The 144,179-nt window shown below is 39.8% G+C and overlaps 9 protein-coding genes across 10 annotated transcripts; 5 read left to right on the forward strand and 4 right to left on the reverse strand.

The window, feature by feature from the left end:
- The first annotated feature begins 2,591 nt into the window (after nt 1-2,591).
- On the forward strand, nt 2,592-25,166 carry fstl1b (follistatin-like 1b). Its single transcript, XM_053329060.1, has 11 exons — nt 2,592-2,626; nt 2,741-2,797; nt 16,816-16,917; nt 17,007-17,136; nt 18,864-18,896; nt 19,224-19,354; nt 20,221-20,339; nt 20,741-20,853; nt 21,560-21,670; nt 21,779-21,867; nt 23,782-25,166. The coding sequence occupies exons 1-11, from the start codon at nt 2,624-2,626 to the stop codon at nt 23,821-23,823; spliced, it is 930 nt and encodes a 309-aa protein (XP_053185035.1). The 5' UTR covers nt 2,592-2,623; the 3' UTR covers nt 23,824-25,166.
- A 1,372-nt stretch (nt 25,167-26,538) lies between these two features.
- On the forward strand, nt 26,539-36,921 carry lrrc58b (leucine rich repeat containing 58b). The gene is made up of 4 exons (XM_053329059.1): nt 26,539-27,247; nt 33,301-33,429; nt 33,585-33,862; nt 34,098-36,921. Exons 1-4 carry the CDS (start codon nt 26,796-26,798, stop codon nt 34,289-34,291), a joined length of 1,053 nt encoding a protein of 350 aa, XP_053185034.1. The 5' UTR covers nt 26,539-26,795; the 3' UTR covers nt 34,292-36,921.
- A 9,843-nt stretch (nt 36,922-46,764) lies between these two features.
- Nucleotides 46,765-54,558, forward strand: gpr156 (G protein-coupled receptor 156). Its single transcript, XM_053329031.1, has 9 exons — nt 46,765-46,901; nt 50,101-50,228; nt 50,326-50,461; nt 50,549-50,659; nt 50,917-51,042; nt 51,209-51,304; nt 51,606-51,842; nt 52,561-52,719; nt 53,260-54,558. The coding sequence occupies exons 1-9, from the start codon at nt 46,785-46,787 to the stop codon at nt 54,556-54,558; spliced, it is 2,409 nt and encodes an 802-aa protein (XP_053185006.1). The 5' UTR covers nt 46,765-46,784.
- A 3,170-nt stretch (nt 54,559-57,728) lies between these two features.
- Nucleotides 57,729-91,962, forward strand: gsk3ba (glycogen synthase kinase 3 beta, genome duplicate a). Of its 2 annotated transcripts, none has more exons than XM_053329048.1 (11): nt 57,729-58,563; nt 72,012-72,205; nt 79,772-79,855; nt 85,802-85,912; nt 86,919-87,049; nt 87,193-87,299; nt 87,442-87,539; nt 87,660-87,767; nt 89,223-89,409; nt 89,658-89,756; nt 90,080-91,962. In XM_053329048.1, the coding sequence occupies exons 1-11, from the start codon at nt 58,476-58,478 to the stop codon at nt 90,148-90,150; spliced, it is 1,278 nt and encodes a 425-aa protein (XP_053185023.1). In that variant the 5' UTR covers nt 57,729-58,475; the 3' UTR covers nt 90,151-91,962. The 2 variants fall into 2 exon arrangements, with proteins under 2 accessions (XP_053185023.1, XP_053185024.1); XM_053329049.1 differs by having other exon boundaries at nt 87,660-87,755.
- Nucleotides 91,963-94,623: 2,661 nt separating this feature from the next.
- nr1i2 (nuclear receptor subfamily 1, group I, member 2) lies at nt 94,624-103,202 on the reverse strand. Its single transcript, XM_053329047.1, has 9 exons — nt 102,943-103,202; nt 101,820-101,998; nt 99,062-99,192; nt 98,476-98,654; nt 98,080-98,384; nt 97,834-97,979; nt 95,204-95,320; nt 94,932-95,037; nt 94,624-94,838 (listed from the first exon to the last, which is right to left on the reverse strand). The coding sequence occupies exons 2-9, from the start codon at nt 101,990-101,992 to the stop codon at nt 94,682-94,684; spliced, it is 1,314 nt and encodes a 437-aa protein (XP_053185022.1). The 5' UTR covers nt 101,993-101,998; nt 102,943-103,202; the 3' UTR covers nt 94,624-94,681.
- Nucleotides 103,203-104,460: 1,258 nt separating this feature from the next.
- cfap91 (cilia and flagella associated protein 91) lies at nt 104,461-110,293 on the reverse strand. Its single transcript, XM_053329033.1, has 17 exons — nt 110,120-110,293; nt 109,948-110,024; nt 109,427-109,584; nt 109,203-109,283; nt 108,970-109,026; nt 108,702-108,880; nt 108,339-108,516; nt 107,369-107,526; nt 107,084-107,266; nt 106,562-106,701; nt 106,374-106,475; nt 106,205-106,276; nt 105,787-105,933; nt 105,479-105,700; nt 105,196-105,344; nt 104,977-105,068; nt 104,461-104,767 (listed from the first exon to the last, which is right to left on the reverse strand). Exons 1-17 carry the CDS (start codon nt 110,205-110,207, stop codon nt 104,559-104,561), a joined length of 2,292 nt encoding a protein of 763 aa, XP_053185008.1. The 5' UTR covers nt 110,208-110,293; the 3' UTR covers nt 104,461-104,558.
- A 7,057-nt stretch (nt 110,294-117,350) lies between these two features.
- On the forward strand, nt 117,351-119,610 carry si:ch211-214p13.9 (cell surface glycoprotein CD200 receptor 1). Its single transcript, XM_053328260.1, has 5 exons — nt 117,351-117,913; nt 118,294-118,557; nt 118,744-118,846; nt 118,961-118,997; nt 119,081-119,610. Exons 1-5 carry the CDS (start codon nt 117,580-117,582, stop codon nt 119,150-119,152), a joined length of 810 nt encoding a protein of 269 aa, XP_053184235.1. The 5' UTR covers nt 117,351-117,579; the 3' UTR covers nt 119,153-119,610.
- Nucleotides 119,611-121,399: 1,789 nt separating this feature from the next.
- On the reverse strand, nt 121,400-123,901 carry si:ch211-214p13.7 (uncharacterized). Its single transcript, XM_053329066.1, has 4 exons — nt 123,772-123,901; nt 123,037-123,056; nt 122,917-122,954; nt 121,400-122,581 (listed from the first exon to the last, which is right to left on the reverse strand). Exons 1-4 carry the CDS (start codon nt 123,789-123,791, stop codon nt 122,393-122,395), a joined length of 267 nt encoding a protein of 88 aa, XP_053185041.1. The 5' UTR covers nt 123,792-123,901; the 3' UTR covers nt 121,400-122,392.
- Nucleotides 123,902-131,742: 7,841 nt separating this feature from the next.
- On the reverse strand, nt 131,743-141,982 carry zgc:113337 (uncharacterized protein LOC503741 homolog). Its single transcript, XM_053328261.1, has 6 exons — nt 141,964-141,982; nt 141,511-141,831; nt 139,779-140,108; nt 137,136-137,420; nt 135,128-135,229; nt 131,743-132,384 (listed from the first exon to the last, which is right to left on the reverse strand). Exons 1-6 carry the CDS (start codon nt 141,980-141,982, stop codon nt 132,377-132,379), a joined length of 1,065 nt encoding a protein of 354 aa, XP_053184236.1. The 3' UTR covers nt 131,743-132,376.
- Between the last annotated feature and the right edge of the window lie 2,197 nt (nt 141,983-144,179).

Below are 144,179 nucleotides of genomic sequence, written 5' to 3' on the forward strand. Positions count from 1 at the left end.
GAATAGCAAACAACCTGTTTTTAGAATCGCCACAATATCAAACATCCCAACAACAAATGTTTTCAGAGTCATAAAAAAACCACACACACACACACACATTGGAGTAGTTCCCTTATGCAATGACCTTTCTCCTAGCAAACTCCTCCACAACATCTCTAAAGTCCAGGTCTCTGACAGGTTCAGACTCTATTTCCAGTAATGATAAAAGGACTTCAGGCTCATTTTTGATTCTCCCCAAATGAGAAAATGAGCTCTCCCCCTCACAGTTTGTCACCGGCAACGTGAGGAACATCCTCAAAGCCACATAAACATTAGGGAAGACTAACTGCACTGGCCAAACTTCAATCTGGTTTTCAGCATGTTTGAGGGTGACTTGTCTGTTTCAGCCAACATGAAGGATCGGAACTGCAGACACGTAAAACACGCTGTTCCGCCTACGGGACGGACCGGAAGTTGGGAGGTAGCCACAAGTTCTTCTGAATGTTTTAAACACCAACCCTTAAACATATATATTCATGCCATACATTGTTGGAAAGCTTAGATTGTCCTGATTCATTCAAGACCACTCACGACTTATATGGTTGCTCACAGCCGTAATAGTATTAGCGGTTAGCTCGGCTAGCCACTTAGCTAAAGTAAGAAAAGCTATAATGCTACATACCTTCAAAGTCTTCCCTTTATCCACAACGATCATCTTATGACTCAGGACTTTCTGTACAGCTCGCCAAGTATCCATTCTTGTGAAATATGAAATCCGTTTCCATAAAACCGGAATACTTTCCTCAATATGTCAACATGTATTTAGTCCAACACGTAACGTAATAACACACATAACAAACCATATACGGTCCGTTTACGTCATTTCCTGTCTCCTGCGTGCGTCTGTGGGACACGTGACTGTTTCATACGACACCACACACACCAGCCAATCAGTGCTTAGGATGAGGCAGCACAAGTCTCCAAAGCCAATGAGGACATGTGACCGACGACAAAGTGGGTGACAATAGGTGCGTGTATTAATCGTCTATCTATGGTATTAATGAGGTCTACCAGAGACATTATAATAAGAGGAGACATATCACTGAAAAAATCTCCCATTGAAATGCATAGGGAAACTACGTAAGGCCAAGATGGCCGGTGTTTGCACATGTCCCGCCTCTTCTGGTGCCGTTGCTCCAATCATTTTGCTGGTCCTACGCGGTCACGTTTTTTGCGACACTTGGAAGTCATTTTCAACAGAGACATTTTAAAACACATGATCAGCAGTTTATACTACTTTGTGTACATATATTTTGTAATGCTTTATCCAAAATTGTGGCATGATCTGGGAAAGTTGACTGTGAGCAAACTCCTGTCTCTGCTGTGAGCGTAAGATGACGTCTTGCTGTCAGTGCCTGCCGTAAATGAAGACTGTCGTGAAGTATTGGGCATGCGCAGTCCAAGATGCCTGTAAGGAAAAGGGCTTTTAAAACGTTAATTTGATACCAAACCATCAAACCCTTTCAGCGATTATAGTTTGATTTTCATCGTGATTTCAAAACATATGTTTTTTATGTCCCTTAGACCTCGGAAAATGGAGATACAGCTCTCTCCCTATTCATTTAGATAGCCGGTTGGTCTTCCTATGGCCAAATAGCTGCCCGGAGGCGTGGCCAATTTTGCCGCCGAGTGAGATGACTTGCCAGAAGGACTTTGGGTATACCATGTCTATGGGGTATACGGGTATACTCACATAAAAAAAACACCAAGTGACGGAGGCCACTTGACCCCCCCCCCCCCCCCCCCCCCCCCAAAAAAAAAAAAAAAAAAAATCTCATCGGATCTGCATGATTCATGTAGGACATCTATTTTGGTTTCAAAACGGCGAATTTCGCCGAAAGGTGAGTGATTTTCATGTCTGCTGTTTATGTTTTTTGATGCTGGTGGAGGATTTTCCACATCCTGCCAACCCAAAATATTTTTCTTATGAATGGCACGTGAAAGATCTATAAAGCACCAGTAAATTATCAGAAAGTGGTAGTTGCAGCAACTTTTAAAAATGGCTCCACAGGTTTACTTAAGTCACTTTTGGGGTATTTACATAACCTTACATTCATTTCCTGGGGACTTACCCAACCCCTAAACGTAAGGACCCTTACCATAACCTTAACCACCGATCCAACAAGCTCATTAATCAACTGGTGTTAAATCTGGTGTGTGCCCACCCTTCTCAAAGGGTAACCCCCTACACACACACACACACACACACACACACACACACACACACAGTGCCAGTAAACATAATCCACGCAGCCATAGTCTTTTTTCTCTGAAACATGTTTGGCATTTAGCAGTATATTTTTCAGGAGAGGGGGTTGCACATAAACACCATACTCATACCACGATTAATCCCCCTCCTCCTCCATTTCTTCCGAAAACGTTGTCGGATGAATACCTTCAGACATTTTCATTGGCCACGTCGTTGAGAGAGGAAGGAGGAGGAGAGACTGACGGACTGGCACCAATTCCTCAGTGCTCCTCCTCATATTTCTTGAAATCACGGACCTCCTGCTCGAACATCCAGAGCCGCTTTTCACCTCCTCCTCCTCCGACCAGACCTTCCGAGCGGAGCAGCTTTAACGAAATGGTAACGTTAAGTAAAGCGAAAGTATGATTTTCCTCAAGTTTTTTTTTTCACTAAGAAACTCCCGTCCCTTTTCTTTTTATACCTAAACCGTACTTTCTCTTTTTTCCTGTCCAGATGTTGCGAAGTGTCGCTGTGCTGCTTCTGCTGGCCGCAGCTCTCTGTAACGCTGAGGTAAGTTTGGCTCAGACGGCTTTATTCTTTCACTTTAAAACTAAAATGATTGAATTTGTATTGTCTCAAATGGGCGAGAAACGCTGCCTGACAGCTGTAACAAACGGTTTATAATTGTTCGGCACGAAACTGCCCGTCTGAAGTAACACACCAGTTTTTTTTTTTTTGTTCGCAAATCTAAACGAGCTAGAGCACATCTGGAAGGCTGTTATCCACCATGTTGTAGTGAATTGAGTATTTTGCAGCTACAGTCTTTTCAAGGCTGGTCAATATCTTGTTATGGTGTTTATATTCTTAAAAGGAAGCAATAATGCCATTGTATTTTGTCACTGCGCAATTATGAGCTTCATTGTGGAGACAGTCAGGCGTGCAGTTAACTAAATTGCCACTGGTGCAGTTCTTTCAATAGGGGCACAATTCTCATTTCTAATACTGATTGTAGCAATGAAGCACTTTGATAAATATATGTAATTTCTTTGTCTGTGCACTTAAGCAAGCTTTCACATGTTGTGTCCAGTTGGACCACACACACACACACACACACACACACACACACACACACACACACACACTTAAACACACCTCCTGTTTTCAGTTTTTTGTGAAGTTGGGAATTTAGTAAAGCAAAAGCTGCCTTAAGGAGACAAGAGTAACACACAAGTGATAGGCAGCTGTGAAAAGAAAAGAAGGGAGGGCAGTGTTTGTCTATATCTCACAATCTCACCTAGGGGTTTGATGGCCCTCATCATCAATATTGTATGGTTCAAAAAGCTCCGCCAACTGGCAGCTGCTTTACTGGCATACAAACACTGTGTCTGGATGCTCAGTTGGGGAGCATGTGTGTTTGTCTGTGTACTCAGGGGTGGGGAGTGTGCTCAAGAGTTGTGAGAATGCTCACCTTATGGGTGTCACACCGCAGTGCTAAGTAGTCTAACCACTAAATAAACACAAGAGTTAATGTGCTATATGAGTAGCTGGTATGATGGCTCAAAGTGATAACCAACAAAAAAACAGTATGATACTGGAGAGATGTCAGTGTTATTTATGTGGTAGATTCCACTTAAGAAATAGACACACACACAAACGCACACACACATGCTCACACACATGCGCGCACACACACACACACACACACACACAAATGCACGTACACACACACACAGACACACCAGGTGGTGTTTGTTGGCCTTAACCTCACTGGACACAGCTGTTGAACACCTGGCTTTGTGTTGACTCTTCTGTTGACCTGCACAACAGTTACAGGCTGAGGAAATAAACAGATTGACTTCCTAATTACAGAATAGATTCTCTTTAAACGCTTAGAGCTATAGCATATTTGAAACACAAGATAAACAAATTGTTTCCTACTTAGTGTGTCTTTATAGCTTCACACAGATGGATATTAGTGTGTCTCAACTGTACATAACATGACTCATATAGCCAGATATGTTGGACTTCTGGTGCTGAACTATCACTGCTAACTCCACCTTTGCCTGCTGGAAAATGTGCCATTGTCTGCATCTTTATTGGATCACGGTGGAATCAGAGCACACAGCAGAGCCTGTTGAGTGTGTCCATGATTTTAATGGGGAGGCATTAGAGAGGCATCTATTCTCCAAAGGTAATTACTCTGATAATATATGGCCTGTTGACTGGCCGTGGGAAGGTCCTGAACTTGCATACCTCTGTCTGCTGTCTAAAGGAGGTCAACAAGTTGGAGCAGAGACATTACAAAAGTGGATCTGATGACCCTACAGGGTGTAATATTTGGGTTATGTATAGGTGTTGGAGTATCAGAAGAGTGCACACAGACTGCATTTCGGGGCTGGAGTGATTGATGGTAACAGGATTCTTTGTGTGTGAATTGATGTTTTTCGGCATGAGTGTAGGCTATTAAAATCTGGACACTAACTCTTTATTTATGATGAAAGCTTCCCGAGGTGAGAAATTGCAGCAACCAAGATAAGCAGCTCAGAAATGTGGTGTGACAGTGTGGCCAGGGTCGGGGACTCGGGTAAACCTGTGTGTGTGTGTGGGCTATGATGAGATATGCATCTTGTGGATAAAATGTAGACATTTTACTCAAACACACCAGGAGCTTGATGTACAAAGGAGGTTGTGATGCAGGCATAGTGAAAATCTTAAGAGTTTGTAGCCTTGAGAGACATGAGCACACACACGCACACAAACACACACACACACACACACACACACACACACATTCAAATAGAGAGAGAAAGGGAGTACTGTTTATGTGTTTGTTTTTATGGCATGCAGTGTTATTGTATTATCCTGCATCATCCGTGGCGACGGGGTGGAATGACACAGTGGTTAATTGAGTTATCGGCACCAGCACTGGATCTTGAAAAACACAGATGTCAAGAGGAGGTCGGTCCAACAAGGCAGCCAGACAAGACTCGTCTCCTCTTAGACAGCCCAAGAGTTAAGAGGATTAAAAAGGAGAAGAGAGGTGAAGAGGAAAAAGTAGAAGTTGGCGCCCTTCTTGAAATCTGTAGCAGACTCTGATTGAGCCGCAGCATTTTAAGGCACCGCGTTGATGCCTGTTCTCCCTCATTCAAGGTGGGCTAAAAATATCTGCCCAGGTGGAGGGAACATGAGCATGAGGGGACGCTGTGTCCTCTGTCAGTATCAGCCTGCTCTAATTACTGTAGCTCAACACCCAGTCATGGATCCTGTGCAGGGACTGCGGACTGGAGGGCGGTGAGATACAGAGTGATGTAAAACAGAAAGGAGATGGAGCCACATTCATGCAATTATAGAAGGGTAGGTTGGGAGGTGAGGTAAGACTTGGCTGTGTAGTGAGGGGGAGAGAGAAAGAAAGAGGGGTTGGACTGTGTTTCATGTCCCCACAGTGTGTTCTCTTCACTCTTGGCTTAACATAAAAGGAATCCTCATTTAGCTTACCAGCTGTACTGGTGTCTTATCATTACCGGCACTCTGCGCTCAAAGACACTACTTATAAATTAACTCACACACACACACACACACACACACACACACACACACAAATGACAAAGAGCAGCTCTAAAGTCTACTCAGATGGTTTGCGAGTATGAGATAATGAATATATAATTAACATACGTGCACTAGAAGTTCGGGAGTTAAAAATTCAGGCTTAAAAGAAGGTTACTCAGGGACTCTTTTTGTAAAAACAGGACTCAAGGAAGCCTCCTGAACGCATGTTACAAAGGGACAATCTCCAATTATTTTCTTCCTTTGTGCTCACAGCCAGGGGCAATAAATCAACATCATTAGTGTGGTTGAATTCCACGAAAGAATGTACTTCAATTTAAAGTTACCCAAACATGCCACAGAGTTTTCTGATAATACATGATTTAAACAGAGAAAAAACACCCACTGACTTTCATCAAAGATGGTTCTTTGTCCAGCAGCATGTGTAGAGGATGCCTCTTGAAGAAGAAGAACTTATAGATTTATGGAGAACTTTAGGCAGACTTTCAAATACCCTCATACAAACACCTACCCTCATCATTTATGTATATTATAAAGAAAAGGTTAGGTTATATAACTGGGTAAGATGTATGAAACGCTATGATGACAATAAAATATTTATTAAAAAACACAACACCTTGAATTTGACATGCATGCTGTTGTCACTGTGGGATGAGCAATTATCTGGCTGGCGTAGTTCTCTCCTATTTTCAATATAAATGTCTTCCATTGTTTTAACCATAAATTTGATTGATTTTATTCAATATATTAAAACACAGTACACAGCATACAGTACTAACATTCATCAGGATACTGCAATTAAATATCTAGGATAGTCTAGGATAGAAAATAGGCAGGAAAAGAGAGTAACATGTACTGTATATGCTTCTTATAGCCCATGTTTGTACAACTACACCTAATAAGAATATAACAAATCATACTAAAAATAATAATAACTGCACAGTTTAGAACAAATGCATCTTTAAAGTGTCTCATTTACAGTGTTTTTAAGTGGTTTACATGACAAATTTTATTTTCTTGTTAGGTGTGTGATCTGATCTGAGATATAATAGTACACACTTGCAAGACAAATTCAATTGTATTCACCATTAGTAAACTGCCAGATCTTTGCCATAGCTAGTACTGTTTGTTCTGTGAATCGTATTATCCGACCTGCGACTTCTTAGGCTACAGGAGCAAAATAACTGACTGCAACATTTGATGTACTGTTATAGTTTGTAATAGGACCAGATCCTTCACATCATGTTGCCTGGAAACTTGAATTTAAATGTCACAAAATACACAGTAGTTGTTGGTGTACATTATACCCAGTTTTGTGAGGCAATGGTTGAACTATGTACTTCTGTCATGTGTAAAAGATTTGACACAGTCGGGGATATTGCAAGTGTACAAGAGTTAAACAGAGGTCAACTTCATGCTGGAAAAGCATGCTGAACACAGGTCCTGTGTGACTAATCATTTAATAATCCTAATCCCAAACTCAGAGCAGACTGTAGTTACAATGATTAGTCAATCCAAAAAGAATCGATAAATTGTTTGATTTGATTTGATTTGATGGTTCCAGGTTATTGAATGTAAAAAAAAAAATCTGCTCTTTTGATCTTTCATGATAAAAATTACATTTACAGACACCACCTTGAGCTCGAGGATATTGTGAGAGACATTTGTGCATACAGGAAGATAGACAGACAGTATACAGACAGAAAAAGGTTTTGATTACAGGCATGCTTACAGTTCAACAGGTTTAGAAGGGCTGCACAAACTAAACACATCCAGCGGTCTCTGTAATCGGGACTTTTCCTGCCATAAACATATTCTAACATTCAGCCCCAATACTGGCCTCAACAAGGGAGCAGAAGAGAGGGCAGGGAATTTACTCATTCCCCCTGGCCTGAGCCTGAGCTGCAGCCTGCGTCCCCTCCCTCCTTTCCTTCCTCCCTCCCTGGCAGTGGAAGAATGCCCAGAACAGAGCAGGGCGGGACAGAGGGGAAAGCAAGAGCAATGGTTTGGGGGGAAAAATTAGGCAATGTTGTTAGGTCGAGAATGAGAGAGCGAGAGAGATTTCACAGTTGAAACAGATGGCAAAAGTGATGCTTTATACATAAAAGGTTGTGGAGTAGGATTGCATGAACAGAGATGGGACAATGTCTCTCTGGGATTGATGTGGGTCAGGTGTGGGGGACAGGGAACACTGTTGTCCCAGCAGTGTGACAACAGGGTGCACAGTGGAGGGGAGGCTGGGGGTGGTGCTGTATTCATAGCATTTTATGTTCTTTGGTGACGTTTTAACTGCTAGCAGATGTGGCTCTGCCCAGACCGTGACTTATTTCCTGCTTTTCTATAGACTCTCTCTCTTTTTCTCTCTCACTTTCTCTGCATTTGGTTATTTTTCTTTCTCTTTGTCTCTCTTCAATTCTTTACCTCTTTGTCTTGTTTCTTTTTTCTCTTCTTTTCTCTTGTTTCTTACACGGCATAGTTGTTACATTTCAGCTCTGGAACAAGGGTGGGGGGGTGGGTGTAAAATAAGAGGCTGTAGACTGGGGTGACCTCATCCTGTCCGTTGGTGCATTCCTTTCACACTGAATAAGAAACACAGAAGAATGGCAGCCATATCACTGTAAACTGGTCATTACCTGAGGTCCTTTTGTTTAATCTCAGACATGGCCCCCCCTGAGAGCGTTTGAGACCACCCGTAGAGCTCCCACAAACAGCTCATATCTTTATAACACACTGAATGAGTTTTACTTTGGCCTCATTATACCAAGGACACACCCTGCCAATTCCACTATCAGCTCATTGTCGTATAAATCACAATGAGGCTTTCCAGCTCAAGGGAAGCATGTCATTAGACTCTGTCATTTTGGGATTTGAATGTTTGTTTCTCAGCAGATCCTTTAATTTGGTCTAAGTCTATTCTCAAGTGTCTGTCAAGCAAAGAAGAAATTAGACTGGAGATAATTTGATATGTATGAAGATACCGTTGAATAGATTCATAAGAAAGTAAAGGCTTGAGGTATGAGAATGGAGACACTTGAATTATTGAGGGCAAATGCTACAGCTTTCTGTAATGACTTAAAACCAGAGCTGATGATAGTGGTTCTCTGTGATGTTTCTCCCCTGTGCGTTGGATTTAGCCACAAAGCTCGCATAAACTCCTTAAAAGGAGGAAACTGGTTCATAGTTAGCGTATAGTATCTGGAATAAGAGTGGTTGTCATTCTACTTTGGGTGTGCGCCACATCTCTGTTAGTAAGACCTAGTTAGAAGAGACAGAAGAGAGAGGAAGGTCTTTACGGGTAGAGGGAGACGGGCGGTTCAGTTTGAGCCCTCCCTGTCTTTCTCCCTCCTGGCATGAGCCCCACATCTCATGAGGGTGAAGCGTGTTGGACAATCTAGAGCTGGAAAGACAACACAGAAAAAACACAGGAAACGCTGGAGAGGGGGAGAGCAGGGGCACCTCTCTGACCTAGATATTGAAGAGATTTTGGCTCAAGACGAACATTATTGGACACCATCTGAGGCACAACATAGCTCAGGAATGTACCCCTGCCTACCCTCTTATTCTCCTCAATCTGTCTCTTGTCTACATCCCTAGCCTTTTTTTTTGCCTTCATTATTTCACCTCATTGTAATTAAGAAATATGCTTGTAAGACGCCAAGATACATTTTGAGGTTGCAAGGGTGAAGTTGTCTTGCTGTGTGAGTAATTTTCTGTCCATTTGTCAGCCTAAGGGTGCACTCACACAAGGGCCAGTTGTTCCATACTGTGCTGAAGCACGAATCCCCCCCCCCTCCCCTGTCCCCCGCTGGCCCGCACTCACATTACCTCAAACCCAAGTGTACTCAAGCACGGTTGCCTCCGACACATGCGTTGCACAAAAACATATAGACAGTTTACTCTCATAAAACATTCACAGTGTGTGTTAGCGTGCTGTGTTTAAAACAATGCTTGAAATGATAAGGGCTCAGCTAGTGTTGCCTTTTAAAAATCGTTGATTTCCTGGGATTCCCTGGAAAATTGGCTTCTTTTCCCAGGATGACCAAGTGTACTGTGCTCAAGCACACCTCTTCCAAGCATCCACTTGCACTCACACTAGCCAAATAATCCGGACTTTAGGGGGCAAACGTGCTTGGGCACGGTACGATTGCCTAGTGTGAATGCGCCCTAAGTGTCTCTGTTGGGGTTGTGAAAGTCCATGACGTAGGGAATTATGTCATTGTAGGTACGAAACAAAAAATATTAGTGATCTGCCACCTGTTACAAAATGTTTACACATAACTGCTTAAAAATTAAAAAAAATATGTATAGATGTGCATGCACTCTGCTGTACACAATTTAAAGGAACAGTTTGACATTTAGGGAAATCTGCGTACATTCTGGCTACAAAATTACAGTAAAAAAATGCAAAACTAGGAGAGAGGTAATTTAGAAAGTGTCATAAGTACATTACATGCCTCCAGGATTTATGCTATGCTAAATTGGTACATAACCCCCAGTACCACTTCTTGCTTTTTCCAGGTGCTGATTGGAAAACAATCCTCCAGGTTTTATTCTATGCTAAGCTAACCAGCTGCTGGCTGTAGCTATAAGCCTGACTGATTCTGGAATTTTGAGGCTGATAGTGATATTGATTATCGATAGAGGAGTAGAGGAACAATATATTGGCCAGTTGTGATTTTTTTTAACACAAACACATGATTTTATGCATAAAATATTATGAGCCAGTAGGGATGAGGAAATTTCTTAATTATACGATGCATCGCGATGCAGATGTGACCACTCTGCATCGATTCAAAAAAGTCAAGAATCAATTATTTAAACGTTAGTTAATAACTTGATGTTGAAGGACGACAAAGGCAGAACCAAAAGTGAGGGCAGCGCAGCAGCTGGACAGTCTTATGAGGTGCACATGCGAGAGTTCATCAGATTCATCTTAAAACAGAAATGTACTGCAAGCATTTTTTGACTAAATAACTACCTTTGTGAGATGATCGCTGTCACTCAGCCAATGCTAACATTAGCAGAGTGGCTAACGAGAGCAGCTGACCAACACACACTGCAGTATGAAACAACGTAAACTCTGAGGTGAAGAAAATAACTCGGTGCTCAGTCCGTCTCACCTCTACAACCCTGCAACAGTACAGCAGAGAGGCTGCTCTGCATTGCTGGAGACATGATAACAAACAGCTGCACTCCACCCTCAGTTTGTTACTCTCACACAGGCAGGTGAGCTTCACCCCTACTAGGTCTATACTGTTGACTTATTTTGGTCTACATATTTTAATGTCAAAAGATCTATGTGTTTAACATGCATGTTGGATGTCGACATTCAGATTTTTAAATTACCTTCTAAATAAAAAAGGGAGTTCATATTTATCAGACTTCTTGTATCAATTGATGAAAAATTAGCCGTGCAGTAAAAAAATAAAAATGAGGATGTGATACTTGAGATGCATCAAGATACATAAATAATCATTTTAGAATCAAATCGTAGCCCTCTGGATCTGAATTTAATCTAATCGTGAGAGATTCCCACCACTATCAATCAGTATATTACTAGATTTTTGAAACTCAGAAATATGCACATCAATATTGATCTCAAAATTCTGTCATGGTAAATATGAAGGTATAGCCAGCAGCTGTTAGCTTAGCTTAGCATAAAACCTGCAGTAGTGTCTCAATGATGACCTGGGAAAAATAAGAGCCTACTTCTCGGCCTGGAACAGTGATTACCTGGAGTCGCCATTGGTTGCCTAGCAACTGCTTACAGCCAATAAATATTCTGGCACATGATCCCCTTGACAAACCTTTTAAATACCGGCAACAGCATTACAGCCATGTTCTTGTGTGACAAAAAGCCATATACAGCAAGTACACCATCGCCTCCATGTCCTCCATTGTTTTCGTGTTTATGTCGCGCATGAAGCGAAGTCACGCAGTTTCGCACAGCCGTGCTATGACGACCTTGTTCCAGTTACCAAACCGAGTCGAGCCGAGTAGTGCTAGATCTGTATAGTGGAAAAGTGCAGTACCAGGCTAGCAGTTTCCCTTGTTTCCCCTTTATGCTAAGCTAAGCTGCTGCTAGCTAGCCTCATATAGCATAAATAGGCTATATGAGGGCAGATCTTAGCAAAAAAAGCTAACAATTGTTTTTCCCAAAGCATGAAACTATTCCTTAATTGCCTTCATATATTAGTATCCCTGTGGCTTTTAAGACAACCATGTGCAGTAACAAGTTCAGTATGTTTAATGTTTTGCTGAGAACTTATGACAGCTAAAATCTCTAAATGGAGACAGATTGATGCCTTTAGGCTACAGTTGGGTGCGCTAATGAACAGTGCTCTTCATTAGTGTGCCCTATATCATTGATAAAACTCTAATGAGGTCTCAAACATCAATTCTTTGATGAAGAACTGTGTTTGTTTAAGTTTCCAAATAGCTGTTTTTCAAAATTTGTAATAATTTACCCATTTATTTTTTTCAGTTCAGTAGTCAGTGTATTCCTGTTATTGCAAGATCTTAAAGATTGAATTGCTGTCATACACATTCAATTTATTTTTCTATTTATTTCTGTTTGTCACTGTTATTGCCGCAGGGAAAACCTGGACTCCAATCCAGAGCCTATTCAAATGGCAAACAAACTGTAATTTCATTTAATACTTATTCACTTGTCCATCTTCTTGCACTCTCCTGGGCAGATTTGTTTTAATATTTCAAGTTGTCTCATAGCACGATATGTTATTAATGAAAATACACACTATACACCCTAAGGGTAAAAGGAACAAGTTTTGTTAAAAGAAATTTTGTAGGTGACAGTAAGATCAGTAAACAAACTTTTATGAAGCCTATTGCGTTAAACTGTTGTTGAGGAGAGGTGCTGATGCAAATGAAGCTGAACCACATTTCACCTTTTTGTAATGTGGTGAACTTCAATAGCTTAGTGATGAATCAACACCTTTTGGGACACAGTCTCAAGAAAAGCTCGATAAGGATATACTGCAGGGTCGTTGTGTTGGAATGCATTAAATGAAACTCAGTGTGCCCAATAAACTGATCGAGCTGATCTATCATATTGCTGTACAATTCATAAGAAGAAAATTTAATTCAGTATTTAATGCACTTTAACATCTGTTATGCTGTTGATCACTGTAGGCATATACATGGCAAGCTATTTACAATCCATAAATCAATGTTTTCTATGCTAATGAGGGGCAGGGTGCATTGTGGGAATTAATTCACGGTGGCTTTAAAGTGACATCCTTACATTGATTGGCCTGCTAGATCAATGGAGCATTACAGAGATGCATAACCACACACTTGTATGCTCATATATAGGTATAATATAGGTTTCTGTTGTGTGATTGTGTGTGAGTATATGGACAGCTAGAGGCACAAAAACATACCTATTTTTTAAATCTGTTTTTTAGATGTTATTGGGTGTAATGTCTGCATTTTTATAAGCTGAGGAAAACTGAAGCATAAACATTGCATAGAGCCATTCAACATGTGGCAGGGAAGAAACTGACTTCCAAATGTGCACACAGCCCTTCTTTCCTTTTATCTTCACCATCTACCTGTTTATTAATAGTCAGTTTCTTCTCACTGTTCCCTCCTCATACTTTTTCTCTCTCTTCTGACTTATTTTCCACCTCCAACTTCCATCAACCTCTGCAAGGCTGGTCTCGGCTCACTGGCACATCTCTTGCAGCCCTAAAAGGGGAAGGCACTGGGAATAAAGATGACAAGATGTAAAGAGTTACAGCAGAAGAGAAATTACACCAGACTTGAACTGAGAGTTACCACACAGAGATAGGTGGGTGAAAATGATGCACGGAGGGTTTTGAGAAAAATCACTTCATTCTATAAATCTTCTTGAAACCTGAATGTTACTTCCTTACAAAAAGATTGAAACAGGAAAATTGGAAGAAAAGGGCACAAGAGTCGAGAAAATTAGATGTGAAGTGCATGTATATAGAATCACGCAATATGCTTGAGGCAGCTTTTGAAGGATGGACTCTGGATAATCTGTTACGACTCAACGCTCACTTATCCTGTGATTAGTTGTGAACAAGAGAGAAGGAAAATAAGGCAGCATTTTTTGGATGTAATAAAAAATTGATGTCATTACTCATAAGTAGGACACCCACAGTGGGTGTGTTTGTTTTTGTTTGTGCTGAGTTTGTACATTTTCTTAAGAATATATGCTCTAATAGTGGTCAGGTTAATGAGTGTATCTACATGCACACTCCTATCCCATTTTGAGTATACTGCCTATATGTGACCATCATGTAGTTTAGTATAGTGGTTACGTAGAGTTTCGAGGATACCTGAATATTGTAAATAGCATGTTCTGATACAGACTGAGATACTGTGTCATAAGTTATATCTTGTAATTGTTTTATGACCGTGAGATTGGTAGTGACTATTCCCACACGTAAACACTACAAAACCAAATGTGTGCACTTTTTGTATGGATTAAAGAAAAGCCAGTCTCGCTGCCTCCCCCTCATTTTATATGCTTAGATAAGCTAACAGTATGCTAAGCTAACCGTATGCTGGCTCTAACTTCATATTTAGTCTCATCAAACTCTCAGCAAAAAAGGGTAATAAGCGAATTTCTCAACATTTAATTTCTTTAAGCATTTATAAAAAATGTGGTGAGAAGAAAAATGCAGAAAATGAGCGTATTAAATGCAGCGAGTCCATACAATCAGAAAACACACTCAGCTGTAGATATGACACCAGGATGTGGAGGACACTTGTGTACAGATGCAGAAACCTAAGATAATGTCACATTTATGTATGCATGCAAATGAGTAATCATCTATGCTCCATGAAACATCACAATATGATCAAAAGTAGGCTAGTATTTAAAATCAGGACTAGACAAATGGTGATGGTCATGCATTTAACTGTGCAAGTCTTCATGGCAACAATGAAAGCTCCAGGCCACATGCATGCATGATGTATCACCAAAACATAATGGGCAACAGCTCTAATAGTCTCAACAGACTCATTTCCTTATTTCGTTGAAGGTTGGTAATGACATTACAATCTAGTGTTTTCTACAGTCTTGTGATGTTCGCCTGCATCAATCATACAGTCTGAACAACAGGCTCGGCTGGGAGCTCATTACAGGGTTTGGTTCCATTTACCTCATTTGATTGACATTTCTGTGATCTAGCCACAACAGGAGCCCGGCACATGCTCTCACCATAGCAACAACCCACTTGAATCGGCTGGAAAAAAAAGACCTTGTGCCGCTGTATTCATTAGCTAAATGTCAGGGATATCTGCTGGTTGTACTCGGAGCGATATGGACGGACAGGGCTCTATACCAGATTCATCTGAGGAGCTCATCCAATATTCATGTACTCACTGGAGGTTTCTGCAGGTTTCAACAGGCTTCTAGCACATCTGTGTCTAACAAACTGCATTGTCCAATATGCTCAAGGCCACAGGGATCGCTTTGAAGATTTTTCCATGACCTCAACTTCGGAGTGCAAGTGTGTGTGTGTGTGTCTTTAAATCATGCGTAGGAATGAACTGAGACCCTCCTCTTTTTTCTCTCGATCTCACTCTCTCCTCTCACCACTTTAGGGTTAAAGCTGCTACTCTGCGATGCATATGACCCCCCCACCCCCCCGAAAACTTTAATCCATCCATCCATCCCTCCCATTACATTTAATCATTAGTGAGCTTATGAGATTTTTAGTCACAAGAATCCAGCTTCATGTTAACCTACATACCAGACCCTTGACATACTGTACAGCTCACGTGCATTCATGCACAGAAGGCCAACTTTCTGCCTCGCTACTACAGGAAACAGCGGCTTTAGGAAAGAGGAGGAGGGGAGTCTGGAGAAACGGGGAGGAGGACAGATTTCACAGTGCATGGGAATGGACCCAAAGGAAAACACAGCTCAGATTCCAGATGTTGAAAACACCCTGTACACAGACACACACACACCCATACAAAGACACACAGATAAGGAAGGAAGGAGGTAATGGGGGTCATAAAGCAGTTCTTGGAGCTCCGCTTGGCGTCTTCTGATTGGTTGGTTTGTAGCTCCAGTGAACACATTTTTTGGCAAGTCTGGAGGCCATGTTTAACAATACACAGACAACATATAGCGAAACAAGAGAAAATGAGAACATCTGATTGGACAAGAAAAAAAAAGTTTGATAAAGATAGAGGCATTTGAGTCTGTCCATTGTTGACATGGCAACTACTGGCAAAGATGAGTTGATAAAAGCGCAGACACTCAAACATGAAATGTGTGAACTACAGAGCACAATCCACATAGTGACAGACAATCCCTCTTGTCGAGTGACTACAGCCATGAGAGTACCTAAAGCCTGTGCCTTTATAGAGTGATAAAAGGTACAAATTTCAGTCAGACTCATGATTACTGAGATAAGGCTATTTAAATATGTGATGTTTGTGATATATTGCCACCTAGAGGGGAAATGTCGTTAATCTTTGCAGAATGGCTCTAAGTTGATACAGTATGTGTGCCCTAAATTTGGCTGCAGTGAAACAATTGTGGTGGTTTATTTAAAATAGACCAAATCTACACCCAGATGTATCATAGAAATATCTTACATTTTGTACCAAAGTTGTTGAAGATTATATTAAATTTGCAGGACAATATTTATGGAAAGATACAGTGATGGATAATGGAAAAAAAATGGAGAGCAAAAACTTAAACCACAAAGGTATTCAGTTTGTCCACATTTCAGTGAAATCTGCCAACACTCTTTTGAGATGTCCCGAGGGACAAACAAAACAGCCAAAAATGTAATCTTCTCTGTTGGGTGTTACTTCCCTTTAGATGTTATCAGGTGGTTATGTCAATAGCACAAAGAGGCTACACTCTCTTCGGGTTTATGCCAGAGGGTCAACATTTTCACAGTGCTTTCAAATGGGCCTGTTAATAGTGCAATAGCGCCGCCCTGTGTGTAAACTATAGAAAGCTATGGCATGTTTCAAAGTGCCAACAAGGTGTTTTTTCTTTCTTTCAGGAGCTTCAGAGCAAGAGCAAAGTATGTGCCAATGTGTTCTGTGGGGCTGGCAGAGAGTGTGCTGTCAATGAGAAGGGAGAGCCCAGCTGTCTGTGTATAGAGGTGAGTGATGGAAGGAAAAGGAATGAAGATTAATATGTCCCCTGGTTTTCACATCATCGTCACTCTTTCTGTCTCTTATCTCTTTCCAGAGCTGTAAGCCCCACAAGAGATCAGTGTGTGGCAGTAATGGTAAGACCTACAGGAACCACTGTGAGCTCCACAGAGACGCATGTCTTACTGGCCTGAAGATCCAGGTGGCCCATGATGGACACTGCACGGGTATGAGCTGAAACAGTTATGCAGCAAGTGATGAAAATGTGACAAAACAAGGTCTATTCTGTTCTTGAGCTCTCTATTGGATCCCATGCTGTTCTTCAGCAGTTGACACCTGTTTAGTTGCAATGTTCACATTTAAATTTTTTTGAGCACTTTAAGGATTTCTCATATTACAAGAATAAAGTCATAATATTACAAGAATGAAGCAATATTACGAAAAAAAAGTAGTAATTCCTGCGTTAAAATGAGGAATGTTGAGCATCTTGTGAAGTTATACTTTGGTATCGGTTTCACAAATAAGGAAATACTTCATCTTTTGGCACATCAGCATCAAATTATTATCAGTATCAGGACTTTGAAATGATTGTGCAAGCAACTGTGTCTATTTCGAAGAAAGAATCACGCGGACCTGGAAGAAATGACTTCTTTTGTGGAAGAGGAGCTGTCTGGTAGTGGTCGACTGCAAGGCTATCAGTGGTTACATCTGCGTGCCATTCATACCACTTTATTCTCGTAACATTATGACTCTTTTTCTCGTAATATTATGACTTTATTCTCGTAATTTCCACAAAAAAAAGAAAAGTTTTTCTCTTAGTCTGGCCCCTAATACTAAAAACTCACTTTAACCTACTTTAACTCTCCTTCTTTTGTGGTTGAAGGATAGGTTCAAACATTTTTCAAGTCTGTATAATGACGGGCATGAGGCCTTCATGTGATATTCACACAGATTTCGTTTGCTGTAATTATTCTTGCTGTTCACAGTGGCCATTCAAACTACTGACAGTATTGACATTATTGAGTTTTCCTCAATTTTTCTAAATGTTTTGTTGTGCAGGGCAGGACAGGGCAGGGCAGAGGCTGAAATATTATAACTTTGTTATCAATTTGTTATCTGGCTTACTGCCCCAACATTGTACTTGCCTCGACCCATAAGGTCAACATTTTCATTTGAATATACTTTATGAAGTATACTAAATAATCTCAAATTATCACAAAATGTTTATTTGTCAATGTCAATGTCATCTTTATTTATATAGCACATTTAAAAGAGCCAATAGCCTACCAAAGTGCTTTACAGTAAAATAAACAGAAACATTAACAAACAATAAAAGCAATAAAAAACAATAAAAGCAATAAAAAACCAATAAAAGCAAAACAATAATACAGAAATATAACAGATTAAAGACCCAAAATAAAAGCAGCTATACTCTGCCAAAGGCGTGAAAGGTGTGAAGTAGAGAGGCAAAAGGTCAGTTTTGCACCCTCTAAGTGTGACAGCATTTGGCTTACCTGACAAAAAGTACAAGTACTGATAATACTGATTATGGTAAATTGGACTGATTAGTGTGTGATCTCTGAACTAACCATGCAAGTGATACCTGGGGTGACACGGTTCATAGTCAGTCTATCATCACATTCACACTGCTTATCTTATCTTTGAATGCATCTAATATAAGTAATATAATATATATATATCTTATCTCAAGTGAACTTTCACTGCTCACACTTGGCCGTGTCACACTTTTTTTGTCCCCGCTGGCCTGAACATTGATCAGCACTGTGGCTGAAAAGGACAATAGTTATATCACACAACCCTTTTTTTAGACCTTTGGCCAAGTACTATATCACAGCTAAGTTTAACACTGTTAATCTGAATCAAGTCAAGAGATAGATTCTTTATGTTTGCTTCACATTTTTTTGTTCTTTCTCTCTTTTTTTAAACTTTTTAGAAAAGAAAACAGAGCAGTCAGCTGCCAGCCCAGGTGAGTGTGTGTTCTTTACATGTGTGTTAAAAGTGTTCACAATTGTAGTGAGATAAGAAAAATATCCAAATGTAATCCTTTTTGTAGATCTTCACTTTAACATTGTGTATTCAGGGTTACTTCTGGGTTTGGTTATAGTTATAGTCTATGTTATGGGTTACAATTGGGAGAAAGCTATATGTGGTATTTAGATGTTATTATGTGTGTGCAATAACTGTAGTTTATGGTCAAATGGTAAGGGCATAGTGAACATGGTGTAAAATAGATTTTATACTTTGGATTATTTATGAATGTTATTGACCTATGGATTTGTTCCCACCCCTGCAGTGGTATGCTATGCCGCAGACCGTAATGAGTTGAGGGGCCGTGTGATCCAGTGGCTGCAGACAGAGGTTGTCCCAGATGGCTGGTTTGTCAAGGGCTCCAACTTCACTGACAACCTGCTCAAATACTTCAAGGTGGGCTCCTCCTCACTGTTGGGTTGCTGAATGACAGTTTCAGCCTTGCTCTCTATTACTATTCAGCACTGCTCCTACATCCGTCCTCCTGTTTTCTTTTACAAAATGTCACAGTTCTTGGCCCCAACCCCACAAATCCCTACAGCTGCCTCTAACTGTGATTATTCACATGACAGACCTTTCAAGGATGTCAGCTGATGGTCATATTTCAGTTTAATGAAGATCTCTGTCCTGCAGAGGAGGAGCAGAAGAACAGATGGCTCTTTGTTTATTTAGTATTTATTTGACAAGTCTTTCCCATTATAAAAATATGCTCTGTATCCTGAACCACAAACATGATATAGAATATAATAAATGTTTTCAGATCATCTGTCTTCCACAGATGTGCCACATGGTCACACAATGGGGTCTTTAAAAATTTGAAAGGTTCAACACTATTACTGCCAAACCATTTCATAAGTCTATTACAGAGCCTATAGGCTAACAAGCAGCTCTCATGTCATTTGACTGTGTGCAATGAATAAGCTTTCATATCATTTAAAGATGGATGCAAAAAAATTACTTTATAAATTAAATATTTAATGTAGTCCTACACTGATTTATCCTCTAGCCAAAAATCCTGATTGTGTAAAGCCTATAGATAACTGATGTGCTGATGGTGACTGATTACATCCTGGCAGCCTGAACTGACCAACACCAGTAACTTCATTCGGGTTGATATTTGCATGACACAAATTAATCGTATAGTGTGACCCCTCAGAGATGTGCAGGGTTCATGGTGAAATATTGGTCTTACTGTTCATATTCTACTGCTTTATGTGGGGGAAAAAAGCCTTAGTGGTGTGTGTGTGTCTGTGTTTCTGCAGTCATATGACAACGGTGATTCCCAGCTGGACTCCTCTGAGCTGCTCAAATTCATCCAGCACAATGAGTCGGTTGTGGAGTTGCAGTCCTATGCAGACCAGGAGAGCAACAAGCTGCTCAGGTCAGTTTTTGTGGGTTTGCATGCACAAATGACTGCTGGAGGGAAAAGGGCTGCTGTTTGCATTTTTTTTTGTTGCATCATTATTTTGCTTCTCTTCAAACTACAGTGTGTGAACATTTTCTTCTATGGTAATGCTTGTACATACAGACGTGTATCTATGTGCTGTGTTGCTATTTTTGGATACTTGCTGTAAGTCATTGAACCCTATCTGGGCCAGTGTAAACTTTACTGAAGGCCTCCTGTGGGAGCCTGCATTGGCATAAACACCTGTGCTCTGTGGAATAAAGTGCGCTAAAGTAATTATCATTTCTTGAGTATGCTTCTTTTTCTGCAATGTTCAGAGACCACTGTATTGAGCAGCTCGTATTTATTCTGTGTGTTCATGTACATATGTTTCCCAGGAGCCTGTGTGTAGATGCCCTCATCGAGCTCTCTGATGAGAATGCAGACTGGAAGCTGAGCTTTGATGAGTTCCTCAACTGCCTGAAGCCTGGCTTCAATCCACCAGAGAAGAGTGAGTTTAGAGGGATTGTTTGTATTATTTAACATAATGTAAGATAAAGTTACACTGGGGTAGATACTGTGTATGGAAGCTCTGACGTAAGCACACTCTTAACTACTAATACCAAGTAAACAGTGGAAATGTGGAGCCTCAAATTGTTACTCTTATCTTTTATACACAGTCTCAGTTGTGTGGTAGTCACTTCAGTCTGCTCAGTCTGATAAATCTGGGGTAAAGTTCACCAGAAGTGGAGACTGTTGCTTAGTCACACACAAAACGTTCACTGTGGGCTAAACACACACACGTGGGTGGCCTTGTGTAGATATTTAGAAACTCCAGGGTTGCCACATATACAGCATTACTCTGGCTAAAATATAGTTAAAATGGTCGAAATATTTATTTTCAAGACAACAGATTTCAAGAGAATTATACTTCTTCAAATAGTTTCTTGACTAATCTTTTCTCAGACGCTTGAAGCTTTAAAGTAGTCTGATTGATGGTAGACTGGCAGACATTTTATTAGTAAACCAAAACTAGCCAAAGCGAGGCATGTGGCTTAAAAAATTAGACAATGGATGAATGACGTGGCATTTTGAAATGCTGACAAGTCTTGATTGGGGAAATTGAAGACAGTTTCAAACAGTGTGTGAGAACTGTAATGTCTACAGTCTGTGTCTTTGTTAAATATTCTGCCATGCGTTTTTTTGTTTTTCTGCAGAATGCGCTTTGGAGGATGAGACATACGAGGATGGCGCAGAGACCCAGGTGGAGTGTAACCGCTGTGTTTGTGCATGCGGCAACTGGGTCTGCACTGCTATGACCTGCACTGGTAAATGCTCAAGATCATCATCATTCTGTTTATTGATTATTTTAGTCAACGCACTTTATAAAAAATAAAAATTCTGTGTGATAATTCTTTGACCTTTTATCTGTCCAGACAAGACAGTAGATGAGTCAGTAGATGCTGGGGCAGAGATGACAGAGGAGGAGTGGAATCTCCGTGTGGCTGAGCTCAACAAGCATCAGGTCTGTATTGAGGTGGAGTTGGAGTTTCTTTATTTGCACAGGGTAAAATCAATACACAGAAACAAGAAAAAAGAAATCCCTCTATATGCAGGGAGAGGAAAAGGCCTAGCAGGCTTATTGATTACCTCTACCTAAATAATATATATACATACAAATAAGAAAAACTAGTCAAACTATCAAAAAACAAAAACAAATAAACAAATGGGCTTTTTAAAAGCTATTTAAAATATGCTGTAAAGGACATCATATTTATTTCGACATATACCAGAATCAGAAGTGCTTTCTCTTCTATTTCCTCAACCTTAAGATATTTTCCAGATTTTCTCCCTATAAATAAGACAGGCTTAGCATAGTAACGCAGCGTTACTATCCAGTACTAGTAGTACTAGTAGTAGTGTCCTTGTTGGTGTTAAAGTCAGTGAAATATTTCTAACAGAAGCTATAACCCTAATGTCTGCTTTTACATTCATTTGATTACTTACAACATGCTTCTGGACAAAAAGCATTTGTATCAAACTGCTCAGGCAAGCACAATACAATTCACAGTTCAATTTGTATGACTGTACACACACACAAACACACACACACTCACACAAAGCTCAGTCATCATCTTTTAAAACTCCTGATTTGAAAAGAGAAGAAAAAGTTATCAAAAGCTGTGAAATCAAGAGCTGTTCTCCTAATTAGAATGATAAAACTATGAAATGGCCATGGAAATGAAAATGCCAGCAGCAAAAATGATCACCATAAGAACATTAACATTATATATCTTTTTGATTGTGGTAGAATAGGAATATTCTCAAATAAGATGTAGTGTGAATGATATGGAATGCTACAAAAAGGCCTAAAATGGCAGTTAACTTAGAGAATAATGGAATAATGATGACCATGTTATGGAAAAGGTAAGTAAAGTGAGCCGTTAAATTCAATTCATGATACTTTGATTTTTAGTTCAGCCATACAGTTGAGCTGGCTGACTGTAAAAGTTGATTCAAGCAATAAAGTGCTTGAACCAAGTCTATTTTAAATGATATATCAGACTGTAAATGTTATAGTGGATCTATATCAGCATAGGCTTTATGACTCTTTCCTGATATAAAAGGCGCTCAGGTGTGGAGGTGATTCCTTGACCTGTGATAGTAAATATTTCCTTGTAATGCAGTGGATGATCTGATAATACAGTTACCAATGCCAAAAAACATCTCTAGACAATCAGCACAACACTACAGTTTACAGTCAACCTATAGAAACAAATGTATAATTTCTCCAGGCAAACACGAGCAGTTGTCCAACCACTAAAACAGCACAATGACAACCTTCCTGAAGTTCTAGAACATCACCTGACAAACAATAAAGATGTGTAACCACTCTAGATGGTCAGTAGCGTTCCAGAACCTCTGTAGACTAAGGATGAAGTTCTAGAACCTCTCTGCTCCAAGAGTTACATTCTGAAGCTGCCTTCCGAAATGTGTCCTGACATGGCAGTGGTGTTCCAAGACCTAAAGATTCAGTGTGAGAAACTAAATTTACCTCAATAAATTATCTCATTGTTCTTGTACTTTAAGAGTCATTTAAATGAGTGGCATTCCTGTGCTGGTGTGTGTGTGTGTGTGTGTGTGTGTGTGTGTGCTTGCTTATATGTGTATATGAGAGCACGAGGCTCACAAGGTAGCACTAGGGCTCTGGCTTGAGGCCATGGCTGAGTCAGCAAGGTCATGTGTTCTGTACTCCAGAAGCGCAGTTTATAATACCATTGTAAACAATGGTAGCTCTCTGGGTACAAGTTTAATGTAATTAGGAATTCAGTCAAAGTCCTTCCTAAATTCCTTGCTTTCTCTTTTTTTTCATTGTATCAAATGACACACCATGTCTCACTTTTCCTCTACTCTTTGTTTTTTATTGTTTTTAATACAGGAAACAGTTGAGAAGATGAAGGCTAGCACAAAGGAGGCCTAAATAAGGATGCAATGAAGGAGAGGATGCACACTACCACCCTTCCTTCCATACTTGATTTACCTTGCGGCCGTGTGTTGTTATTAAACTGACTTTTGTTACTCTGCTATGTTAATTATTATACTTTTTTATGATGTTAAAGTGTTTGTGTTGATGTTTGGTAGATTCAGGGGCTATCAAAGACTATTGTAGGATTCCCTTGTGTTCAGTACTGTCATGTTTGATTGTATTATTGCGCCCCTACACTAGCCCTGGGGCTATTTTTACTACAATCCTTATATTTTTACAGTTATTACAGAAAAAAAAACAAACAGTCAAGTTGTCACTGTTTTTGGAATATGAAAGTCACTGTTAGAGAAGATAGAAAAGTTGAGCACTCGGAGAATCCTCCTATTGAAATGACCCTCATAGGTTTTGTGGTTAGCAGGTTGGTTGATCGGCCACAGTAGGCCAATACTTGACCAATGCACTTCTTATTCTTTCTCTCTTGCTTACTTAGGCTTTAGTTTATCACCAGCCATAAATTAGTTTTTATCTTACTGCTAAAGTAATTTTGCTGCAGAAAAAATAAGTTTGCTTCTATGTACAGTTTGTTTTTGGTTCGAGTTTGAGCTCCTCTTGTTCCCATGTTATGCTCAGGTAAGTCTCTCTGGTGCTTTTTGATGAAACATTTCTCCATGTATGTCTTATGTTTTTGAGACAAAGATACAGTGGTTCAGCTTTCAAATTGTGGAGATGCACCACAGCACCCAGGTGAGACCTGATCTGAATATAGCATGGTGAAAACTGAAACCAAAGTCTTGATGAAAGTTTTTGAATAATGTACACAACTCTCCAGGTAAAACATTATCCTGGACCCAGCAACAACACTATACCTGTGCTTTCAAAATCACTCTTTAACAGAAGGACTAGCCTCACTGTCAGCTAACGTAGTGTAGTTCAAGTGACTGGGTGCATATTAATTGTGCGTGTGAGCGTGTGATTGTGTGTGTGTGTGTGTGTGTGCTATCATGGATGTGATGCTGAGAGTAGTTTGGTTTGTTAAATGTGTTTATATGTTAAAATCATGTGTCTAAATTGGGAGGATTGACAAAAAAAATCAGTGCCTTAGACCTGCAAACAATACAGGTTTCTACCTTTGCCTGCACGTAGGGTATTATACCACGTGGATTGCAAGAATGAGTGCTTTGCTGAAATTTAGCAGTTAACTAGTGCTTTGTGACTCCATCCCTTATTTGTTTGTGTGAAAGTTGCATTACTAGTTAAAGCTAGATCTTTATATTCCACTAAAAGTGCAGAGACTGTAAGGAATATGTATGTATGCCAATAAATTCCATACACCACAACACAGTGTTGTCACTTTGCATGTGTGTACTAAACTTTTTCTAAAATAGAATAACTTCCTTGTTTGACCTAAAGGGAATTAGAAAGTCTTTACATTATGCAATTTCTATTATTTGGTGGATGATTCAAAATGCTGCCATCCATTTTAACTAAAAAGAAACAACATTCTAATGTTGGCCTCAGTCCACTGGCTACCTGTAGAGTTTAAAGATTAATAACATTTTAGTTATTACCTATCAGGCTTTAGGCAATTATTTCTGGATCACTATGACCATACAGTAGTAATTTCAAGTCTAACCAGCATGTACTGGATGTTCCCATACCCTGCTTAAAACATAACTTAAGCACTTTATACTCACTATTAGATTTTTCAGCTGAACTGACATTTGAAAACTGACGTATATCCTGCCAGAGTTTTTCCCCCTTTTGTTGTTATTATTTCTGTTTTGTTAACTCAGTTTGGTTGCTTTTGTGTTTGTTAAGTCAAGTATAGCCTAATCACAAATCAAAAATTTGCCCCAGGGAACTTTACAACCACTAAAGCACTTCAACATTCTCTGTACATAGACCCTCTGTTACTATTCTACCAGTACATTATTTTGATAAATGTTTCCACTGTGAGACAGTGTGCATTCATTAATTAATAAATACATTTTATTCATACAGCACCTTTAAAGGAACTCAAAGACACTTAAGGCTATAAAAGACACAGGACTACTGTGTCACTGTATAATATATTTTTTTATATCCATTATATATATATATATATATATATATATATATATAAATCTTTACATACTTGAATGACACATTTTTCAGTCTTACAATGTTAGCAGTGTCACAATGTTTGTTAAATCCACTTGGCATAAAGTTTGCTTTTTCTTTGGTGGTTTGTAGCAGCAGCCTACACTGGAAGTAAAGTAAAATCTTAATCTGCAATTCGTTCTGAAAACAGAATATCTGTCAAATCACACAAATAACTGAATACAGTGGGAGGAACCCAGTTCTCCAGTACTTTTTCCTCATTCTATGCACGTCTTAGTCAGCACAGTCTTGCATAATGTAACAGAACAGGGGTATTGCATAATGGTAGACGGAACTGGGCAGCTGGTACAGCGGATCGTCAATCATCAGTCACCCGTTGATGTAAGACTTAAACGCTTAATCGCCTACATTACACCCATCAACGTGGTAGTTCACGATTACAAAAACGTCACTAAAGTGAGTAATAAACTTGTTTCAAAAAGCCTTAAGAATTAGTCATGCAATATGACAGATTGGGAGATTAGCCAATCAATTGTGCGGTGGGCGGGTTTTCTCTCAGGTTTAGCCAATCGCTAAACATGGAAGTAAATATTCCCCAAAGAACGGCTGCATTGTAGCAGAGCGACACATTGCTGAGTGTGGATACATGTCGCTTGCTCTCAGCACTGAGTTAGTGACCTAGATTTCCACTAGCGAGATGCGGCTGAATGTTACAAGAGGGAGTAAAGAGATATTTTCGGTTCCCACGTTAACAACAGACAACGGGACCTGGAGCTAACTGGCGGTCCACGGGGGCGTTTCAGCCAACACCAAAACTTCCACAAGGACTTCGTTCACAGTTTAAATTCACGCTAAAAATTGCCAAAATGGAGATTCACGAAGGGGCAGCGGGTGACGGCGTGCTTGATTACTCCCGTTTGAGTTTGAACACTTTTAGCGTTGACAGTATCAGCGACGAGAGGAAGAGGGACGCTAAACAGCTCTACCTGAACCACAATCGTCTGGACTCGCTCCCCTCGTCGGTCAGCCTTTTCTGCAACCTCGAGTTTTTGGACATCAGTAACAACAGACTGACGTCCATCTGTGAGGGCATTACGCGACTGACCAAGCTGAAAACACTGATAGCCAAGAACAACCGCCTGGATGAGTTTTCACTGCCCAAGGAGTTCGGTTCATTACAGCTAGAGGTGTTGAACTTTGGGGGCAACCGATTTGAAGAGATCCCGCTTCAGTGCATGAAACTGCTGCGCCTGCAATCACTTTCCATTGGCGGAAATAGACTGAAGAGTATACCTGCAGAGATAGAAAATCTAACCAGGTAGGTAAAGGAGGAAACAGAACTGTTGACCTAACTGGGCATCATCATCATCAAAAGTAGGTCTGGTATCTTGCCAAGAGGTTGACATGACCTTAAACTGATAAAAGTTACACAGTTGGTCGCAGAAACATTGCAGTTGAGTCAATAAACAAACTCTATATAAACAGACAAGAGGAATAAGTTAAGTATTCACGATATCCACTTAATATCCTACAAAAAAGTATACTAAAATGTTTTAAGTGCAGCAAGCATGTAGACAAGATTTAATTTACATGCATACAAAATAAGGTAAGAACAAGGGCTGCTACCAATCATTATTTTCATTATCTTTGTTCTGTCCATTATTTTCTTGATGTATCAATGAGTCTTCTGACCTAGTAACTACTAAGAGTAGGTTTATTACTATTTTGTAGGTCATTTTAGAATTTACTTGATTTTAATTTTGGCTTTATAACAGTTATCAGCTCTGACAATTTCAAGCCCTACTTTACATTAGTCCAGAGGTAAGGGGCAGCATATTTAAAAGTGAATTTGCTTAAAGTTAGGGTACTGACATCAGTAGAACATCATGAGAACACAGCCCTATTGATTTTAAATTCATGTATGTACACAGGAAAGGAGGAACTAGGGATGGGAATCTTTGGGAATCTCAACATTCAAGACGATTTTAATTTTTGGTGTAACAATTTGATTCAGAATCGGCCGAGTGTCCGCTGACAGTTAAGCTAGCTGGTCTTGATGAACATCACTTGTCTAAAAAAACAACTGAACAATTTGAGAGTACCCAGCTTTCTTTTTAACAATATAAGCCCCGACTGAAGGACTACTGATGGGGAAGGGCAATAGGTAACAGTATCATCAGCATAAAACGGGACAGTGCATTTTATAAGTTTTTGTAAAGATTATTAACTTGTATGGAAAATAATAATGGTCCCATTACACATCTCTGAGGTACACCCTTTAATACAAGGAAGATAGAAGAAGACGTGAGGGTTAATTGTTTACGAGCCTGATTGCCCAAGGATAAAAAGTGTTTCTGTGCCAGTTTGTTCGGCTCCTCAAGGCCCTATATCTTCTCCCGGAGGGCAGAAGGTTGAAAAGGTCTTGGCCGGGGTGAGATGGGTCAGACAGGATCTTCCTTGCCCTGTTAAGCCCCCGAGAGTCTGCGATATCCTCCAGGGAGGGCAGGGGGCAGCCGATAATTTTTTGTTCCGACATACCACACCATGATGCAGTAATGTCAGCATGCTTTCTGTCGTGGCATGATGTTAGGTCGTCAGCCACATGCACAGGAGAAACCTGAATGAGGAGACTCTCTCGACACAGACACTGTCTATCTGTAGTGGGGCGGGGTCTACTCTCTTCCTCCTCCAGTCCATCACTATGTCCTTGGTTTTTGCTGGTGTTCAGCAAAAGGTTGTTTTTTGAACACCAGGCTACGAGCCTCTGACCCTCTTCTCTGTACACTGTCTCGTCGCCGTCGGAGATGAGACACACCACTGTAGTGTCGTCTGCGAACTTGATGATGTGTGAGTGGTGGAGGATGTGTGGGGCCCAACCCTCACTGTCTGTGGGCAGTTCGTCAGGGAGCTGTTGATGCAGTCGCAGGTGAGGGATGAGAAGTCCAGGTCAGTGGACAATGATGGTGGCTGCTTTCAGGCAGGGTGGGACGGTGGCCTGTTTCAGGGAGGTGTTAAAGATCCTCATTAGGAACCCTGACAGCTGGTCAGCACAGGCCCTCAGTACTTTGCCCAGTATCCTGTCTGGTCCTGCCGCTTTGTGTGGGTTTACGGCCTCAGAACCCCTCTCAGCTGATCTTCCTGCAGCCCAAGCAGATGAGTGCTGGAGGGCCGTGAGGTCGTAGGAGCAGGGTGGGGCCTCTCTGCCTCATAGCGGGTCAAAAAGGGTTTCAGTTCCTTCACCAGCGAGCCATCAGCATTTGTTATCTCCGACGAGATGACCTTATAGTTCATTAGATGCTGTAAACCCTGCCACACTTGCCTCAGGTTGTTGTCAGCCAGATGGTTCTCCATCTTCCTTTTATAGTCCCTTTTGGCAGCTTTAACTCCTCTCCTCAGGTTTGCTCTGGCCACGGTGTACAAGTCTCGGTCACCAGCTTTAAAAGCAGATACTCTGGCCCTCAGCAGTGACTGCACCTCTTAGGGACCTATGAAATCTGTTTTATTTCTTCCCAAATTCTGTTTTTTCCGTTTTTAATTTTTGTGAATCCTGTTTTTTTACCTTTTACTGTTATTTTACTAACAAAAACAGTGTGTTTTTGCAAAACAACAGTTCACCTGACACATAGAAGTCCTTCAGGAACTGCTCAGCTCTGTACTGAGGGGTTAGTGTCGAGTTTTCAAAGTTTTTTCTCCGATGAAGACAGAGCTGTGGCTGGCCGCTTTGCCATGCTTACATTGTTTTGAAGGGAGATGGTCTCAGTGTGTGGAGGGGGCTTGTTGTGCCACCCAGATTTGCTTCCCTCCGTGCAGTTTACGTTCCTCTTCCACACGAAAACAGCATTTCAGTCAAATAATGGCAAATTCCGCAATAAAAATAAATTCTGTTTTAATCAGCCAATTCCACGATTGCGGAAATCATAGGGCCCTAACCTCTGTCATCCAGGGTTTCCGATTAATAAACACTCTGATCTGTTTGTCCACCGTGACATTGTCAATGCAGGTCTTAATGTAAAACAGTACAGTCTCAGTGTGTTCGTTTAGCTCCAGGTGATCAAAGACAGTCTATTCTGTGTTGGCACAGTCCTGCAGCTGGCTGAGTGCTCCCTCAGGCCAGGTTTTCACAGTTCTCATGGTTGGTTTGATTCTTGTCCTGAGGGGTTTGTAGGCTGGCACACTGAGCAGCGAGATGTGGTCAGACATGCCCAGGTGGGGAATGGGTATTGTCCTCCTTTAGGTTTGAATAGACCCAGTCTAGTGTGTTTTTGCCTCTGGTGGGACCTTGCACATATTGCACAAACTTGGGTAAAACAGTCTTTAGACAGGCCTGATTAAAATCTCCAGCCACAATAAAAGCTTCATCGGGATAAGCCTTCTGTTGCATTTGCAGTCTGTATGCCGCATCTCTTCCCATTTTATCAGAGTTGACCCACCTACTTAACCTGGCAACAGTCTTCTCAAAACAGAATCCACTATAGCTAGTCACACAATGTATTTATGAAAATGTAATTTAAATGTGGTCAGTTTTCTATTTCTATTTTTTGCTGGATTAGTTTTGATAACTGAAACCATATGTGACTTTGTATTCCCATTCCACTATTGCTGTTTCCTCTGTCATGCTCATTTCCAGACTTAAATCCTGTAACGTGATGATTCATCATGCTTAGCTATTTTATACTGCCAGAGATTGGTTTTTCCAGCTAAACCCACAGGAATTACTCATAGTAGAAATTTTAGTTTCAATGCCAGGGAATACATTTAAGACACATTGTTATTATTATTATTATTATTATTATTATTATTATTATTATTATTACATACATTATTACAACATGTAATCAATAAGAAAAACAGAGACAGCAAATGAACAAATTATCAAAACAGTATTTTTATGTAGCCGCACAGGAGAGAAAAAATGTCTTTCAGCTTGTGTACATCTGTACAGAGAATACTAACTATGAACAAAAGCACATAATTGAAAAATTGACTCAGTTTGTTTTCAGTTTAACCTGCTTATAGCTCAGGGGTCTAAAATGAATTAAAACACCTGAGAATTGAGAAAAGGGACACAAACAACAAATAGTGTAGCATGGAATACGGATACTAGGACGGTATCACAATACCCCGCCTTAAAAACAGTACTATAGCCCATTTTGTGGCTATAGCTTAGAAATGACATTGTTTTAATAAGCTGAATTAGCTGCATCAATATGTGACAGCAGGTTAGTGTGTATGTGTAGCACTCTGCTTCCACTCCTGCTACAGCAGATGCACAGAGTGAAATATGACATTCTTTTGCTTACATAGCCGACAGTCAGGGGGCTTTGTGTCCATGGGCTTGCCCTATGTACATGTTTCACATCCAGACTAAATATATTATTACATTATTTTTCCCAATGTGTTTATGTTTTTGCCATGGTGTTGTTTCGGTATAAAGATATTTAGTTTTCTATCATTTCAGAGTCATCATTATAGTCTCACGACAACACTAATTGCAGCACTACATAAGCTGTCGCATGTAGCAGGAGTCCAGCTGGCCTGAAGAGAGTGAGTGAAATTGACATAAGAAGGGTGCCAGCTGTTAGACTGTTTCTATCGTATCATTTCCTAAGTTTTAACAGTACAGCCTATATAAACTAGCTATGGCCCAGTGTTTCTCATTGCAGTGTCTCACTTGTGAAAATGCTGAGCTTTTAATACTTCCCCTAAAACATGCAACAACTAACCTAAGCCTCTGCTGGCTGACTTGTGTGTGTGTTTATGTGTGTGAGGACACTGGACAGTGAGCAGACCCTGAATGTCTCAGTTCCCATCATAGAGTGGGCTTGATCAGTGCTCAGCCACCAAGGACAGTATAATGGCTTCCTGTCTCGCAGTCGCTGTGTCATCAGTTCCAGCAGGCAGATGGCCTGACAGCTTACTTTCGCTGACCAACCATCCATTGCTCTCTCTCTCTCTCTCTCTCTCTCTCTCTCTCTCTCTCTCTCTCTCTCTCTCTCTCTCTCTCTCTGTCTGTCTCTGTCTCTGTCTCTCTCTCTCCCTCTCTCTCTATCTCTCTCTCTCACACTCTCTATCTCTCTCTCTCACACTCTCTATCTCTCTCTCTCTCTCTCTCTGTTTCTCTCTCTGTGTTTCACCCCCAATTACACCCCTGTGTACTCTATACATCCATTAACCTACCAGGGTCCTTTTTGTTGTAATACTACAAGCAACATATATCTTTTGAGTTGTCTTCTGAACTTGGAAGCAGTGGTTTTGAGATCATCACAAATACTTTGTTCATCTCAGTTAGGAAAAATTATTCCACACATTTTTTTCCCCTGTGAGTTGGTGATGCATAAATGTGTATAAAGCAAAAAAAAAAGTTGACGTGAGATTATCCTATATGTAAGAATTTTCATTTAAAACATTCAAAATGTAACAGAATGTGAAGAATTGACAGTGCTGATGTTATATCACTGACATCTCTGTGTTGGGGGGAGGGGGAGGAGGGAAGAAAGACCTATAGGACGGATCTTCTTATGATAGGGGTGGACAACTTTCTGATGATTTGGTCCAATGTTTAGTGTTTAGTGTGTGGAGTATGAACTTGACAGGTGGCCATTTCCTACATATGGCACCTGTAAGCATGAAAACATGCATCTTCAGCTCCCCCTTGTGGTTTGAATTAGTTTTAATTTGGGGGTCACTGAGTTTTGTTGACCAGGTCCTAACCCCCTGAAATATAGACCTGGATATTGCAACACTGATGCTGCGGCCAATGTAAACTGCTGATGTTGAAGCTAAAATTTGTTGTCTCAAACACTATAAACTTTTTTACTGCATAGCACCATTCTCTCTGTTTGGTTAAACGGAGACTGTGAGTCACCCATATGTCACTGTTAATGCAAAATGATCAACTATCTGGTGTTGACTGTAGTTGTTATCAGTTTAGTGTCTCACATTAAACTACAGTCACTCCCTGCTGCCCATAATAAAAATAATACCTGTAGACTGTACAGAAATGTGTTGGAACACCATATAGTCACTTATTTGTGTGTATTAGTTAAATAAACACAGGAATAGGATTTAAAATAAATGTGAGGCCTATCATTAGTGTGAGTGTATAGTTTAACACAATAAGCAATAAACTACCAGCCAATGAAGGCTGACTGCACAGTACACTGCTCCCACCAACCTTAGTCAGCAGTACCATCTGAACTCATGTCAATGAAGGACTGTGAGGTACATCAAACAAAAAAGGTTTTGATTTTAAAAAATTGGAACCAAATCACAATTAAAATCACTGCTATACTGTCCTCTGTAGTCTTTTGTATTTTCTCAACATCTAACTTGATTTTGAATGGACTCTTTTCCTCTCTTTGTTTCTGTCAGCCTGGAAATGTTGTATTTGGGTGGAAACCTCATCTCAGCCATTCCTCCAGAAGTGGCCAACCTGCCCTACCTCAGCTACCTGGTCTTATGTGACAACCGCATCCAAAGTGTCCCCCCACAGCTCACTAGGTAATTGTAGCACACACCCACACTATATAACCAGTTTATACTGCTGTAAACTCTTTTCTCAGAGATAACATACACTACATTACACAATACATGGAGTTGACCGGCATTGATCACTTCATTTACCAAACATGACTAAGTGCTTCGTCATTTCACAGGCTTTACTCGCTGCGATCTCTAAGTCTCCACAACAACTTGCTCACTTACCTGCCAAGGGAGATCCTTAGCCTGGTGCACCTGCAAGAGCTCAGTCTGCGTGGGAACCCACTGGTTGTGCGCTTTGTCAAGGAGATGACCTACGACCCGCCCTCGCTGCTAGAGTTGTCAGGACGTACCATTAAGAGCAGAAATATTCCGTACTTTCCCCACGAACTGCCCTCAAACCTGCTGCGTTACCTGGACCTGGCCAGCAAGTGCCCCAACCCAAAGTGTGCTGGTAAGAGGGTTTACTTTTGCTTTCACTGATTAGTGTTGTGCCATCTTTTGATTTATGATTTTTTTTATATATATTCAGCTGTGACATTTTATTTAAATATGTGAAAACTTACTTTGTACTCTCGTCTTCTATCTGTCTGATTGCAAAGGATTAGGGTTGATGTATACATCTGCACAGAACGATACGAACGAAGTCACAGACCAGCCTTTGTTTTTGTTTTCACTCTCTTCTCCAGGTGTGTACTTCGATTCATGTGTGCGCCATATTAAATTTGTGGACTTCTGTGGAAAGTACCGGCTTCCCCTCATGCACTACTTGTGCTCCCCTGAGTGTACCTCTCCCTGCAGCTCTAACCCCCAAAGCGACGCAGAGTCGGAGGATGAGAGCAGCGTGCCTGCTGACCGCCTGCAGAGGGTGCTTCTGGGATAGTGTGACACAGAGAAGCCTCTGACCCTCTGGCCAAGCCCAGCATCATCAGTCTGTCACTGTTTCAATATGTCTGCAAAGATGGACTTGCTGTCAGACTTCACTACACATATATGGACAATCATGCATGCACACAATCTCAACAGATGTATGTGTATGTTTTTGCATACGGTTACTTATATGCACAGAATGTGATACAGTGGTCCTTTTCTACAGTGGCCAAACATTGAAAATAGGTTAAGTGGAATTCTTGAGTAGGAACTTTCTGTTCACTTTCACTAACAAAAGCAGACCTGCCAACTTGTGCACATTTTTGTAGAAGGCATGCATTTTGACATCAAAGTACGTTGGTACGAGTTGTTATTTTAAGGTACACAAAAAGAAGCCAGTGGGCTTTAGGATAAATGGATAAATGGTAGCCAAGCCAGTCGAGACATTATGCTGGCATGATGGTTTCTTCTCTTACCAGTACACTCTACCAATAAAGAAAAACAAAAAAAGACTAATGAAAGGTTACCTTGCACACTAGTTTTTAATGTCAGTCTTGCCACGTTGTGTGGACCTAGAAATAGCTGCAGGCCTCCCCAAATCAGTCAAGCCCATGTATTTATATTTCACCTGTCATGCTCTAAGATATGTTACTTGCTTGTGAGATCATAGAGACTGCAAACTCCTGATCTTTCTCAATGAAATGAGCAGTAGTTTCAGTAGTGCTTACAGCGTGCAGGTTGTTGCTAACTTCGGGGCTATATAACGTGTTGGTCTTTCAACTGCTGACACAAGGCGTTGTCAATAATGAACATTACCAGGATTCAGTGTAGGGTGTACAAAAGCCTGTAGTAAGTTTAGGGAACACTTAGCCCTCTCTAGCCTGTATTACCCACCACCCTTGGTTACACATACACATGAGAAGTAACGTGGCCAGCTTCTCGCTGAGGATACTTTTGAAGTGAGGAGAGGAAGAGTGGAAAAGTCACTGTGAGATACTGCGGGAGATAACTGAGGGCAGAGAGCGGTGTGTGTGCATGTGTTAGTACTGTTTAGGCTTTAACTTTGCCTAGTCTTAGAAAACCTAAAGGAAAAAACCCCATTGCAAATTAAGTACACAATAAGTAATGCATATAACTATGTACAATAATTCATTGGGCCAACAGCAGTGATTGGCATCTGATGTATGTAGGTTGCAGAAGTGGTACTCAAAAATTTAATCGGGGGTTGGCAGGTCTGCACAAGTAAAGGAAACCTCTTATTTCCCATGTAGCCATGCAAATCCATAGTGTGTCACTCATGACTCCATCAAGGTGTTGGTCTCATGGTTGAGCATAGGAGGGCAGTAAAAGTCTGTTAGGTGAAGGAGCAGCATGATTTTTCCCTTCTTCAGACAGCATACTTTATCTTTCATGTGTCACTTTATGCTTTATAGTAGCTACAGCACAACTTTCTGCATTTTCTGAAAGTTTGGATATGAACAATGTGTTGGGTTTATTTTCTGCTGGAAACGCACAGCCAGCTTTCATAAAAATGTCTCAGACTGAGTGAGAATTAAAGCTGCTGTGCAGTGGGAAAATATGTCAGCAGAAACTAATACTTTTAATCTACAGTACTCTAAACTGATAGAGACTGTGTGGGATGGCCTTATTTACACAGTCTGTGGTTCTACTGGGCAAAGGATTTGTGCAGTTGTCCCACATATTAAAAGTTCAAGGTGGCAGTCCGTTATCAGTGTTTTTGTCAACATTGTGCTCATTGCACACCAGTCTTGCAAAAGTTTGCCATGATGGCATGTTTGTTTCAAGTTAACCCAGAACATGGGTTATGAGAGTATGTGGAAGAATGCCAGGCCTACTCACAGGAAGTGGATGTGGGGCGGACCAGGGAAAACCATAGAAACAAAAGCTATTCTGAAAAACACTGTGGTAGCCTTCATGTTTTTGTTCAGGGAGGTTGAGGTTTTTTTCTGAGCATAAACATACAGATGTGTGTGAACAGAGTCCATAGACAGAAATGTAATCTGAATAGTTCTGAATTTAGTCTGTTTGAGACAGAAACTCCACTCCTCTTTTCTGAACTGAAATAGATAATGTTTCTGGTCCTGGTTATATCTCTGCTTAGTCTCTCTGCTTGGTGTGGAAAGCTGGGACATTTTATTGTCTCCCAGTTGGACTAATGGACAGTTTGTGTCCATTAGTGAGGAGGAGGAACTCTGCCTGGCTTCACATTAGACCTTAATGTTTAGAAAACAGAGGAATGCCTTATGTTACAGTAGCACCTATACTAGAGCCTTTGCTAAGTGCCTTACTAATGGTTATTTTTAACACAGTGAAAGAGTATGAAGAAATGTGATATATGCACCCTGAAATGTGACAAAATTAACTAGAAGTCTTTTTAAAGTGATTTTGCATTTTTTTTAGCTTAACCACAGTAAAAAAGTAAATCACTTTTTTTAACAAAATAACTGCTTTTATACAAATCCTTTTTCAAATGTAAAACATTACATATTTAAATGACATGCAGAATAGATGGCACTTAAACTGAATATATAATTAATTGTATGTACTTTTACCCCATTCAGAAGATGTAAGTAGACTGTACAGTATATAATAACAATAATAAAGACTGATTGTAATATCTTGGATGTGTGTATGAGTCATGATCTTGTGTGATTTAGATAAAGCCAAGTGTGTCTATGTAGGATTGAATACAGTAGTAAACACTTTATACTGTTTTATTGTTTTAAACTCACATCATATTTGAAATTTTGATGCCAGTTGCTAAAAGGAAAGACAGTTATACAATGTGGTTTTGTTTCAGTAGTTAAAAGATGCACAACAACCATTGGAGAGTTTTAAGTGTGTGTGTTTTTGTGTGTGTGTTTACATGAACCAATCCAACCAATTTTGTAGTTTGAATGTGTCCAGGTTTCATTAGCATATGAGGGTGAGTTCATTCTGGAGACTGAATACTGAGAGACCTTTTCTGTAACCCAGAACCAAGAGATGCCAGGGTGAGTGCATTCTGCCTCGCACAATCTACTAATCCTTTAACATCACCTGCCAAGAGCCACTAACTACTTTTTCCCTCTTCTTTTCACAGTTTCTATTCCTCAGCGACTCATTCAATTTCTTTTTTTTTCTTTTTCATTTTGTTTTTTGCCTTAGTGTTTCTTTCTTTCAGCCTGGCTGGCAAGAGCGAGCCTTTGAGTTTCACATATTTTGTTTGTTTTGAATGCTCACAGCTGGGTGCCTGTGTTTTCACAGTGTGTTTCTTCTCTCTTCATTTTCACCCTCTCTCAAGCACGTGTGCAGACAGGACCCTTAGACCAGCAGCAGGCACCCAGGGAACATGGTGTGGAGTTGTGTTACATGTAAGGTTTGTGAACACACACATGCACATGTAGGGCCTTCGTATGTTAACACTAGAGGATGCAACCTGAGACTCAACTCTGATGCGCTAGAAGCACTGAGTTGAGACTGCTGGAAGAGGAGAGCAAGACTTGTCCCCAGCAATTAGGAGTCATATATATGTAGGCCCTGAGGGTCAAAACATAGCATTTCACAACATGGAAACGGTAAGGATGACAATTTAGTACCCAGAGGACTGTTGCACAAAAGCAGAATTAAGAAAGCAAGGATAACTGAAAAAGCAAGGCTTGACCAAGTCTCATTAGTTAGGCTTACTGTCATGTCGTTTTTATGAAGACTGCGGTTCATAATGTGGTCAGAGGTTTGATGAATATTAGGCTATTGCAGGTTTTTAGATAATTAGAAATGGCTGATGACACAAAGGTGGATTCAATGAAGTCAGTGAGTGTAATACATCAAGTCCCATTCATGTGTCTTTCTTCACCGCGGCGTGCCCTTGTGTGGATGTCAACGTGTTAGATGAAGAAGCTACTGACAGGCAGGAGCTTTCTGTGCAGACTGCTTGGTCCCAAAGTTCAGCACCGTGCAGCACGGAGCCCTCACCATCCCACACATGTTCTGCATTTCCTCACAAGAGGCATGCTCTTATATTCAGTTAGAGATGCTGAACATCTGAATAAATGCACTGTTCTGTTTATAGCTCTATCAGATTTGGTAGGCTGTTGAAATCACCTGCTCACATGTTCAACACCTTCCATGGCCACACCCTCTGAGTAATTCATTCATTCAGAGATAGATAGAGAGAGAGATATGTGAATATGGTTAGTCTTGCATTGTAGATAAATGTTTGTAATTAGTCTTTATGATACATTTCCTGAGTTAAACCTGAACTGCCACTGCCCACTTCTAAGGCAAAGTGTACAACTGTTCATTTGTGAGAATGAAAGTAACTCCTTGAATTGTAATTCTATGACAGTTTCAGTGGAGCAGTGGTTAGTAATATATTTGGAATACTTACAAATTCAGTCGGTCAGTTATTGTCTGTCAGGCTTTTTCTTTCAGTTTAATTACATCAGACTTATTTCTCTTTTAACACATATGTTTCACCTCCTCATTAGTTTATTGGAAGCTGTTGCTCACCTGGTAAGAAGTGTACAGCTCACATTTTTTTCCATGTCTGCATCAGTAAATCTGTGATCGATCAGTGGTCTATGTAACTAAGCCGTGAACGCGCACTTATCTGAATTACTTAGACCTGGCTTGACATAGTCGCATATCTCCATCCTGGTTTGGCAAAAGTGCAACGAATTAAGCCAGGATGCACTGATGAGGGCCTGAACTCCACCATCTGCAACTGAACGCTGGACTTCCTGACCAACTGCCCTGAGACTGTCATGCTGGGAAAACATCCTCCACTATCTCCATCAACACTGGTGTGCCCCAAGGATCTGTGCTGAGCCCCCTCCTGTTCAACCTCTTCACCCACGACTGTCAGCCAGTCCATGCAACAAACACCTTCACAAAGTTTGCGGATGACACGACAGCCGTGGGGCTGATCTCCAACGAGGATGAGTTGACCTACAGGTGTGAGATCCAGAACCTCACAGCCTAGTGTTCCACCAACAATTGCATCCTGAACAACAACAAAACCAAGGAGATTGTGGTGGACTTCAGGAGGTCCAGAATGACAGCGCCTGCTCCTGTCACCATCAACAGAGTAGCGTTGGAGAGGACCCCAGTTTCAAATTTCTGGGGGTACACATCAATGAGGACCTCTCCTGGACCACACACTCCTCCTACATCGCCGGAAAGGCACAACAACGCCTGTTTTTCCTGAGGATGCTGAGGATGCTTAGGAAGGCTGGCCTGCCACAGAACCTCCTCAGGAACTTCTACTGGTGCTCAGTGGAAAGCATCCTGATGTACTGCGTCACAATGTGGTATGCAGGATGCAACCAGAAAGAGCAGCGGGTGCTCCAGAGGGTCATCAAGGCAGCACAGAGAATCACAGGGACTGAGCTACCAACCATCAATGACATCTTCGAGACCCGCTGCAGGAGCAGAGCTACTGCCATCATCCATGTTGTTGTATTTTGACCCTCAGGGCCACCGTACAAATAGGCTTCAGTTGAGGTTACACTGAAAGTTATAGAAAATAGCTTTTCAATTTGAGCCTTAGAGACCTGGAAACCTCTTACATTAAGCTTGGGCTCAAAAAAGGAAGATGCTCTCTCTGTTTTCTCCAACTATAACTCTGAAAGGTAAATATGTATCTAATGTATGTAGCCATTGTTCCCATAATTATGTTTTATTGTCCCCATTATATTTAAGAATTCACTCTTCTTTCTGAATGTCTTTTTGGTTACTGAATTTCATGGGGTGCCATGCTTGATACTTACAGTAACTGTGAACAATACAGTATTGCAGGTGATCAGTGCATCAAAGCACAAAATGCTTTGACATAAGTGGGTTTTGATTCTCTAAGCCTCTTATCGCCCTCAGTCAGAAGCATATCAGCTCGTGCTGTAGCCAGTGTGCATTAACATGTGCACCAGACCTCACACATGACAAGTTTCACATTTACAATTGCACACTCAGTTGAGCCTTTACACATGACAGCCACGCACTGCAGACACCCTTACAACACTCAGACAAAGTTAATCCTACAAGGAGAGAGTCTGGTTGGAGCCCATAGGAGAAACTTAGTGGTGGTAGAGTTGTTTTGATTGCTATGGTGAATAACTTTTAAACTTCCCCATTTACTGTTATTAAGTCTGTTCCATTCATTCTTGGCCCTTAACTATTTGCAGCTGACATTGTAAATGTAAGAAAATGTCCCACCAGCTGTTGAGATCATGAAATGAAACCATGTAATGTGTGCATGTAATAATATCATACTGTTAATTTAATGCGTGATTGTGAAAGTGAAAGTGTCACATCCTTTATGAGTGAACTCCTTAATGTCCACATAGCCTACTAGTTTTTACATACAGATATACAGATATACCAAGCACTCATACACCCCCCACTCCCGCTCCCTTACAAATGGACTCACATATGTACCACACAAGTTTCTTTTTTTAATTTTTCAAGCTACTGTTGAAATCTCTGAGGGAAAAAAAGTTATTTAAGAGTTATTTATTTATTTTTTTAATGTTTTGGTCAAACTATTGAAAGCCCCTAAAACAAGTTAATAAGAGGTCCTTAAGATTAGATTTATTTTATTTTATTTTTTGTATAACTACTATTGAAATCAAGATAATAGCCCTTCATTTAACCCTTACATACTATTCATACACTCTTGCAGTCTGTTATGGATCAGTTTTCACCTGGTCTAAGAATCCCCTCAAAAAAAGTGTCTACACCAAATTTTTAAACCACATAGTTTAAAATGTATCAATAGCCAATCTGACTGATCAATAAATGGGTGATTACGCATTGATTAATGTTTCAGAGAGCAGGGAGAGTGTATTTTTTAGGTTTTACACCACTTATTTTTGGAGAAAAAAAATATATCACACAACTTGACCTGTAACTTTGTAGCACCTATACAAAAGTGCATTTTGTGCATTTTGTGCCACTTTCAGAGTAAAAGACATTTGTGGTGTTTTTACAGCTGTCAAATGTCAAAACGGGTCAAATTTGACCTGAACAGTATGTAAGGGTTAAGATGTTTTTATTTGTCTGTTAATTTTTTGTTAAACTGCTGTTAACAATAAACACACTCAAGTCATAATTAAACCTTTGGAGAGCACAAATATTCACTGTCACATTATAAGGAGAAAGTACTTCTATCATGACCTCAAAGGAAATATTTTAAATACATATATTACTAATTATTGTTATGTTTAATAAAATGTTATGCCACACTGCATATTACCTAATTTCTACAGTATCAACCAAAAGTTTGGACACACATTCCCATTCGCTTCAGTAAGAAACATATTGCGTACTCAATTACTACACTGAAAAATAATGTGAGCAAATAGGTCTGATATTTTTCCTCCACAGTCATCATAATCACTGCCTTCAGTAGAAACGCCATGGCAGGAACCTGCTGGGGAGCTTTGATCCAGCGCTGTTAATCCAGGTCCATGGCAACATGGCAGGAGGAACCACAGCATTCTAGAGAGGGATTTATCTCTGGGTATGTTAGTGGGCAAACCTGGGCATGTCATAGGGGAGCGTCCAGGCTGTAGCAAAGACACTGCTGGGTTGACGGGGTTGATGATGCTTCACACACAGAACAATGCATTTCCACCCACACACTCTCAAACACTGCAGAACGGTGGGACTTGCTGACACGGTGGTCAGGTGTTGAATCACAGCTGCAGATGCTTCCATGTCAGGAAATGGTGGCTCTGCCTGTCAGGAGTGGTGAAACAGGAAACGGTGTGTCACTGGTTTAAAAGCTTTGCTTGTTATTTATTTTGATAGGTGGTCTTCCAGCTGATAATATTTGGATAATCAGAAAAATATACCAACTGTTAGTGACGCCTGTGTTTGGTAATTGTAACAGCTTAATGATGAGAGTTGATCAGTAGTAACCTGAGGAGAACGATGCGTGTCCTGTTTCATTCCTCCAGGCCAGCTTCTCATCTTTGACTCCTGCTTTTTCAGTCACCATCCAGTGTCTCCAGATGAAATATTCAAGCTCCCAGTAATCTGAGCACTGGTGCAGCCCACCTGTCTTGAACCTGATCTTCAGTGGAAACCTAATCACGACTGCCACGCTTTTCGTGTAACAGAGCTGGCAATGCTGTTTCAGTCCCTCAGTGTTTTGCTAACATAGTGTCATGTGATATGAACGCTTGAGTTTACAGGCTCTTCTCCTGTGTTCTGCTATCATTCACCATTTCTGTGACTCACAATTTTTCATCTTTGATATGTTGACAGTTGATTATCTCAGCATTAGTTTTTAGTGGATGTTTACCTCATTGCATTAGTCAGAGTTTCCATTGACAGAGGGGCCTATCATAGAGAATAGAAGGTCATTATTGTCAGGCTTTTTGAACATCTGAATGTCTTTTCTGAGATGATTGAAGTTAGTGTCAGTAATTTCATGTCCAGTCTTGATGTTGCTGAGCAATGCCATACTTTGTTTCTTAGCTACCGTCACTCACTTTTACCTGAATGTGTGTGCAAATAAACCACATCCTGAGACACTACAGTACAGATCCAAATAAACACAAGGGTTTACCTGATGGCATAAATGCTTTGTTTAAATCTGCAAGTGGATTCTTTATACAACAATTCTCGTCTTTTACAGTAAAATCTTGCATAATACAAATGTAGCTGATTCTGTTTTGAAAAGTGTTATTGCATTCTACACCATTCATTGTAACACTAGACCAGGGATTTATGTACAATGAAGTCAGTCCATTTTGATATTTGATATAAGTTTATGTAGCTTATGCTTAAGTTTGTGCCTGTGTTTGAACATGAGATTTGTTTCTATGTCTTTGTGGTTTTTATTTGTGTTTAAGCCCAGAGAGAAGCTGTGGCAGAGACAGTGAACATATTACTGAGCAAATTCAGGAGAAATAAAAGTGTATGTGTGTATGAATGAAAGGGATGGGGTGGTTAACAGGATCAGTCAATATCTACATATTCTTCTCTTCAAAATAATGTCTATGTGTTTGTGTTTCCCCTCTTACATCTGTCAGCTGTGGTGACACACCCTCACCAGGAATGACCCTGCATGTAGGTTCACACTGTAAATCTCTGTGACGTCTTAATAACACCTTTATGCTCCTTATGGCCGCCGGAACAAATGCAGAAATGTTTCTGCTGGCTCACTGCACGCAGAGAGAAACTGTCTTTTAATCCTTGATTTCTCCCAGGCTGCTGCAGAAATATGTTTCCAGTAACCTACCTCAAAATAGAGATGATGCGTGTTTCTCTTTCCATTAGAACAAGTGCTGTTATTCAGCGTATTTATTTGCATTGTGGACACAGAATGTGCCGTCCTGTCCCATATGCCACCCAGTCCCCTGAGGCCCCTGCAACATGCTGCACCCACACTGTCACAACCCTAACTTCTGCTTCACATGGGTCCCATCACACTCTTAAACCAATTTGGTGGGAAACTGTAGCTGGAAAGCTTACGAAAGGGAGAGAGAAAGAGGACACACACACACACACACACACACACACACACACACGTACACACACACACACCTCCCTCCCCTGACACACACGCCTCCCTCCCTCCACGTTCAAATGAGAACTCAGCAGTCTGCTAAACTTTTCCTGAGTGACAGGACCTGTGGACACTTTGACGAACAGATCAAGGCATGTGGATTAATTCCAAGTGTGTAGCGATGGCACCTGTGGAGCAATGTTAGACACCACATCATCTATTCATCTATTTTCCATTTTCATCAAAACTTTTCTGAATCTTGCGCGATGGTGCCGGGAGCTGGAGGCATCGGGATCCTCCATGCGCTTTGGAAACCGAGGTTTGCTTTTTTTCTTCTTCTTCTGATTTGGTTTATTCTCTTTGTTCCTTTATTGGTTTACGTGTTCTTTTTTTCTGAAACGGTGTGATCCATAACTTTGATATTTTATAGTGCAGCTGCATTGATGCAGCTGTGAGTGAGCGCATGTTGGAATCGCTTTAATCAACCGCTGCTGATGGAGACAAACCGAGAAAGATGTAAAAATGTCAAAGTATTTTATGCTCCATGAATGCTTAAGTCTAAAGTGTGTAGTTTGACTTTTTCTTATAATAGTCCTAATTTACATTTGATTATCATTAGTGAACTAATAATTTGTAATATTTTATCTAGAAAAAACATGAAATGAGGAGCGTCTCCTTATGCGCTTTGCTTGAACTAGTCAAATGGCAGCGGTGTTACTCTTGCAGATCACAACTATCTTTTGATTAAATTAATGGGTGATTTATTTATGGCACCAGCCAGTAAAATGCAGTATGTGCCCAGAAATTATCCTAGTAATTGCATTCTAACTCAGCTTAAAGAATACATTTATAAACGGATTACCGGCTGAGGAGGAATGTTTCAATATTGGCTTCTGAACCGGGCTTTACATCTTGCTGCGCCCATGGTTACACCACTCTAATCTCCAAAGCGAAAGAGAGGGGTTTAATGCTAAATGGCAAGCGTGAAAACTCAGTTCAGCCTATATGAGCCCAAAATCCTGTTAGAAATGTTACAATACTCCTGATAGTTCAATAAATTAAAACAAAATTAGGCTTAAAGAAAGGCATATGGGGAAGTGAGCAACAGAAAGTTAAACATCACAGGTTAGGCTTGGCCTACATTTACTGTAAGTAAGACATCCCAGGCCACAGGTAGCTCAGGTATTACTTGTGGTTTAGCCTCAGGACTTAAAAAGACACACTTATGACTATTCTGAACTGTCAAAACATGTCCTTAAAACTTAACTCAGTCTGGGGACTGGCCCTGTTCTTGCAGCTTGCACAGTGACCCTCACTGCTGGATGTTGGTTGACCTTTGTTGACCTCAGCAGGGTGGCGGGTTTTCTGCTAGTCCTAAACCTATGTAGCCAGGAGTTTTGAAAAACTGACGGAAATGCCTCTCTCTGCCGGCTTTTCCTGCGGGAAGCAGCAGAACTGTGATCTAAACTTGGAAAGTGACGACAGGACATGAACAGGAACTCCAGACATTTCCCAGATATACTGGCTCAGAGGGCTTCATTGTTCTGTTGACACCATTATTTTTTGGAAATAGGTCACTTTGGGCTTAATTTACACCTTTAAAACCTTTCAAATTGAATAGCTTTATCTCTAAACTTATTGTATATTTTCTCTCCAAGGAACCATTCCAGTAATTTTTTTAATACAAAGCCTTTTTTGGTCGAACCATAATCCAACTATCCCTGAGCCCCTCAGGTATTGTAGTCATTGTACAGACAATGATGAGACATGCGATGCCTAATATTACACTGTTCACATAAACACTCACCTGTCTACAAAATTGTATTGATACAAGCAGACTTGCATCGTCTAAGCAACATGTAGCTGAGTCACTGCAGCGTTTTCTGTGACCAGACTCTCAGTCTGAACTAGTTACAACTCAAAGTATCAGGCGATACCATGGTGCATAATTAAATCTGTAACATGTCAGTGCAGCATGGGTAGCCTCATAAAAATGCCTGTGGCAAGAGTGACAAACTGTTGTTTGGTGATACTTTCCAAAGTTTATATCTTCTGTCTAGGATGCCTTAAATATAACCAGGCTGACTGCAGATTATGTGGTCCACAGTGAAGCTGAAATGATAGCTTTAGTAGAGTGTATCACTATTGAAACATTTTCTCTCATCTTGTACTGTCTTTCGCCTATTGCACAGATGTGTGTGTAGAGTGTGATCCTGTGTTGGCACCTCTAATTATGTCATGGTAGTGGCTGTTAAGGAAACAGGACAAGTTCTCAAAAATTATTATTATTTGGGCATTTTTGTTTTAATCTTAATTTCATTATAACAGAGTCTGTTTTTATTTGTGCTACTGGTAAAAGGGTTTTTTCCTTTTGGTCAGTGGATTTCAAAATTAAACCGATGCTCTCATCAGTTGTGAGAGCACCACACAGTGGTGGATACAAGTCTTACAGCTATTTAGTGAATTTCAGACCAGAAGATGCTGAACTTAACTCAAAAGATGCTACCCTGGGCTGCACTGCCTTGTGAGTTCAGTGTGTGATCAAAATATTGAAGTATAAAGGTACAGTGGAAATGTTAAGACTAAACTGAGAATAAAGGATTCAAGTGCATTTGAATGGCTGTAGGTTATTTTCTTTATTCAAATGACATCATATCTGGACTCCATAAACATTGGTGGGAGAGAGGCAGGTTTTGGCCAAACTGTCCACCATCATAGACAACACCTCCCACCCTCTGCATCAGACTGTGAGGCTCCTTCGCAGGTCCTTCATTCCCACTGCTGTCAGACTGTACAATGCTGCACTATAATTTGCACTTTAAGGTCCTTTTTTTAAAATTTTAATTTAGATGTTATTGTTGTGTTATACATATGTTTTTTAGCTGCTGTAGCGGTGAATTTTTCCCACTGTGGGATCAATAAAAGTTTACCTTATCTTATCTCATTTGCTCCTCAGGATGTGTGTGTGAAAGTGGACAGACCGGGGTCAATCATGGAGCCTGAGCAGAACTGCAGCTCACAGTGTGATTCCCCACTCTGCTTCATCCACTCGGGAGTCAACAGGCAGGAGGGCATCAACATCCTGCAAAGACTATGCAGTCTCAGCATGGTAATCACATACATGCAAGCACTTGCATACTGAAATCCAACAATAGCATGAACAGAAATATAGTCTTCCTATATATAATGTGAATGCTGCTGATCTGTCACACACACAGTGCTGACATATATACAGGCTCATGCTTGCACACATGTCAGCAGATTAAGCTTAATGACATACACCATGACTGACCAACAGAATATTTTTGGCAACTTTAAAAGGTTGAAGGGTGAACGTATAGCTTACATATGGCCATACTTCACATACTTGAATGTGTAGTCTATTATTATATGCTTGTAAAAAAAAAAAAAAAAAAAGATTCATTCAAAATTATTTTTTAAATTGATGACACAAAACTACATCCCATGCAATATAATTAAAGTTTTAAAATCACTTTATTTTATTTATTGATTTTATACTTTTTAACTTAGTTAAAAGTTATTGGTAAAAGTGTTTGTCTGCCTGTCCTCAGTGCTTGGTTAATTTGGAGTCATGGCCTTAAACTTCAGGAATTTCTGTCTTACATCACCAAAAGCATCAACCCAAACAAAATATATCTAAGGAGAACACACTAGAAAGGTGTTATTTACCGCTTGAGAAGTCAGATCAGGAAGGGTAATAGGAATGGACTCGAGAAGCTATGTTTAGTATCATCACTGCCACCTGTCCCTTTAAGAGAAGAGTGAGAAGAGCCCAGCAACATGAGGCGGGCACAAGAAAGTCTAATATGACTTTCTAAATAGAAACAAAAGTAGTACAGGCAGTGCATGAGGGAACACCCACGCTGTCTTTCAGACTCATTTTGGCTCCACAACTACTTAAAGAAGTGAGGTGAGTTGTTGCTTTAACTTCCTTCATGACATTGATATATGCATGCAGTGCTCTCAGAGTACAGATACCATCTTCCCTCAAGGGGAAGGGAACAGTGAGCTGAGCTGTGTTTGCTTTGTTATTGTAATTGTTGATCTCACATGATTTGTGTTTTAATGTTCACTTTTATGTTATTTTATTGTAATATCTTAACAATCTTCCTTCATTATTGCATGTTAAAATCAGTCAGCTGATAAGAAAACCATTCAATTCAAATGAACTATCCTTTGATGAAATGTGACACCATGCATTTGTTACTATTCATGGACATAGACAGCCCACTAGGCACAACTGTTTCTAAGCCTAATAGTGTAGTGGAGAGAAAAAATACAAGGACTGGAGCCAACTTATTCAATAAAAACCCACCTGCTTTTCTTTCTGGATGTGTTCCCAGATATGGCTACTGCTGGCAGTGTGCTGTCTGAGGAGCAGCTTCTTTGCCCCATATGTCTGGATTTGTTCAACCAACCGGTCTCCACTCCTTGTGGGCACAACTTCTGCAGGGATTGTATACAAGGTTATTGGCAGTGTGCTAATCTGTCGCAGTGCCCCATGTGCAAGGAAAGGTTCTACAGGAGGCCTGAACTTAAAGTTAACACCTTCATATCAGAGTTGGCTTCTCAGTTCAAGAAGTCAGTGGAAAAGACAGATGAAACTGAAACCAGTACTGTGGGCAAATTCTCAGGCCATAAAGGAGACGTTTCATGTGATGTGTGCATTGGGAAAAGGGTCAAAGCCCTTAAGTCCTGCCTGGACTGTCTGGCCTCATTCTGTGAGACGCACCTGGAGCCCCATCATGTTCTAGGCACCTTCAAGAAGCACCATCTGGTCAACCCCATGATGAACATGCAAGACAGAGTGTGTCAGAAGCATGACAAACTCCTGGACAGGTTCTGTAACACTGACCAGGTTTATGTGTGTCAGATCTGCATTAAGAAAGACCACAAGGCTCATCACACTGTTTCTATCGAGGGTGAAAGCAGATACAAGAGAGCTCAAATTGAAAGGATACATGCAGAGGTGGAAAAAATGATCCATGACCGACTGCAGAAAATCAGTGAAATCAAACAAACCATACAGCTCAGCAGGGGGAACACTGAAATAGAGATTGAGGAGAGTTTACAGGTCTTTGCCAAACTGCTTCAATCCATTCAAAGAGGCCAAACTGAGGTGGTGGAGGGGATTGGTGCAAAGCAGAGGCAAGTTGAAAGCAGGGCCAGTGGGCTCATGGTGGAACTGGAGCAGGAGGTTGATGAGCTGAGGTGTAGAAGCACTGAGCTAGAGCAGCTCTCACGCACCGAAGATGACTTATATCTCCTCCAGAGCTTTCCAGCTTTCTCCACACTGACAGCCACTAAAGACTGGTCTGATGTCAGCGTAGAAAGTGCTGTTTATGTGGGCACCGTGAGGAGAGCAGTCAGGAGAGTAGCATGTCAGCTGGAGGAGACAGTAAAGGCTGAGGTGACAAGGCTGTGTGAGACAGATTTTCAGAGGGCTCGGCAGTATGCTGTGGATGTGACGCTGGACCCCGATACAGCTCATCCCAAACTGGTCCTATCAGAAGACAAAAAACAGGTCCATCATGGCAATATAGCGTTGAGCTTATCCAACAACCCAGAGAGGTTTTACCCCGGTATTAGTGTTTTGGGAAAGGAGGGTTTTTCCTCTGGCAGGTTCTACTATGAGGTCCAGGTGAAAGGGAAGACTGAGTGGGACATTGGAGTTGGACTTGAATCTGCCAACAGAAAAGGAGGGAACATACTAAAACCTGAAGGAGGCTACTGGAGCTTGGGGCTTAGAAAGGACAAGACCTACTGGGTCCTCAGCAGCACTCCTATATGTGTGCCACTGGTTGAGATACCCCAGAGAGTCGGGGTGTATGTGGATCTAGAGTCGGGGCAGGTTTCTTTCTACAATGTGGACACTGCTTCTCATATCTACTCATTCACCGGATACTCATTCAGTGAAAGACTTTTTCCCTACTTTAGCCCCCGACGTAATCATGGTGGTGTCAACTCAGCCCCTCTCATCATCTTGCCTGTCAACATCTAAACATTTTTTTTCATCTCTTCCATTTTGAATGCTTTCAGTTATTTTATGTTCTTCTTTTTCAGATGAAGTCAGCAAAATTTGATGTTTTTGCTCCGTTTGTTTTAATAAAATGTTGCTTACTCAGACAAATCCTGTGTTCTTCTTTTGTATTTTATGTTTATTGCTCACACAAGTCAGGATTTAGAATACACACAAAATAATGAACAAATCATGCATATGTAAACAAGCTACAGCTCTAATATTGTAGATGCAATTTCAAGAGGTTTGCATGTGCATATGTGTGCAGATGGCTGTGGAGCTCCCAAGGCGTTCCCTCTCCCCAGTGCTAAGTGCTGTGGTGTGGACACTACTCTCCTGTGGCATCCTGCTGGCCTTCTGCTTTCTCCTCTTCACACTGCGATTTAAAAACAACAGGTTAGGTCCAAAGTGATTTATACATATAAACACACAGAGACAAGCACAGAAATGTATTGATTCATTGTCTGTATGTATGCATGTGTGGTATTATCAGGATCGTAAAGATGTCCAGTCCCAACCTGAATGTCCTGACTCTCTTTGGGAGTGTCCTGACCTACAGCAGTGGCTTCCTATTTGCAATTGACGAACGAACACACCCACAAGGTGCAGCATCTACAGCTGTACTCCAAGTAAGCACATCAGTCCACCTCAATACTCCATTATACTTTTGGATAAATCAGTGTTGGATAATACTATTGTGCTTTTCTCTACTACAGGCTCGGGTGTGGACTCTTTGTCTCGGCAGTACCTTGGTGTTTGGCCCTATTTTGGGGAAGACATGGCGACTGTACAGAGTGTTTACCCAGCGAGTTCCTGACAAGAGAGTGGTAGGCATGCTCCTCCGCTTTCATGGCTGTTTCCAGCTTCTACAATCTTGTATTATGTTTATTTTATGTTATCCAGGATTCATTAGGTGCACCCTTCTTGGGTTTTCGGGAGGTGTATTGATGTGTAGGTATCACTCTGAAAAGAGACCTACTGGTATCTGACTAGATTCGATTGGATTCCATGGTTGAAACTGCTGTATGGATGAAATGAGTCAATATGACAGGGATGTGATTGGCAATTTTACTTTGTGTCTCAGATCATCCGAGACATCCAGCTGATGGGCATGGTGGCTCTTTTGATTGTGGTGGACTTGCTGATTCTCACTGCCTGGAACCTCACAGACCCCACCAGGTGTTCACGATCTGTCAGTGCTTTCATCAAGGTATAATTTCATTCTGATTTTGCATTGCTAACAAATAGTCTTTCTTCTGAATGTTTAAATTTCAACCTCAAAATGTAATGTGATTTATTATGTAATGCAATAAACATGTTAGTGACATAGACAAATATAATTGGATTTGATTGTGTATGTTTTTTCCTTGATCTAGGTCATAGAAAAAGATGTTTCCTACTCATTGTCCCAGCTGGACTCCTGCTCATCTGTATACTGGGATCTATGGGTTATTATTATAGCTGTTCAAAAGGTGATTAATCTCTGTTCCATTTAAATTCAATTATTTGAATAGGAAGTCAGGTAGGAAGTCAGCTTGAATAGGATTTTGATTTTCACTTCCTTCATTGTTATGATGACAGTATTAATTTACTTACATCAGTAATGTTGATGCAAATTACTTTGTTCCAATGTATAGATAACAAACCTGAGAGTCCCTGTGGGGAAAGTGGAGTTACTTCATATCATATAATAGATTGTATTATTACAGGACCTTTCCAGTGAGAATTCAACGTTGTCCCTTATCTTAACTTTGTCTCTGCACCTGTCTTTAGGGTTGTCTTCTTCTCTATGGGACATACCTGGCTGGGCTAACCAGCAACGTCAGCCATCCTCCAGTCAACCAGTCTCCCACCATAATAACAGCTGTCAGTTTGGTCACCCTCTCCTCGGCTGTGGCCGTCCCTGTGTCCATCTTCCTTCAGTCTTGGCCCAACCTGGTCTACAGCATTGTGGCTGGATCCATTTTAATCTGCACACTGGCTACCAACTGCATGCTGTTTGTGCCTCAGGTAATGAAAACACCTTAAGATTAATCAAAGTCTTGACAAACAAGACAAAAAAACATATCTATTTTCTCTCAAAAGCCTCTATTGCAAGTTTTGGGGGAATGTGCAGAATGCTGGTGATGACAATGCTTTTGCAGTATATCTAAGGCAGAACCCAGCAGGGAGGGGGATTTTATTGTTTAGGATATCTAATATAACTATATAATGTCTACTATGTAACTATCCAGTCATAGAATGCTATGTTTGGAAACAATCATAGTCAGTCAATCAGACAGACAGAAACATAGACATTGACACATGTATGAGACAGACAGATGAATGGCAAATGCTTGTGTCATTTTCTCTTTTTGTTTTGACAAAACAAGTCAATTCTGTGAGTGACTGTGGTGCCCACACCTCCCTTTTCCATATGCGTGCCAGTTTGCCATGTCTATCAGTGGAGTGTGACTCACACAGCAAGTGTTTATGAGTCAAATCTACGTAGGCTGTTGCAAACAGGTTTATGACTGTCTGGCAGTGGGTTTATGTTACAGTAAAGGAATGCCTCTCAAGGAAAGAAAGGAAATATTTTAATGGTGAGCAATACGCTCAAACACACCTGGTCAAAAGATCTCATGTCAAATCATCCTGGGAAAATGTATGATGTGTGTGTGTATTGTCTCTATAGCTGAAAGTTACAGTATCATATACATGTTCACTCCTCACAATGACCAACATGCAGCTGACCCAGTGGCAGCAGTTTGAAGAAGATCAGAACAACCCAAATCAGATGGCCAAGTATTTCAGCAGCCCCAGCAAGAGCCAGGCCTCTGTGTACAGCCAAGATGAGATCTACTACCTGCTGGGGGAGAACAACTCCATGAAAAAACTCCTTAATGAGGTACTGAATCACTCTTTTAGGATTATATCAGCCATTCAACACGAAAATAAAAAATATATAGTTCTTAAGAACCTAGATCTTTCTCATTGTTTCATGCTACAGGTATATTTTTGTTTTAATTTAGTGTCACTGATCCAAGTCACGGCTCTCCTTAACATTATTCTTGGTTTAAAAAAACAAAAAAACAAAAACAAACATCTTCTGATAATACTGATTTTAAGATACAATTAATATCATCTGACTTAAAATTGCCTTTTCAATCAAAGTCAGCAGAGGGAAATGGTTGTAATAATCTCTCCTTTTTGTCAGCTGAGACATGCAGTTAACCATCACATTGCAAATAGCTTTCACTGGAAATTGACTGAGAAGAATGTAAGTTAGATGGAGTAAAAAATAACTTGACCGCACTAGAGCTTGACGGCACCGTCTGTGTTGATTTAAAAACCATCCAAAGGCAGTAGATTTTTTTTTTAACTTACATTTTTCTAAAAAGAAAAAATACTTTCTTTTTCAACTTGTGTTTCTTGTTATAACTCACAGAAGAACGCAGTGATCGACAGTCTACAAGAGCAGGTGAACAACGCCAAAGATAAACTTCTGCGTCTCATGTCAGCCAGCCAGCCAGCCACAGATCAGGATATGGACTCCTCTGCCACAAACCTTAACTCCTCCTCTACCCAGACCACAGAGCTACAGTCTGAGAGCCCATCTTCTTCTCTACCTCAGAAAGATGCAAAATCCAGAATCTCACCCCCCCATCTCTCCCCTCGCCTCTTTGCTGTGGCTGTGTCATCATCGTCTAATGCTCTACCGTCTTCTGCTCCTGCTCCGAGCTCCACCGCCTCCACTGCTGCCTCATCTCCTCTTCCTGATGCAGGTGAAAATCACAGGACTTCCTCTGCTGAGTCTAAAAGAGTAGAGGATTTCAAAAAACCTGCGTCCCTCCAGTCCCCTGGCTTACTCAGGACAGCAGAGGAAACCGCTGATTTTGTTACTCCCTTACAATCCTTCAGCAATTACAGCAGCCTAACATCCCCGCTGGGAACCAATGCCAGGCTGGCTGGTTTTGTCAGCAGCGAGCAGTTGCAGGAGATTCTCCAAGAACTGAATGTAGACACAATCATTGAAACTGCACTCAAAGCTCCCAGTCAGACAGCCAGGACACCTTCTCAGCTAAAATTTACAGAAGCTTCCACACTTTCCCCACTCTCCCTGCGGACACCACGCTCCCCTCACCCACCTGTAGTCTTCCGATACCCCAGCATCTCCCCTTATGTGATGAGGAAACGTCGACCGCCCTTCCACTCCCCCAGAAGAGGTTTGGCCCCGCCTTGTTTCTACACAGGTTCAGAGGCTGTTGTTTGTGGGAGGATGAGGAACAAGAGTAAAGGCAAGCGTCCTGAGGGAGTCACTCCGGATGGTACCATACTCCAGGTTCTCAGCACCGACCTTGAGGTGGAGGAAGAGGAAGAGGATGAGGAGGCAGAGGGGCAAGAAGTGATAAGAAAATGTCCAAGGTGTGTTTCTAGGTCTCACAGATGTTCAGTCTTACCACGCGCGCATCATGGTCACACACCTGATGTGGAAGCGGGTGGTGAAAATGAGCAGCACCTTCAACGCTTAAGAGACTCCTGTGGGTACTGGGACTCAGACTCTAGCAGCTCAACAGACTACTGTTACTACCATCGACCTTACTGTGACTCCTGCCTGCAGCGGGGCTCACTCCTGTCCTCAGACACTTCCTCAGATTCCTCGGACAGCGATTACGAAGGCTACAGCCCCTACCGCTCCCCACACCCTGTGGTGTTCAAAGACGACATCAAACCCACCTTTGTATGAACACCCTGCACTTTACAAGCTCATCTATTTCCATCACTTGAATACATTCCCTGAGAAACTGACACAACTAGCTTTGACGATAAGACAAGGCAAGGAGCTCATAAAAATAAAGCTAATGTGCATCTATGACTTGACTGAAACGGGGTTGGTATTCTTGAGTTGTCCACTGTGGGAAGGAATTGTTATTTTTCTCATGAGACTGATTTATGAAAACATTTGTAGCTCAAAAGAACACAGTGTTGTTTAGTTTTTTCATATTATTGTGGCATTAGATCTTTTTTCTGTCAGAGGAAAACCCTTACATTCCAAAAGTCTGATGTTATGAAAAACACATACAGTATATTGCAGATGGCATTTATACATTATTTTAATTAGTGGATCTATTTTGAGGGCGTTTTATGGGCTAAAGGTTAATGAAGCATAATTTATACAGTAGTAACTGACATGACAATGAGGACTGAAATAAATTCAGGCAATAAATGCAAGACAGACGCAGAATGGAAAGTAAAAAGGCTTTCACTCAACAGTAAAAATGTGCAAATATTTATTTAAATATTTATTTGTAGATGTTTTGATGTACAGAACTACTTTGTCTTCTTTTTACATTGACATACACATTCCTTAAAATGTTGCTATGCTGTTTTATCCGATTTTTGCTTTATAATGTACCATATAACCCCCCCTCACAGTCTATACAGTCTATGTATAGACTGTGTATGCTTCCTATGTACAGCTGGTTTATGGGACACCACGCCCACACTGTCAGCATGGTGCAGACAGATCTCTGCTTTCACATTTCTACACTTACATATGTTCTCAGTATTATTATCCTGACTCATCAAGAATATTTATTGCACAACAGTAACAGTCGTGTGTGAGAGAAAAAGAGAAATGTTGACCCTCAAGCCCTCGTTTGTTTTCTTTCAAAAGCATCTCCACAACACATCATGTTCACTCTGCATCTTCTGAAGAGGAGCCACCAAGGCATGAACAGCTAGACAGAAAGCTGACTTAATGCAAGAGAGAGCAGAAACCAGAGGGTGTTTCTATGTTGGACTACCCTATTGACTGTATAACAACATGCACACATAATATTAACTGAAATATTAAAGCTGTTAAAAAGGCCTGTCCATAAAGTGTCAAAATATGATATAAATGCAGAGACCACCTTAAGATCTTTCCCATTTCAGTATTTAATTGTGCTTTGGTCATCCACAAAACAAATGAATCAATGAACCACACAGTATGGGTACACAGACATTAAGGGCCCCCCAAGGACTGGGGCCCTGGGACTTTCACTCACTTTGCTTTGTTGGTTATCCAGCATTGACTTGGTGGTTAATACCAAACCTAGCCTTCTTGTGCCTTTAAATGGTAAAAGCAAAATCTTCTCAGGGTTAAAGATGACCAAAATAATGATCTGAAAAAATTAGGTTTTTCTGGAATTTTCCATGATATTTATTGATATATAGTTTTATATTTCTCTTTCCTATCTGCCCTGCCTGTCTCACTCCCTTCCACCATCTCCTCTCTGTCTCTCTGCATTTTTTCCTTTCACCAATGGGAAAGTGTGTTTGCCGTAGGAAGTGTTGCTATGAAGGGAATACAGTGTCTTGCATTACTTCTGCTCTGCTGCCTGTTTTTGAGCCACTACTGCTCTTCCATCTGTGTATGAACCACTGAAGAAGCCTGGGAGAAATTCCCTTTGATATAGAGCATAACAGAGGTCATACAAACTACACAAAAGCCACACTACCAGCATTGTTGTGCCGGACGAAAGATGTTCCTGCCAAACTAAAATGAGGGGCCTTCTCTGTTTAAGATGTGACATGTTAATAAGTTGTGGAATAAAAATAGCTGTGAATAAATCGCACACACGCACGCACGCACGCACACACACACACACACACACACACACACACACACACACACACACACACACACACACACAGAGGACCTTTCTTTCTTCAAATAACATGATACTTAGAAAAGTCTTATAGTGACATTAGACGGTGAATTCGCATCCACTACATTTCTTATTTGATTTGATCTTGGATACCTCACTTCAAGTGTTTTTAGGTACCAGAGGAACATAGCTAAATTTAACCACTTTCTAATGAGTGGACTTCCCTGCCCTTTATGTAACTGTAGCCTCAAATCCATTGGTTCCTTCTGAAAATGTGAATCGTTAAAAACAAACCACATACTGTATATTATATAGTTTCAGTTTTAGCTCAGTAATTGCCTTTAACAACTGAGCACTATAGTTTTGAGCAAATGTTACTCAAACAGGAGCAAATAGTGTGTTTGTTGGATATGTGTGCAGTGGATCTATTAATGGTTAATAACTCATTTACTAATATTTCATAGATTAGTAAAAAGGTCACAAATAAGAATAGTGTTTGTGTTGATCTATCTATCTATACACACTCATCAATATTTAGACTACAAAAATATAGGAGAATAGTGCAGAGGGAGTGGTAATATGGTGGTTTGGGAAAGAACAGGAAGAGAAAAATAGATATGCAGTATTTACCATTAATTAGTCACAACCTCACATTCCCGTTATAAAGGATGCCTTGACTGAATAAAGAGCACTGGTGACAAGGCAGCCACGCACATATGCATATTATAATTCTTGAGCATTATGACACAAATTAAATGGATGTGCCCGGGGCCGCGTGCATAAATAGGTATGAGAGGAAAATAAGAAGACAGGCTGACATAGCAACAGTGCTGCATGACCACCGGTGCTCTCTGTGACAGCTGGGTCCGTTTGTACTGACAGTCTGATTTTGGAGCTTCATTGGCCGACAAAGTCATCAATCCCGGGAGCAGATCCGCCCATTGTTCCCGTAGCGGCGTGGAAAAAAAGTCTTTGAAGTCGTGTAGGCGGTGCCAAGCGAATTGTGCCATGTGGTGTTCAAGAGATATCTTCTCATTGGTCTAACGGAACGAGGTCAACGCCCATTTCTAAAGGATACCCACCGTGATTGGTCCATTCGGCCACCCCAGATTCACCTTTTGCGCGTTCACAGTTTTGCTATTCCCCGTCTCGGGTTACGTCAGCAGCGTGTACCTCCTTCCCTCACAGCGGATGCATCCCGATAACCTTTTACGAAAATGGCGTAGCTATCGTGCGTAGCGACAAAGACAGCGAGCCTGAAACCTATGGGGAAGGAATAAAAAAAAGAAATTCAGTATCGTCGCACTCTGTACCTTAAGATCATCATTTTCTGAAGAGCTCATCGCCCCAGGGCCTCGGTCAAAACACCGAAATTTGACGGCGGTGAGGGCGGATCTGGATTCACCGCAGAGACGCTGAAGTCGCAGAAGAAGGCAGATTTTCCGTCGGACGGTCTGTAGGCTAGCGTATAGCGAGGGAGCCGCCATGGCAGTCGGATCACTGAGCCTCCACATCGGGATATGAAGAGAAACTGCATGCGTCCTGAATCTCCAAGAAAACGCCGCATTTGCCCGTGATCCGCACCGGATCCGCTGTCTGAACACCTGATCTCACCCTTCTTCGTCTTTGTGAAATTCAGTTCACATCCAGAAAGAAATTGCAATTGGTTTTTTAATCGGGGGGCCCACAGGGAGAGGCCAGATTCATGACTATTTTAGTCGGAGACGTGTCTTCAGAGGCCCACTGAAAGAAAACGAGGAATATACAGAAGAAATGATGCTCTGATTGACCGCTTGTGGGAAAGAAAAGGGTAGTTTATTAGGTGAGACGAACTAGTGTGAAGGATTGTGGGATAAAGGGGTTGCTTTCTGTCTGCCTCCCCCCCTAGTGAATTATAGTGTTATTCATTTACTGTCATCCTTTTTGGATGAGAAGGTTTGGAGAACCGACCAGCCCTGCCGTGTAGAGAGTCACAAATCTACGAGAGTCCAAGAATCAAAGGGATTGGATCATGTCGGGTCGGCCCAGGACCACATCCTTCGCAGAGAGCTGCAAACCAGTGCCGCAGCCCTCAGCTTTTGGCAGCATGAAAGTCAGCAGTAAGTACATCCCTGCATTTCTGTTCTAGCCTCCCCTCTCTGCATGCAGCAGGCCCGGTGAGGGCTGCACATCCTCGCTTATGTCTCTTCACTAACCAGCTTGAAAATGTGTCAGGCGAGCATGACGTTAGCTGCCGATTAGCCTAGCCCTGTCATATAACCGTGTCACTGACTGAGACTGGCACACACACGCACTGCTCGCCTCGGTGTGTAAGCGCACACCGCTGAGCTCTGATGCGCCGCCCCGGGGCCGGTCAGCCTGGCCGGGGTTAGCAGGCCGCGCCGGGCAGGGCCGGGCCGGGCCAGAGGAAGGTAGGGGCTGGAACCGGCCCAGGTCACAAACCAAGCCCTCTCCTTATACCGCAGATCCGGCCCGATTATTGTCCATTTGTAGATTAGATCTCAAAGCGGTATTACCACATAGCACCCAGCCGTATGCCTAATAGAGTTAAAACGATAGGGCGTAATACGGTGTATTACGCAACTGTCAAAACGGAAGGTGAGCCCATAGTTTAAAGGGGCGAAACTGACGTGATCCGACAGAGGAGGGTGGGGGGGGTTACTGATCTTATAGTTTATGGGGCATGTCGAGATCAGACGTCGCGACGGCTGGAGAGAGAGTGACACACAGTATCCTGTTGATGAAACCACAGTGGCACCGTGCCGGAGGCTGGTTATAGACTGGCTGCAGAGATGAAGCCATATGCGACTCACTGGGCCTACCTGCCGAACAAGGGAGGCTGGCGAGATCCATGCACACTTGTGAATTACATATCTAATCGTAACCACCAAATTCACATTACTCATAATTTTATTTCAAGCCATGTTGCACCCATTCACCTTTCCACTGCCTGCTTTATGCCAAATTGTCTGGCAGCGTTATACCAATGTGTATGTAATAGATTGCTGATTCCTATTAGAACTGGACAATCATTTCATGTGTTAATGATGTGGTAATATGACACTGTATATCATGGGAGTTTATCTTGAGCTAATATAGCTTCAATTTATGTCCTCATACTGTAAAAGGCTGCATGACACACATTTTAGTTTATTAACTGCTCCAGCTTAGTGAAATTAAATACATTTTTAACTTATATCTATATTATTAATGACTATTAACTAACTATTAAATCTAGCTACACCCTTTCTTATCTTGCATATCTAGCCATATATTTGATAGGATATAAGAGGAAATGTGGCTGTTTAGGAATGTTGATGATGCCTCAGGGCCATGACGTGCTGATGATGTGTGTCAGCAGGGTGAGGCCTGAGGTCGAGGCTCTCCTCTGGGGCTTGGCACTGGAAACCACTGGGTAGCCTAGAACACACAAGCATACACGTACACAATGTGATGCATCCCAAATCCAATACATCTCTTGCCCCAGATATGGGTGTCAAAGCATTGGTGCGTTCCTGTCAGTGCCGATTGTTCATGATTATGTTGCTGTTCAAAGGAAAACACGATTTATGAAATCTGGTGAGAGTCAATAAGTCGGACAAAAGTACAACCGGAGGACTTTGGCCTAATTGTTGTGCAGACATAAGCTTTTTGAATAAGCAGCAAATGCCTAGTCGACCTTTTGGACTTAACATTGCATGAGTTTTACACTAGAGGTTTCTCAAGCTGAGAATATTTTATTCCCTGAGAGCCTCATCTGGTAAGCCAGTGCATTATTACAAGTCATTGAATGCTTGTAGGTGACCAAGTAATTGGGTGTTAAATAATTTGATTTCTGCAAGCAAGTGATGTTCAGCACTGTAGAGTTTTTGATTGCTCAGATATTGCTTGTAATGAACCATTCATATATTTAGTATTTCTGAAATGATCTCCAGCTATACCTAACACTGGAGATGACAGGAAGTAACCGAGGACAAGAAGTTGGTTCAGCTCGAACTTAAAGGAGAATACTGATGATTTAAAAGCTGGCTTTGTTGTCCTACTTTTTATCATTTTGACAGCTGATGGTGTTCAAAAAGTTGATATGCTGACACTGACACTTGATGCGTTCAGATACCCTTAACACAATACTATTAAGTGTGCCAGTATATTCCAATACGTAGTATATTAAATGCAGTATGCCTAAAGTATCAGGATGTCCTACTACATTCTTACACATTTGGCAAGCCACAGTGCTTTTCTGTCTATTCTGACCCACCATCCTCTGCACAGTGGAAGATCTGGCACATGAGCTGCTAAGAGCACAGACCAATGACAGCACATTGACAGTGCTATGAGAGGAGCCAGTGCAACAACAAAAGCCGCAATGACAGATGAAGTAGTATGTCCCAATTACAGCATGCAACAGTATGTACTTTGTAAAGGCAGCTACAGTATGTACTAGAAGTAATAGTACAAGTATGTGATTCGGAATGCAACAGTTGACAGATTCCCCTCTGTGTTTTCCATATGCTCAAGCGCTTGCTGAAGTCATGTTAGAGATAAGAGAGCCTATGAACAATTCCCACATATCCTACTTCAAATCATGGCTGTTGATTCAAACATCTCTTTTTCTAATTGGGAAAAAAAAACTTATGACACAAATATCGTAATAGTTAGAATATTGTATTCGATACCACAGTATGAGTAGGTTTTCAGGCAATTGCTAAAATTGGTTGTTGGCAGAAACGGGATGAATGTAGACCCAGTTGCATCATGGGTGTTACTACTGTAGGAAACGGTCTTTGGTGAAACTTCTGGTGGTGGTTTTGGCCTTTGGATGTGTAATGGAGGGCAACACCACCAGAGGTGAACGGAGCCATCAATAACAGTGCTGGACTGCGATGCAATTTTGTTGTAGTGGCCACAGATAGAATTACATGTTACATGACGCCCTGTGGCCCATTGGACATGTTCCCATACACAGTCATTGCAAAAGAAACCGTTCTTAAAACGGTAATAACACGTCTCTGAGTGTCACAGTAACACCAAGAGCCATATCAATAACCAATTTTATGACTCATCCAGAGCAGGATGCTGCATGGGCTCAAAAATGCAGAAGCCTGAAAAATCTTCTGCGGCATTTGTGAGCAACTTTCATTGAAGTAAATGTGGTACCATGGTGGAACAAGTTTACCAGTTCTCATTCATGCAGCGAACTGGAGCTGTTCCCGGAAGCTCTGCAGTGAACTGGTGAAGTAACATGTTTTAACACAAACTGCTGTTTTCATGCTAAGACGTCTTCTTTGGTCTTGCGTAGAACAGGCTTCAGGAGTTGGTGTGATAGCTGCTGTGATTGTATGCCATGCTGGCTGCAACAGATCCACTGAGCTTTTGGATACAGATGCACTCAGGAAAAGCTTGACGACTCGAATATAAGCTGCGCTGTAGAACTGGAGGAGGCAACCCCTGCATATAATATCAGTAATGAATTAAAGCTGCCAGCAGCGTCGGGCAGGACCTCGCGCCATTGCGCACGTTGGTTTAGATGCCTTCAGACCCGGGCTTTTATCGGACACTGCAATAAGTAGATATACATTACACACACACACACACACAGAAAACAGAAAACTGAAGCACTTTTTCCTTATCAGGTATCATGAATCATTACAAGCTTTCTCCACTGGGTGGCACACTAAGACCACAAATGAATCTGGATGACTGCAGAGCACCAATGAGCCAGCTGCACACACACATACAGTCGTTGCCATGGTAGTTAACGACTGGACAGCATGACCAACAGAGCATGCACAGACAGCATGGAGATTTAGGATTGAAGGGGAGAGGAACAAGGTGCACATGTGGGTCCGCAGATCAAAAAGTATAAAACATAGCCAGACCAATTTACACACATCTATAGATGAGACTTGTGGCTACATTTTGACGTTTGAATGGAGTCTATAGCTGAAAGTATGCAGGAATAATGTATATATTTTGAAAAGCCTGAAAAATCGTCTAAAATCATACATTTAAAAGGCAAATTGTGCACTTCCTGTTGGATTTAGGTCAGGGGTATCAGCGCGTGATTTGTAGGTCTTGATAAGACAAAAAAATGGCCCTCCAGGCAAGGGCAGGACTCCTCTGGAGTCCTCACCCTCTTGCCTTTCGACTCGGTCCCTAAATATGAGACTAGATAACAGCTCTGTGAAGCACTGTATCTTAAATGTTGTCCTCCCCTTGTCTTAAAAGTTGAATTACACCTAAATAATAACATTTTTGGACTGTATTTGTTGGTTTTGGATGAGATGAGTATGTGTGGGATTCTGCTTGACCAGGGTATCCATACTTTCCATTTCCATATGACACCATATCACTCTCCCTTAGTTGGGTCTAAATACAGCTTGGAGATATTAACAGTCACACCCTCATAAATACTGTTTCATCTATGTTGAAGTATATTGTACAGTATTTTGAAATTATCTGCCACTCATTTTCTCGATTTAATAAATAACTGCGTAGTTAAATAAACTAGAGCGTGAGGAGAAAGCGTCAGTTTATCTGACCAACAGTCCCAAACCCGAAAACAATCAGCTTACCATCATGTAAAGAAATTGGCTAATTTAAGATTTTATTTAAAACATTTTCTGATAATCAGCCACTATATTAACTAGGCTGTACACCGATCTGATCGGCTATATCGGATCAGCCGATATTTAGCATTTTATGCAATTTGTGAGATCGGCTGACGAAGAAGAGGTGATCGGATAGGTTTATTTAAACTCACTGATCGGTGATCGGCCCCAGAAATCCTGATCGTGTAAAGCCTAATATTAACCAACCGATTGTTACATCTCAAATGAACTAACTCGTTAAAAAGTAGTGTTTTCTAATTCAAGTTACCACAAAATCGTATATAAAAAAGGAGATGCTCAATGAATGCAAATGGACCAGGTTTGTTATTCAGAGGTGTGTGTTTCATAGTGTCAGTCTTGTTGTGATTGTGGTGCATTCACACAACACCATGTCACCTTCTAGGAATCTTATCTACTGTAGGCGTGGTTTCTCTTCCTCTCTTCCTATGTCGCTTACCGTTGCCCTGACCCCCACCATGATGATCTCAAGCAGCTGTAGGTGTATATGATCCCTAGGAGATTACTCTTACCCCTCCTACACAGGCAGACGGAAACACACGTACGTACGCAACATACATTCACACACCCACATTAGAGCTCTCTCTTAGGTTTTTGTTTTTTGGGGTGAGGCAGCTGGCCAAGAACAATGAGCGGCTTGTTTAGCATTTCAAAGCTGTAGCTCTCTCTCTCTCTCTCTCTCTCTCTCTCTCTCTCTCTCTCTCTCTCTCTCTCTCTCTCTCTCTCTCTCTCTCTCTCTCTCTCTCTCTCTCTCTCTCTCTCTCTCTCTCTCTCTCCTCTCCCCTTTCTTCCCCTTTCCTTTCTGTCCCTCTCTCACATTTTGCAAGTGAAGATAGGAGCAAAATTACCCAATTATACTCTTTGATTCTGAATTAAACAAAAAGGTGCCGCTTGAGCTCTGCAGGCAGCTGATATCTAAAATCTATTCACCCCCATCGTGTCTGGGCAAAAGTCAGTGTGGCAAATTCACTTTTTCAAATTCTACCAGCAGCTTATATTTTCTGCCAGCCACCATTTTGTAATCGCACTTTTGTGTATAATTGACTTTTGTGTAACAATTGGCTTGCTTTAAAAAAAACCCACAACAGAACAACTAATATACATTTTTCCTATTAAAAAGTTTTAATTCAATATTTATTCACTTATGGTTATCTATTTTTTTATTTGCTCTCTCACATACACACAATGCAGATCATGTCCTTGGGGCATGTAGTGACTTCATGGTCCTTGATAGTCGCCAATTAAAAAAATGTTGATGCCGTCACATTGCTGTTAAAGTAGTCCATCAGAGGCGCTCTCGGCTTTCTTCTTCTTCTTCTGATGGAAATTTGTGGCAGACTAGATGCAGTAAAGTCGTTTTGCTGCCCTTCACAGGTCATTTATAGAATAACTCCATTGAGTGCCACTGACCATTGTGGCTGGTAGATGGAGAAAATTCACCAGCCTCTTCACAAATTCACTCTCTGATACCTTCACGTCTCAATCTTAAAGTCAGCTTGGCCAAATGTCTGTGTCAGAGGTTACATTCCTGTGACTGGATGTTCCAGTAATGTAGTGAATTATCTTATCAGCCTTGCAACATTGTTCAGAGACTTTTCATGTACCTGCACACATTCACACAATGCATGCATGTTTGCTCGTGGTACACCCCGTTTTGGTGGTGAGGAATTTAGCAAATGACTCTATACCTTCCTCACAAATATCACTCTACTACTGAAACCTGTTTTACATTCTGCAATCCTTGTATTTATAATAATAGCAATAGTCAGTGGCCAAACTATTAATAAATGCACTATTCTGTATGTCTCACATGAATTTGTTTGCCAACTTTCTGGGCAGAAAGAACACTTTGGTAGATTCACACTCACTTGCAGTGATATCACACCAATGTTGTAAAAATAATCTCTCATCTTGCCATAAATACATGGAGAATGTCATTACTACAACCTGTCACTATCTTAGATACATGAACACAGCAACATTTTACCACTTTATTACCTAGAAAACCAGAGTAATCACTTGACTTGAGCATTTTATTTCTTTATTTCTACTGTTGTTTCTGATTTCAAGTACATATACATTAGTTTCAAATGGAAAAAATGTTCCCATTGCATGGATGGTTGGTCCTATATTTACAAATTAAATTAGTTCCCGTCCTGAGTATTTTGCCTGGAGTTCCTGTTTCCCTCATTGTTAACAGGGCCTATCGGATTAGCGTCCCAAGACAATAAGTTAACATTGTTTCTTTGCACACAGTCAAACCAATAATGTTGAATTATTTTGACATACTTATTGACGAGTGACCATATTATGGAGTCGAGAAGTTTGAGACCACATTGAAAACCTTAAAATTCTTCTCCTTATGAACCTCAAAATGATCTGAAAGATTGAGGATTTAGAAACATTTAAAAGTTAGCATGTAAAATGAAGACAAATATTTAAGATTCTGCACAATTTCTCGGTCAGCAACCAAATATAAGCACATTTGTGGCATTTACCAACTTGATTCTTCTTGACTTTGTTGTATGCCTCCCATCACTTATTGTAAATATGGCTGTGCTTCAAGTTTCCCACAGATCATTGCTTGCTAAGTCGCATTGTGATAGTGGGAAACGTGGCATTAGAACCGAGTAAAAGTATAGGAAGTTAAATCGTTATTCTAAGCAAATAGTAGCTTTCTCAGTGTAAGATCTATGCTTGAATAAGGTTTTTATTAAGGGAAGTGCGTGGAGTTCCAAAACGCTTTGCACAAACTGGATCAATTGCATCTGAACAATCAGGCAGACCAAAAGTGACCAGACCATCAGTTGATCAATACATCAAGCTTAGTTCCCTGACAGATGGAAAGGAAACTTCGTCACAGATACAGAATTTGCTAAATAAAGAACGCAATACTCTAATCAGCAAAAGTACTTTCAAAAGAAGGCTGTCTTGTTGTGGTCTCAGAGGGTGAATAGCAGTTTCTAAACCACTTCTCAGGAGGGGAATCAAGGCCAAATGCTTGAAGTGGGCTAAGAAATGCCAGCATTGAAAAACAGTCCTATTTACTGATGAATCCAAGTCTGAGATTTATGGCAGTAACAGAAGGATGTATGTAAGGAGATGAACAGGGCAGAGGACGATACAGCAGTGTATTGAACCCACAGTGAAAAGTGGTTGGATTATTCAAGTATTGGGGTCTTTTTCCGACTCTGGAGATGGACACCTGCTCCAAATTGACTACATCCTGAACAAGAAGAGGTACCACTCCACTCTTCAGAGACATGCTGTGCTCTCAGGAGTATGACCATAAACACACCTTTGCTAGAACTACTTGAAGACTGAAGAAGACCTGGGAGTCCTGACTGTCATTGACTTCCCACTACAGTCGCCTGACCTCAAGCCCATTGAACAAGATTTGTGGGGCACTTGAAGCCTGAGAAAGCCAATCATTATGTGGCATTACAAGAAGCTCTTTGTAACATAGTCAAATCATGCTGGGGTGACATGGGTCATTAGGTTTTGCACAAACTTGTGGAGTCCATACCAGCTCAAGTGCATGCTGTCATTGTATAGGGCTTTTTCTTTTCCTTTTTTAACAGTGTGGGCTTTCAAGTTGACAGCATGATTTATTGATTTTATGTTCAGATGTTGTTATTCTTTTCTTCAAACCTACTGTCAAAATCCCCCAACCAATAGAATGCCCAGCCCGGTGTTGACCAATGAAATGATCCCTTCCTCCTTGTGGGCAAATTCACTTTACTTCTTAGAGCTTCCGATACAGGTGGATACTTTATCTAGAACACCAGTTTCCCATTGGTGTGCTATAGGAGAATCATCATGACTCTGCTGTAGTTTACTGGATCACTTGCCAACATGGACTGCCAAAGTCCAGGGCCTCAAGTTTATTATCTTTATGGTGCTATTATGTCTTTAAAATTAAATTGATAGTCATATTTTTGGCATGAGAATACATCCATGCCAGTTTGATCAGCTGTCTTCATTACGTGTCATTGTTTAAGAGTGGGAAAAGTACCAGCTAATATATTAAGACAGTAGAAGCAAAAGCAACTTCAATGAGCTATATTTTAAAAATGCAATTGGGTTTCCCATATTGTAAATAATGGTGAACACATTTCCACTTGCAGGTATTATATCTGTATATCTACAATTAAATAATTTTTTCATCAAATTATGAGTATCTAAATGTGTTTTTCAATTTCCAGTAATTGCGCTCTAGCATTAACTGAGATTGGAATAAATAAAATAAATTTCTGAACACTAGAAGAGAGAAGAAAAGTCTCCAAAACACAGCTGCGTCAATTTAGTTGTTACAGCATCAGTGTTAACATGATGTACAACACCTCCAAGCCAAGCATATTGTCATGGATGTATTCTTGTACCGCAATAATGACTTTATCAATTTAATTCAAGGGTGGTAATAGCACCATTTAAACTAATAAACGTACTTGACTTTGGTGATCTGCTAGACTCTCACTCCATAGTCATGAAGGTGATATACACCCCTTTTCCACCAATCTGGAGCTGGAGCTGGTTCGGAGCCAGAGCCTGACTAAGCACCGGTTCTTTGCTTTTCCACCACCAAAGCTCCAGCCCCGAGCCTCAGAACGGGAGCCAGAGCAAGCACTAACTCTTTGCTGGTCTAAAGCAAGAACCGATGTCAGCGGACTGGGGGCGGGGCTAAAGCAACAGCTTCGTAAGAGGTGCTTGGATTAGCACCAACTGAGCACTAGCTCCGAACCAGCACTGGCTCCAGCTCGGTGAAAAAAGGGGTAACAGTAAATGAGCCTACAAAGAGGCAGGGATCATTTCCTTGGTCAACAGTATACCTGGAATTTTACTGGTTGGGGGATTTTCACAGTTGTTGCAGGAAAAATCCGAGTGCAGACGTTTGCCAAGTGCACAGAAGTAGCGAGGAGAATAGCTGAAGCTGGAGCAGGAAATTTGTGCAAGCAACAGCATATCTGAATAGAAGCATACAGTTTTAGAAGACACAGAGCAAATCAAAGTACAAGCAGGGGCTGTTGAAGTGCGATGTGAGTGTTTGAGGGAACGAATTACCAAATCTGAACATGAAATCAATAAATCACGCTGTCAAATAGAAAGACTGCACTCTTGAATAAAGATAGGAAAAAAGCTCCATATAAAAAGGGGGACAAACCAAATTCAAGTACATTTTTCAAAGATTCAACTTTTCAAATGCAACATAGAAGTATCTTGACTAGTGGTCTCAAACTTCTTGACCCCATTATACAAACTGCTGTGTCACTTGGTCAAATATTGTATTAGTGAAGGAGTGAACGAGAAGAATTTCACAAAGAGAGTGCCTTATCTGGTATTTGTGGAGTCCGTCATAGATTTTTAGGGCAGGAAGTGCACCCACTGTTTGCATACTCACTGTTATATCTTCCATACACACTGTTTACAGGCAGGATATTGACCCTCAGTACTGTATTGTGTGGCAGTAAATACCTTGGTGAGATTCCCCCTTTCTCATATGGAGCATTTTAGTGTCTTTCAGCTCATCGTTTTGATTTTCTGGCCTGCAGCAAATTGTTTAGGTTCACTCACAAGTGCCAAACAAGCTTATTTCCAGCCATAGCATGCAACTGTTTTCTGCAAAAAAACCAGATGTGATAAACCTCACTGAATACCATGTAACGAGTTGGACTAGCTTACATAGTAGAGCATCAGGCTGCTGAAGACGTGGACAATTTAGGAGTTGGTGGAGATCAAAAGAGAGATATAAGGATGCTCCACTCTAATGACAAATTCCAATAGTTTGAAACATCTGCCATAGCAACTCTAAAAAATCTAATATGACCATGTTGTTGTCTTTATTTGTTCATATTTAGACAAACACATTAATTTGAGGAAAATTGGTTACGTGTTTAGGTATCAGTACCAAATCTGGCAGCTTTGAACACGGGTCCTGTTGGACAGTAGAGATTGTTCTTTCTGTACACACGTTAGTCATTTTCAGTTGTGGCCTGAACTACTCTGGTGACCTGAATTGACTATTGACGCCTGCGGGCCTCCAGGTCCAGCAGCAGTCCCTCCTGTGTCACTTTGTTACTGATTAATACAGCAAACATACATGAATTCACACGCTGCCATTTGCTGCACTAGTTACACTGTTATGCCCTGTAGTGATTTAACAGAGTAGCCATCAAGATGCTGAGGGACATTTTGAACTTCTCGTCATTTAGAGAGGGATGATGTGTTTTTATGGAACAACCCTCATATCACATGCCAATATGCAGATTATCCTTCACTTGTCATTGTCTGTGATTGCAACAATTTTCCGCTGGAATTAAAAAAAAAAAATCCAATGGAAATAATCTTTTTGATGATTGACGGTTGATGAAAATAGTTTTTAGGCAAAAGGTTATGTGTCACGCATCAGTCACTCACTTGCAATTCCAAAAGTTCAGTTGCATTCTGATTACTCCGGCATTCCTTATTTCCACCACTGTGAGATCTAGCTCTCTCTCTGTGTGTGTGTGTGTGTGTGTGTGTGTGTGTGTATGTGTGTGTGTGTGTGTGTGTGTGTGTGTGTGTGTTGGTTCACAGACAATTCTCACGGTTTGAGGAAGTGTGGAGGCGTCATACAAATGGCCCTGCTGGAATATGTAGGCAGACTCGTATTGCGCTCGCTCTCTCTCCTCTCTCTCTCATACACACACACACACACACACACATGCTTTGAAAGTCTATTTCTGTTGCTACAGAATCCATCTGCAGCTTCTCTTTATAGACGTAAAGCAACAGTTTAGAGTTTTATCAGACCCCTGCTCTTCCATATTCCCGATTCCTTTGATTGTGAGCTCATCTTCAGTAACTGCACCGCTCACTGGACACACAGCTGCAGAAAGAACAATTCGAAAATATACATGAGCAGGAACACACACACACACACACACACAGACACACAGACACACACACACACACACACACACACACACACACACACACACACATATACAATTATTAATTCATGTCTGGGTTGGACCCTGGAGAGGTTGTGATGGTTCTTCTCCTCGTGTGTGAACGTGTGTGTGAACGTGTGTGTGGCACTATTTGCGTCAGAATCAATAACCCTGCTGGGAAATAAGGCCAGTCAGCCAATGAGTATAAAAATGGATAAAACTAGTAAAGCTCTTTAACCTGTTCAATCAAACATGTTGACTTTTTGGGTTTAAAATGATTCAATCCATGCAGGATTAATGAAGCTAATCACACACACCAAGTCACAGGATGGCAGTTTTCCAGAAGTCACCATGAACTGGTCACTTCCTCCTCATGTGGAGAGGACGCGGTGGCCTGCTGGTGTCCTCTGTGTGGAGGTGGCCTGCTACCACAACGTGCTGCATGGAGTTTAATATTAAATAACACCATAATCAGGAACAGCCACGGTTATTAAGCAGCACTAATCCACCCATCAGTGGTATTTTGTGCCCACTGTGACCTGAAAATGTGTTTTGTCACTTTCTTCTAGCTTTTTACTAACTTTTTTTCAGCAACTTATCTGATATTAGTCAAGTTTCACAAAGATCTTTTGAGTGAGTCTTTTGGCTCATATGTTGAACCTTTTCTGCTGTGGTTTGCAGATATGCTAATAGTGCTTCCTGGAAGGAAGAAGATTTAAAGGCAGGTGCTGTGGTAGTATTAGTCACGTAGATAGTGTGTGGTTATGAGTTAATTTGAGTGTCGGTCAGATATCACAGCTTTGAAGGAGGGAGCCAGCGCATATTTGTGGCACACGACACACATTTTTTCCTCGTTGTTCTTTAACTGCCAGCTAATGTGAACTTTGGCTCTTTACAAAGAGGATAGCAGGTGAGTGTGGGAGGAAAAGAAGTGATCTCAGGGGAGCTCAGCCAGCTCCTGACTGACTGCACAGGAAGACATTAAGGGGAGGGGGCATGTGAAAGCAGATTCGGATCTATAGTGCATTAGCATTATAAAGATACACAGTATTATTAGTTTATGACGTTTCACTGATTATAATCTCAGATATTGCATTTGTCATTATGGTTGACAAGTTTGTCCAATTAATCCCAGAGAGAGCAGTATGTATCCATTTTTTTCACCTTTTATTTAAGATGAGAGCAATCACATTCATACCTGGAAACTACCCTGTACAACCACAGTCTGATCTGCTCCACTGGAGCAGTTAGGGTTAAGGGTCTTGCTCATCGGCACCTCAGTGGTGGTAATGAGGGGGGGGGGGCAAATGCTGCTTCTTCACTTTCCCTCACTTAGATTATTCCTACCAGCAATCCTCTGGTCACAAGCTCACTTCTCTCACTTCTCTCACTCTATAGCTTCAAACAGGCAATTAAAAAAATGAAAGAACTAAATGTGTATTTATCAATAGCTGTTAACATGAGTCACTTTATAAAGGAAGACTATTTGCCTGGACTTGCAGCAAATGCTTTTAGTCCTTCATATGGATTAAGCTCCAAAAGACACTGGATCCTGCTGTTACCATAATCCAACTTACATTAGACCCTCTATGCCTGGTTAATGCCCACCTCTTTCAAACTCCAAGCTTCCAGTTCTTAGCGCAGACTTTCTGCTATAAATTTGACTTGATGATGTAATCAGGGTTATTTTCTCAGACTTAAGAAAGCTTCCTGTAGAACAGCAGAAGACATTATACAACTGTTTTCACAGGCTGGGCAGTCATCCCCATAACAAGTTGACTGGATGGCACTGTTTAGACATAAAGACGGAGGCCATGTTTGCTCTCCTTCCCTCTCTTAAGATATTTATTAGCAGGGATTCAAACGTGGAACTACTACTCACCACTGAACTCTACTCTTTAATGTGTACAGTGTTACATTTTGGCATTACCACTACTTTTCTGAGCCATGTGCATCTCTCTCGGTCTGTTTCTCTCTCGCTCTCTTCAGGGGATAAAGATGGCAGCAAGGTAACAACAGTCGTGGCTACTCCAGGCCAAGGCCCCGACCGGCCACAGGAGGTGAGCTACACGGACACTAAGGTCATCGGCAACGGCTCGTTCGGCGTCGTCTACCAGGCCAAACTCTGTGACTCCGGAGAGTTGGTGGCCATCAAGAAGGTCCTGCAAGACAAGAGATTTAAGGTACGCACAAGGCATCTTTCAGCTAACTGTCTCAACAAAACTATGACCAACGGACAGAGAGAAAACGGAAGAGTAAATGACAATGATTCACACTTTCACTCTGTCATCTTTTTTTCTAACAATGTAACCAAAGTAGAGATTTGTTGCCTTAATGAATGTGATGGATTAACTGTGAAAGACAAACATGAATGGAGCGATCTTTCACACATACAGTGAGATCAGACAAGCTGCCAAAAACCAGGCAGAACACAAAAGGGAAAAAGTCATGTTTTGCAACTGACACATCCCTGCTTCAATGCATGTGTGTGTGTGTGTGTGTGTGTGTGTAGGTGTGTGTTTTCCTGCTTCAAGTGTTTGTGCTAGTGTTGGGTGGGAGGGTCTCCTTTCACACAAACCAACTTGGAACCCGTTAATACGCAGTCATCTGTCACGTTTAGTTCACTTGCCACCATGGAAATGTCATATTTCCTTCCAAGCAAAGCTCTGCTGGAATCCTCCTCCTGTGCTTTGAATAGATTTGACTGATGGCTTGTTGTTTCTCGGCTGTGGTGACATTGTCTGTCACTCCCTTTGCTTGGTTTGGGGGGGTGTGGGGGGTTGGGGGAGGGGTGTCCCTGCTGCTAGCTCACAGCTCGCAGATAAAAGACCTGAGACTGCCAAGCTTGCAGGACAGCTGCTTATATTCTCATTAAGTTAAGGGCTGAGGGTTAGGAGTGGACAATATAACCATCATGGGGACGAGTCAAAATTATTATTACTGTGTGGGAGATACATTTTTAAATATAAGTATTAAATATGTTGTAGCCATTATAGGCTGTTCTTGGGCATATACTACAAGAGAGTTCTTAATGGATTCAGTTAATATCTCACTTTCTGTGCAATTAAAAAAAACTTTCATGGAGACTGATAGAATAAAGTTGATAATTATCAAATGTGCTTTTACTAAGCAGTGCTCAGCAGTGTGTCACAGTGCTTTCAAGCATTCAACCGCTATTGAAAATAAATGCAAGCACAGATTTTTTTTTGTGTGTGTGTGAATGTTACGCCTGCAGTCAAATGAAGCCACTCTATACATTCACACGATTTAGCTCCCAGCCTGTATCCCACATGCCCGTGCCTGCACAGCATAAAGTGCTCTGTTCGGATGATGCAACACAATGTGCGACTATAATGTGTTCCACATGTGAGCTGAAAAACCTGCACATGGTGACTCTATATTGTAAACTTGATTGTAATTACATTTAAACCTATTGCAGTTATAATTGGAGGAGAACAGAAATGAGAACACATATTTTACTTACTGTCTTTATTTCTCTATGTGATAATTTAATTTCAGTGAATGTGTCCCTCAAGAGGCAATTTTAAGCAAAATGACATGATTCAAATGTATTCATTTACATGCATTAAAAATACTAAATGTGTTGAAGATTTAAAAAAAAAAGAAAGGAAAAAGGCTTCATGGCACCACCTACCCAACCACCACCACCACACCACCCCCCATCCATGCACAACAACAATAAATAACTATGCTATAAATAAAGGACTCAATAAAAACATGAACTGAGAAGCTGAGGGAACACCATCATAACTCACAAACACCAGAGGTAGAATAAGAATGTAAGAATTCAGGAAAAAATAGATTATGCATATTTACATGGATTAAATGCATTTCTAATGTATACACACAATGAATATGCTATTATGAAGCTGTGCAAGACATCTCTGTGTTCTGAGAGTCATTTCTTTATTAGTGCTGTTTGATATGTATTTTTCTGTGGAGTGTGGTGTATTTGTATTAAGCCCCATACATGTCGTCATAAAAATAAACATGAAAGGAATAAATAAATCAATACATCAGTTATCTGCTGTGTGCTAGAGCTGAAACTCACAATTATTTTCATTACTGATTAAGCTGGTGCTTATTTTCTCAATTAATCGTTTAAGTTGTTTGGTCCATGTGAAAAAATGTCCATCACTGTTTCCCACAGCTGTAGGTGCAATCTCAAATGTCTTATTTTGTCCCAACCAACAGTCCAAAACCCCCAAAATAATCAGTGGAGGTTAAAATTATGGAGGACTAAAAAAAAAAACAGAAAAAAAAAGACATTTGAGAAGCTGGAACTACAGAATTTAGATATTTCTGTCTTAAAAAAAGGACTCAAAATGATTCATTGATTGTCAAAATTGTTGGCAATTAATTTAATAGTTGTCAACTAATCACTGCAGCTTTGTTAAATCTATTAATGGATTATGTTGGTTTAAATGCATTAGACAGAGATATTCCCTGGATTCACAGGGATAGTCTCTGTCTCATTATCTACTACTATTATCTACTTTGTTTCTCTCGGGGCGATCAGTGTGTGTGGAAGAGTGATGGCAGGACAAGCATAGGTATTCCCTGTCGTCTCCCACAAGTATGAGAAAAAAAAGTCAAAAAATGTAGTCAGATGTGTTCGTCTGCAGCGGTTTCCCCTCAGGACTGTTGTGCTGAGCCAACCGGTTCAGCCAAATACTTGAGCAGGCGGTGCCCTGAGTTTAACCTGTTGCGGGTTCAACACTATTTTTCAGCAGGTGCTAGTCCTCAATCCTAGAAAGATGAGGCAAATGTCACTTAATGTTTTGTTGTCCATGCTGCTGACAGCTGTATTGTCTTTCCATACATCCTTCCCGTATCTCAGGAACGCCTTAAAGGAATTCCTTCAAATTTGGCACAAATGTCCACTCGGACTCAAGGATGAACTGATCATATTTTGGTGGTCGAAAAAAGTGTTTGTGATTTATTGGCCAAACATGTGAACACACACAAGGAAAATACACTCCATACCTTCACTGCAAATATTATGAGTCTGAACGGACGTGGATGTAAACTGGTTGGTGGAGACATACGACTGTGAGGCCCGACCATCTGTCACAATGTACACACACACACACACACACACACACACACACATGCACGCACAGTATTTGTGACTACGGGATCTGGCTATGATGTAGTCGTATCCTGCTCTCAGTGGTTAGCCTGTCTGTGGTTAGCGACACACTCGCAGGTTGCATCTGTAAACAGCTCAGAGGTCAGCTTACACATTGTTTTCTTCTTTTGATGTTTAGCTTCCTCTTTACAGCAGACCCTCCATCTCAGCAGCCCCTCCATTTCTTACCTATTTTTGGTCTTGTACTTGCTAGGCCCGTACTTCCCCGTGAACAGCTTGTCCTGAAAAATGAGGCGAATGAGCGCTAAGTCTCCTCACATGACTGCCGAGCACGCGCCAAAACGCATACTCAGATGCCGGCCTGCATGCCTGCCTGCTCTTTTCTTCTATTTTATTACTTCTCCTCCCCCACCAAAGCTCTTTTTCTATGCCTCTGAGTGAACAGAAACATGCTACTCCAACATGTGGGTATGCTTTTTTTCCCCCCCTCTCACTGTCTCTCTCACACACACACACACACACACGTGTCCAACAGGGTAATCATGTGAGTAGGCTTCGTGTTACGGTGTAGCTGATAAATGTGTGAGACAATCCTGGTGGGCTTACAGGCTGCTCCCAGTGCATTATGGGATAGGTCCTACTCCACTCCCATCTGAGGGATCACATATCAGCCGATTGGAAAATGGATGCTCACATTAGAACCAACACACTTGTGCAGAGCGAGAGCCTGTCTGGTGATAGCAGACAATATGTTGAGAGGATACGTCTTTTTATTTGTCATCCTACAAATCCAATAAAAAGACCAACAAAGAAGTCATCCCTCCCACTAACCAGTATTGTCCGTGTTAGCTGAAGCCCCGATGAGCTTCTTCCTCTGTGCTGCTTTTAAAAACACATCATTGAGCTGGATGACATGTTCCTCCATTATCATGATTGATGTACAAGGTCAATCTGGTTTAGTATTTTCTACACAGACTGTCCTGCTGTGCAAATACTTATTAGCAAACCAAATGTGTATCAATCCGCAGGTGAAAGTAATTCCCAACAAATGCAACAATTGACTCTTATTTGAGTAACATTTACTAAAAACTAGTGCCCAGCTGTTTTTAAAGATGACTTAACCTTTTACAAAAATGGAACTAGAGTTGAAACAATTCTTATTTTTACAAGACAGTCAACTGAATATTTAGGGTTGCTCGGATGATGCAAGACATTTTAAAAATTCCCGTTTGATTCTGGGATATTATAACAGGCCGTTAATGATGAATCAAGACAATAATCAGATTAATCAGTAATAAAAATGCTGGTTAGTTGCTTCCCTGCTAACCACAGACAGGGTCGAGATGTCAGAAAGGAATGAGAGTCTGTGATTTTGTGAGATTTATTTAGAAGAAGAAAAATAAAGAAAAACTATTCTTAGGCTTTAAATGTAATCCTTTGTGTACATTTAATATCATCTATCTGCTGCTAAGACAGAGACGCTCAATGCATTTGTGTGTGTTTATCTGTGTGGGTGATGTGCAACTGCTCTTCACTCTTAATCTTTTTTTTTTTTTGGAAACTGGATTTTGTTTTTTGTCCGATGATATACAACATCATGAAGTGCTCAGGTGTTACAATTGAGCCTTTCTTCCTCTCTTTTCGCTTTCTCTCTATCTCCATCTGTCGCTCTCTCCCCCTCTCTCTCTCTCTCTCTCTCTCTCTCTCTCTGTCTCTCTGTCTCCGTCTCTGCTGGCTGGGCTGCTGACACACTGGAGGATGACAGGTCAGCAGGAATGACTGCAGTATAACTGGAGCTGGGCAGGGCCGTACTGAACAGCCCCGTCTGCTCCTCTTTCATATGGTACCATCTCTCTCACACACATAACAAAACACGCACGGACACACTCAGACACACCCTAAAACACTCCCACTAAGCCACCACAAGAAGACGAGGGCGTTGCCTAGTAGTGCACCATGGTTTCTGACCTGCACACTATGATGTCACTTTATGATGTGAGGGGGTTATGTATGTGTGTGTGTGTGTGTGTGTCTCTGTCTCTGTGGTGGTAGTGCAAAGGGTGAAAAAGCAGCAGCAGGACTGTGGGAACCATTTGCGTCTGCCTGTAAGTGAATTAGGCTGGGAGGATTGTCTGTAACAGGCTATTGAGCTGCACGATGCTCTGCAGAGTTTAGTGGACAGACGGATCTCTCTGCTGCGTTTAAAAATGAATGAAAAGGGATTTAAATCCTCCAGAAAGAGAGGAGCAGAGAAGTGTGGAGGGACAGCAGCATATCTCCCTCTGCCAGCCAGATATTGGTCCTGACCCACATAATGAAGGGAACTCCATTTATCAGGGTTTTTTTTTTTTTTTGTCAAGCACATTCAGACGGTCAGCAGATCAACTCACTAGGCAGCTAATACAGCTAAAATAATTAGTAGCTTAATTGATAAATGCATGGGGAGAGACTTAATCAGGAGTATCAAGTAAAAGAAAGCTTTGAAGGTATTTGAAGACCTCAACATGGACTCTGGGTAATTGTGATGTGCATTGGGTCATTATTTTGTGATATTTTATGGACTACATAATCAATCACAGTCATTCTGAAGGACTGGCTTATTGGTCAGCTTGACTAAAACTATACCAAAACTGCTGAAATGTAGTGATTTTCCACATTGACTTGATTTTATTTGTTCAGATACTGGAAGGATTATAAAGGCTTCAAATCTTCATTATAGCACAAGCAGAAACAATCACAAAGATAAAAGCACATTCGTTCATCAGGGTTACATTTTTTTTTTTTCTCGTCACGTGTCCCTGAAGTCAGCGGGTTAGTTGGTCATTCAGCGGGCTCCTCATCGGCTTATCAATCAGTCGCGTTGTTCTCAAGAGATTTACAACAAGGACCTGCGTTTACTCAAGATTTACTCAAGATGCAGGTCAGACGGTGCAACAAGGTATATTGTTCGCTTTGTGGTCACACCCTGCGAGAGCCTCATGACCCTTTTTTTTCCTTTACCCAGCAGCACACAAGTATTAGTCATGTTAGCCTGTGAGTTCACTCAGAAATCCGGTCAGTCATTTTGCCAGTTGGAATATACAGTCAAGCCCGAAATTATTCATACCCCTGGCAAATTTTGACTTAAAGTTACTTTTATTCAACCAGCAAGTTGTTTTTTGACCGGAAGTGACACAGGCGTCTCCAAGAAGATAAAAAGACGATGTACAAAAGGCATCATTGTGGTAAAAAAAATATTTCAGTCAGCTTTTATTTACATTTGAACAAAAAGTGGCATGTCCAAAAGGGGTATGAATAATTTCGGGCTTGACTGTAGGCCTATATAGGACTGAACCAAAGTGTCGCTACAAGCTGATTTCAATCTGCTGCTGCTTGTGTTCATCATTTCTAAAACCTGACGAGCTGTAAATGTATTTTCATAAAAGCAGTCTTCATGTTGCTGAACGACTCAGTATGGACGCTCTATGATAGTATTAAATTCATACAATATAACACAAAAATCACACAATTCTACTTTTCAAGCTGCACTTGACTCTGACATCAAAAGTCTGATTGTTAACAAAACAAACAAGAAAAATAAGGTTTTGTTATCCATTTATTATTTATGATTATTTATTATTTTGTGAATTTTTTATTAATTTCTCCACAATATGTAGTGATGACCTGTATTTATACTGCCAATACTGATGCTAATTGCTTTGCTATTTGCTGTATTAGTTGTCTTATTTATTGATTTTATACTTATTGTGCTATATTCACTGTGTCATACACCTAATCACATAAAAATAGGTTGTCATTGCTGTATGACAGAAATGTATCAAATGAAAGCAATAAATAAATAAAGTCTTTTTAAAAAGTCTGATTGTTATGTAATTACTCTACTAATGAGCCACGTTCTGATTTCTACTCTTGCCTCATTGACTTGGATATTTCTCCATTTACCATCTTCACCTTCTCTCCATTGTTATCCAACCAATAGTCTGTCAAGTCAGTGCAATAAAGATAGAGAGAAGGGGAGAGTGAGGGAGAAATGGAAATGTGAACTATAATGGAGCTGTTGAAGCTTTATGTAATGCTTGAGTTCCTGCCAAACCCTTGAGACCGTCATAGTCCATATGCACAACCATTTTCTGCATGGATGCACTGTATATGTGTATAGATGGAATAACCAACCAGGTTTCAGTACTAACATTGGTCTAGTGGGCTGCGGGAAGGCCTGTGGCTCATCATACACACACACACACACACACACACTTTCTAACTTTTTGCTTTACAGGAGCAGTTTTTTCTAGTCATTGGCACCTTTTAATGGCAACAGCAAACATAATAGTGTAATCATGTTTTGGTGTTGTTTCTATGACTTTTTTTTTCTAGCATTTTTTTTTGCTTTTAACACTTCCAATTATCTCCGATCCTGATTCTGGGCACATTGAGCTTGTGACGGTGATGTGGCGTCAACAAGATGATTGTTTGGCAAGAAGAAGAGTGGCATGTGATGTGTAACGCTTTCTACTTCCAGTCAGACAGAAACTGTTGGTCACCTGAAGGTCCACATACCAACAAACGTTTTGTGTTATTATAGCCTGGTAGTTTTTGTGAAACTTAAATGTTTTTCATGTTTTTGTGTTTTATTCAGAATCGCGAGCTGCAGATCATGAGGAAGTTGGACCACTGCAACATAGTCCGCCTGCGCTACTTCTTCTACTCCAGTGGAGACAAGGTCAGTGGGTTGAATGTGCTTCTTCTTAAGCATCATCTATAGCTCTACATAGGCTGCATGAGTGTGTGTAATTCCTTGTAGAGGGACAGTTTTACCATGTTTCAAGTTCTGAGGCCATTTAGTCAACAAAGTATCTTACTTTTGAAAACTCCACTTACAAGTCCACAGGAGGCAGAGGAAACACTGTTAAAATGAATTGAAGTTAGAAAGCCTGACCCATTACTGATTATTTTACATCTTCAGGGTCATTTTCACATACATTCATCTAAATTTTTGACCATTAATATCTACATGAATTTCTTTTTGGGTAGGCAGTTGAGCGCATATTTATTTTATTATAGCAACAGAAAAGAGATGATGGGAGTTGTTGGTGCGTTTAATGGCAACGGGAGAAATGGCAACAGGAAACATAACCACACAATTACGTATTGTGTGGTTATGTTTTCGTGAATGTCCACTTTTCTTTTTCTCTCTAGCATTCTTTCGCTGTTACCACTTCCAATTATCTCAAATGTGGATTCCAAGCACATTGAGCTTGTGACAGTGACGTGGTGTCAACAAGCTCAGACATAAAAACAGCATTAACATCTCAGAAAATCAGAAAATCAGGAAAAAAAGCCTCTAAATTGTCCACTTAAAAATAAAAAGGTGGATTCAGTTACAAATATAGAGTGGGGGGTTCTCTCCTTTTAACATATTGTAAAATCAAAAAAAGAAGAATCCAGTCTTTGGTATATTCCTGTTCTCCTCATGCTGCCTCAGAGCACTTTACTATTACTTCTTTCTAGTATCAGTTTGTCATCTTTCAGAGCTTCCCTGGACTTGGCTTCAGTCAGTGTAGTGAAAGAGTTTTGCTTTCTCACATGACTCACCGTGATTATTAATGGTCAGACTATCTAACAAAGCAATGAATACTAGTTACTGTTCTGCCTCCTTTTAGTTGGTCTTCTCCCCCCATATTGGACTGCCAGTGTCTGTCAGCTGCACCATCTCCTGTCATATGTCAGCCTTCTGGCCCGTTTGACTGTAATAAATACATTTAGTACGGCACATTGCATCGTGACAGGGAAGTCCCCCCTCTGCGGCGCGGCCTCGCTGTCCATCTCTGTCGACCATCAGCGTTTCCCCCCGGAGACTACGAGTCTGGACTATGTCATTCAGTTAGCTGACAAAACCGGCAGAGATCCATGTGTCAAATATAGACACACGTGGACCTGGCACACGCGACTGTATCCGTGACACTGCAGTTAGGAATGCTTCTCCTGCTGCATGAAGCCAAGGGAAACTGCTGGGGAGGGGGAAGGGGGGGTTATAGAAGAAGAAGAAGGGGCTAAGTGGGAGGTGGGTATAGACCAGAGGGTGTCTGTTAATTATAGACTACTTCAGCCCTCTCCCCCACCATGCTGGAAGCTCCACCCGGTTTCCCACCCCTCGTCTCATGCCATGTGCTCACCGGCCTCTGGGAATCACAGCCAGTTCTCCGTATACTGACACACTGACAACGCTGACATGTCACAGTAATGACACCTTACACCTTTTGACCCTTTTGACCGCAATAGCAAGATATAATCTAACTAATTCACACCTTTTTTTTTTTTGCTTTTTTTTTTTTTTTTTTTACACTTTTAAACCTCCCTCACCCACATACTTCTCATTTTTGCTGTGTCCCCTTTCATGTATCTTATTTTCTCTCTCTCTCCTTCAGTCTAATTATGGAGACTGGCACCGTGTTGCTGGTATGGGGATTTACCACCCGTAGCGCGAGGGCTAGTGAAGTAGGTAAAAGGTGATGTCACTGGAACACGATGGTCAAAATTGATGAGTAGATGACAGATGTGTATTAAAGGAGAGGGGGCGAGAGGCAGGCGGAAGAAGTTGAGATGAGGTCGGGTGTGTTTAGGTGTTGTCCTGATGTTAGGGGGGTTCATGCTGGGAGAGCAGCTGTGAGCCAGGCTAGGACTGTAGCCGTCAGCATGTGCACAGGTAGTCTTGTGTAACTGCTGGCATGTGGCGTGCTCAATACACACTGTGTGCTTTTGCTTTTTGCCCTTTAACCGTTAGTATAATGCTGTTCAAACAGAAGGCCACAGGTCCAAACAGCAGGTCTGACTCCTACCTCTGCAAAATATGTAGGCGAGAAGAAATTGCAGGTTAGACGTCACAGCCTCCCTCCAAATTTCATCAGTGGACAACCCATGCAGTCGCTTTCAATAACTCAGCTGGTTTCTCTGATATCAAATAAACATGACGACAGAAAGGTTTTGAAGCTACAGGCCTCAAATGTTTTATTTAGATCTGTGAGGAAGGATTTAGTTTAGTTGAGAAATGTATAAACTAGTGGCAACATGGCTGAGTGATTGACCCTCTGCGTGCCACCACGTTAGCATCAGGTCTAGTAGAGCTGTAACAATTAGTCGATTGTTTGATAAGCTGGTCAACAGAAAATGAATCAGCTGATATTTTTGAAAGTCAGTTAATCGTTTCAGTCATTTTAAAACAAGAATGGGAAAGGGTCTGTGCTTTCAGCTTCTCCAGTGTGACCATTTCCTGTTTTTATACTGTTAGTCAAACAAAGTGAGCACATGGAAGATAGAGAGATTGTGAACATGATTTTTAAACAATTTCTTAACTGTTTTTCATACTAAACAATTTATTGATTAATCAAGAAAAAAAATCAGCAGATGAATTGATAATGAAAATAGTTGTTGGTTGCAGCCCTTGAAAATCAGTTCATCGTTTTGAGTCATTTTGAAAGAAAGAAATGTTAAAATTCTCTGACCCTAACCCTGCCAGCTTCTTAAATGTGACTGTTTTCAAGTTTCTGAACATCTGGGTTATGGACTGTTAGTCAGGACAAAAGAAGACATTTTAGGTTACATCTTGAACTTTGGGAAACAGTGATCAACACTATTTTATACACCAAATGACTAATCAGTTCATCAAGAAAGTAGTTGATAGATGAATGAATAATGAGAAACACAGAACCCAACTGCTGCTCCACCACAGAAATAACACCACCTTAACACAGGTTGTCTGTGATCTGATTAAATACCACTTTGTTGTGGAATAAACAAACTTGAGAGTGCAATATAAAAATAATAAAATAATAAAGCCCCTAAGACTAGATCTTGAGCACAGGATAAGATCATATTGTTAATGTTGCAGAGAGTTTCTGTTTTCTAAACTAAATATATTTGGATTGTGGATTGTTGGTCAGATAAAATGAAAGGTTTGAAGACACTCTGGCTGCTGTGTTCATACATATTCATATAAATGCTGACTTATGTAATGTGATGTAAGCAGACTTGCATGCTGTATATTACATGCGTTTAGACAATGTAACACAGTGACTGTAGGGGAGAGATAGCTGAGGCAGTTGTTCAGGTGCATTCGGTTTTTCTCAGAAAATTAGAGGCTGAATTATTTAGCTGGGAGTGAACACGGAGCCAATCAGATCCCCCGCCTGGCTAACCATCTTGGAACAAGCCAAGGAAGTGGCTTTGTAGTGAGGCAGGAAGTGAGTCATGGCTGTTGCTAGGCTAAATATAGCAGGCTCTCTTGTCGTCACAAATGTTATCAATGGGAGTTGTAGAAAGATGGGGGTGCGCACGCAGACACACACACATACGCACACACACACACACACACACACACATACACACACACATGCGCACACACCCACCACACATACACACACACACATACACACACACACACACATGCGCACACACCCACCACACATACACACACACACATACACACACACACACACGCACACACACACACACACATGCGCGCGCACACACACACACACACACACACACACACACACACACATACACATACACAGAGCCAGAAGGATAGAGAGAGACACAGGCAGAGGGCTGTGACAGATGAGTGTTCTAGTGAAGCTACCTGTGGCTGAGAGCTGTTCAGGAAATGATGCTCATCGTCACTGTCTGCACCCGTCTGTCTATCGGTACTCCCGGCCCTCTTTTACTCCCTGTCGCAGTATATACGTCTGTTTGTCTGAGTGTGAGACGGAGAGAGCTGTCAGAACAAAGCAGTGCATTGAGCTGACAGAAGTGTACCACACAGTCTGTCTGGGAGCTCCTCGAGGGCCCGGCTCAGTCATTGTGCATTGCAGATCTGCAGATAAACGGCTCTGCTGCTATCCAAGCTCACTGCTGCGACCACTCCTGGAGCCGTATTCACAAAACATCCTGAGGCTGAAAATAGCTAAGTTAGGAGAAACAGAAAATCAATGATAATGAACACTGTAATGCATATTTTGATGGCAGGTGAGTACAAAATAAAACAGTAACAGCTGAGATGATTGTTTAAATAATTCCACACTCTATTTGGACACTGTAAAAAGGCAGTTTGGAGCGCTGATGACCTTCCACTCCTGTTGAAGTGCACATTAAATAATCATCAACTGCAATAAATAAATAAATAAATAAATGAATGAAGTTATTTCATGGTCATCACTGGGTTACCTGATAAAATAGGCACTAAATGTAGAGTTATCCCATCCAAGGATATGAGATACAATCTACTTAACAAGAAATAATGAATAATGAACCCTAACCCTAAACCTGCTTATATGCTGTTTTAAAGGTGTGTTATTTGTGCTACATTTACAGCCCTGATGGGTTTGAAACAGCCAAATAAATTCAATCTGCCGCTGATAGCTGTGTTGCATCGCCCCCCAACCCTAAAGCACTTCAGTGTGTCATCTGTAAGCTCTGCTGCTCCGCCTCACAACCATCAAGAACAAACAGACTCACTGTGAAAGCATTTCTAAGTCTATGAGAGAGCTCTTCAATGAATCTTTGAGGTGACTTATATGTAAAAAAAAACATTTAACAATTAGCTTATGGGTGGGAAGGAGGGAGCGGGGGAGGGAGAGGGAGAGGGAGAAACACCCAATGAGTCAGTGCTGGCTAACTCCAGTCAGAATCAAAGGAAAAAGGAAGTCCTAGAATAATTGGGTGGAGAAGCCTCAGATATGGCATCCCTTCAGGGCCAGTGTTGCCGGGCCTCATCCAACCAGGAAACGAGGAAGTGATTTCACTGTCTGCGGCCACTGTTGGAGAACAGGACGTCATGACGCATGCTTGTGTGTTTCCTGTCCTCTGGGAGAAAAAAAACCTACACAATGGATCCCCAGTTAGACTGTGAAAAAAAAGCCCATCATTTAGATCAGTTGGCAAATGGCTCAATTCATCAGGGAAAATACACAGCAGAAAGTACGGAAACAGAGAAGGAACAGGAAGAGAAGCTAATGTGCAGCTGACACGTGCATAGATGGTTGCATTTGTAGATAATGAGTTCAAGATTTTTTAAAGAAATGTGTTGTTTGTAAATGTAAAAGGATTTTACACTTCCACAGTTACTAGGGCTGGGTATCGTTTAAAAAATGACAAAACCAGTACCAATCCAAGTACCCTTAAAGTGATACTGATACCAACTGAGTACTTCATTCGATACCCATTCCACATTTAGTGCTCTGTCTTTTATCCAGTGTACTAGGTGTGTAGTGTAGACTCACTTTAGAGCGTTTAGATGGCATCCTGGCTGCTCAACTGCATAGCACGCTAACTCAAATTCACCACAAATTCACCACCACAGATGTGTTGTAGCTGCTATAACAGTGGGCCAATCACATGTTGCATTCAATTGAACAATGCTTGCGTTGATTGGCTGTGAGCAAGTCCATACAAATAGTCATATTTTCTAGTTCTGGGTGCAAAAAGGATGGATTGCAGGTATCGTTAGACAGGAGACGTTTCAATACTACTTTTGATTAATTTCAGTCGATACCTTAAAGGGAGTGCCGATACCCAGCCCTAACAGTTACACAGTTTTGTTTTACCTCCTACATCTCCTATGTGTCTTCATGTGTGATCTCTCAGTTTTCTTTTCTGTGCTTCCCTCCAACAGAAAGATGAAGTGTATCTGAATTTGGTTCTGGACTACGTTCCCGAGACGGTCTACAGAGTGGCCAGACACTACAGCCGAGCCAAACAGACTCTGCCCATGGTTTATGTCAAGGTAAAGTGTGTCTGTCTGGAGTGTCCATGCTCCATTTTTTTTTTTAATTGTGTTCTAGCATCATGTCATTTCACAAAACTCCCAGATCGGTTTTTAATAGAGAGTCATGAAAGGGCTTAAGTTTTAGTAAATTTTGGTATCGCTTTCTTTGCCTGACATATTTGATATTTTCATTCTTACACCAGACAATCCTCATGTTCCTCTGGGCTGCTTATTGTTTCCTGATCTTTATTAAATGAGTCCTTTCATTTGATTACACTGCAAGAAATAACATATTGGAAGTTTGTTGATTTTTGTTAATGTTGGCTCTGCTGTGGTTACACAGTACTTTAACCTCCAATCTGTTTTTCCAAAACCTTTGCCATCACTGGTCTGAACCTGAATCATTTCCCGATTGGCATCACATGTGAAATATCATGATTAACACAAATATTTCACTGTCACTGTCAATAGAAAATACATTCAGTTTGAGTCTGCTGCCACAGTAACGGTGCAGTCCTTAGACACAACATATAAATCAGCCAGGGGATTATTACTCTCTAATATTCATCACCTGTATTATGATAATTGTGCTTATTTCTGTAATGGATCCCAGTAGAGTCTCAATGAATTTCAAGATGTGAGATATATGCAAATTCAGAAAACATGAGCGTAGTGTGGACTCTGACTCACTTACAGATGGCTTTTGATCGTCCCCCCTCTTAATCTGTCCAAGATTAGATAAGAGATAGTTTCAGTGAGTTAGAAACATCATTGAGAACACCTACATGTACATTTGTTTGGGATGAAGTAAGAGAGACAGGTTCTTTATTTTTAAGACCTGACACACAATAGACTTTTAGGGTTAGGGTTAGTGTTAGAGTGTGTGACGCCACTTTCTAAACATTTGCTGATAAACTGAAGGTACTTGACTGGGCTGAAATGGATTCTCGAGTAGTTGTTTCCACTCTGTAATGAAACTGAGCTCATATGTGTGTCTGTTTTTTTTGGGTTTTTTTGCGTGTAGTTGTACATGTACCAACTGTTCAGGAGTCTGGCCTACATCCATTCGTTTGGGATCTGCCATCGGGACATCAAGCCCCAGAATCTGCTGCTGGATCCAGAGACCGCTGTGCTCAAGCTCTGCGACTTTGGCAGGTGAGATGCCAACCTTATCCTAAAAGCAGGGAAGCACATACTCTTTAAGTTAATATTTTCCTTGTTTTTGGCCTCAACATCTGGCAACAAACTGGGCTGACGTGGACTGTGGTTCTGATTATGTATTTTGATTTTGTGTGCAGTGCTAAGCAGCTGGTCCGTGGAGAGCCTAATGTGTCCTACATCTGCTCTCGCTACTATCGGGCCCCTGAGCTCATCTTTGGTGCCACTGACTACACCTCAAGCATAGGTAGGATGACTCCAGCTGTCACAGTCAACACTTAACCACTGAGGGTCTGTCTGTTCACCAGCAGTGGATTGCCGTCATGGTAACTCCCCTTTTGCACATGCCTGACTTTTTCCTTTTTTCTTTTTTCTTTTTTCTTTTTCAGACGTGTGGTCAGCCGGTTGCGTGCTAGCAGAGCTGTTGCTAGGACAACCAATCTTCCCTGGCGACAGTGGAGTGGATCAGTTGGTTGAAATTATCAAGGTAATGACAGGACTGACCCATTAGATGTACAGAGGGGGTTTCTTTTTGAGGAAATGAATCAAATTCCAAGTTGATGGTGTAACGTGGTGACTAATCTGTCTTGTTTTTATCATCTTAAAGGTTCTCGGCACCCCGACTCGAGAGCAGATCCGCGAGATGAACCCCAACTACACCGAGTTCAAATTCCCCCAGATCAAGGCACACCCTTGGACTAAGGTGAGTCAACAGGTACAGGAGCCCTTTTACTTCTCTTTTTAAATCCACCACTACTGCATCTCTCCATGCTTGTGTTACCATTACACCTGCCTGCTGCTCCACATCCATCCACCCTCACCCCTCAACAAACAGAGCTGCATGACGTGTTAATAGCTGCAAACCTGCTCTGATCTTTTTAGACTTTGTGAAGGACTAATAGAAAAAAAGCCTTTACCACATGACTCTCCTATTTGACTATGCAGTATGGGTGCTTTATATTGCTGTCAATGACTTGTTCTTGATTAAATATCCTTGAGAATACAAATCTAGCCCCTGTCACATTTGCATTGTTGGTGTTGAGGTGAAAAACCCATCACTTAAAAATAGCTTTAAAAACCTTTTCACATTCCATAGTTCAAACTGATAATATCCATCAAGCAAATACCTCCTTAGTTCTTGACCCGCTAAGTCAATGGATCAGTCTGCTCATATTTTGTCAACCCTATCTTTTTTTTTAGCCACGTCATTATACACAGTGACGCAGGGTGACATCATGGCAGGCTGTAAAAACGAAATGAAGTAAATTACATATCAAAAGCATTACGACACAAGTCTTCCAGGTCAAATAAGAGACTCGTGTAGGCTGTTGGTGAGCTTGATTGTACTGTAACTGGGCGGAGACACCAATATTGTTTCTCATAGAAGGCTGTATTGATGTATTGAGGAAATTAACAAGGTAGTAATATTTTGAATGTAGGTCAATTAGAACAAAATATTTGTATAGTAAGAGAATATAAGAATAACACCCCCCCCCCGGCCCAAGCTTGTTGCTGTGTTGTGAACAGCCTTACTAGCAAGCAAGATTATATACAAATATATAGAGATAGATATATAGATTTTTTTTAAACATAGCTAGGGCTTCATTCATTTGGCAGATCCTTTTTTCTGACTCTTAATAGAACATGTTTTCAGGGTTGGTTGTGTTGAGCCTGTGTTATCTCACAGCAGTGTTTTGAACCACTTTAGTGACCAAAGCATCCACCCTGCTCTGTCAGTTCTTACTCTGCCCTGTTTCAGCTGTCAGTCTTACACTGACATGTCATCCATGTCACATTGTTCTCCACTTCATGCTCTTATCTTGGTGCATGTCAAATGGGAAAATAGAGAAAGTGGGAAATTCTCTTCCTGACGTCCCCTCAGCCATCCCAACCACAGCTCTTCCATTGGATAAGAGAGTCATCCAATCAGCAAGTAGCATCAGGTCCTCAGGCGCCCTGCTATGGTTGCTCTGTGCAACTGCATTTAGTCAGTGTCACTGAGTAATTCATCCCTTCATTTATACAACCCAGTAACAGCTTCATATACATCAGCTCTCCATCTTGTGTGTGTGTTAACAACAGTGAATGTTTAGTTGTGTTTGATGTCACTCAAAAATAGCCCTGACGTGATCTTGGTTGAAATCTGACTGCCTGTCTAATTTGTGTTTAGGTGTTCCGGCCGCGTACGCCCCCAGAGGCCATCGCCCTGTGCTCTCGCCTGCTGGAGTACACGCCCACAGCACGCCTCACCCCTCTAGAGGCCTGCGCACACTCCTTCTTTGATGAGCTGCGTGACCCCAACGTCAAACTGCCCAATGGAAGGGAGAAGCCTTCACTTTTCAATTTCACCACCCAGGGTACGCACATACTCAGAACAGAATCCATGTAGATGTACTCTGAGGCAAATACACGCTTTCCATTGCCAAAATAAGTATAAGCACATTTATAAAATTGGTGATCTATAGTTTGAATGACTCATTTATTTTGTATTGTTTTCCTTGTCAAACTGATTGCTTCCTTTTAGTAGTACATACAGTATATAACTAATGTGTGAAGTTACAGGTTTGTAAAGACATGACTTGGCAACTTCTTCTTTCTCTTTCAGAGTTATCCAGTAATCCATCTTTGGTCTCCATACTCATCCCTGCTCACGCCCGCAGCCAGGCTTCCGCCTCTACCCCAACCAATGCCTCTGCCACCACAGGTTAGAGCCACACCTCCTCCACCAGCCATGCACACACTGATATTTCTGCTGTTGCTGCTAAAACAATTTCAGGCTTAAATGGTCAATATGTTTCATTTCAGTAGATTTTCCTTAGATTAAGCTTCAGTTGAGACAGCTGGTCACATTCTCTGCCTGAATTTTCCCAGCAGCTTTGAGGTTGCTGTGAAGGGAGTTTACAGAAGGACACATAGTCTTTCACATTTGGCTCTTACTCTCGTGTGTCTCTCCTTCTTTATCTTTTTCCTAATTAAGTTCAGATAATCGCTTCACTGCAAATGACAAGCTCCTCCTTCTGTCCATAGATGGTAGCAGCACAGACAGAGTTCCCAGCACCACCACCGCCTCGGCCTCGGCCTCCAACTCCACCTCCTGAGCCTGCAGAGGACCCGCCCCGCCCCGGTCTCAGCCCCAGCCCACGGCCTCTCCATTGCCCCGGCCAGGGGGTGAGCTCCGCTCAGCTCTGCTCTGCCCTGCTCTCCTCCCTGACAACAGCGGAGCGATGCTGACGCAGTCCGGGTTCAACAGCTAGCCAACAGCCCCATGCCTCGACCACAAACCAAGCACCCCTAATCCGACTCCTTTAACCCCCTCATCCAGCTGTTTGAACTCTACTCCATCCTCCGTCAAAGACGTCTCTCCGTGCCCTTTCAACGGGGAAGCAAAGTGCAGAGCCAGAGGTGTTTGTCGACTGTACTAAAGATAAAAGTACACTGTACATGTATACACAATGCTAGCCTGCTAATGTTTGTAAGAGGACAATCTGTAGAAAAAAGTCCTAAGCTGTCTCCCCAGCCCCTTTCCCACGTCTTCCCCTACATTGTCCAATTTTTCTGCATCTTCATCCTTTGACCTCTGACCCCTGTGTCACCTGACCGCCCCCCCTTTGTTTCCTCCTGTAGTGCATGGCCTGAGTATGGTTAGGATCACCCGGGGGTCATCCCCACCCCTGCCCCTTCACCTCTCACCTCCGCAGACAAGGCATGAGGCTCACGCACGCGTATACACACATACACACTCATAAAAACACACACACACAAACACACACATCCTCAGACACATGGATGCATGATGATCCTGGATGTATGTGCGGGGTAATGTTTGGACTTTTTTTTTTGCCTGGGGTTGTTTTTAAATGGTTAGCAAGCTGTTTTACTCGACCTTGTTTTAAATTTTTGTTTTGTACTCCCGGGCAGATGTTCTTGGATTGCCATGTGCGATGGATGTGACATGTATCTGGTCCTGTGTGCTTGTATAATATATACATACAATACAAAACAAACATGCATACATACACAGTTTATATATTACTTTTCCTTATGTATAAAAAGTATATATAGATATATGTATATTAACTACAATGGTTCAGAAATCATTTATGGTGAGCTCATATCTGGCAGGACAGTGGCAATATTTGCTGCTGCCTAAAGACAATAGATCTAGATAAGGTGGTGTTTTTTTTTTTTTTGTTTGTATGTTTTTTTGTTTTTTTTCTGGTTAAGCTGGAGTGTGTTAAAATTCCAGCAGCAGTCACTTCCCTGCTCTCCTGTGTTGTCTGTATTAAAGCTGTAGATGGATTTAGGGCAGTGCTCTATTCCCTGTCTTTGTACCGACTCTGTCTGTAACAGTGTTTCTGTGACAATGCAGTGTCTAGACAAACATCCCTCTTCTCCTCCTCTCTCTCTCTCTCTCTCTCTCTTTGTCTCTGTGAAGAATTCAAGATGTTTCTTAACACTCTCTCCTCGACTTCTTGAGAAGTATCGGCTGTGGTTTTTGGGGGTCTCCTGACACGCCGCTCACTGTCTCATGTTTTGTGACCACTGACTGAAGTATTAGCCTAGCGTTTTCTCTCTCTCCCTCTCTCTCTCTCTCTCTCTCCTCCACCTGCCGCACATAGAGCCATTCGGTACAGTCCGTCGAACCGTCTTATTTACAGAGAATACTCACTACAAAATGAGAAAAGAAAAAAAAAGAGAAGAAAAAAAAAAAAAGCAGAATTTGTATATACAGTTTAAATGCTCCTCACCAAAATTCTGACTTGTATGACTTGTATGTTGTTTTTTTATGTTGTTATGTTGATTTTTTTTTTTTTTTTCCATGTTGTGTTCAAGGTATGTATATATGCAGACCCATGTACTGTTTATGAGCAAAAACAAAGATGACAAAGGGTAGGGAAAGTAATGAAAAAGATATAAAAAAAAACAGAATCAGGGCAAAACTGATGTTGTTTATGGATATTGTAGATGATGATCAGCTTTATCCAGCCATATGTTCAATCTTACTTGTACAGTACAGTAGATGACAGCTGTATTATTGTAACAAGAACTAGTTATGTATAGTGTAACTATAGTTTGGAGTGCCTTTGCTTTCATACACCTTCGCCTTGTTTCCCCCACCTCACCTGGCCCAGCCATCACTCTACACCCCTCCTCCTGATATTGTGACTCTCCCTTTGGTGCTGTTGAATGTCCTGCTATCCTGCAACACACTCACATGCACACACACACACACACAAACACACACACACTCTTCCACTTTTCAGCCCCCTCCACTTGCACCTCTTTCACCTTCTTTTTCATTGCACACTTCTATGTAATATACAGACATTGTTCATTGTAAGGATATTTTCCTTTTACGGAAGATACAGTAGAAAAAAAGTGTTTATTTTAATAGATGCTAAAAAAATGTTTTATCTTGGACACATAGAGACGCACAAACATGTGTATCACAGTCCTGGCACAGACTCCGGGGCATGGAGGGGGAGGAGGGGGGGGTGGGGGTGGTTGTGTACGGCTGCGGCGGTTTAAAAAAGAAAAGAAAAAAGGCCTAAAATATGCTGTATATATATAATACAGTACAGTTTCTGTATTACTCACAGTGTTGGTTCTGTTACCAAAGCCAAACTATGATGTAGTTCTGATGAGCCATCCTCAGAGGCAATAATGTGTTCTGTCCCCCCTCTCTGGATAATATGTTGTCGTTTCTCTGTCCTCTTGTTCATTCTCCTCCCTGTCTGCATATTTCGGGGGGAATTCAGTAGCACCTAAAGGGGTCGAGTCATGTAGCCTTTCTCCTGTCTCCTGCTTGCTGTAATTTTGCATTCATGAACGTGTTGCAACCCTCCACTAGAGAGTTTGACCACTTCACCCTACCCCTAACTCCAGTTCAATAAAAACACCACAAAGGTTACCAAAAAATGAAGATGAGCAAGAACACATGCTAGTGTATTATACTAGTGCATTATACTTATGTAAACACTAGTATAATGTGCCAACTGGGGTTAAAGAAAAGAAAAATAATAGAAAATACTACAAAAACATCCCGTATAACAGTACTACTACTTGAATGCCTCCGTTTGTGACTGAAATTTTTATTTCATTTGTTTTTTCTTTTGTTCTGTGAAGGTATGCTAAATGTGCGCCTCTGTAAATATTCCCTCTGCGTGCTCTGAGGAATAGTTCCCTGGTACTGTAATTTGCATTAAATAAAGAGTAGGATAGCCTGGAAATGATCAAATTCATTGTTTTGTCTTCTTTTAAATGAGCATGCTGTTTTCTCTTTAAAAGTGATGTTAGGTGTTGGTATGTATGAAGCCTGTCAGAGTCAAATGCATAGTGTAAAAAAGAAGTTTACTTTTTTATGTTTTGCAGCAATTTTGTCTTAATCCAAATTAGTTGACAAATTCAAATTAGACTAAACCTGGTGATTAAAAGTTAAGGGCTCACCAAAGTTATCACAGTTCACCCTGAGGGACATGATATGTTTGCTAAAATCTTTTTTAAAAATCCATTCACAAGTTGTTGAGATACAAGCCAAAAATATTAGGATTCATCATGTCGTCTATTCAGGTCAAACCAACAGTGTTTGAGATAGTCTGGATGAACTGATATTACCATCCCCCCAGACTAAAACGTGCATTTATTACTATATTAGCTGAGCTCTGTAATTCCACAATTCTGGTGCAATTGACAGTTTCAAGGACAAAACATAGAAATTACTTTACATTAATATTTTATGCAAATGTCTTTAGATCAAAGCCTATTTAAATGTCTTTTGATTGGCATACAAGCATTATATATAGCTCCTCCACTGATTTAAGAAATAGATTATTATCTTGCATAACCTTCCTCTTACATGCTTAAACACACTGAAGCTATGATAGGAGACACTTTTCCTTATTTTACACTTTGAATGAAAGTTTACTGAAAGTTCTTTATTCAAAGTTCTTTTGACTTAGACATTTTGCAACTCATAAGTGAAAGTTAAGGACCATTCATTAGAATTTTTTTAATACATACAGAACCATAAGTTTGCAACAGCACCACCTGATCAGCCCTTAGTGTAACCACAGTGGAGCAGTGTTCTAACCCATGGCACCATCACACACTTCAACCTGAAGAGCACTTTTGTCAGGTTTATTTACCGTAGATGTAGAGCATTTTTTGTTGTACACCATGAAACTAAAACACAAAACTGAACACAACCTGAGGTAACAAATATAAATGTATGCTCTTTTCATACATACTTCACACTCTCTCACAATTCTGTCCGCAACATTCAAATAAAACATTAAACATCCCAACTTTAAGTCAACATTCATTCTGAAAAACACAACATATACTTACTGCAAGAAAAGCAGGTCAAATAAATGATCATCCTTACTGTAACCAGTTCATAAAACTTTGGATGGTTTCATTGATTGGGTATGATAAGATAGGTAGTGTTCAGGGAACTAGTTAAGATTTGAGCAGGACTGTGAGGTGAACAGTCATGCGATCAATGCTGAAGACTATTACATAACAGAAGTGCAATACTTTGAATCAACATTATGAGTACATTCGACTGGGGTCTCCATTATTACATAACAGAGGTAGTCCCAGAGTGTCCATGTGCAGTACATGTCTGTATTAGAAGTCAGTACATGGGTTTTTACTGACCATCTCCATCATGAGAGGAGAGATATCATCAGGCTGGATATCCTGGATCTGCAGAATCTGTTTGCTGTACTCCTCAGTCATCGTCCTCATCTCTGTGAGACAGGCCATCACTTTAGGGTAGAACAAGCTGGAGGCACAAACAATGGAGGTTCAAGCCGATGGTCTGTGAAAGGAAGGTCTCAGACTAAATAGACGGAGTGGCACTTGGTATTTCACTCACTGTTTTCCTGGGCCTGTTCTCTTGCAGTCGATCCAGGTTTTTAGTGTAAGTGCCAAGTTTTCATGTACCTCATCAATCACACTATGTTGCTGCACGCCTGGGCGATCTGATACAGTGAATAAAAAACAAATCTCTACTAATCCATAGCAACTTAAAAATATGTTTACATATTTGGTATGCGTGCAAATGCATCCTGTTTCTCAAGTGTAAGTATTTAAAGGGTTCACTGATGATTGATCAGTAATGTAGTACTGATGAAAATCTAACATCACCTGGTGAAAAGAGGGACATAGCTTGCATGAGAACATATTCCTCCTCCTGCAGGCCCAGTTTGCGTAGTGTATGGTGTAATTTGAAAAGAGGCTCCAGCAGGAGTGGCTGGAAACCTGCTACAAAGCACACAAGAGCAGATGTAAAAAAAGGGCAGAGATGAGAGGAAAACAATAATAAAGTGTGACACAAGTGAATTTTTTTTTCATATTACATGTATGTTCCAACAGCCTGTAGCATCAGCTACTATGTGAATACAAGCTTTTCTTTGAGACGCTTAAGATATTGAATTCCTTTACAAGACTTATAAATAATAACAGTAAATTAGGAGTGAGCAATCTGACAAAAGGACAAGGATTATTATTACAATGTATTGACATTTCCTTGTTTTAAAAAGTTTTAAAAATCACACGCTTTAAAACATTAGACTAATGCATTTGGTAACTTATTCATCTAATGCTGTGAGTTTTTAGTTTATTAGAGACATAATGTTTTGGTCATGTGCTTTTAATTTTTAGAAAAAAAACATATTTGTTAGGCTCTCATCCCATGACTTGCTTAGATATGAAGCCATGACATCACAATGTAAAAACTTTGACACAGAAAGAGAAGACTTGTGCTGTACTGCACAAGATGTATTAATGGCCTTTATATTGCAGAATATGGTTTCCTCCACCAGTGTTTGACTTATATGATGATCATTTTGGCCACTTGAGTTCATTGGCAATAAAGCATAAAGAATAAGCATCATTGGTATGGTTACATGCCGCTTGATCAGTGGCAAAAGTGCTGAGCATCATATCGGATGCATATCGGAGTACTTTTAAAAGTACTCCGATATGACACTTTATATCATATCATCATGACACTTTTTGACCAATCATAAAAGTAATCTCTGTTGTCTGAACCCTGTATCACCTATTTCTACGTTCAATATCTTCATATACTTTTTTAAGAGACAATGTATACAGTAGCGCTGTTAAATAGTCTGCCAGCTGACCGCAGTGAGCACAGAGCGAGATGACAATGATTGGATACCAATTGCATTTTGTTTGATCTTTAGAAAAGGAGCAAACACCAGTTGGACAACATTCTGGTGAGTGTTCCTCCACGAGTCATGTTACACATACAAGAATGTAAGAAAAGAAGTGCACACGTTTACAGACTTGACTGCTCACTAGTAAAAAGTACAGTGTATACTGTATAAACGCGCAGAAAGCATTATACCAACATTCATAGATTGTATTTGTACTATGACAATTCATATAAAGGGCGTGAGGCTAATAGTAACTAATATGAGTGAAATGAAAAACTAAAGTAACGCTTCCTTTTTTTGGCAGCAATCAAGCCAGAATTTAAATATCAGTGTGTGGGTGTTGCTTTTTCCTCTTGGTTCACAGGTGCTTGACATGTCTGAGTCTGCATATCTTTTATATGATTTCACACAATGTCATTTTTTTTTTTTTATCTTTTTTTTTAATTTTTTTTTTACAAATTTTGTATTTTACAATCCGTGCTAGCTTCAATTGTTCAAATCCAATCTACACCTATGACTAAATGCAGTTTGTATTAATTAACTACTTAGATTTGATTATGATTATCCACTGCAAGATCCAGTGGCACTTCAGCCACCACATGATTCCACTTCTTTCCTTACATCACTATTAGTTCATATTTTATATCAACATTGGATCAAATGACTGTGCCATGTAAAGAGCTGCTGATGAACTCACAGATACGATCACCTGACTGTGATGCAATTTTGAATTTGTTATTTATGATAGATACTTAGGTATACATTTTCACAATGTACAGTAAACATAGCCAAGCGTACCCAATGTATAAAATAAGTATTTCACACTGAGCACCTGGACACCTCAGGGCTGTGTGCTGAGACCCCTCCTATTCTCCATCTATTGCAAACCCATCTATGATTATCATTATAATCAAGTTTGCGGATGACACCATTGTGAGTTTGGACAGGAAGAATAAGTCAGCCTACAGAGATGAGGTCAAGAAAGGTCTTGAAAGGCTTAATTTCCTGAGATGCCTGACGAAAGGACAACTTCCACAATAGCTCCTGGTCAACTTCTACAGGTGCACCATACAGTCCACCATTACATACATGGTGCTCTGCCTGCCCCTCTGAGAACAGAAATACCCTAATCAAAATGTCTCAGAGGATGATCAGAGGATCATTGACTCGCAGCTCCCAACACTGGAGGCGACCTAGAACCTGCTGCAGCTGCAAAGTCATGAACATCTGCAGAGACACAGCCTATACAGGCCACACAATCTCCACCCTTCTGCCATCTGGAAAGCACCAAAGAGCCCTGCATGCTCACACAGCCAGGCTGAAGAACAGGTTTTGTCCCAGTGCTGTCACTCCTGAATACACAGAGCAATACTTTTTTTTTTTTTTTTTTTTTAAATTCTGTTAATAGCTATTTAGCTCTATCTATTCTATATGTTTTGTATCTTATAATGTATAGTGTCCATATTTGTTTTTTTATAGTTTTTTATTTTTAAATTAGGCAACTATAGGCTTGCTACAATTGGCATTTTATTGTACTTGTACAATGACAAAGTTAAGTTAAAATGCTTTGGCAGTTTATTGTGTAAGTGATCTCACCTCGTACAGCGTCGTCTATGCAGTATGTCATATGACCACATTCCCAGATGCTTGTTTTTACATTGAACACCATGTTAAAGCGAATCTGCATTATTTCAAACATAGCTCCCTTTAACAGAGCGATTTGGTCCGCCATGGTTAAAGATCTGAAAGAGACATGACACAGTTCAGAGTGAATACATGCTGCCCAACTGACATAATTCATAAGAAAATCTATTTGAAATATACACTGAGGTATGCTTTTACCCAAAGATCTTAAGGCTTTTGGAGAAGCTAATGATGTCCTGGATCATGTAAGTGGTGAGGTCAGTCACATGAGGAAGAGCAGTAAAAACGCTGCTTTTTCTGACCTCTTCGCCCTCTTGGTTCTCAACAAAATCAGAGAGACTGGAGGAGGAGGAGAGGGAGCCAGCACACGAGGATATTCTAGGGTCTGTGGCAGATTTATTAAATGTAGTGCAGGTGTTTGTAGGGCAGTTGGTCAGTGGGTTAGCAGTCTTGCTTGTAGACCGGTTGTATTCACTCACCGGGATTATCTTTCTATCCATAGGCTAAAAAAAGAGACAATGTCAGTCAGACAACAAGACAATGGCAATGATAGTACCTCAGTATGATAGTGCATTCTTCCATTTGTTTACACACCCTAAAGCCACTGAAGCGGGAAAATGCTGTGTCAAATGTGCAGTGGTGGCTACAGAGCAGCTCCTGAATGGTTTCTTCCTGTTGGGATGAAAGCTGCAATTGTGCACTATGCACACTATGCATCTTTTTCTTCTTGATTCGGATCCTTCTCTCCAATACCTCCTTCTCAGACATGACCACTAGAAGGACACATAAAATACCTGCTGCAAGTACTGTATGTCACCAGAGAAATAAAAAAGCCACTTACTTTACATCTTGAAACAATGATGTCACAATATAAGATAAATAACCATTTCTCTCTTAGGCCATCCTTAAAAGAAGTTTGAAATCCATAAATTATAAATAAATAAAAAAGTCTGAAATATGTGCTGTTTTAGACATGCTCCTTTTATTTGACCTTATACCCAATGTTGAATGCTTGTTGTCTTTAAACAATTGCAAAAACTATTTTTGTCTCATGTAACAAATTGTCATATAGTCACTTAAGTGGCATCTAAATATTTAATGAACAGGGCTCATGCTGTCATATACAATACAAAATCAACTAAAAACTATGGATGATTTGTTGTGTCTGGATGTTACTTACTTTCTTTACGCATGCCAATGGACTGGCATTTTCGGAAGCGGCAAGCTTGACATGACCGGCGGTTGTTTTTGGTTATAATGCACTTATTCAGGAAAGGACAGGAGGGCTGCGTTGACCTCTTTATGGCACGTCTGAATTAATTTTAAAAAATCCACTTTGTAACAGCTTACATATATCAATCTGAAGTTAGAAATCAGACACATGAAACTACAGTATTACATTGTACCATAAATGTACCAGACAGGAAATAACCAAACAGAGTGTATGGAATGAAACAAACCAGATTCTGACTTCATACTTGGGCTTTTTTTTTATTTCCAATGCCGTTTGTAATGTGGTCATAGGTAGTTTCAATGTATTCCAATAAGTGAGTCAAAGAGAAATCTGGTGGCAACAATCAAATCATAAAATAATTCCTACTTATGGTTCAATGTAAAACTGTAATCAGCAAAATTGAGTAAGTGTCTGAATGCTTACAGTTCAAATTACAGTGACAGACTATACACCAGCATACAGTATGGTTACAGTTCAAATTTGTTACAAGTTTTCAAACCCCTAGCATCTTTCATGGTATTATTGCTTTTAATTTAATTCCAATGGAAAATAATATCTACATCATTTAAAATAATTATTTTAGAATTACAACAACTAGACTCACAATCACGGACTTACATAAACCTAGACCTAGAGAAAATGCAGGCATCTACACTCTGAAATCTCTTGATACCATATATCACTCTGCAATTAGATATAGAACATATGTTTCTAAATACACACCACTGCACTTTTGATCAAAATATGGGCTTCTCTTCTCTCTATGTAATAGGAGAGCATCACATTCTTCGGTTTACTTACTAGGTCTTCTAAAGAGATCTATTTTTTCAGAAGACCTTCAGCTACAAGTTCCAACAGTAAGTACTGAGATTGGAAAGTCTGCTTTCAGATATAGTAGTAATCTTCATTGAATCATGTACACCAGATGCTGAAGCTCAATACTTTGGTGTGTATATAGTTTACAGAGACCTTATTAAGGGATTCAACTTAGCAACACATGCTCTTGCAAAACCTAAAAGCTCTTCTCTTATTACAATTATGTTATTATGAATTATTATGAACTCCAGACTCTGCAGCTCCAGTGAGATTTTTTTTCCTTTCTCAGCTGATTGTTTTGAATGATGTCAAACTGTGGTGAAGAAGACCGCATCAGACTATAACTAAAACAAGTAAAGGTAGGAAAAGACATCAGGGAAGCTGTAGTTTCTGGTGGTTTGGAGCTGGTCACACAAAAGAGACAATGAGGAACTTGTGAAGCCACCGCAGCAAGTTTTTTTGTATATCAGATGTGAGGTAAAATCAGACAGGGTTTCGCCAATAATTCCAAATGTCCATTCATTTGTGGAATTATAACTTTTGCATACAATATAATAACCATAACATATTTAATCGAATGCATTTTACATTATTGTTACTGCTACTGAATAATGGACATACTAGAATACTTCATAGAGGCAGTGAGAAATCTGAGATAATATGACTGACTGATGAGTGTTAGGAGAAAGTGAGGGTCTCTTCGAGCACAAATTAAGTGTTGTGCTGCACAACATACACTACAGGTCAAAAGTTTTAGAACACCCCAATCTTTCCATTTTTTATTGAAATTTAAGCAGTTCAAGTCCAATGAATACCTTGAAATGGTACAAAGGTAAGTTTTGAACTGCCAGAGGTAAAAAAAAGATAAAATTATACAAAAACACTTAAAAAAGTAGGTCTTTCCTACAGAGAACTTGAGAAGAAAGTCAAGGTGTCAGTGAGTACAGTTTCCTTCACCATCAAAAAGCATTCAGAAACTGATGGGGGAAACTCTGAAAGGAAGAGGTCTGGCAGACTCAAAGCCACAACAGAGTCAGAAGACAAGTTACTGAGAGTCAACAGCTTGCGTGATAGGGGGCTCGCACGACAACAGCTTCAAGCACAGCTTCACAGTGGTCGTAGTAAGCAAGTCTCAGTTTCAACTGTGAAGAGAAGACTTGGAGTTGCAGGTTTGACAGGTCGAGTTGCAGCAAGAAAGCCATTGCTAAGAGTCAGAAGAAGAAGAAGAGGCTTGCCTGGGCCATGAAACACAACCAATGGACTACTGAAGACTGGGAGAAGGTGTTTAAGTTTTGACTAATGAATCAAAACTTAAAATATTCTGTTCATCACGCAGGAGTTTTGTACGCCGTCGAGTAGGCGAAAGGATGGTTCTTCAGTGTGTACATTAACTGTCAAATATGGAGGAGGAAGCATGATGGTCCAGGGCTGTTTTTCTGGATCCAGGGTCGACTACCACAGCATTCTGCAGCGCCATGTAGTACTCTCTGGTATGCATGTATTTGGTCAGGGGTTCATCCTACAGCAAGATAATGACCCAAAACATGAGTCCAGAACTACCTTAGGAAAAAAGACCAAGATGGTAAGCTTGAAAACATTTTTTTAATAAAAGCATGGAAAAATTGGGGTGTTCTAAAACTTTTGACTGGTAGTGATGATAATTGCACTTCTTTTTTTGCTGGTGTAGCAGAAAATCTGCTTAAGAAGTTCCTTCATTCAAGTCCACATATCTAGTGAATATTTAAGAAAAGTGAGAAGCATTTTGTCACCTCTCTTCAGTATCACAAATGTTCACACTGGTTATTTTCATTTACTGTATCCCAAAACCATAAAAAAGAAAAAAAGAAACTGCAGGACGTGTGTAAGAGGATTAGTGAAACAGCCCCACCTGAAGAAGCCCTTGCAGCCCTCACATGTCAAGGCATTGAAGTGGTAACCCTTAGCCAGATCTCCACACACACCGCATGCTTTGGGCTCCTCATCCTCTGTCCCCCTTTCTTCCTCTTCCTCTTCTTCTTTTTCTTCATTTTGCCCTGTGACCACCTCTCGAATGGTACTCATTCTCACCTGAGGGATTATGCAATAATGGCATCACTTATAGTCATATTGTTTTCACACAAGTACAAACAAGAGTGTGAGATAAAACCTACCAGTCCCTGTAAAAAAAGTTTTTAATTATTAACAACAAAAACAAAAATCCTAATCAGTTTATGCAATACACATGATTTGCAGTACTCATACATTCCAATGTGATAAAACAACCATATTGCAGTTCAATCAGTTTCCTTCTATTTTTTAATAAAGGAGCAGTGGTACATATGCAAATAATGGGTGGAGTAATATAACTCTATTAAAAGCCTTTAATTCTAGTGCACTCCCTGAGACTGATCTGTAGAAGAGCTCTGCAGTGTGTCAGCTACATCACTGCAGTAGGTTACAGTAAGTTTTCAAGGGACTAGAACAGTCATTCCTTCAAACACTTCATTATGAAGTAACCTGATGATGTCTTAGCGGTCTGTATAGTCCAACACTGCTCTAACTGAATTTTGGATTTAGTGAGATAGGTATTGAAATATAGCAAATGCAAATGACAACTAACTTTTGGTTTGATTAGTAATTAGTCTTGTTGAAGAATAACACTGAGATTTAAAAAACAAAACAAAAAAACAAAAAAAACATGTATTTCCAGTGTCAATAAATAACTGAATCATATTTTTTTTTATCATTAATTGTATACTGGATGCCATTGTTCACATGTTTTAAACTGACTGTCTGTACATAAAGAGTGAGGTGGTGTGTGTGTGTGTGTAGTGCGTGTGTGTGTGTGCACAAGCACCACAAATACTATTAGCCTACTTTAAATTGCACAGACTGTCGTATGACAGTGTTTACACCCTGGAGAAAACATGTTCACCCCTCTGCCCTCATGCTTCAACAAGCAAGCAGCAACATATTTGTAACACAACATTCTTAACTCATTCAAAAACATTTCTGACTGATTGTCAACTTACCTGAAAACACGACTCCTACTTCTCTTTCCTATCCGTCTCCTGGTTAAAGGTCACGTTTTATTCCGGCAGTGATCGAGATCATTAAACTCAGTGATTTATATGTCCAGGTAGCCTGCAGATTTCGGTTAATCCCAGGGGATTTTTTTTGTTATTTTAACATTAAACAAATGAGGACCGATTTCGCACTTGCTCTTCCTGCTGAACGTGTTGTTTGATGTTGCTTCAAGTGCTCCCGGCTGCAGCCCGCGGGAAGGCGGGGTTAGACGTTCAGCACCGCCCGCCTGGTTGGAGTCCGTCAGTTTATCACCTGTAACTTGTGACCTCAGCCCTTGGAACTGGATGTAGGGCGATCTAATATCAAAACAAGGCAAATCTTTGAAATCATTGAAAAAAAGACACGTTGTAAGTTTTACACTCAGTGTTGTCTCTGTCTCACGCTGCATGTGCTGACATCTGCAAACTGTTGATTCTGCATTTTGAGGCCAGAGTATTTGACTATTTGATGGGATTTATGCCATTTTAGATTTCCACCACTGAGTGTTTCTGCCCTCTAGTGGTCCAAAATCGTGGTGGATATAACAATAGTTCTCATGTAAAAGGACAATGTTGTAGGGCATTTAGAAATACACCTGCATGTTTTTTGCACACCGACACACGCATACACACACACACACACACACACACAAATGTTCTTTTACCTTGTCAAAAACACTTAGAATTAGAATCTGGGAATAAGCAAATACTTTTTATCTCACAAGTTTAACTGCTGGAGGATGTCTCCTACTTCACTGTAAAGTCCACTCAGTGTTCGTACAATGAAGGCTTCAAGTTTCCACATCACACTTGTACAAATTGAGTAATGGCCCTCTATTGGCTCCAAATTTGTAATGTCACAAAATCATGCAGACCGGTACACTCCTATAACTTTTTAGAATTAAGATGAGAACAGAGAAACTTTCCCCCTTCAGCAGATTAATGTGAGAACAGCTTCTAGTGTCAAACTCTGCACATACATCATTCTGCACAGTGAAGCTCAAACATCCAACTACAGGAACAAGAAGCAAAACACTTTTTTACTGGAAGAGTATTTTAAATCAGACAGTATTATAAAAGAAAATCATTTGTAGTGAAAATGTAATAATTCATTGTATCACTTTAAAAATGACATTTTTCTCTGTCACAATAAATCACAAATTGAAGCTGGACAAGGTGTTTTCATGCCACATTATCCTGGTTTCTATACAGCAGATGACTCTAGCCAGCAGCATATTCAGATATCCCATCATGGGAATAAGGGTTTAGTTAGATGTTATGGGGTTTAAATAAGATTTACATACTAATTTTTCACTCAGTTTCTCAATAAAAAGCCTTCCTGAAACATCCCCAGAAGTCCATAAAGTCAGTTCTGTCAAATGAAATAGCAGAAGTTCTTTATAGTGAACAGGAAACACGATGTACATTCTAAATAAAACATAAATAATAATGACCAAAAGACTATAATTCACCCCAAAACTCACAATGATGAAACGTATACTTTAATAATACGAGTGAACAACAAAGTCAGACAGCAGACTATACCTCAGTACAGTCTGAAATATTTTTAGCCCTGTCTTTACTCAGTTTGAGTCTTTGTGCTGCTCTGCTTCATTCCCGCGTTCTTGCTCCACTTGGCTGATCATCTCTTCCAGTACTAGGTTGGAGGCTCTTTCAGATGGAAAGGTCGACTGAGAGGCCCCTGGTGTGCTAGGAAGGATCCCAGCTGGCTCTGCTGTCCCCTGAATGATACTACGAGCTGCCTGCAAGTGTCTATGCTGCCTCTGGTGCACTGCGAGAAAGAGAAATCACAAAGTTTAACAAGCGAGTATAGACACAATTGCTATTTTTTTTAAATTTAGAAAGGGACATTTTGTGCCATTTCATGTGCTTTTAATTGTTGCTGCAAATGCTGTCTACTTATAACATTTGAAAATAGTAAATAGTAAAGGTAGAGCGGTTGTATTCTATGAATACAGTAGAAACAGAAAAATCCCAAACCTCTTTGCCTGACACTGATCTTCTCAACCTCTGGGATAAGGAAACTGTACACCAACTCTGACACAATCTCCTCTGACTGAAGACTGTTCCGACTGCACGCACACACACACACACACACACACACACACACGCACACATGAATTTTGTTTATTAACCATGGGTTTGTATATTTGAACACAAACCGTAAGCAGACATGGTGAAGTGTGAGGTGTCCATTACCTTTCCTCCACGGCATAAGCAATGTCGTTGACCTCCTTCGCCATCCTGCGGATCTCCTCTCTGGCCTGTTGGTCAGCTGTCCCCTCCAATGTCCCCAGGATGATGTCCTCCAAATACAAATCCACAGTTTCCTGGTGTACCTGCACCACCTGTGACACAGTGTAAAGGAAACATACAAATCTAAGTATTAAAACAAGCACACCATAAGCACACAAATATGATTCTTATAACAAACAATAACTTCTTTGCACTCTTTTCGTTAAAATGTGATAGATGTACGTACTTGTTTGAAGATATCATCTTCTTCTCTGCGTCTGCGCTCCTCCACCTGTCTCCTTCCACTCTCCTCAGCCTCTCGGAGGCGACGGCCTCTCTCAGCCAGTAATGTAAAAGCATGGATCCTGCGCTCTTCCTGGAGACGAATCAGCTCCTTGGACAACGTGTCAAACAAGTGCTCAAGCTCTCCACCTAACTCTCTGGCCTGAGATGCCTCCGCATGAGAGGTCTGGGAGATGAGAGAAAATGGGTAATGAAATTGTTTGTAGTTGGAGTAAAATTGAATAAGTGAATGAGTGTTTGTGTGTGTTTCACCTTTTGCCTGTGTTTGTCCCTCTCTTTTTTCAGGGCCAGTACAAGCTCTTTGTTAGCTTTGTGTAGATCCTGCTCCTCCCTCTGCAGAGCGTGGATGGTCCTCAGTTCCTGGATGAGCTCCAGATGGTTCTCCTTGCCATTAAACATCTGTATTACAACACAAGCAGAAAAAGAAAAGAGATCTCTAAACAACTTTATAAACAACATTTCTGTAGGCACTTCAGGCATAAAAAAGTCACAGACATGCAGCTAAACATATTTACTTAAGTCATTTGGCAGAAGTTGCTTTATAGTGTTTGCCTCTCACACCACTGGCGAGCTACTGGAGCTGCCACTGAGGAGTGTGCTGAAATGCAATGAGACAGAGTGCTAGACTTTTTTTTTATAAGCACGCACACACTTGAAAACATGAACAGACCTCGTATTGAATACTTCTTCCTCTCAGTAGTTTCTGCAGATGGATGGATGCAAGCTCAATTTCCTCATCCCCCTATTGAAAGACATTTAAATAAATCAACAAATTGCACTCCTGATACCTTTAAGATGAACAATGTTTGTGTCAATTAGGGTCAGAGACATTAGCTGACCTCCGCTGGTTCCTCCACTTTGGGAGTGGCAGGACGAGGAACAGGTTTCTCCTTCTTGATAAGAAAACGTAAGGACTCCTCCATTTGCTCGTCTTTCAGGGCCTGTGGAGCCAGAGGTGGTAAAACATGTGTATCTGGAATTTAAGCAGCATGCTTTATGAACATGTTTGTTATTTGTTCTGCTTCACCTTGTATTTCTTTATAAGTTCTAGCTCTCTTTTCTCAGGGGGCATCATCATGTCTTTGATGATGTTGACTCTGGGTTTGTGTCTTTTCACCCGTGGCTTGCGGACTGTGGCAGAGAGCCCTGCCTCAAGCTCTAGCAAGCCTATGATTGACAAAAAAGTCAAAGGTTACCAAAACACATCTATCAATTAAACCATCAAATTTTATTTGTATAGCACCTTTTGTACAGGTCAGTGCAATTCAGAGTGCTTTACTTGTGACTAACGAGTTAATAATAAGACAGTACTAATGAAAGAGTAAATTATGAAAATGTAATAATAAAACAAAAGAGAATTAATAAACAGTAATACATACAAAATATAATAAATAAAATATATAAAAGGCAATAAAACATGTTGTAATATGAACACAATAAAAATAAATTATTAAAAAACAAACAAATAATGGCCATAAATGATTCTAATCAAAAGCTGCTTATATGGAAATGATCCACTCAATTTGAGTAGCAGCATGTGGATTCAGACCTTCATATGTGTCCAAGTAGTGGCTTTTTAACTCGTTACTGAGGGTGTTCCTGTTGCTGACAGCATCCCTGCGGGTCCAACGAGCATTTGTCTGAGAAGAGTAATCTGTATAGGCTTTGACAATGCCACGTCGATCTAGCTTTGCATTCTCATTCCTCCTTTTAGCTTCCAGTTTTCTCAGGGCTACAAACAAAACAATGGGTAGTAAAAGAAAAGCCTTCAATAACACAGTTATGATCAGACTATTATGCTATTATGTTAGAGTGGAGGCAACAGTTGTCTTACACCTCGTGTAGTCATTGCGGATCTTGTGTAGCTTGGTCTCCTTGTCTTTTCTGTACCTAGAATATATCTGGTTTAGTCTCTCATTTGTGACTTCTTTCTGGGTCCCATCTCTCTGCCTCAGCAGGTCTGTCAGCACAGCAAGACGAGCCTCCTGCAACCTGGCCACCACCCACAGCAATAGAGAACATAGCAGAAGAGCAGTTTAGCGCTCACAAAACACATTTTCTGGCCACTTGGGGGCAGCGGTAACAAGCTAAACACAACACTGATAAATTCTCTTGAGTTGACTTGGTGAACATGTGAGCCTGTTGTTTCTGTCCACCTGGCCATTGTGAGTCCAATATTCACTCTCTTTTTTAGCTCTGTTTTGTTCTCCACCAACTGTTTAGGAAAAAATATAAATGCTCCAGTATGTGCACCAGCTAGTCATATCCATGTCTGTCTTTTGGTACAGGGCAGTTAGCATACTGTTCAGTTCATCAGAGGGTTTTTAAAGCATAAATTACTCTGTTGAGAGTGGTGTGACTGAACAGTAATGTTGGAAAACCAAAACAATGTGTTGAAAGACTCTAAAAAGCTTCATCGAGCTGAAGGGAACTGCAGTGTTGGATTATAATTCTCTGTGGGTTCATTACAAGTGACTCCTGTGACATTAGTTATTTTATCTATTGTAAGTATGAAAATACTGATTATGGCTGCTTTAAAGCCAGCATGTATAGAATTTGAACCACACAAAAACTCGACAGTGGCAGTATCTAAAAACATTGTGGCAGACAGCATAGCACCCTGCTACATGAATTTGAGCACTTTTAGGGTTTGCTGTAGAGCACTTGTGATGGCAATACTGCTGAAATCTTTACCAAACACTGCACCAACAACATTTTAGGTAGCAGTAGCAATGTATGTACTGTTAAGTACTACAAATAGTGATTAAGTTCAATAATAGTAGTTAAGATGTAGCACTACTCACTTCTGGATTTCTCCTTCTCTGAAAGCCCACTCTTTGGCCTCCATTTCCTCCATCATACGCCTCCTTTTGTCCAGCTGGCTCAGGTCATCCAGTGGAGGAAGGGTGGCCTCCCAAGCCTGTTTGGCACGTGCCCGCTCTATCATTTCTACTTCTGCTAGGCCTGCAGGCAGACCCCGACCTGACGTGAATGAAGACAGGGACTGCTAAGCTAATTATAAGACTAAATGTACAGAGTATTCAGCTGATTGGACTGGTAGTATGGCTCAAGAGCTGTGGTTTTAATAAGTTAATCATTATAATAAAAAAATTATATAATGCATTATAATCTACAATTGTTGAATATCTGAACAGTGGATTTTGTACCCCAAGTCAAAGCTGCAAGTGTCAGGAGCTCTGAGGGAGTCGTTCCAGGCTGTACCACATACTCAGGGCTGTATGGGTCGGTTTGTGTTTCACTCTCCCTGTAGTCTGTCTGGACCCCCACAGTGAAGTGGGTGGGCAGTTGCTCAGCATTTTTTCCAGCAGTGGATTCAAACTCTTCCCTGAGGAGAAAAAAAATAATGAACAGATGTGCAAAAAGGAACAATACAAATGGAAAATAATGAAAAATAAAGTTACATGAGGAACTTACTTTGGAAAAGAAAAAATCACATCTGGGGGAACCTGCTGTGCAAATGGGATTAGAGGGCTAAAAGAAACAGAAGGGAACATCACATCAGCCACTATGTCAAACTTTGACATAGTTTGTTGTCTCTTGTCAACTGTCATAATGTCACAGAAAGGTGCATTAACTACTCCACAATGAAATGAACATGTCTGTATGACATAGGATACGGATTCAGAGTGTAGGCTGGGAAATCAAACCGTTTAAAGTATTTCCAGCGGTCAGCTCCAGTTACTTGGCACTCCTCCCTTTTAAGCCATTGCTGAGTATTTGGAATAACCCTATCAAGAAGATGATCAGGAATCACAACGAAAAACTGATAAGGGACATTGTTTATGTCTGTAACGAACAGTGGTGTTAACCTTGAATTAATACAATACAGTAAATCCCACTGTTAAATAAGTGTGTCTGATGATAGTGTTACCCAGCCAGTTGCTGCAGTGCCTCTCTACGCTGTTGTATGTGGCCCTGCCAGCGGCGATCAATAGAGGCCGGTACAGGGTCTACAGGGTCCAGTTGAAGAGTATACCGTGGGTGGTGGGGCAGGTTACTGAACATTGACCCAAACACTGGCACTTTTCTCTGTGTAAGGGTTAGAGTTAGCAAGAAACAGTGTCAACGAGTGGACTTTACATTGAGCCCATTTCTTTGTTTTCATGTATAAAGAGTGGCAGGTGAGAAAAGGGGCACTCCAGAGAGGAGGTGTGTGTACATCATGACTGCTTATAATGACTTTATTGTCAAAGCTATTGATAGTTGTGTAACATAACCCCGTTTAACCCAAAATCATTTCCAGTGTTGAAGAGTTAAAACTTGCTGGACATACAGAAAAATGTACTTTGGTTTCTGTTACTTTTAATTTACATTACAGCGGGTAGAGCCGATTGCAACACAACACAAACAAACAAATATTTTGTTGAAACATTGATAAAGTAATAAGCTTACTACTCGATCCTGAGACGTATAGGCCTTGAGATTGCACCTGGCATGGTCTACCTCCGATGACACTGTGTAAACTGGATCTGTGACAAAACAGTTTCATTAATGTCAGCCAAGTGAGCTTGCCAGTTTTCAAATGTTAGCTCAGGACAGCTAACGTTAGCGTTTGTTTACTCACCATACAAGTAGTCATAAACCCGCTGCCGCTGAGCAGCTTTATTAGCGTCATTTTTCTTAGGAACTGTGCGAGTGACTGATACGCTCATTTTCTTGCGTCGATTAAAAACGTGTTTTTTTTTCTCCAACAAATTTATCTCACAGACAGTGATATCATTGACCACGGTGGTAGCGTTATGTGTATAATGTTACCATGGAAACCACAGACTGACTGTTGACAAGTGGAAGGACGTCTATTTCCTTCTTTTCTTATCATTTTCTGACAGTTAGCGTACCTAAGTCTTTGGATGGACATACATTTCTATAAATGACGGTCAGCTGCCTTAGAAAATAATGTGTTGTTCCTTAATAAAACAAAAAGTCAAACCTACAAGCCTTTAAACGCACGGAGAGAAGTTGACTACGACTCCCGAGAAGCATTTCGATAAAAACCCTCCTATCACCGCATAACGATTTCAGATACTGCCAGCAGCGCGCAAGAGCGACAAATTATTCTTTATGAAAAGTGTATTTATCAACGCGACTTAAACCAGGTCACTTTTAGCTCCTGAATCTCTTTAATACACTCATAGTCACGGTCTTTAAAAAAAAAAAAAATCAATTATAGTGCACTGCGGTAGGCTAATTTAATTCATAGCCAACTGTAAATGCAACAAGGAAGTGTTTTCAGGCGTCTGCTCCACAACAATGGTGGCTAAGGCTCATGGGAATTGTAGTAATAATATAACAATAGTCTTTATTTATGTAGCACTTTTCTTTACAATGTTACAAAGTGCTTTACAGAAGAAATAAAACCAAACAAGGCAGATAACCTCCTAACATTTTGTCCATACCATTAACATACATGACGGGCACTAAATATTACATATTTCAGTATAATGCACTCCAGTAGACACCACCACCACCCACTACAACCACAATAATACACATTTAAAAAAAAATATATATATATATATATATATATATATATATATATATATATAAGCTTTGCAAAAGTAGAATTAATATTAATATAATATAATATTTATATTTACCCAAGAGAATGTTTAAACTAACTGTTTACTCCAAAAGTACTTTGACAGTACTTTTTCTCATTTACGTGACGTGCTCCAAACCTTTCATGGCACATTTTTGCGTTGTCAAAAAGGCTGATTTTAGCACAAACAGGAAGTCAGTATTATCAAAGGGGAACAGTGCACAGACACACACATACACATGAAACATAGTGAGTATTTTCTTCCTCTTCCCTAAAGTCTGCTTTATCATCTTTTTTTGAAACATTTTGGATATGAGGAACACAGCTGACTGAGGCATTACTTCACAGTTGGAAGTTTTTGCAATGTTGTGGTTAAGCTAGTTGTGACAGCTCACAGTCAGCTGATTTATATGTTAAATAAACACTGTCTATTATTAGATGTCAGAAAACAGAACAGATCAAGCTGTTGTGACTATAGTGACTTTGACACATGCTTTTATATCCTAGATTCTCACATTAATGTGTATTTGCACTTGTTCTTTTTCAGTATTTTTTTTCTTCTTCTGAGGCACAGAAGTGAACACAAGTAAAGGAAAGGCTGAGTTGTTATCATTCATCCGCCCCATCTGATCTTATGTGGGACAATTAATATCAAGATGTCTCTTTGCAAGATGTACTCACAAACCACAAACTCCTCATAGAGTTTGCAGATCATAACCACATAAGATAACTTATTCTTGTCAGTTAAGTTCTGATCTGCAAATTGAATCTGTAATAACGCCTACCCCACTTTTAGCACACCAGCAGCAGCTCATGTAAGCAACTCTGCATTTTTAACCCCTCAGCAAATATGCCACCACAAAAACAAATGTGTTAAAATACTCTTACTCAGCAGGAAAGATGTATTTTAATTTACAGTGTGATACCTACTGTAAAAAAATATTCACCAGTTTATCAGCTAAAACCTTGTTAAAACTAATGCAGTCTGTTTTATATACTGTATATGTGTTGATTTGACTGTACAGAGATCTCTGATTTGAATTGTCATATTGAGAGGGTTTTTAAAAATATTTCCTATACCCACGTTTATGTCGTGGGTAGACTAAATATTAGAATTGCCCCTCAGCATATTATAACACAACTGAACAGCACTACAATTCTCACTCTTCAAAATGTCTTCACAAAGTCTAATCAACACCTCACTAAAGAGATGATAAGCTTCAAGAAAAAAAGGTTTTGTTAGTTTGCATTAAATAGTGATGTACACAGTGTTACCAAATGAAACTGACTTTTTATGTTTATTTAGGATAGGTTTGATATAGACGTGTGTCTACAGTGCATGGACCAACAGTGTATTTTGTTATTTGATTTGGAGGTTAGTTGAACACAGCTTGCTTCATCATCACATACATGTGGCGTGTACAACATGATGAGTGAGATGGGGAAAGCAAAGCGTTTTCATAGAATATGAAGGGGGTGGCATTAAGGGCTGAAGATTCTCCCTGTCCAGGTCATCTTGAACCCTGCTACGTTGGCATAGGTGTGTGTCTGGTTGGCTTTCCTCTGGTTGTGGTGACTGGTCTGAAAATGGACTGACTTTGCCAGATGGCTGGCATCGAGAGGAGCCCCCCTCCTTCTTTTAGGCTGTCTTTCTTGTTTTTGTGGTCTCTCTCTCTAAATTCTTCATCTTTTTTCCACTGAAAAACTACTTTCCAATCAACCTTCGCTTTCTTTTAACCGTTTTTACGTTCTCATTTCTTGAAGTCCTGTTCGTAATTTCTCAATTTGACTCGAACCGAAACTGCAGTTTTCATGGAATCCACAGCGTTTAATCCCCAAATGTAACTGCCTTTGTTTATCAGTCATTATTTTTGCATTTCCTGATAACTTAGGAACTTTGTTAGTTTAATATCTACCCATCGTAGTGCACGACCCAAGCAATCTCACCCTTTGATTTCAGTTTGTGTCCTTAATCACTCAATCAGACATTCACTTGACATTATTCATTCATTCTTATGTCACGAGTCACAGATTGTCTTTACCTTTTAGACATCTTATATGGTCTACAATATTGTATCTTCATTTCATTTCATGTGTTGTGTCACTCAAACACTTCTCTATAACCTCACAGGCAGTCTCTTCTTGCCTTAGCAGTCATTTACGAGCCTTCCTCAGGGGAGGTAGACAGTTTGGGTCTTAGGTGACTTGTAGTCCCTTAACCAGCTGCATGCAGATGTAACCTGTTTGGAAATAGATGAAAGACAGAATGAGATTGGCATTCTAGACGAGCTCCAAAATTGTCATGGCAATGGTCACCTCTTGCACTTAACGTGAATGAGGAAAGAAACAATTTCTCAATACAGTATGGTCACACTTTCTTTAAGGCTCAAAGCATGTCTCACACTTGATACAGACATACAAGCTGTTGCAGAGGAGTGAACCCAGAAGAGTGTTGTGAATACCCCTTCACTTCTGTCACATTAACCTCTAGGAGTCATTATGACTTCTCAATGCATGGTTAAACCCACACCGACGTGGCAGGATATGATTAGGCATCTACAGAGGTTCTTTATTTCTCTTTCATACAGGAAATTACTCTTAAGACCCACAAATATGGTTTCTATGACTGCCACCAAGAAATTTTAATGTTTCAGAAGTTCATACAAGAATTTATGCATATTCATACAACAATTTTTGTCACATTCTGCCTTACCAGCATTTGAAAGCCTGCTCATGAATGAGTAGGTTATTAGGTAATTGAGTCAATTCTAAAGTCAGCACAAGAGGAGTACAATCTTAAATTTTATTTTCATCATCTGTCCAATAAATGTTTTTTCACAGCATAGCTTTTGATTTGTCATAGTAAGAAAAGGATAGGTGTTACTAATAATATTAACAGTGGCTCCATTGAGTTCATGATAGTGTCACAGTGAGCCAGCATGTGCTATACCATGACCCTGAAACTGAAGCAGTTGAATTTAATTCACTCATAATTAATTGTATCTATATTGATGGTTTTTCTATTGTCAAAATGTCTTCAGTGAAAAACACTTTTTGCACAGCCTTTCACTCATAGTTATGGAGGGTTTTAAAGGCCACTAAATATATAAAATAATTAATTGTGTAGTTAAATGCAAATAAATAAATCACAAATTAAATGGAAAAATAAATATATTAACTTGCTGAAGTAAAAATAAATAAATGTCTCAACTTCTTCCATAGGGTGGGTTAAAGCCTCTGATTGGTGATTATCAGTATTACTCATTCCAATTCATTCAGCAAAGCCCTCAATCTGATCTGAAAAAAAGCACAGGAATTGGCATTTGCCCACATCTTTTCAGCTACAACCAACATACCTACCACTGTAGCTGACAAGATTGCATTAGAGTCTGTACGTTCTGCCATCTTTAGTTACTCAAAAGCAGTAGATTCAAGTTGAACAACCAATCGCAGGGCCGTCTGCTGTCTTTTTGATGGATAAAGCTGAAAGATTACTTTATTTCATTGCAGCAAGTTACACTGAGTAAATGAAAGTTTATATAAATAAATAAAATTATAAATAGATAAATAAACATGAATAAATACATAAGATACATAAATTAAAATAAATGAATAAATAAATACACACATGTGTAAATGTATAAATAGCCTATACATATATACATAGAATTAGTAAATACATACACAAAAATATTATATTGTTATTATTATTATTATTATTATTATTATTATTATTGTTCTTATAAGAAATTAACATTATATAAAAATATAAATTGTATGTTTAATGTACTTAAGTATTTATGAATTCATTTATGCTTTTACTTACATAATTACTTCTGTAGTTTTCACAGCTTTTCAGTGACAGGGAAGAAACTTCATCTTGTGAAGCTTGAAGAAAGGTTGTTTTTCTAACTACACGTAACCCTATAACGCTGTCACATCATAAAACATATTTATCTTTCAACAGTCATTAGTAACAACTTTAGTCTGGTTTTGGTTTGGGTTTGGTTTGGGTTTGGTTTGAGAAAGATGTTGTCTTGCTTAAAGGGGCGTAAGATAAGAAACTTGTGGAGAGGTTAAGCATAGCTTTATTGTTTGCACATTTTACACCTGTTTTAAAATGTTGCCTTTCTTGGAGTGTTCCTACATACTATTGTGACATCCTTTATTTCCCTACATATCTAGTATTGGACTGAGTAGATTAAGTTTGCTGTTTTATAACTGTCCCAAAATGCAAATGTTAAATTTAGTTTTATGGTTTTAACCATTAATAAATTGGCTACTTTTCTTGACAGCAGCAGTATTTTCCTGTTGTGTTTTTGAGTGTACAACCTCTGTTTTGCATATCAATAAAGGGTTGAAACTTTCAAGAACTGCTTCCTGTCTCAGTATGCACTGTTTATGCTGGGTGGATGATCATGTGACTGACAGGAAAGGAAACTGGCGTCTAAACTTATCAGATGTCAGTGTTGTGTGGAGAAAAGGGGCAGAAGTTTGGGTGGAAAGTGCTTAGGAGAGGACGAAGAGAAAGAAGGGAGGGATTTGTTAGTCATGAATCCTTTATAAGTCTGTAAGATTGGGGAGTGTCAGATAGCCTATTTACAGTTGGTCTGGTGTAAAATTGTAAGTAGGGTAAAGTAGAGTGACATGAGGGCAGAGGCCATACCATGCAGTATAAAGACTGATGTTACCATAGACAGCACTCAGGACTGAGGATTTAGGAGACCTGACTTGATGTTTGTCCAACTGTGGCAGCAAATTGAGAGAAGAACCTAAGGACAACTGGAGATGATGGCGATGACATGGGTTTTTGCTTTGATCATCCTCTCCGCGTGTGAAACACAGCAAACAGGTTTGAATACTGAACTTTTTATTCACATGTGGTTTCACTAAATATTGTTTTAGCCTTGAGAAGGTACAGCTTTAGTGTTTTTAATAAAAAACAACTCTAATGTAACTGCAAATTCAGCATGAAAGTGTCGCTTGTGATTCTGTGGTAACTATGCAGTGTGAGTGTATTGTTGTGAGACATTTGTTGATATCTTTCGAAGTGTAAAATTATAAACTAAAGTGTTAACCGCTCTGAGATTTCAGCAAAATGTACTTGGTTTGAGTCAGCGTAGGCAGTGAGTGGAAATACCTGTATGGAGGTGGGGTAAGACAAGGGAGTTCACTGTTCCATAACACATGTATGAAAAAAGGGTGCCCCATATTTTCTGAATGAACAAGCGGTACGCTGTTACTTGTACAGTGGAAATCATGATTCCACATCAGCACAATACTGTGATGCAGCTTTCTCCATGGTGTGGTTGCTGCAAGGTGGAAAAGGCATTTACATTTGCGATCTGTGGTTTCTACTACACCGCTACCGGCATTGTGTTTGCTTACAACTGACAGAAGTAAACAAGTGTCAGACCACCATCAGTCATGACCCCTGGATTTTCCGATTCATTTCTTTGAAATAGCAACTGTAAAGAGTTTAATGCTGGTAAAAGAAACTTCGCAGCTTTCGACAATGACAAGCACCTTTCCCCTGCTGTCTCATTTTTTTGCTGCAGTTATTTGGTCGAGTCAGCCCACTTGTAATTGTATTGCCTCCCACCTCAATTAATCATCAATGGACTAACTAACTCAACTCAATAACTAATCAAAAGTAAAATACACTGACTGTTGCTCTGATGATTAAATGCTTTATAATGAATGACTGCTGCTTGCTTGCTAAAAACATCACATTATTTACCCTAACCCTAACCCTAACCCTAACTGCCTCCTTTCTCAGAAGCAAGCACCAACTCTTCAACTCCCAAAGTTTATGGTAAAAATCTATTTACCCCTTTTTTCTCTGTTTAATTTGTGGTATGACTAAAATGTTGAAGTTGAACATAACAATATGTGTTTCATTTCTCCCCTTTCCATTAATTCTTATTTCAAACATTAATATATGTTTTCACTTTAAATCAAGTATATATATATATATATAAAATAATATATATTTTAAAAAAGCTTTGTAACTTAATGTCCAAGGAGGAAACATTTAGTTATTATTTTTGGTCTATTTTGTGCTATTCATATTTAGAGGCTACAAAATGTTATGTAAAGCATTGACGTTCAGTATCTCTTAAATTCACATTTGTGTGTTATTAGCCTTGTCACATTGTTCTTAAAACCATTTTGAGAGATTATAGGTACTTGATTTGACTTAATTTTGAATTACATTTAATCACTTATTATTATTATTATTAATTATCAGAAGATTTCTTAACTGTATAAAACTTAAAAACTTATTTCCAGTTTTATTATCAGTACTTAGCAATTGCCAAGTGTGATTTATTTGTAAACTATTATACCTCAGTTTAATGGTTTTGTCTTCTCCTATGCAATATTGGATCTTTTTTGCGTATTAGGACCTTTGTAATTTGAATATAGTTTTATTACAGCCACCAAACCCTTAAAACAACATCATCACTGTATTATGTGCAGAAATAATGAAATTGTTCTTTGCCTTTTTTTCAGTTTACAGAAATTCAACTTTCAATGTGGGTAGTGAAGTTAACCTGACATGCAACAATAAACTGTGGAATGAGACGCTCTATGTAATCTGGAATATAAATACATACCAAAAATGCAGAATCTCCCACAGCAATAGTGAACACACAAGTAAAAACTCCTGCAGTGGTGGCATGTCTCTCCAAAACACATCCACATCTCAGTCGTACCTGCACATCCCAAACTTTTCAAATAATGACGTGGGGATCTACAACTGTGACTCGGCTTACACGGGAGGAGCTGATGCCATTAGTATCAACGTGGCTATCACAGGTACATTTTAAAATATCTGCAGCTTAGCCTTCTATTGCAAACATAATGGGGGGTGATATTGTTTCTTTTTGAACACTCGTAGTGCTTAATAGTGATATTTGAATAACCCAACATAAATTTGTCTTTCATGACACAATGTCACCATTATATCTGGAAGTATTTTATCCTCAATGTATGAAATAGTTAAAAAGTTAACCTGGGCAAGCAAAATTAAAACAATTGTATCAGCATGGCTAGGTTTTTGTTGTTGTTTTTTTGGTTTGTTTTTTGTTTGTTGTTTTTTTGTTTGTTGTTTTTCTTTGCATTTTAATTTGCCTGTTACGACGAACAAAAAACACTCAGCAAGTTTCATATCTCCTGTTGTGTCTTGCATGGCTTAGTTCCTCCCAATATATCAGCCTGGTTTGAGCAGAAGGGTAATACGACGGTGGCTGTGTGCAAAGCTGAAAATGGAAAACCTGCTGCCAACATCAGCTGGAGCCATAAAGGAAATTCATCATTGAAAACCTCGTCTAGCTCAGATGGATTCATTACAGTAGAAAGCCACATGGATAACCCCGAAAAAAACCTGAGATGCATAATCACACACCCGTACTGGAAAAGTAGGAAAACTTTGATACTAGAACCCATGAAAGATCAGCCTGGTAAGTACAATAGAAAATGTTTTGTCTATATCATTGAATAAATAAGTTTAGCTTTTTATGATTGTTCATGTTTCTGACAAGATGTTTTTTTTTTTTTTTTTTTGGTATTAATAAGTATAAATAAATAGATGTAGTGTTAATGTCCAGTGGATTGCTATCAAACCGTTACTGTTTTCCCTCTCTCAGCAGGTCTTCAATTTAATCTGTTGTACATCCTCATTGCTGTAATAATCATTGCAGTTTTGGCTGGATTCTTATTCTTCACACAAAAGACACTACCAAAGCTAAGGTAAGAAGAAAGAATTTTCATTTGATAAATAACTAATTAGATGAACTTCTTGTGAGCTTTTTTGTCAAATAATTTTTTTTGTTGTTTAAAAAAAGAAATCTTTCTCTTTTTCAGGTCTTGCAGGCAAGCCAACACCTCACTTTCCAAACAGGTAATCTTTCTGTAACTCATCATTTTTGAGTTCTGCTACACATTGTTGAGTTTTGTTTCTGACACCTCTCTGTTTTTTCTCAGGCAGAGGATGTGGAGGAAGTGGAGCCGTACGCCAGCTATGTTCAACGTGTCAACTCTATCTATAACTCATAAAAATCCTGTACAAGCATCACATGCACACACACAGACAGACAGACAGACACACGCTCACTCACACACACACATTTAAATGCACATAGGTCTCTGTGAGAAACAGAAGGCTGTGAAACTGAGAAAAGGTAAAATAGTAACTATGAGAGAAGAGTGAGATGAAAGATTTCCGTCAAGACAGGGAGCCTTACAGACAAATTCTCTCCTGATAAACTTGACTGATGGAACAGGGGATGTACCTAATGTCACACACTGGCACGTATGCACAGTACATGCAACCCAGTACTTGGTGTGTGGGCTTCTATGTAGAACATTAACTACAAATGCAATGAACTGTTGAACGGGAAAGTATGCCATCCTCAGCCATAAGCAGTTACAGCATGCCAAGACTACAGACCTATAGTTTTGATGTTGCTGATAAAATACATGTCCTGCAATTATATATGATAACATATATTTATTGATAGACTGTAAATAGATGCTGCATCAAAATTAGAGTATTATGTCTTAAAGAGCAGGTTCAATCACAGCAACCAATAACCCTCTCTATGTACATATGGTCATGTTGTTTGTCTAATTATGTAATTACATATATTAAAAATATATCTTACCTCAACTGTAAAAAAAATCCCGCACACTCATGTCATTCAAGGTGGGTTACACAAAATGAATAAGAACACTAAGAATAGCACATAGTTGAGTACTCCGTATACTCATACCGAATAGTGTAGTGTGAGACAAGTGTGAAAGTTAGTGAAGTCAGTGAGTCGTTTTGTTTTTTCACCAATGTTATAATTAAAATAGGTTATGTTTGGGTTGTAGACATTCAGCAAAAACGTGACAGATACTCGTTTTATCATCCACCTTTTGTCACATGATGATTACTGGCACGGGATAACAAATTAGATAAATAGTGAGTGCTTGAATTTGGTTCATTACTTTCTCAATGACTGTAAGCCAATTTGGAAGCCAAACTGTATTTGTTGGAACAATGAATTGAAACTGAAAAAAGGGACTGCTCTGCCATCTAGTGGGATAATATAGTCCTCAGAACGATCATGTCACATTCAGTTGAAGCTGTCTGAAAAATGAATAGGCCTAGAAAATAAAATGTACATAAATATAGCACCCCCTATGTGCTTCCAGTATTTACTACTGTAGCATTATATTCAATAGCAATCAATAGTGGATATGTGAGTTGTGGGAGGGGGAGTTGATAGAAGTTTAGTGGGTAAAACTTTATAATAAAGGTACAACTCATATTCTTAAGTAATGCTTAACTAAAGCATGAGTCATGATGATTTAAAGCATTAATGCAGGGTGAATTCCAACTGCTCACAATTAACAAATCATTCAGTCACTATGCCTTTATATAATTTGCTAACAATTAATAGATAGTCAATTAATGAATACTGAATTCCAGTTATAGTAAAGAGCATTTATAAACATGCATTTGATTAGCCTCTAGCGAGCTGTATTTTTCTTTAATCAAACAGGTAATCCGATGCAAATTTACATGTTACTGAATGTTGCTCCCATCTCACCACTAGATGGCTGTATTGTGCATGATCAGGTTGTATTATGCTTTAAACGTATACTAGCAGGAACTCTGGGTATAAAAACGTACGATTAATGTATTAAGTAATGTTGAATTTACATTCATTAACTGACTCTTAAGTGTAAACTGATCACATAAACTCATAGTGTTGTAATTGTGTGTTAATGGAGGGAATTCATGATACATCCTGTATCAATGTTTGCATGAAATCATCATGGTTCAATTTCTTGGTATATTATTTAATACCTTTTTTTTAATATGAATGTCACTGCCTTGTGCACAGCCGGAGACCAGGCTAACATTTGAAATCTGATACTAAATCATAGGCAGCAGCAACTATAGTTTATCTTCACCTCACACTGAATATTAAGTTGTACATATGAAAAAGGGGAAGCGATTTTTTTAGCCGTACAATCTTTTAAATAGTTTACCATAATTTCAGTATTTTTTAGAAATGCAGTTGATAGATAAAACAGAATAATGAACAAAAGTGGACTTGTTAAACTTTTAATCATTAAAAAAAGATCAACAATGAAAAAAAGGTAATTCACCATACTACTACTATTACTCTACCACCTAACCCAACAGATACATAATCTTGTAGTTAGATACAGGCCTTGCATGCTTATACAAACCATAAAAAAATATAAATTTTTCAGCCTTAAATATCTACTGTATCTAGTATACCGGGTGGTCTGCAGTATTTCTCAGGAGCACAAACTCTAAAATGCTGTGTGGACATAAATTATATAAAAATTACATTCTCCATCATGAACTGGATAATGTGGCAGTGGCACAAATTGGACATACATTTACTTTGTAAAAGCCAGTCTAGGCAGCTGAAATTTTCCATTTTCTAAGTTGAGCGTTTCTGACTTTGGTTACTTCTGGTGGAAGTATTAACAAATACACTGTCACAGACAGCAAGGCATGCCAGCACCCCCTGAAAACTGATATCAACATACTGAATACTGAAAGACCCCTGAGTTACTGAGTCATTCAGGTTGCTGAATACACCAAGATTCTGAGTCATTCAGGTTGTGGGTTTGATGTTTTCAAGCTTAAATATCTATTTATAGTATATTTAGGAGGTGTGCAATTCTGAGGAGCGAACACTCTGACTATACTGATTCTGTTGACTTATATCTGTAAATAAAAAGTTATACAATAAGACCAATTTAAAAGGCGCTATAATCACATATAAAATGGACACACAGTGGCTTTAGGATTCTCTGTCATTCAGGATATGATGTAAGAAGCAGTCGTATGTCAGAAGCCCCTGCATTTCCTGTTTTGGAAATGTTGCTGTTTTGGTAGATCTGTATAACTGATTAATCCTCTTGAGTGGCAAAACATTTTCAAGAGCAACATCTACTACTTCCAGATTGTTGCTAATGTCAAGACATTTCAGGACATCCAGGCACATACAGGCAGTTTGTCCTCTTCAGGAAGGAACATCACAGCTGTGTTCAGGCTTGAGTTATCACAGAAGTGGAAATGACTCTGGGCTGAATTTTGTTGTTTGTGAATGATTTTGTCTTTTTTTCCTAATTGTAGATCAAGCTTTGATTGGCAGTTCAACTATAAGCTTCTTGCACACCATTACAATATATTAGACACTTTCTCTTGTTTGTGATATTATGTACAATGTAGCTCAGATGAACGTTTCCTCTTGTTTCTGTTTACTACCCCATCAGTACATAATCGTCTGCACATTCATCTTTAGATGAGCACTGAGATGCAGTTTCAGGTTGAAGTGCTGCTGGGATATAAACTGTGGCATAGTCACAGTCATTGTCAGTGGTAGATCTGGTTCTTCTCGATCCTTGGGCATTGCTGTGGTCAATAGAGGCGTACGTAACATCCTCATTAGGCTGTCAGGAGACAAACACAGAGAGAGGGGTTAATTCCTCTGTTCTGAACATAATATTACACTTGATTTATTTTATGTATTCATGCAGTGCTTCTGCAACCAGCACATTTTGTGATGTGGTTGGTGGCTATGGCTTTCTGCACGTCAAACGGTCACAAAGTTTTAAATAGCTGCAACAGAGGCTCATTCTAATGTTCACACAGTATGCAAATCTAATAATCCGCAGCTCTGACGGGGCTATCATAAAAACTCACCAAATGGTACTGATAATGATAGAGACTTATGCTTCAGTAAATAAACTAATACATTTAATACTGAAAAGATGGGCAGGATTACCTTATTATTTGTGCTGCTTTTATCATTTGCAGAATCCCCTGAAACAGGAAATGCAATTAAATAAAACATGGTGCTGTACATAATTTGATATACTAAATGGTATTATAAATGTAGTGTTACCTTTCCTTTTCTTCTTTATCCTGGTAATAAAACAAATGGAGAAATGAGATTAGAATGAGGACACAGTCATTCAGATCAACATAGTATGTGTCTGTTTTCCCAAACAGAAATGTATGTGTGTGTATGCGTGTGTGTGTGTGTGTGTGTGTGTGAAATTTAAGTAAATGTATTACTGAAAATATTATCATTTTGTCTTTCACATTATAAAATGCGATTAACCATGATAAAAATAGGATCTACAACAGCTTTTGAGAGGTGTACGTTTCATACAACAGCAGCGTTTCCTTGACAGCTTAACAGATGATAACGCTTGCTGCAACAGGAAACTCCTACAACCCACATCTCTCTATGACCAACTGTCTATGTCTAACTGCGCAGAACCTAGAATTTAATATGCTTTTCGGTCAAGATCTCAGCTCAGGTTGTAACAAATACATACTGTCGTTCGTTAAAAAGCATATCTTTCATGTTTGACTTGTATACATGCTGACAAACATGCTAGCTCAAACTGTTTTATCTCATCCAGTGACCACTGTTTCCTCACTGAGACAAAATGCAGAAACTGCTTTTCAAACAGTCAAAGTGCTTCCAGCTTTCTTATTTTGTTATTTAAATTGTCCTCAGTTCTTCTAATAAATCCACTCAAGTAGAAGTTCAATGAAGCTTTCTTTATTTCTATTATTTACAACATGTGAGTGTCCCCTCTACAATGTTCATTTACTGATGGTTACTCACCCTGAAGTGCAGTTTCCCATGATGTGCTGGCAGGTTCTGGATGTTCAGACTGTTTGTCACACAGGTGGTAGGTACCAGTGCTTGATTACTAAAGAGCAACTCCAACTCTGTAGTAGCAACTGTATCTGACTGCACACAGGCCACAATAAAGAGAGAGCTAGAAGAGAGGAAGAGAGAGAGAGAGAGAGAGAGAGAGAGAGAGAGAGAGAGAGAGAGAGAGAGAGAGAGAGAGAGAGAGAGAGAGAGAGAGAGAGGTAAGGGGGAACCATACAATGGCCTATGTGTGTGCTAATTTTGATTTCTTGTGCACTGTTGTTTCTTACAACAACAACACTTACTCATGCATGACTGACACACAGACTCCATCTATCTATCTATATCTATCTATCTATCTATCTATCTATCTATCTATCTATCTATCTATCTATCTATCTATCTATCTATCTATCTATCTATCTATCTATCTATCTATCTATCTATCTATCTATCTGCCAAAACTCAACATGTTCCTGTTGAGCTTTTCAAAATATAATTTTATCACATGATTTGAACACTGTAAAATAATATTTTATTTATCGCATCTGTATCGGTTTGGTGGGTCTCAGCTGTAGATATCTTTTTAAAAAAACACATCAGTAAGTACAGTATCTGTATTGCTATAGATAGCACCAATCATTTATAGATGAGCTGTCCCACAACATTTGCTCTTGTTGCTGCACTTCATTTGCATGATTGTGCAAATTTTCTTGATGAGGAATATGAGGAAGTTACTGAACTTCTTTTCACATTCAGTGGAAATTCTGTTTAACTGTACTAACCATGTCTTTGACTAGAGTAAAAGTAAACCTTTATGGATATAATGATCATTAAGATATATTCATGTAATAACAATACAAAAAATAACAGTAAAATCAGTTTGGGAAGGTCTCAAAAAATAACTGACCATGAGGATGATCCACTGTACTTAAAGTGGTGATCAAATATAAGATTTTTAGGATTGGACAGATTTAAAAAAAACCCACCACCAACAACAAAAACACGAATCCTATCTTTACACAAACACAAATTCACATGCAGTAGATTGTTTTTTTTTGTTTCTTACACTGGAGGGTGCTGTTGTAACACTGATTCACATATCACTAAGCAATTATATTAATAACTGTCAACGTCCACCATCTGCTGGTTGAATTAAATCAAAAGAAACAAATTAAACATCAACCACTTTGCTGTTACTATGTGCAGATTCAAGGCAACACATCTTTCACACCTGTGATGAGACATGTAAGCGACACACATATATACAAAAAATATATAGTATATATATATATATATATATATATACACACACACACACACACACACACACATACATATATATGTATATATATGTATGTATGTATATATATATATATATATATATAAATATATTATAAATAAGACCAGAGCAGCTTTGGGCTGTTTCTTCATCTACAGGAGCTGCAAATGTTTGCACAGATTGGACAAGGGAAGCAAGCAAGCCTCTCATTATTTCATAAAGATGATGGGAACATTCACATGGCCTCTGGAGCACACTGCTGACTAATGCAAGCGGTTCACAAGACTGCATATGATCAAAAGCTGAGATGCCTCAACTTTCAGCTGAACTTAATGGCCACCTGGGCCACTTTAGGACATAGTAGGAGTGTTGGTAAACACAATGATGGATCTGTGTCACAGGTTTCCTGACAAAATGTGACAGGCCATTGAATAAATGCCACCAGTACAGTATGACTCTGTTTACGAATTGCATCTGTGGAGAGAAATGTTGTCCATAACCATCATTCCAGTTTTAAATTACACAAATATATACATAATGAATTGTTATGTTTGAGCAAACTGGAAACTTTTTTATTTCATGAATTGAAATGCACACATGTACAGGAAGGTCTTAAGCCGTGTAGGAGGTCAGGAAGTGGTGAGATCAGAAAGTGAAGCGAACCACATGTTCTTACTGCAGTTAAATAATCTGTGAAGTTTCAGGACATGAACATGTCAAGATCGTTGGATAGATTTTTATACACCTCTGTGCTGATATTTTATTGTTTTACATTTGTATCCATCTATGGAAAACCTCAAGGTAAGTCTTAATACTCTTTGATTCTCTGTAATATATGTCTTGCCAGTCAATGTACTGTATTTAGAAATATATATACAAAGTGCGTACTTCAAAATAACACATAGTGACATCCTTAACATGTAATTAAATGAATTTAATCTCTGAAATAATGAACAGCCTCGAGTCAAAAACGAGAATTGGACATTTTTATTTATTTTTATTTTAGACTTGATTTCTTCATGTGAAACTAAGCTGATGGTACAGAGAGGCATGGTATGGAAAGCCGCCCCATGGCAAAATCTGACAGTCAGCTGTACTGTCAAACACTGTGGAGAGTCGCTAAAAGTCTCCTGGTGTAAACTAACTGACACAATTCATTGTCAACGAATAAACAACAGAAGGAATGTGGACATAACACAGAGCGACAATGATGTCACGGAACTGACATCTTTTTTGACTTTCAAATGGATTTCCACTCACGATGATGGCCTGTACAGATGTGATTTGAAAGAATACAAATATGAGCTGATAAGTCATACCATCAACATCTCAGTTTCAGGTAGGCTCTTTATTTCTCCATCTGTGCCATCATGTACCTGTAAGATGCCTCATCTAAGTGTTAATTCCTTATACTCTAAATGATTCCACATAGACATATACCATGGGGTTGAAAGCTCTGGTGCAGGTGCAAGTAAGACCCTTTATTTGTTTGATTATCTACACAGATTTGAATAAACACTGTTTAAAATCATTGACCTTGCTCTTCCTCTTTTGTAGATGACAAGTCACCAAGTGTTGGTGATGATGTTGATAAGGCCACTTCCTGGCCCTGGCTGCCTTATTTCTTCATCGTCATCAGCATGTCTTTTCTGATCATCTCATTGACAGCTATAACTTTCTTATGTTTTTATGACTGGAAACGTAAGAACCTTAATATATATTCACTGTAACACCGTTTTGTAACACAATTTGTAGACCCTACCACATAAACAATTTGTTTTCTTGTCTTTCTCACAGGAATTCAGACCAACAACCCCACAAAGGCGCAAGTATGGGTTACAATGTTGCTAACTTAAAAGAAATAGTTCTTTTATTTTGGGAAATACACTAATTAGCTTTTTTTTGCCAAGAGTTAGATGAGAAAGAAACAAGATATGAATTGCTAATTAGAGTGGCTTTTAGACTGATTTTGTTATCTTTGGACAGAGTTGCTGATTCCCCCTTTTAACAGTTATGCTAAACTAAACTGACTGGCTGCTGGCTTTGCCTACATACAGTATCTAATGTGCAATCATGAGAGTGATATAAATCTTCTCATCCATCTCTCAGCATTAATGAAAATAAATGTATATCCCAAAATGTTGAAACATTCAAGATGTTTACAACTCATAATGGTATCAAGAGTGAATGTTTCATTTGATCACTGGGTCTTGTTCTGGTCTTTTGATGTCATAGGAAATATCCATTCGTACGCTACCCGAGTGCTCTAAGGGGAGTGTTCCTTCCACTTCTGCCCTGCACCACTCTCCAACTACTGAAGGCACACCACCATCCCTGATGACCAATGGAAACCAGCCTACTGTGGCACATACAGCAGATAAAAGTCAAGTGTCAGACCATGCAGTGTATGCTGCCATCAAACATAAAGAGTCCCGGATGCCTGCCAGAGAGCAGAGAACCTCGACTAAGCAAGACAATCCGGAGTATGCCTCCATCAATGTGTCTTGAACATTTTTGATTGGTCATGGACTCGTACAGATGAAAATGTTGGTTGAAAAATGTACAGCAGACAAGTATGCGTTGGTGTCATGGAACAGGCAAAGAAGATAAGCGATCAACCACACTGCAGAAGAACGTCTTGTGGTCACATAGATGCAAAGTACAGTTATTTTAAATCAACGTGGCTAGAGCAAAAGCAGCTTTGTTTTTTATTCGCTTGGGTTCTAACATTCATTTCTTGTTATTTTTCTTGCTATTTTTCTACCCATAGTAATTTCATTTACGTGACTTGGAACAGTTTTTTTTTTTTTTTTACTTATTTAACTTTGTTGGCTAAAACTTTGGCAGTGGTATAAAAAAGGGAGAGGATAAGTAGATTTGTCATGTGCAGATTCACTCAATATTTTAACAAACCTCTGTCTGAAAGTATGAAGGCTGTAGTTAAGGAAGTGTCTATATCTTGTGAAAAAGCATTGGAATATGATTTGATCTGCAATATATACTTTTGTTTTCACTTGGGACTGCAGAAATATTTTGTGCTTTAAGGTGAATGGATGTGCTATTTTTTATATTTCTACCTGTATCCCTTTAGTTGAGATGATTATTTCAATATTTTAATAAAAGCAAATGATAATTATAGGCAAACATATATTACTAAACCACTGTTTTATCTCATTAAATCTGATTGCATTTGTTTTATGTCTCCTACATACAGACCTCAGTGTTTTGAGCTGAGACTGCAGGAAACACACACCTCGGCTGTCGGTCACATCAACGTGGGCTAGTTTAAGCACAGGAAGTTAGAGGAGGTTTTGAAAGACATTCACACCAGTAGCAGAACATTCGCCTCTGCTCCACCACAAACAGAATACTTACTAAGAAAATGTAGATTGGGTTGTGGTGTTCTCATTGTGGTTGGTCACATACTCAGCAAGTTGACTACATTACAGGAAAAAGCAGTACTGATAGGCCATAATTTAAAGTGAACGGTAATAAGCACAAAGAGAGGAGAGGAAAGTAGATTTAACAAAAAACAGCTTTAAATGATCTAAAGGTTTTAAAGTTCAGGAGCTTGCACATAATATAATAACCAGTGGATGCACAGTTCAACATTCAGGAATCCTAGATAATGTTGAAGCAGTTGCACTGTGGGCTCCCAGAAGGCCGTTTTCACATTCATCTGCTAAAAGGGGAAAGTTTCTCTGTGCTCATCTTAAATCTGAGTTTAAAGTGAGTACATGTGAGCATGCTTTTGACATCAAAACTAGTTTGGATCCAATCATGGTCCAGTATATGACTTAGTGTGATGTTAAGGAATCAATAATAATGACAACAACAACAACAACAACAACAACAACAACAACAACAACAATACAACACTGTTTTTCAGAACAGTTCAAACCAGTAGATGCATGCTGTTTAAATGCATTGTTTAGTTATCTGTTAGCTAAGTGCTAATAATTTTGCTTTCTCAGGCCTTAAAATGAGGGTTAGGGTTAGGGTTAGAGTTACTTAGGGTTAGGGGTACTCTTATTGCCCACAACTAACCATTAGCACTATGGCAAAATCTTGCTGATATGTGTGGGGATTACTAAAGAACAATGACCTACATTTCCGTTTTGAGGAACTGATTAGATTACTAACAGGCGAATAAAAAACAGATTAGATTTTCAAGTATTATGTTCAGTTTCCCAGGTCAACTGTGACTTTTGCTTTTGTGTTGCTCCCTGGTCAAATCCATTTTTGTAAATACTGTTATGGACCTCAGACTAATTTCCCTGATAATAATTCCCTGATGATTTTCCTTTATATTTTATCTAGATTGCCGTCTCGACATTTCATCTCAATCTGCAATATGACCAAAACCTAAGATAAGAATGGCAGGGATTTCTGTTCCCATGTTACCCAGCTCACCTTATCTAACCCTTTGACCATCCAAACCCAATCACTGCTCCTCATGCTGAACACACACACAGTATGTCATATTGACAAACATGCTGATTTTTCACTTTTCTTTAGATGATGTCCAGAGGAGCACAGTGTTCCCTCAGCCTGAGTGGTGAACTCTGTCGCTGTAATCCATTTACAGATGCTCACAAAAGGACCTTTCATATAAATTGTCAAGAAATGCTACTGAATAATGTGACCCAGCTTTTATATTTCTCACAGTATACTTGTAGGAATGCATACTCAGGAGAGGAAGGTGGACATAGATCATGAACTTTATCATGTGGACGACGTCTGTGAACTTCTATTCTGTCTCTTGAGTGGAAATTTTTCATCTCAACAACAGTGTCTGGTAGTTACAGCCCACACACAAGCTCTAGTCTTATAGTCTCTCTCACTCACTCTCTAACACAAACACACATAAGTGATTGTGTTTTTCCTCTGGTGGACAAAGCCCTGGTTCAGACGGTAGAGGATGGAGAGCGTGGGGGCTTTTGTGCAAAGGCAGTGTTTGAGACAAGCCGGATTAGATCGAACCTCAGGTTATTGTGAGCGTGTGCGGCCTGAGTCTGCAAAACTTAACAAGAAGGAATGCTGTATATTATCTTCTGAATGCTTGAAATACAACTTTCTGAAGGATTATTACAATGAAGTATGGATCATGTGGACAGCCATGTTTTTCAAATTTAAGAAATATGAGGGGTATTTGCTTAATGTAGAGTGAGTGAGAATGAATACCGACATGTTTTATTTTTAATAACCAAGCAGAATTTTACGATATACTTCAGGCATTTAGAGCTGCAGGTTAATTTTGTATGCTGAGAGTGTATCTGGAAGTGAAAATAAAATTGATTCTGATTCTGATTCAGCCCAATTTATGATGTGGATAGTCATGTGTTTCATATTTTAAAAATCTGAGTGTTTTTAAGTGACCTTTTGTGTGCGGGAATTAAAACTGGTTCAAGGTTATTTGACTGCTTTTATTTCTAATAACCGTGTCAAGTAAAGGCAAATGGTATTTGTCAGTTGAATATGTTTTTTCTGCAGTGCTTATGAAGCCAGGCCCTGTTTTATCAACACATCCTTTAAGCAAACCATCTAATATTTATTCTGACTTCATACCATATATACATACACTTAGTTAAATCCACAAAGTCTAACAGAACTAATAAATACTGTGTTATGAATTTGAATAAGTTTATCAATAGATCAAAATAGAAATAGCCTGTGCTGAAGGCTCTGTGTTTGAACGTGCAACATATGTGTGTGTCTGTGATTTTTTTTTCTTTTTTGCTCTGCAAGGTCCACCATAACTATTCTGGCTTAGGATGAAAAAAACACCCAAAAATGAGCATCTGGCAGCCAGGTTTGGCAGATCAGAAAGGAATTTCATGTTTTTCTGAAACATGAGGTACAAAGCCATGCTGGAAAAGCTATATATTGATAAAGATACAGAAACATGTATTTTTTAATATTTTTATTATTATGTTTGTTGTATTTATTACATCAACTTCACATAGTTGGCAATAATGTAACTTTTCATATTTTCTTTGTTTTTGACTGGACTACAGTTGATCTGTACAGGGCTGGGTGATGTGGCACATTTCCATTTATTTGGAAAAAAACACTTCAGCAGTTTTCAAATGAAAGCTAAGCTCCGTGCTCAGAGGAAAGCTATCTAAAATGATGTTAATGGGGAATACATATGATGTGCCTGATTGAGCACTGAGCTTGAAGTCTGATAACACTGACAAAGTAAATAACTGACTGATTTAAATCATATGCTTTGATATACAAGATTATATCAGCATAAAGCTTCACTTTTTAAATGCCCCTGTACACATGCAAACATGATATATGTGAAAGCATCTTTACATTATACTGTGTTTTAGGCATTTAGGTGCCACTTTGATCCAGAGTGATGTACAAGTGAGTAGGCAGGGTTTTAGGTTTTTGTTCAAGGACAATTAGAGGAGCAGACTGGCTTTGCAGGGTGTTTAACCTGCAGCCCTTAAGTAATTTTGAACCTGAGTTCACGCACACACACACACACACACAAACTCACTGGACTCTACCATGTAGACTGGCAACAAGACACGCATTCCTTTAAGAGGCACCACAGAGGTTTCAGCACTGCATCCTCATGGAATTGATTCAAGCTATCTGACTATGAAATTTAACCTCTGAAAAAATATGCACACACACACAGACACACACACACACTTTCTGTCTGTCTTTCTCACAAAACACACTTTGAAACATGTAGAAAAGTTGCAATTGCTATTACACAAATAAGACATAAGTATGCAGCCCTTTTAGTTGATCTACTGAAGGCCACCTATGACTCCACCCAGCTTTGATAAATATACAGAAGTGACGGAGGCCTTCGACTGAGAAGTAGAACCTTAAGCTCATGGTGCCAATTAGCTGTGTTATTTACAGACCAGGTGAGAGGCAGAAACAAACAGGAGTGTTTTGGGGACATGTAATATACTGTAAAAGCATACTCACAGCACTTTAATTTGCCATACAGTGACTTTGCTGTTTTCTGTGGAATGTGCAACCGTCAGCTGAATCAATTACAGAGCCAGAGAAAAAAAACATCCACTCAACATTTCTTCATTGACTTCATGTGAGGACAGCCTGCAGATTATATAAGAGTCAGACGCAGATTCAGAGATGAATGTCGTTGTACGGTTGGTGGTCATAAATAGGATTGTATTGGACATCCTATAGAGGTGTGAACATCTTCCCTTTGTACCAAGACGATGATGATGATGCAGAAAAACTATTCAGCAAGGTTCCACAACCTCTTCTTTTCAGACTCTGGTCTCATCTGAAAGACTAATCAGCTGAAAAGAAATGCATAGAGAGAGCGAGAGAAGTAATGACACAAGGTTGAAGAATGTATTATAAAATTGAAATGTTCTCTGATTTAGGATTTAGGATTGTAGGATTTAAAAGCATCATATTGTCATGGTTACAGTGGTTATACACAGTTAAGGCTTTTAAATAAGCTGCAGTAAATAACATTTTAACAAAAACAACCAAGTTTTCATCAGAGTGGACATAGATTCTAGGTGTTATTATAGCAATATGGTATGTAAATATAATCATCACAGAAAACATAAAGAGCAAACTAGATGGATAAATGATTGATTTAATCCATATAGCTGCACTGTGTTCAATGTTTAAGTCAAAACATCAGTTTCTGCACTTTATAAAGGGCTCTAACTATTAACCACCAGACCTCATCAGTCCAGATGCTATCTCAGTTATCTGTTGAGGGTTCAGTGTGAGACAGACAACAGGACATTCAGGTAAAGTGCAGAAGGAGTGCAGGTAGAATCAAAATGAAGTGAAATGCATGAAAGCATGATGTCATGCACATGAGACCACAACGCTACTGTTACTGTGTATCAATGTTCAATATTCAATATATATAAATCTGGAAGCTAGTAAATTAAGTGAATAAGCATATGAAAAAAATATGTAAATATATAAATGAACCAATACATTTTATTCTATGTTTATGTGAGATAAAATAGCTGTAATATTGTCATCAATACATCATCACTGGTGCCAGTACAGAGATCACATAATGACAACTTGAATTCATATATAATAATATTATATACGGCATTATACACTATACATTATTAAAATAATGCATATATATTTTTAAATTTAAGGAGAGAGGCTTGGGATTTTTTTAAAGCTCACTGTCATCTAAGTAGCTAATTAAACAAGTCAGCATCACTAAATGAAAACTTAACTGATGTTTTCATGTTTCATGTTTGGACGTTAGCTGAAAAACACCTTAACAACATGTCACCACAGTTGTGATTACCTTGATATGTTGCAAAAGTGAGAAAAGCAATTTAATAATATATAAATAAATTGAAAAAATTAAAGAACGACCTGTGGAGACAACAGGAGAAAAGACTAATCTAATTGTTGATGACTGGCTTATGAACAGCCAGGCTGCATAAATTATATCATTTAACGTCATTTAATGTATGTAACATTTATTTAAAACAAGTGTACTTTTAATGATTATTATTTAATATCAGACACTTGGCCCCCCCATTAATCCACTGTAAATCTGTAACAATTGCAACATATTGTAGTTAGAGCATGCTATCATTTTCTGAAATAGTTTCAAATAAATAGTTAAAGATCCTCTTCTGCCATCACAAATTGCAGCATATATTTCAACCAGTTTGTGAGGCTCTGAACAGGCTCTGTAGAGGGGCTCTGCAATCAGTTGATAATGTACGAGTTCATCAGTAATTATTTCACATTATACATAGTCATTTGATCCACTGTTAATATAAAAATATGTATTTCTGCAGGATTAACTTTAGTTCATGCTTATAACCTGCTTTGACATCTCCTTTATCAAATCAGTAGATATGAGCAATGTGCATACTATGACTTATTTCATGAAATCCCAGCGCTTAACTGAGACAAGACACATTTCTCCCATCTGAGACTTGCCTTTCTGACCCCTGTTTACAGTTGAGTCCTTTGCAGTACACCGAAATGGACCATTAATCATTTTCACTGTGTCATAGATACCTGGGCTTTGCTGAAACTAATAAAATGGGAATGTGGATAAAAGAGTTACAGTATCTACCTGTATTGGGCTGGAGAGAGTAACTTATATCACTAAGGGCAAGCGGAATGACTTTATTCATTTTTGTGAACCATACATGAACATTATTACGGATGGTAATATTGGCTTCAACTGAAAAAGGAAATGGTAAAGGGAGAAACTATATATATATGTACACATTATAGATTATTGTATTTTGTTTTATTTAAAGATGATGCAGGTTATGTGTGTTTACGTGTGCTAAATATGATGTATGTACCCTTGGTCAAAATGTTGAACTGTCACTGTGTTACTGTATGTGTCTCGTGGGGAGAAAATAAGAAAATGACAATAAACATATTGTGAAAAAAAGGGGGCCCAGAATGTAAATCATTGACCTATAAATGATTTCTTAGTTTATGATGGTGGAGAAGCTTTTTCCAAATAAGGCAGAAAACCAACATTAGCTTCAAGAAAGGTAAAATATCATTCTTTAAACATGCAACAAAATCACAAACTTCTTGTCTTTTATCATCTTTAAAGTTGATATTTGAACCTGTTTGCAAATAGTTGCTTCATCAGACATACAACAGTTATGGAGCAACATTATCAATCATTTGGAGTCATAGTTCTGTTCACCCGTTGAATGTAAGTCTAATATTCATTAACTTATCTTTTAGCTCTGATTTTGCACTCTACCAACTCCTAAAGGAAATATCTAGCTCTTTAGCTGCTAAATGTTCACCAGCCAGTCGCCAACTGTGTCTGTTTGCTGCAGCCAGAAAAAAAAAACGCAATGAGGTGAGAGCGTACCAAAACACTAAAGTTGCAGTTAATATTTCACTGTGTCTTTAAAATTGATTCTCCACCTTTTTAAGAAAGAGCTTTCTGTCCTCTACACATCAGTTTCTAAATGGCCAAAAGTTCGTGTACAGGAGCGTAAACAAACATAATAGAAAACCAGGAATACAGGCAATAGGGATGACTCAAAGACTCACCTTCTTTACGCAAGAAACACTTCCAAAGACAGAAGCAGAGGGACATGACCAACAGAGCTGCCACTGTAGTGACTGAGATCAGGATGGTGAGAGCCGTCCCAACTGTGAGAGAGAAAAACAGAGACAAGATGAAAAGCTTTATCATCTGCCATACCTGAGTAAAGGGGTCTCTTCTTAAAATAGTATATAACTTAAAGCCTTGCAGAGGCCATAATAAATGTCACAAGAAGCCAAACGTGTTGGGTTTTGTGTGACTGTGTCCTGTGAGGCTTGTGCTGGTCGGAACACTGTGTCTCTTTGATGGACTATGATTGATTTGATTTGAGATTTAATGTATAGTGTTACTGTCTGTATAGTGTTTGCACTCCTGACCCATGAAACCAATGTTAAATAAAGGCTATCAGAAAACTAAAGCCATGACTATCTCACACATTAGGACCCATTTACCAACTGCTCAGTTGATGCATTTACATGGACCCTAATATTCCATCAATAATCGGAATATTAGCCAAATCACAATAAAAATACCTCATGTAATCACCTCACTCGGAAGTAAACTGGCCCAATCTGGCTTATTATTTATCCAATAATCCTTTCAATAAGAACAAATTAGAGCCTCATAACCATGTAAACCTTAATTCCAATCGTTTCTCTCTGGTTGGAATAAATCTTTCTGTGCATATTTGTTCCATGTGGAGGTAACATTAGGTGACGTGATGGTAGAGAGAGAGCAAGCATGTGACAGTGTGTGTACAGTTTAGGCTATTCAGTGAATAAATCCTACACATCCTCAAGACCCATGCCAAGTTCCTGTGTCCTGCTTGCATACCTGCTGAGTAAAGTGGTTTCACCCTGAAGTGAGTGACAATGGGTGCCTAACTTGCATGGATGTATAAAGATAACTGGATACAGCGTCAAAGGTGGGACAGTTTAGCCCTCCGGGTAACTTGAATGGGGATAAAATTATCTAATAATGTGGCTCATCTGTACTTTGGAGGTGTGATTGGACTGAACAGATCAAATTCTGTAAAAGTAGCAAAACAAGTCATTTTATGGAGTTTGTGATGCTCAGAAAAAAATACAGACGTCTCTTCCACTATGTAAGTCTATGGGAAAGTCTTTTTGGGCCTAATAGCATCACGTGATGTAATAATTACATAGTTCAGCCACCATGTCAAATTGGTTTCAAAGCCTGGCACTTTTCCTGGGGGCTTGCTTGCTACCTTGACCAGTTCCCATAAATATGGACTGACTTAAAGTGGACCAGCTATTCTCATTGTAGTGTAGTGTAGCATATAAAACATTAAGTTTATATCCACACTATCCAGAGGCCTAATGGATAATGATTAGCACAACATATAACACAGTCATTGTGCTTCTTTTTTGACTGACTTAACAAAACTACATTTCAGCATTGAGTTTTGACTTTCACATGTTTTACTGTTCAATGACATTGAATGTGGACACCGTGGCCATGTGACCACGCCCACCCCAACTCCTCTGTCTTGAATGTCACCAAGTCTCATCTGGTCATCCTAATCACATGTCATGCAAACTGCTGACCTGAAATTATCAACAGGAATATTTTCAATCAAAGTGTGTATGTAACCACAGCTATTATTAAAACTATTATTAAAACCAATAGAGATTTTTGTTTTAGTTGACCAAAAATATGTTTCAGAAATTGTACAGGGTCATTTGAGGGATACTCAAGTAGGAAATCTGTAATAATTGCTTTCCTTAATAGACAAAAGTCAGACAAAATATCTGCACAATATACTAACTAGCTCCAAATAACTCATCACTCTTGATCCAGCACCTGTAAATGTTTTTAGATGCTCTTACTTCACACGTGAACAACATCTGCTTTCTCATTCTTGGTGGTCTTTCAAAAAAGAAACATCTCAAGTAATGATGAAGTATAGTAGGTGTGCTGTATGCCAGTATAATAACATTTTGATAAAACTGCTAATAAAACTTTTAAGATGAACTTTTGACACCAACTCACTCTTAGTGTTCATGGATACAGCAATCGGTGACTCAAGCCCTTTGTGATGCACCAAGCATTTGACGGACACGTCTTTCAGCAGCCCTGATCGGACAGTCAGCGTGCTGATCACCAGAGTGGTCCCGTCACCCTGTGGGAGATGTGTGGTCATAGGCGGGCCCATGGTGCGGTTATCCCTCTCCACGTTCCACACGATCTCTGCCGGGGGTCGCGACAAAGAGGTGCAGTTGGCTTCAATTACACCTGGAGAGGTGGTCTTGTAGCTCACCTGAGGTTTAGGCAGCACTGGAAGAAAAAAGCCGATATAGTAAGTACTGTTTACTTCTGCTATGTGACGTGCACATGCCTGCAAGCTCTGTAAATATTATCAAAGGATGATGAAACACTAGTGAAATATAGGGGGGGGGAGTGCTGTGGGAGAAAGGGCATATGAATTGTATTATTTTAATCAAAAAACTTGCCAAATTTTATATTTTAGTTTAGTTTGTGTTTTTATATCTTCTAAGCATCTCGGGGCAAATTGCTAGGATGATACTCGGGAAGAATGTCCAAGCCTTTGGATCAGCTAAGGTATGTGAATTCCTGCACACTTAAGATCCATAAGTAAATCTCTGGCTGTTTTCAATTCTCTGTTCCCCTGGCGGAGCAAGGAACTGGAACTGGAACTGAGAACATTTTTGTTGGCAAGAACACATTTAGCCACAGATATTTGGCCCTCATCGTTTCAGCGGCTTCTCATAGTTCTCACTGGTGAACTTCACCCATCATCAGTCTGGATTATATCAGACTTTGGGGTGGGACAAACCACAACATGAAAAATCTGAAAACAATCCAAACCATAATGTCCTGCAAACGAGCAGAACGCTGGTGAAATCTGAAAGAATCTTGGCTGTTGGCGATAATTAAATTCCACTATTTTTCAATTGTTTTAACTTTATTTAGTGTTGTATCATTATGTACTAATGTGATGTAATGTAAACTTTTTATGCTTTTATTAAAGTGAAGGAAGGGAAGGGAGTGAGAAACAGGCGATGTCATGCAACAATGATCTGCTGCAGGATCCAAACCACAGATGGGCTACTGGGGCATTTTTGCACATTAAACCTAATGGTTTATAAAGTTGAAGAAAATTAAGCCAATTACAAGATTAACATAAAAACATATTAAAACCCACAAATATATCAGTAAATATAAATACATATCATGTGAAATAGTATACTTGATAATCAAGTAAAATAAACAAGGAACATTTTTCTGCATGAGTGCTACTACTTTTGATACTATTAAGTACAGTTTACATACTTTTCTCACATACATGATTAAATGTGGAACTTATTATTATTAACTTATCACGTATTTGTGATGGAATATTTTTATATGGTTGTATTATACACTTAAGTAAAAGATCTAAATATTTTTTCCACCACAGACATTTTGTATGACAGCAGAGCCTGAAACTAATGTCACTTTATCTCATGCAGAGTTGAACCCACTGCTTCATTTGTAGCATGATAGCCAATTACTACAAACAACTCAATTACTGTATCATTTTCATTTTACTGATTTTTGACTAAAACTTACATACTTTTTTATGAATCATTACAAATGTTATGACTTTTGTAGAAGCGTATGCTATTTGACATTTCCAAGCTTGAGAAAAAATTGGCAATTCATTCAGTAAATGACAAGAATAAATATGTTAGTGTGCATGCATGTGTATGAGCTAACACTGTTTATGTGGGAGAATGGGAGTAAAAGAGGGGCATCACATCATCCAGAGTGAGATCGAGGTGGAAGACTGCAAGCAGCAACAAACAGCATGAAAAAAAGATTAATGCTAATCATGCCTCACTGCTAGAAACACCTACTGTACTGTACAGTTCAATTTCAAACAAAAGCACATGTGTTTGTTGGGATAACTATGAGAGAAAGGCAGCGGGAGAAAAGTGGGAAAGCCAATGAGCAAAAAGAGAGCGAGACAAAGCACAGAGGGAATCACTGTCTGCTGCAAACACTGCCACAGTCATGCATCAGTACCTCACTCCCTGCCTCCATCATTCTTTCGAATGGTCCATTCTTCACATGGACACACTCGCCTGTCTTTGTGTGTTCACAAATCAACCAAAAGCTTAGCCTTGCTGTATCATGAAAACATTCACAGCTACGATCAGGAAGAAAAGATCAACATTCTTCTCTAAATCCCAGCCATACCTGTCTTTCCTACAGACACAAATCCGAGCCTCCTTGCACTCACATTTTATTTTTACCACAAAGTGCTGCCCGTCTAGCTCTCACATACATTATCTGTAAGATGTATTCACTCACTACAACACTACAAAACTGCACATGCGAGCAACTTATGTTTTTTTTAAGAAAGATAAAATCTGCCACTGAGGTTTAGGGATACATTAATGATTTTTTAAAATTAAGTATGTCTCAAAATAACAGTCATATGCCAGTATGAACACTGATGTATGTTTTTTCTTTTCTTTCTTAAGTTTTGTTATCATTCAATAACTCAATTCCTCCAGGGTAGAGTTCAAGATTTCAAAACTACTTTCATTTCTGTGTGGGCCATACTTTTTGAACATATGTAACATAAAATAATCAGTATTAATGGTTGTTTGAGAAACAGATGTTTACCATAGGTGGAGAGGCACACAGTGGAGCTCTTCAGCCCTTCGGAATGTGTGTTGTACAGGCAGGTGTAGCAGCCCTCGTCCTGGATAGCCACAGGCTGGATGGTGAGCTGACTGTTGGACAGGGAGGCACTGAGCCAAACCCTTCCCTGATATGGCGGCTCTATCATGGGGTCGCTCCGCTTTGCAAAGGAGGCCACCTCTGAGGAGGCACCCTCGGCAGAAGTGTGTCTCCACGTGATCTGCTCCACCTTCTCAGGCAAACCGTAGGAGCAGGAGAGAGAGGCCCTCTTGCCGCTCACTGCTGTTTTATTGCTGTCAACACTGATGTGCGCTAGGAGTAAAATGAACCCATCGTCCAGCACAAGAATGATGGATGAGGAGAAAAGAAAAGGTAAACAACAGGGAGACAGAAGGTGAAAAACAGGGCAATGCAAATATTCAGAAATATGAGGCACCCAAACAGAAACCAGTCACTGGAATCTGCCGCAGCTGTTTCTGGTTAGTAGAATGAGCCCCCCCCTTCTCCCTCTGCTCCACAGCTCTTTATTAACATGACTGGCTGAGCCTCACCAGACTCATCAACTTGTGTTCAGAGGTTGGATGGAGCATAGGGACATCTGCATTCACATATTTTACCAGTAAATCCCCCAAAAGATAAATATGCAGGTTGTGGAGAGGAGTAACTGTCCCTGAGGTCTACTAGAGAGTTGTTTTTTGTTTAACTTTAATGGGTGGATGCAACAGGCAGGCATCCAAAGCCAGTTGAACCATGAAAGTCAGACAGCAGCAGAAAGGGTGAAATTTAAATTCAGATGAAAAACTGTCAAGTGAGCATTTTTGTAGGGAGTTACTTTAAATCAAACATTAATTCTAGCAAATGTCTCAAAATTCAAACTTAAAAACTGGTTAAAGTAAAGGAAATTGACGCTGTATCCAATGGTAGCTGAGTTGGGAACTAAGAAACAGCCTGATTCTCGTGCATCCTAAGGCATGTCCAGGCTAAATTGGATCTGTAATCACTCTGGATTTGACCCCCTTCACAGGGAAACATCCAGGAGGTCTCCAGATCAAATATCTGAAGCAGCCTGGAGTAGAAACTCTTCTCTGAGCTGCTGCCCTCTGATCTGATTTGGGCTTCTGAGCTCCTCTGTGTATCATAACTCAACCTGGGCCCGCTCATGACCCTCATAACTGCATCACAAAAGTAGAGTCACTTATTGTCTACAGGCTTACAACTTTTTCATCAAACTCCCTCCTGTCTCAATTGAACACATGTCCAAGACCCACGTCTTTGTTTTTTTTTTGCTCCCTGCTAGGAGAACAATAACTACTTTTTAAAACTTTGTCACTGCTTTTCTACAGTAGCTCTCTCACAGCACCTGATTTTGTCCCCTGAGTCCTCAATATTGATCACTTGCAGCACTTGATTGTGTATGTTTATGTGTTTCTGTAATAATATGTGGTCTTAATAATTCCTCTCTAGGCTCCCTAATATGTGCCTGTTTCATTATCACATTTACCAGTTGCAATTTCAATTTGTCCATGTTCAATGAGGCTTATAGAGGAATACAAACTGTTAGTCCCATTACTAAAACTGTATGAAGTTTAACTGAACCCAGCAGAGTTATTATATGGACTCTCTGTCTTATACAGTACAGTATTTGTTCTTTTGTTTCAGTAATTGGATCATTATTCATTAAATCAAAGCAGTCATCATTAATGGTCTTACTCACCGGTGACAGTGAGGCACGTCTGTCCTTGCTTTGAACCGGATGGATGCATGTCAAAGATGCAGGTGTAGCAGCCTTCGTCTCGGAAGCCCACCCTGCGGATAGTGATAGCCGAGGTGTCCTTCGGGGAGGTGGCGAGCTCCACATGCTGCTGTCCACTCACACTGTCTCTGTTACTGGGCTGGTAGCTCAGCAGGGTCTGGTTCTGGACATCCAACCAACGTACTTGCCTCAGAGATTCACCTCGTTCCCTTGTAACACTGCAGGTCAGAGTGAAAGGCTTCTCCACTGGAGCTACCAGACGCTCTGGGGCTGTTACCCTGCCTGAAGCATGCATAAATATGTTATAAATAATACCGTGTATTATTAATAAATAAATAAAAATATACATGATACTATTTTTTGATTTGAGTTTTTCCATATATTTTTTAAAACATTTATATACAATATACTTACCCTGTAGTTTTCCTACCATCATTAGGAGAAAACACACCTGCAGACCTTTTCTACAGGAGGCCTGGATCATCATCTTCTTCATTGCTCATTTAACAGGGAGAATAAGGAGTGGCACTGAGATGTGGATACATTTCATAACACAGCCGAACATGATTTTAAACTCCATCATTGTTCAAACAACTGATGATATAAGACTGATTACAAAGATAAAGAATGTTGACCAGCTAACACAATTTTCCCCCTACTCAAAGAGCCAATTCGGCCGCTGTGGTCACTGTCCAACAGCTTTAATTGCATTATAACGCCCAGAAAGATATTCAGTTTGGTGCAATAAGTGAAATAAGAGCTATTGCCTCCCACTCATAAATATCTGCAGATCAGAAATAAAATAAAATATTCCTGCTTCTCAAATTGATCTGAGCTATATATTCAAAAAGACAATATTTTTCTGCCACATTAAATACTGAACTAACTCCAGATTGAATCCAAATGTAATACAATTAGACTACTTGGAATAAAATAAATAAAAAACAAAACTAGTAAACCTATCAAATTACAAAGCAGTGACATAAAGAAAAGTCTAACATTTCTGTTGATTAAATGATAAATTCTGTAGTTAATGCGGAGAACTCAATGATCTGCCATATTCTCTATTCCCTGTCATACAGTAAAGTAAAAATATACACATGAAATGAGACACTCACCTCTACTTGTGTCGTAATGTAAAAGGGAAAAAGCCAACAGTTGGGGGTATTCTACCTCAGCAACATCTCGCCCGTCCGTATGATCCAGCAGTCTTTTGAAACATCACTCCAGCACCAGGGAGAAACTATTTTTACTCATCCAAGTGTTTTCTATTCTGCGCAGCAACTCACAGCAGCCGGCTGCAACTCCACACGCCAACTCACTGCACTGACTTGGACTCACAGCGCCCTCTAGTGTCAGCCGGTGGGGATTACTTATCCAACACAAGCAGAAAATAAGGTGTGTGGGTGACTTCAACCCTCAGAGTAAAAAGCTTATTGAGAAAAACGGAAATATAAATGATTAAATTGAAATACGAGCTTCGTTGTACTGGTGACAATATCAATAAAGGATCTATACTATTCTATTATTCTGTTTTTCTTAAACAAGATCACAAAAAAGGACCCGTTTTCTCATATTCTGAGACCGGATGCAAGTTTTTGTTTACATTTTATAAGTGTTGTTTCACATCTATGATCATTTTAAAGGTGCCAGACTGTAGGCCAACTGCTGTTTGAGTGACTGCAACATACTGACAGGGATTTCCAATCTTGTGTCCTCCCCATTATATCAATGAGGTGAGTCTAAACAGTACACCTCTCTGTATAATGAAATATAGTTCAGCAGTATGACAAACAGCTCCAAAATGACCATACAGTTGTTTTAATGCCTCTCTGTTTCAACAAAAACGGAACATTACAACCTTCATGAAGTGAGAATTTACTGCAGGACTGTTGTATTACACTACAATACATTAAGCAAGGTGGACATGATGCACTGGCAACTAGTGGCAACAACTAATTTACGGCAGTTAGTATTTGTATTGTTAATTCAAGTAACTAAACTGTTGTTTACAAGAAGATATCTGGCAGACACCACACACACAAATATAGCAGAGAGAGGAGCTTTGTACTGTTTCGGGCAAATGCGCCAAGTCATTCAAGGGGCAACATGGTGGTGATGATGATGATGATGAAGAAGAAGAAGCAGAAGAAGAAGATGATGATGATGATGATGAAGAAGAAGAAGAAGAAGAAAAAGAAGAAGAAGAAGAAGAAGAAGAAGAAGAAGAAGGAGAAGAAGGAGAAGAAGAAGAAGAAGAAGAAGAAGAAGAAGAAGAAGATGATGATAACAGGTCAAAACCAGATGGTGGTTCAGGATAATTATCAAAATCAACCAAAGTAATATATCAACTCAACCAGGCAAGTCAAAATAGCTTTGCTCAGTCATGGGTAGATTTTTAATATTTAAGTTTAATGAATAATCTTGTACATTTATTGACTGAAAATATGTTTCTGAGTAAAAACAGTTAGGAATTGATCCTCCCCTGACATCCAATATCTGGGCGGTTTGACTGTTTTTGTGAGACCAGAGTGAACTCTAACACTTGTCAGAGCTCAATCATCATATTTACCTTTCTATATTGACATAGAAATAAATATGTGGCACAGATATTTACATTTATACAAGAC

The sequence above is a fragment of the Scomber japonicus genome, chromosome 11, assembly GCF_027409825.1.
Source record: "Scomber japonicus isolate fScoJap1 chromosome 11, fScoJap1.pri, whole genome shotgun sequence".
NCBI lineage: Eukaryota > Metazoa > Chordata > Actinopteri > Scombriformes > Scombridae > Scomber > Scomber japonicus.

What these genes read in the sequence shown, in the direction of transcription:
- zgc:113337 (XM_053328261.1), bottom strand. An exon ending in GACGTGCCTCACTGTCACCG is followed by an intron (nt 140,109 to 141,510) that starts GTGAGTAAGACC and finishes TTTTACTCCTAG; the next exon opens with CGCACATCAGTGTTGACAGC. An exon ending in TGTGTGCCTCTCCACCTATG is followed by an intron (nt 137,421 to 139,778) that starts GTAAACATCTGT and finishes TTTTTCTTCCAG; the next exon opens with TGCTGCCTAAACCTCAGGTG.
- gsk3ba (XM_053329048.1), top strand. Translation starts at nt 58,476, where the DNA reads ATGTCGGGTCGGCCCAGGACCACATCCTTCGCAGAGAGCTGCAAACCA. An exon ending in TCTACTCCAGTGGAGACAAG is followed by an intron (nt 79,856 to 85,801) that starts GTCAGTGGGTTG and finishes TCCCTCCAACAG; the next exon opens with AAAGATGAAGTGTATCTGAA. An exon ending in TGACTACACCTCAAGCATAG is followed by an intron (nt 87,300 to 87,441) that starts GTAGGATGACTC and finishes TTTCTTTTTCAG; the next exon opens with ACGTGTGGTCAGCCGGTTGC.
- si:ch211-214p13.9 (XM_053328260.1), top strand. Translation starts at nt 117,580, where the DNA reads ATGAAATTGTTCTTTGCCTTTTTTTCAGTTTACAGAAATTCAACTTTC. An exon ending in AAGACACTACCAAAGCTAAG is followed by an intron (nt 118,847 to 118,960) that starts GTAAGAAGAAAG and finishes TCTCTTTTTCAG; the next exon opens with GTCTTGCAGGCAAGCCAACA. An exon ending in ACACCTCACTTTCCAAACAG is followed by an intron (nt 118,998 to 119,080) that starts GTAATCTTTCTG and finishes GTTTTTTCTCAG; the next exon opens with GCAGAGGATGTGGAGGAAGT.
- si:ch211-214p13.7 (XM_053329066.1), bottom strand. Translation starts at nt 123,791, where the DNA reads ATGGGAAACTGCACTTCAGG. An exon ending in ATGGGAAACTGCACTTCAGG is followed by an intron (nt 123,057 to 123,771) that starts GTGAGTAACCAT and finishes TTTTATTACCAG; the next exon opens with GATAAAGAAGAAAAGGAAAG. An exon ending in AAAGCAGCACAAATAATAAG is followed by an intron (nt 122,582 to 122,916) that starts GTAATCCTGCCC and finishes GTCTCCTGACAG; the next exon opens with CCTAATGAGGATGTTACGTA.
- nr1i2 (XM_053329047.1), bottom strand. Translation starts at nt 101,992, where the DNA reads ATGAGTACCATTCGAGAGGTGGTCACAGGGCAAAATGAAGAAAAAGAA. An exon ending in CCCGCTTCAGTGGCTTTAGG is followed by an intron (nt 98,385 to 98,475) that starts GTGTGTAAACAA and finishes CTCTTTTTTTAG; the next exon opens with CCTATGGATAGAAAGATAAT. An exon ending in AGAACAGGCCCAGGAAAACA is followed by an intron (nt 94,839 to 94,931) that starts GTGAGTGAAATA and finishes TTGTGCCTCCAG; the next exon opens with CTTGTTCTACCCTAAAGTGA.
- lrrc58b (XM_053329059.1), top strand. Translation starts at nt 26,796, where the DNA reads ATGGAGATTCACGAAGGGGCAGCGGGTGACGGCGTGCTTGATTACTCC. An exon ending in GAGATAGAAAATCTAACCAG is followed by an intron (nt 27,248 to 33,300) that starts GTAGGTAAAGGA and finishes TGTTTCTGTCAG; the next exon opens with CCTGGAAATGTTGTATTTGG. An exon ending in GTCCCCCCACAGCTCACTAG is followed by an intron (nt 33,430 to 33,584) that starts GTAATTGTAGCA and finishes GTCATTTCACAG; the next exon opens with GCTTTACTCGCTGCGATCTC.
- gpr156 (XM_053329031.1), top strand. Translation starts at nt 46,785, where the DNA reads ATGGAGCCTGAGCAGAACTGCAGCTCACAGTGTGATTCCCCACTCTGC. An exon ending in CATCTACAGCTGTACTCCAA is followed by an intron (nt 50,462 to 50,548) that starts GTAAGCACATCA and finishes TCTCTACTACAG; the next exon opens with GCTCGGGTGTGGACTCTTTG. An exon ending in TGAAAAAACTCCTTAATGAG is followed by an intron (nt 52,720 to 53,259) that starts GTACTGAATCAC and finishes TATAACTCACAG; the next exon opens with AAGAACGCAGTGATCGACAG.
- cfap91 (XM_053329033.1), bottom strand. Translation starts at nt 110,207, where the DNA reads ATGAGCGTATCAGTCACTCGCACAGTTCCTAAGAAAAATGACGCTAAT. An exon ending in AGAGAAGGAGAAATCCAGAA is followed by an intron (nt 107,527 to 108,338) that starts GTGAGTAGTGCT and finishes GGTGGTGGCCAG; the next exon opens with GTTGCAGGAGGCTCGTCTTG. An exon ending in AACTTATAAAGAAATACAAG is followed by an intron (nt 106,476 to 106,561) that starts GTGAAGCAGAAC and finishes CTGGCTCCACAG; the next exon opens with GCCCTGAAAGACGAGCAAAT.
- fstl1b (XM_053329060.1), top strand. An exon ending in CCAGCTGTCTGTGTATAGAG is followed by an intron (nt 16,918 to 17,006) that starts GTGAGTGATGGA and finishes ATCTCTTTCCAG; the next exon opens with AGCTGTAAGCCCCACAAGAG. An exon ending in CCATGATGGACACTGCACGG is followed by an intron (nt 17,137 to 18,863) that starts GTATGAGCTGAA and finishes TAAACTTTTTAG; the next exon opens with AAAAGAAAACAGAGCAGTCA.